The sequence below is a fragment of the Sus scrofa genome, chromosome 15 (genome assembly GCF_000003025.6).
Source record: "Sus scrofa isolate TJ Tabasco breed Duroc chromosome 15, Sscrofa11.1, whole genome shotgun sequence".
NCBI lineage: Eukaryota > Metazoa > Chordata > Mammalia > Artiodactyla > Suidae > Sus > Sus scrofa.
The window spans coordinates 20018102-20162280 of NC_010457.5; the positions used below are offsets into that span (position 1 = coordinate 20018102).

At 38.4% G+C, this 144179-nt stretch overlaps 1 protein-coding gene and 2 long non-coding RNA genes across 5 annotated transcripts in view; 2 read left to right on the forward strand and 1 right to left on the reverse strand.

The window, feature by feature from the left end:
- LOC102159687 lies at positions 3561-72527 on the reverse strand. Of its 2 annotated transcripts, XR_002339232.1 has the most exons (10): positions 70306-72527; positions 65833-65982; positions 61016-63083; positions 53532-53688; positions 42154-42283; positions 28596-28655; positions 25191-25693; positions 24041-24230; positions 16705-16768; positions 3561-4159 (listed from the first exon to the last, which is right to left on the reverse strand). It is a non-coding gene; the product is annotated as an uncharacterized LOC102159687 (long non-coding RNA). The 2 variants fall into 2 exon arrangements; XR_002339231.1 differs by having other exon boundaries at positions 65833-72527.
- Positions 30839-37220, forward strand: LOC110257057. The gene is made up of 2 exons (XR_002339233.1): positions 30839-31623; positions 35643-37220. It is a non-coding gene; the product is annotated as an uncharacterized LOC110257057 (long non-coding RNA).
- ACTR3 (ARP3 actin related protein 3 homolog) overlaps positions 86707-144179 on the forward strand; it is a 66914-nt gene continuing 9441 nt past the window's right edge. The window contains exons 1-10 of one of the 2 annotated variants that reach the window (XR_002339000.1): positions 86707-87103; positions 108188-108243; positions 111933-112057; positions 115908-116018; positions 119382-119477; positions 121112-121219; positions 126355-126498; positions 129345-129518; positions 142512-142604; positions 142803-144179. The exon at positions 142803-144179 is cut by the window's right edge and continues 2282 nt beyond it. Coding sequence is in view for 1 of the 2 variants with exons in the window: in NM_001134343.1 (NP_001127815.1) it covers positions 87060-87103; positions 108188-108243; positions 111933-112057; positions 115908-116018; positions 119382-119477; positions 121112-121219; positions 126355-126498; positions 129345-129518; positions 142512-142604; positions 142803-142928 (1077 nt within the window). In the remaining variant the exon portion in view is untranslated. 2 annotated transcript variants of the gene reach the window in all.

Consider the following 144179-nt stretch of genomic DNA (forward strand, 5'->3'; position numbering starts at 1 on the left):
TGTGTGAGAAAATGAGACTTGCATAATGTTTTTCATTGCTCACTTTTTCAAATTTGACAATTCAAATTGGTGTGAAATATAATGGTATTATTTATCTAAAAGCCACTCAATATCAGAGAGAGGCTATTATAAGAAACGAAGCACCAGGGAGTGTGTCATAGGATTTCAAGGTATATACTCTGAATAGAGAGGAAAAGAGTAGGAACTTTAAATCCTGAAACATTTAGAACGTAAGTGATTGGAATGTCTTTTACAACTCTGAAAACTTCAAAAAGATAAATTTTATCTGCAAAGATAACTGCAGAGGAATGTGAAATGATGACAAACTAAAACCCCTTACTCCTAGAATACATGCTGTAGTGGAAGAGAACACAAAAGTGTGGGGGGAGGAGGCGGGAAACCCTACCAACTGCATGGGCAAAAGCCAGATTTCTAGCAAAAATGTATGATTGTGTCTGCAAGGTTTGGATTCCTGTGCTTATATTTCTGGCTCCTGGAGACAGAGACAGACAAAGCCCTACCTGGTGACCTAGTTTCCGGATTCCACACTTAAATCCAGGCCTTTAATCACATGCTTGTCCAAAGATCACATAGAGTGATAAGGCTTTACTGACAAAACATGCTAGAAAATGGAAGAGAATGTTTTAGTTTTGGTTTTGGTTTTTATTGAGAGGAGGGATTTCTTTTAGTTTATGATTCAGGCCTCAATCTTCAATTTCTCTTATTCCAGTTTTCGTAATTGGATATAAATGTATAATTCATATAGCAGTAATTTATATTTAAGGGATAAGATTCTAAAAAGTTCACTTAATTCAAAACTCGCATAATTTTTTTTTTTTTTTTTTTTGGTCTTTTTGCCTTTCCTAGGGCCGCTCCGTCAGCATATGGAGGTTCCAAGGCTAGGGGTCTAATCAGAGCCGTAGCCACTGGCCTACACCAGAGCCACAGCAACATGTGATCCAAGCTGCATCTATGACCCATACCACAGCTCACGGCAACGCCGGATCCTTAACCCCCTGAGCAAGGCCAGGGATCGAACCCACAACCTCATGGTTCCTAGTCAGATTCGTTAACCACTGCACCACGACGGGAACTCCAAAACTTGCAGAATTCCAGACAGATTATTCTCCCAAAGGAATCAATATAATGTAAGGAATAGCATTCCAGAATACCTAAGCCTGGAACATTACAGGGGATTTCTTAGAGTGAATTTTTTAAAGTTATTTCATTTGGAAATAAGTTTAGATTTACAGAAAAGTTTTGTAAGAGACAGTTTCCAAACACCCCTCAACCAGTTTTCCCATCATTAACATATAACATTACCATGGCACATTTGTCAAGACTAAGAAACTAACAAGGGTACTATTTACTCAAGATTTTACTCAGATTTCACTCATTTTCATTAATATTCCTTTTTTTGTTGTTCTAGAATCTGATCCAATTTTAAATACTTTTTAGTTTTGGAAGGAGCCATTCGAATTTGCACAAAGTAATAACATTTTAAAATCATTCTCTTTCAATTTGAAAAATTTAAATTGGTATGAAATATTACTGTCGGAGTTCCCGTGGTGGCGCAGTGGTTAACGAATCCAACTTGGAACCATGAGGCTGCGGGTTCGATCCCTGCCCTTGCTCAGTGGGTTAAAGATCCGGCGTTGCCGTGAGCTGTGGTGTAGGTCGCAGACGCGGCTCGGATCCCGCGTTGCTGTGGCTCTGGCGTAGGCTGGTGGATAAGTTAAAAAAAAAGTTATTTATATTTTAAATCCCATCACTTTCAGCTAGTCCTTGAGAGATCTGTCAGCTTCCATTTTTGCTTTCTTGAAATGCAGCTGACATAGGCTAGGCTCCTGAATGATGAGAAACCAAATGGAAAGAAAGGCCATATGGAAAAGAAAAGAAGCCTTGAGCATTCCATCCCTGGCTGGGCTCCCAACTGAGTGCAGCTGCATGAGGGGCCCCAGCCAATATTCAATGACACATAAGACCAGGTAGCCATCCCACAGCAATGTGAGACATAATACATTGTGCCATATTTTAGATACACATATAAGAGATATCATATGGTATTTGTTCTTCTCTTTCTGATTTACTTCACTTAGTATGATAATTTGTAGTTGCAGCTAAATTTTATTTAGATATACAAGTGGGGATCCTGGGGAAGGATCTGGATATATACATTTCCAAGTTGCCAATCTGTAGACACTAGGCAGTGACATAAGAAGAAAATCAGGGGAGTAGGATATCATGGAAGGCAGGAAGAGTTTCAGGAGAGGGTGGTCACTTGGGGAAATGGCACTGAAATATTATCGCGGTCATCAGTAAGAAGGAGAAGGAGGAAGCAGGAGATTAGAAATAGTTTCCCCTAATGAGACTGAACTGTACACTTAAAATGATTTAAATGGTAAATTTTGTTTTACATATTTTTCTACAATAAAAAATTAGAATTAAAAAAGTAAAAAAAGAAATTCTGAAAATTGTCTACTCCGAATATTTTAAAATATAAATAACTTTGGAGTTCTCTTGTGGCACAGCAGGTTAAAGATCTGGCGTTATCATTGCAGCAGCTTGTGTTGCTGCTATGGCACAGATTCGACCCCTGGCCCAGGAACTTCCACATGCTGTGGGTATGGCCCTCTCAAAAAACATTTATACATATATACGTGTGTGTGTGTGTTTAAGGTTTTTAATGCAAAGAGAATAAAAGCAAACTATGTAGCTACAGACACTGCAAAATATTTTCCATTTGCTATTACTATTATTAAAATATAAAGAGCCCTTACAGGAGTTCCCGTCATGACACAGTGGAAATGAATCTGACTAGGAACCATGAGGTTGCAGGTTCGATCCCTGGCCTCGCTCAGTGGGTTAAGCATCTGGCATTGCAGTGAGCTGTGGTGTAGGTCACAGAAGCAGCTCAAATCTGGTGTTGCTGTGGCTCTGGCATAGGCTGACAGCTATAGCTCCAATCAGACCCCTAGCCTGGGAACCTCCATATGCTGCGGGTGCGGCCACAAAAAGCAAAATAAATAAATAAATAAATAAATATATATATATAAAGAGCCCTTACAAATCAATAGAAAACTGGACAGAGAGCACATTCAGTTTAACGTGCTCTCTGGGCAATAAGCATATGAAAAAAATGTTCAAACTCATTTTCAAAGAATGCAAATTAAACTGCAACATACTTCTTTTTTTTTAACTTATCCACCATGATAACGTATAGTGCGGGCTGATGTGCAAAGAACAAGGTGCTCTCATACACTGCTCAACTTGAAACTTTTTATATGACAGCTTGGCAATGCATATATTCCATTACTAATTGCTGACTAATAAAGCATTCCGAAGTATAGTGGCTTAAATCCACAACAATGTATTTACTTTGTAAGTAATATTTTCCCTAAGTACACTTTACATCTCATGTTGATCATGCTAATTTGAAAATTATGCATGTATAGACTCTCACTTACCCAATACACTCTGTGGTTTCTCAAAATCCCAAACCAGAAAAAGAGCTAAGGGAGAGCCTCTACAAGTACCAAGAACAAGAGTGCACCCATCAAGATGGATATATTGAGTAGTTTTATTTACAAGCCTTAGGGGAATTGCATAATCATGTACTAAAATTCATCAGTGCCAATTCAACAACAGGTAAATTCCTAAGTCATAGAAGGAAGTACACATCAAAGCATTATTCAGAGTTATGCATCTTAGTCAGACTTAACAGAGATCCAATGACATCCGTTTTAGCGACTTAACCAATGAATTGAATTGCCTATTTCCATAGTAGCAAAGAGACTACATAAGTAATTGGATAATGCATTTCTCATGACCAAAGCAGAGTAGACACAAACAGGCTCTTGTGAGATAAAGTCAATGTGACAAAATACAATGCACTACTATAAATTGCATAAACTTCCTACCTTTACAATAAGAGTTAATACTCCTGGGAGTGGTTTTTCAGAAGCTATTAGAATAAATGAAATTTGAGAAGAGCTTTTGGGTCATCAGTGCTCTATCTTTAGAATCTTCAAATAATTGTAGATCCCAGCAATTTGTCACCGAGAGAGAAATAGAATGGGGTTACCTCCTCTTTTCACTGTTTTTCCTTTTTGTTAAACACACCAGAAGTCTCTTTGATGAGATGGAGCATAGTCTAAGACTTAAAAACAGATGTTATAGTTTTCAGATGAGATTAAAAATACATTATGGTAATTTAAAATGTAATAGTGACATTATTCACATTGCAATACAAATTTTCAAAAGAGCAACATTTATTGAGCTTTATGTACCAAGCACTGCTCTTTGTACTTGGATAAATGCATTATTTCACATAAACTTCAAAACTCCTAAAACACCTTTATGAGGTAGGTTCTATTACTATCTACATTTTGCAAAAGAGGGAACCTTGGTTCATCAAATCCAATATAATAAAAGTGGACTCTTACAAATATTGCACACCTGCTCCATGCTGAGTATGTTACAATGTTCAGAGGATTTTGTGTGGTAAAAATGAATGAAGTCCCCAACTCATAGCCTCTTAGAGGAGATAAATGTGTAAACAGATAACCTGCACTTTAATGCAGCATGTTTTGCAAAGAGATGAATAATTAGGTCTGCTTGGAAAGTTAGAAATTGTTTAGAGAAGGAAGTGACATATGAACTTGTAGGATGAGCAGCTGTTGGAAGAAAGGCAGAAGAAACAGCAGTAAAACTATGCAGTTGGAACAAGGTTCTGACCACACAGAAAACTGAGCATAGCTTAAGTGGAACTAAGAGTTAGAAAGTATGGGAAATAAAGCTGGAAAAACAAGTGGATTGTGCAGATTGTGAGAGTCTTGTGTGAGGCTGAACAGTTTAGAATGAATTCTGTAGCCACCATAGTATCAGAAATTTATATGCACTTACTAGCACGGTCATCTTTGATTTTCCGAAGGAAAACTGATGCCTGCTGTGGTGCCTATTGGAGGCAATGGACTGGAAGCCAGGAGATACCTGGACCCAGTTAATGTCTAGGTGCAAAAGGATGAGGACTCCCAATTAGGTACTGCTAAGTAGAGAAGCCACATTCATAGTGTATTTCTTGAGCAAAGACATTAAACATCAAAATTTGCTTACCAAAAATCAGAATTTGTCACAACATACTTATATCTGTGGATTGATGCTGGCAATTGCCAGATGATATCACTGGCGGGTTTTAGCTAATTAAACAATGTCATCATGACTGCCACTTGACTGATAGCCATCACAACCATCACAACCATCACTACCCCAATATAAGTTGCCTTCTGATTTCAGATATGTTAAAATGTGAAGGAAAAAGTGGTGTATTTAGAATCAATAAAATGGGAGTATTGTGTTAAAAATAAATACAAAATCCAACCACTTCTCCCTCCTTCCAGTCCACCACCCTGATCCAAGCGAATATCATTTTCTAGTTTATTCCAGTAGCCTCCCGATGGGTCTTCCTACTTCTGCCCTTAATTTCCTCTCCTCTCCTTCTAAATCTATCCTCAAGAGGGTCAAATCATGCCATTCCTTTGATCAAAATTCCCAGTGGTTTCTTGTCCCACTCAGAGGAAAAAATCCAAATGCTTACAGAAGCTACCAGGCCCTGCAGGACCCGACCCCTCATCAGGTCTAGGTTCCATGACCCCATCCCCTATTCCTCTCCCTCCAGACAAACGTGTATACTCCAATACAACATGTAAGACATCACTTCAGGCAATTTGCACCTCCTGATCCCTCTGCAAGACCCACTCTTCTCCCAGGTATTTACAAGGCTCAATTCCCCAAATCTTGTACCAAATGCCATCTTTTCAGGGAGGCCTCCTTTGCCTTCCTTTGTCTAAAGTTGCCATCACAACCCCACCCTCAAACTCTCAGTTACTCCCTATCAGCCTCCCTCGCTGCTTTACTTCACTTTTTTTCCCCAGTACTTACTGCTATCTAATATAACATACATTTTACTTGTTTATCCTATTTATTGTCTACAGTGTTAGTAAGGAGTCCAGCTCCTGGGTTAAAAACCTAGGTGTGATTTTTCAGCCAATTACAAAGGCTTTAACCTGGGAGGCCTCCTGGGGGAAAGCTCTCTTCCCTCCACAGTCTCTAGGACTTAATCCCCACCCCTCCACCCCAGGCAGGTTATGCTCTTTCATTCCTAGCCCTGGGTCTTCATTCCTAGATTTCTTTATCTAAGTAAGGCCTTGGGCAAAGTTCTGCAGGCACCTCTGCTGTGACCTCCTTATGGGGGAAGAGGGGAAAACCTTCCATATTCTTTCATCGCTCTGACTCGGTACCAGGTACTTTTCCACTCTTAACTACCCCCCCCCTCACTTTGCCATCCTCCCTTCTTCTCCATAAAACTGCCAAAGACCCCCCATGTTTGCCCTGATCCACCTGACCCTCACTGGCATGCCGTTTCCTGGGGAAAATGAAACAGGAGGGAGCCTGCACATTTTCCAGTTTTTAGACTCTTGCTTATGCCATCACAAAGTGATTAAAGGCTTAACTCTGATTTGTAGCTTGTTTTAAATAGCTACTAGGACAGCTTTTTTTCTCGCCCAGCTCAGCTAAGTTTCTCATAGGTAGCTTCACAAGGGTTTGGCCTTTGTTTTTAATAGACTTTACTTTTTAGAGCAGTTTTATGTTCACAGCAAAATTGAGCCCCTAAACATGTGTAACCTTCCCCATTAGCAACATCCTCTATCAGTGGTACATATCTCCCAGAGTCCATAGTTTACCTTGGGGTTCACTCTTGGTGTGCACTCAACATATTTAGACAAATTTATAATGACACGTATCCGTCACTATGGTATCATACAGAGTAGTTCACTGCCCTAAAGTCCTCCATGTCCTTCATCCCTTTTTCCGCTCTAGTCCTGGCAACAGGTAATCTTTTTACTGTCGCCATAGTTTTGACTGTTCCAGAATGCCATATCATTGGAATCATAAAGCACCTAAACTTTTCAGATTGACTTCTTTCACCTAGTAATATGTATTTAAGATTCCTCCCTGTCTTTGAATGAATTATATTCTGTTGTCTGGATGTATCACAGTTATTTATTCATTCACCTACTGAAGGACCATCCTGGTTGTCCCAAGTTTTGGCAACTATGATTAAAGCTGCTCTAAATATCTGAGGGCAGGTTTTTGTGTAGACATAAATTTCAATTCCTTTTGAGTAAACACCAAGGAACACAATCCCTAGATCAAATGGTTAGTACATAACTTTGTAAGAAACCACTGAGCAGTCTTCCAAAGTGGCTGTACCATTTTGTATTCCCACCAGCATGAATAAGAGTTCCTGTTGCTCGACATCATCATCAGCATTTAGTGTTGTCAGCATTCCAGATTTTGACCCTCCTAATAGCTGTATGTAGGTATCTCATTATTATTTTAATTTGTCTTTCCTTGATCATGTTGAGTATCTTTTCACCTGCGTACTTGCCATCTGTTTATCTTCTTCAGTGAAGTGTCTGTTAAAATCTTTGGCCCATTTTTCAGTTAGGTTGTTTGTTTTCTTATTGTTGAGTTTTTAAGAGTTCTGTGTATATTTTGGATAACAGTTCTTTATCAGATGTGACTTTTACAAATATTCTCTCCCAACCTGTGGTTTGTCTTTTCAATTCTTTTGACAATATCTTTTATAGAAAAGAATTTAATTATAAAGAAGTCCAGTTTATGTTATTTTTCTCATGAATCATACCTTTGGTATTGAATCTAAGAAGTCATTGTTATACTCAAAGTCACCTACATTTTTGTCATATGTTATCTTTAGAGTTTAATAGTTTTTCATTTTACATTTAGACCTGTGACCTGTTTGTAGTTAATTTTTGTAATGGGTGTAAGGTCCATGTCCAGATTTATTTTTTTTTTGTATGTGCATGTCCATTTGTTAAAAATACTATCTTCTCCATCATGATGCCTTTGCTCCTTTGTCAAAGGTCAGTTGACTAGAATTTTGTGAGTCTATTCCTGGATTCTCTATTCTATTCCATTGATTTCCTTGTCTGTCTTTCACCAATACCACACACTGTCTTGGATTATTGTCATTTTATAGTAAGTCTTTGTTTGTTTGTTGTTTTAATTTAATCTTATAGTAAGTCTTGAAGTCAGGCAATGTCAGTCCTCCAGCTCTGTGCTTCTCCTTTAGTATCATTTTGGCTATTTGGGGCTTTTGCCTCTCAATTTTAGAATCAATTTTTCAATATCCATAAAATAACTTGGCATTTTGTTTGGATTGCCTTACAATTGATCAGGTTGGGAAGAATTGACATCTTAACAATATAAAGTCTTCCTATCCATGAACATTGAATATTGCTCCATTTATTCATCAGAGCTTTGCAGTCTTCCTCATATAAATCTGTTACATATTTTGTTAAATTTATATCAAAAAACTTAATTTTGGGGTGCCAATGCAAATAATAACAGGTTTTGTTGTCACTGTTGTTGTTGTTTTTGTCTTTTTGTCTTTTTAGGGCTGTACCCTTGGCATATGGAGATTCCCCGGCTAGGGGTCTTATCAGAGCTACAGCTGCTGGCCTACACCACAGCCACAGAAATGCGAGATCCGAGCCACATCTGTGACCTACACCACAGCTCACGGCAACACCGGAACCTTAACCCACTAAAGAAGGCCAGGGATCAAACCCGCAACCTCATGGTTCCTAGTCAGATTCATTTCTGCTGCACCACCATGGGAACTCTGATATGTTTTTAATTTTTAAATTCTTTTCGTTTATTGCTGGTATATAGGAGAGTGATAGACTTTGTATGTTGTGTGTTAACCATGTGTCCTTATGACCTTGCTATTATTGGTTACTAGTTGCAGAAATTTTTTTATTTTTATTTTTTTTAAAACTTTATGGGTTTTTAACAAATTTATTTATTTATTTATTTTGGCTGCTCTGCGGCATATGGAGCTCCTGGGGCAGGGATCAGATCGAAGCGAAGCCATGAACTAAGCTGCAGCTGTGGCAACACTGGATCCTTAACCTACTGTGCCTGGCCAGAGATCAAATCTATGTCCCAGTGCTCCCAAGACGCTGCCAATCCCATTACGCCACAGAAAGAGCTCTCAGAACTTTTTTTAAATTGTTGATTTGATTCTTTCAGATTTTCTATATAGACAATCATATAATTTGTGAACAAGGACAGTTTTATTTCTTCCTTCCCAATTCATGCTTTTTCTTTTCTTATCTTATTGCATCAGCTAGGACTTTCAGTATGATGTTGAAAAGCATTGGTGAAGAGAGGTATCTTTGCCTTGTCCATGATCTTAGAAAATAACTAGTTTCAGTATTAAGTATGCTGTTAGTTGTAGGGTTTTTGTGCATGTTCATTATCAAGTTAAGGAACTTACCCTAAATTCCTAGATTGTTGAAAGTTTTTATTATGAATGGATGTTAGATTTTATTAAATGCTTTCTCTGCATCCATTGATATAATCATGTGGTTTTTCTTCTTTAGACTGTTGGTGTGTTGGATTACATTAATTGATTTTTTTCCTTAGTTTTTAATAAATTGAAGTATTGTTGATTTACAATATAGTATTGGGTTCAGGTGTACAATAAAGTGATTCAGTTATATATATATTTTTTCAGATTATTTTTCATTATAAGTTATTATAAGATATTGAATATAGCGCCCTATGCTATAAAGTAAATCCTTATTGCCTATTCATTTTACGTATACGAGTTTGTATCTATTAATCTCATACCCCCAACTTATCCCTCTTACCCTCCCTTTCCCTTTTGGTAACCATAAGTTTGTTTTCTATGTCTGTGAGTCTATTTCTATTTCTTATATAGATTTATTTATGTTATTTTTTAGATTGCAGATATAAGTGATACAATATTTGTCTCTGACTTACTTCATTTAGTATAATACTCTCAAGGTCCATCCATATTAATGCATATGGCAATATTTCTTTTTTTTTTTTTTGGTCTTTTCTAGGGCCGCACCCATGGAATATGGAGGTTCCCAGGCTAGGGGTCTAATCAGAGCTGTAGCCACCTGCCTATGCCAGAGCCACAGCAACATAGGATCGAAGCTGCATCTGCAACTTACACCAAAGCTCACGGCAATGCTGGATCCTTAACCCACTGAGCGAGGCTGGGGATTGAACCCACAACCTCATGGTTCCTAGTTGGATTCATTAACCACTGTGCTACCAAGGGAACTCTTCATTCTTTTTTTATGACATGATGCATCATATATATGTATATACCACATATTAAGCCAGTCATCTCTTTGGGCTGCACTTGGGTTGCTTCCATGTCTTGGCTCTTGTAAACAGGACTGCTATGAACACTGGAGTGCACATATCTTTTCTTTTTTCAGTTTTTGGCCAGGCCCATGACCTACAGAAGTTCTCAGGCAAGGAACTGAACCCCTGCCACAGCAGTGACCCAAGACACTGCAGTGACAACACTGGGTCCTTAAACTGCTGTGCAACAGGAGAATTCCTAGATGTATCTTTTCAAATGAGAGTTTTCCTCTTTTCCAGATATATGCCTATAAGTGGATGCTGGATCACATGATAACTCTATTTTTCATGGTTTTTGTTGTTGTTGTTTTTTGGCCATGCCCACAACATGTGGAAGCTCCTTTACCAGGGATCGAACCTGTGCCACAGCAGTGACAATGCTGGATGTTTAACTGCTAGGCCACCAGGAACTCCTGTTTTAGTTTTTTAAAGGAAAGGAATTGTCATATTGTTTTTCATAGTGGCTACACCAATTTACATTACCAGTGGTATAGCAGGGTTCCCTTTTCTTCCTAACCATATTCAACATTTCCCTTTTTTTTTCTTTTTTCTTTTTTTGGCCACACCTGCAGCATGTGGACATTCCTAGGCCAGGGATCAAACCAGCGCCACAACAGTGACAATGCCAGATTCCTTAACCTGCTATGCCACAAGGGAAATCCCTTTTCAGAATTTCATTAATTAATTTTTGAATATTGAATTACCTTGCTTACTTAGAATAAATCCCACTTGATCACACTGTATAATTCTTTTTATACATTGTCGGATTTGATTTTCAACCATTTTTGAAGATTTTTGCTTTTCTGTTCATAGTGCTCTGTTGTTTTCTTACCTTGTAATGTCTTTGTCTGGTTTTGATATTAGGGTAATACTAACTCATCCTATGAGTTATCTCTTCAGCTTCAATTTTCTTAAAGAGATTGTAGAAAACCAGTATAATTTCTTCCTTAAATATTTGGTAGAATTCACAGTGAGCCCATTTGGGCTTGGTGCTTTTTGACTTAAAAGTTATTAATTATTGATTCAATTTCTTTAACAGAGCAAGTTCCCTTGTGGCACAGCGGGTTATGGTATTGCAGGCTGCAACTGTGGTGTAGGTATGAGCCCTGGCCTGGGAACTTCCACATTCCATGGATGCAGCAAAAAAAAAAAGAATTTATTTAATAGATATCCTATTCAAATTGCTGGCCTTTGTTTTTTTACTGTTGTATCTCCAATGCTTAGAAAAATACCTGGCATACATTGGGTACTCCATAAAAGTTTTTTAATAATTTAATAAGCATCCACTAATTTTAAATGAATATGATTGATAGATTCTTGGACTGAAAGTCCTCTTCATTTAAAAATTTTATAATAGATCATTAATCTAAAGTATGACATACAATGCCAAAGGAATCATTACAGTGGATTACAGTTATCAGATGACTCAGGTATTTTTATTGCTCGTGACTTTATTTCTTCTTCAAATCATAGAATTATAGCTAGAGTCAATATTATCTAAATAGAAAAAACAAAACAAAAACCAGAAGAGATAAGTTTTTGTTTGGGGCAGCAAACAGGGGTAAACACTGTGAACTGACATTCAAAAAGAAAAGAAATGGAATTCCCTGGTCACCTAGCGGTTAAGAATTTGGCATAGTCACTGCTGTGGCTAGAGTTCAAACCCTGGCCCAGGAACTTCTGCATGCTATGGGCGTGGCCAAAAAAAAAAAAAAGAGAAAGGATAAGATCCCACATTTTAGGTCCTGGTATTCAATCTGTCATTATTTCACCCTTTATGATAAAAATAAAATCCTACTCTTCAGTATGAAGGTGATTTTTCTTTAAGGGTTTCAAAAAAGCAACAGAGAAACGGAAAACAATGTAAAGAAGAATTCCTGGTAAGCTAGAGGCATTTGGACTGTTTTAAGCTTTCAACGAATTGTTACTTCTGTTACAGTTAAAGAGTTTTGTGTATTCAGGTTACATTCATGAATTCTGCCTGTAAGAGAGAGAAAACAAACACTGATGAATTGAAAAGCCAGCCATCTCTTCCAAGAGGTTGATGAACTGTCCCAAGGCTCAGGCCTTCTTTTCTAGATCCAGGGGAAGTTCTTATAAGACTCTTGCCTGTTTAACCTTCAGGCTGCTAGGACTCCTGGGTTGGTGGACCCTAAAAGAAGCTTTTGTCTACCATTGATGTACACACCCCACAATTCGCCTTCCTCTAAAAGCAGTTTCTTTTTAATCTACCCTTTCCTGAGCTAGAGTGGAATGTAAGGACCATGTGGCAATACCTCTATTGATCTGCAGTCTGGGTGTGTGACAGCATGAAAAATGGACACAATTCCCTACATCCTCTCTTTCCTTTGAAATGTGCCTCAGTGTTTTTTTGTTTGTTTTTTGTTTCTGTTTTTGTTTTTTGCCTTTTCTAGGGCCGCACTCGCGGCGTATGGAGGTTCCCAGGCTAGGGGTCTAAGCAGAGCCGTAGCCACTGGCCTACGCCAGAGCCGCAGCAACGCGGGATCTGAGCCATATCTGCAACCTACACCACAGGTCATGGCAACGCTGGATCCTTAAGGCCAGGGATCCAACCTGCAACCTCCTGGTTCCTAGTCAGATTCGTTAACCAACACTGCGCCACGACGGGACCTCCCGTGCCTCAGTGTTTTTTTGTTTGCTTGTTTTGTTTTTGTTTTTGTTTTGTCTTTTTTAAGGCCACACCTGTGACATGTGGAGGTTCCCAGGCTAGGGGTCCAATCGGAGCTGTAGCCACCAGCCTATGCCAGAGCCACAGCAATGCGGGATCCAAGCCACGTCTGCAACCTACACCACAGCTCATGGCAACACCGGATCCTTAACCCACTGAGCGAGGCCAAGGATCAAACCCTCGTCCTCATGGACTAGTTGGGTTCATTAACCACTGAGCCACGATGGGAACCCCGTGCCTCAGTGCTTTAGGGCCACCTCTAGGCACCCTAAAGTTTTCCCCAATAGGGCTTTTCACCACTCAGTATTCTAGGACTTATTAACTTTCTTACTACACACCCAAACTTTTTTTGCTTAATATTCTGTAATGCTTTCTAAGTAAGCAGATGAAGTAAATTACAGGAACTAATGGACAAGTATTGCCTCTCCCAATACAGAACACAGCTGTCTGTATTCCTACTAACACCAAATGCAACCAAGTAAGGTTGACATGATGGGTAATAAGTTTCTCCTGCTTTTTATGTCCATCCCACAGCTGAATTCACCAACCCTTTCTTGCTGACTTCCATTGGAAGAATAATTGTATTGCAAGGTTGGAATGACCAATGAACAAAGGGTTAAGGACCAAACTGACTGGCATCCTACCAGTTCTGCAGGAACTCTCTATATAATCTATCACAAAAGTTGAGTGAATTTGCTGGGTAAAGGATTTTGGATGTTTATCACTTCACTGCAGAGCATCTGGGCCAGAGTTAAGTCTGGGACAACTGTACTATTGTCCAAAGATTAATTTATCTCAGTAGTGACAGAAAAGGGCCTGCTCAGGAGACCTAAAAGTCTACACACTCTGCAGCAGAAATTTAGTTCAACTTATGTGTACTATTTTGTTTTGTTTTTGTTTGATTTGGTTTAGCTAAATAGAAAATAGCTTGAATAGACATTTTTTTCAAAGAATATGTGCAAATGACCAATAAGCATGTGAAAGGATGCTCAAAATCATTAGTCATCAGGGAGATGCAAATCAAAACCATAATAGGTACCACTTTACACCCACTACATTTCCTAAAATAAAAAACAGAGAAAATAACATCCTTTTGGTGAGCATATAGAGAAATCAGAACCTTTATACACTGCTGGTAGGAATTTAAAGTTGTGCAACCATTCTGGAAGTTAGTCTAAAAGTTCCGCAAAAGTTTAAATATAGAGTTATGACACATGACACAGAATTTCTTCTCATAACTATGTACTCAAAAGAATTTTTTAAATCTTTTTAGGGCCACACCTGTGGCATATGGAAGTTCCCAGGCTAGGGGTTGAATCAGAGCTACAGCTTCCAGCCTACACCATAGCCACAGCAACGCAGGATCCGAGCTTGTCTTGTGAACTACACTGTAGCATGTGGCAATGCCCAATTCTTTAACCCACTAAGGAAGGCCAGGGATCAAACCCAAGTACTCATGGATCTTAGGTTTGTTACCACTGAGACATGACAGGAACTCCTCAAAAGAATTGAAAACATAAATTTACCCAAAAATTTTTACATGAATGTTCATCAACACTATTATTAATAATAGCCAAAAAGCAGACACAACCAAAATATCTATCAATGAATGGATTAAAAAATGTGTTATAGGCATATAATCAAATATTATTCAGCTATAAAAAGGAATGAAATACTAATACATGAATGAACATCAAAAGCTTATGCTAATTGAAAGAAGCCACACTCAAAGGACCACATATTGCATGAATCCATTTATACAAAATGTTCAGAATAAGCTAGTTGATACAGATAGAAAATTGATTAGTGGTTGCCAAGGACTGGAGAGACAGAGAGAAGAGAAGTGACTACTAATAGATATAATGTTTCTTTTGGAGGTGATGAAAATTTTCTGATCTTAGATTGTGGAGATGGTGGAAAAATCCTCTGAATACATTGAGAACCATTGATTTGTGCTCTTTATTTTCTTTTTTACAGTTTATTTTATTTGGCCATGCCTGAGCACGTGGAAGTTCCCAGGTCAGGGATCAAACTTGTGCCATAGCAGAGACCTGAGCCATTGCAGTGACAACACCAGACCAGTAACTCACTGTGCTGATTTTTTCACAAGGGAACTCCAATTTGTGCTCTACAGTTGAGCAAATTGTATGGTATGTGAATTATATCTCAATAAAGCTGTTGAAATTTTAAAAAGAAACAGCTCTTATTTCAAGAGTCAATATCTGAAAATATTGTTATCTCAGCAAACCCATCGGAGCCTTAAAGAAGAAAAGAAAACCTACATGGTCTGCAGGGCCAGACTCAAACACCAGGAAGGAATTCCTTAGTAATGCTGTAGCAGTTAAGGAAGTTGTTGTACTTTTAAGAGAAAACCCTGATCCTCCTTAGACTATGAACAGGTATGGTCTCCCTGTGTCCTTTCAAGGCAAACCTGGATACAGTGAACTATATTTGCATATCCACAACCTTTCCATGATGGTAGTCAGACCTCTGAATTCTTCAAATCAGGGGTTGCAATCTTTCAGAATTTGGGACTACCTAGGGAGATCAACTTGTCCTAGTTTACCCAGAAAGTTACCAGTTTTCACACTGAAAATCCCACATTCCAATAATCTCCCCCCACCAGTGTCCAGAAAATTGCGGTGATTAATCATTCTATGACCACTAGGAAAAGCAAATGTCCCATGGAGAGCAGCTGTCTGTATTTATTCTTGTAATCAACAAGCTGCAGTGGGCACAAATTATTATAATATCTTTTTCTACAGAAAACTGACTCTCATCTTTCCCCCTGGGGTCCTGGGGCTCACTGCTACCCATATCCACCCTGGAAAAGTCTCTGGAGTTTAGAAACAATCCAAGACAGCAAATCATAATTCAGATTTAAAAGCATCAGAAAATATATCCCACTGATGGGATTTGTCTCACCCACATATTAGACCATACTGGAAAGTCACAGCAAAATATATAGGATAAATGGAGTGCTAGCCAATAAATGGAAACCAAATATATCATAAATTCTAATCTAAAATTAAAATTATTGATAAAAGGTGTTCATTAATGAAGGAGACTTTCAAGCATGTATGTATGCTTCTCTGGCTGAAAATTTCCTAGAAGCTAATCATAGCTCTCTGAAACATAAACATAGTTTAATAAAATTTATAAGCTATAACTAAGCTGAAATCTGACCTATCAGAATAAAGCAATATGACATTAAAGGATTCTCAATGAATCCATCAAAATTAAACTACTTATATTCTCAGGGAAGGAACAACATTCATTCATAACCAGCTACCAGCATCTCCAGGGAAGAAATAACATTCATTTAATCAGCTACTAACATTTAAGAAAACATAGTTTCTTTCTTTCTTTCTTGGCCACATTGTACAACCACCTGATATGGGATATCAGTTCCTAGACCAGGGATTGAAACCCTGGAGCAGAGGTGGAAGTGCTGAGTCTTAACCACTAGACCACCAGGCAACTCCAAGAAAACATGTAGTTTACTTTGCAATGAGAAACAGTGTTGTAGTCTGGGGAACCTCAGGAAAAGAAAACAAACAACAACTACAACTACAACTACAACTACAACAAAAACAGCCATCTGAAAATAGGTCCTAAGTATACTTTTCCAGAAATTTTATTCAGGCTCCTACACAGTAAACAAGAAACTGTGAAGGAAATGAACAAACAGTAGAAAAGTTTTACTCGAAAGAGTTTTAATAGCAATAGCAATGACGTAGGCCTACCCTGGCAGTTCCTTGGCTTCTGTGCAGTTTATCCAAGTGATGTCTTAGGATCAGTTGAAGCAGACTATTAAATAAGAATAAAGTAATATGAAAACCTTTTCCCAGATATTCATGCAAAGAAGAAAATTACAATTTAAGATGGAATGCTAGACGCTTCCCTTTCACATGATGACCTCGTGGTTTCCTAGCTGTTACACATAAAAAAGGCATTTGACCAAAAATGACTAAATCTGTTGTATAGTTCATAAGATGTTAAAAGGAGGAGAACTATTCCCCCTTTCTTTTTTCCTTCCTTTTCCCTTCCTTTCTGTCTGTATATCAACTATACTGACCTTCCATATCTATATGTATGCATGTGTCTGTGTTTTATGACTTGGCAGGGGCCAAAGACTATTTTGTTGTTTTGGAAGCCAAGCACATGTTTATTACTCATTTGATAAATCCCACATGACAATCATAAGATTAGCTGGTTGTTTTTTCCAAGGTGTCACTACATCATGCTTTTCCTGCTTAAAACTGGTATCCCATTTCCTCAGCAATTTAATTCTTTGTCATGAATGTAAAGCTAAATTCCATACATCTTCTATAATGAAATCTACCACATAATGCCAGATTTATTTTGCTTTTTTTTTTTTCTTTTCTAGGCCACACCCACGGCATATGGAGGTTCCCAGGCTAGGGGTTGAATCGGAGCTGTAGCCACTGGTCTACACCAGAGCCACAGCAATGCGGGATCTGAGCCACGTCTGCAACATACACCACAGCTCACAGCAACGCCAGATCCTTAATCCACTGAGCAAAGCCTGGGATCAAACCTGCAACCTCATGGTTCCTAGTCAAATTGGTTAACACTGAGCCATGACGGGAACTCCAGATATAATGCCAGATTTAAATGAATAGCTTTAACACTTTTCATTTGGTAAATGAGGGAAGCAGCAGTTGAGGAAGGCAAATGGGGTAAAGGATGAGCTTCTATCATCAGCTTCTACGATTTCTGGGGCTGATGCACCTCTACTCAGGCCCAGAACCCAGGCTGTCCTTTGGGGCCTTTCCTCTTTGAGAGCTAGTCTTAAAGCTCAGATCAGGAGTTCCTGCTGTGGCGTAACAAGAGCGGCCACCTCTCTACAGCACCAGGACGCAGGTCTAACCCTCAGCCTGGCACAGTGGGTTAAAGGAACTCGTATTGCCACAGCAGCAGTATAGGCTGCTGCTGTGGCCAGGATCTGATCCCTGGCCTGGAAGCACCGTATGCCACTGGATGGCAAAAGAAGGAAGGAAAGAAAGAAGGAAGGAAGGAAGGAAGGAAGGAAGGAGAGAAAGAGAGAGAGAGAGAAAGATAGAAAGAAAGACAGAAAGAAAGAAAGAAAGAAAGAAAGAAAGAAAGAAAGAAAGAAAGAAAGAAAGAAAGAAAGGAAAAGAAAGAAACTCAGATCAACCTATTATCACCCAGATAGTTTTTTGTTTTTACCCAGCTTCCCACAATCCCAGAAACAGTGCTAGGTCCTGTTTCCCTGAAGAGAGATATTCTTGCATACAGTCTCCCAAGACAGAGTCCACATTGCATGAATTTAGTGTCTACAATACTGGTCATTTTCAAAACTAATGTGAAGTGAGAGAAGATCTTGTTTCTATAGCTTTTGCCCTTGGGTTAATTGGATCAACATTCCATTATTTCAACTGTGGGTTTTCTACCAAGGGGAAAGAACTTCATCTCTTCAGGAAGGGAAAGGATGAGACCTCTTCATGTGGAGAGTGCCTTCCCTGACTGGTGAAAGGGAACAGGCCCTGGGCATGCTCAGCTTAGCCCCTGTGCTTTATTGTTATTTCTCTGCCCAACCTCTCCTCAAGAATCTCTCATTCTGGAGTTCCCATTGTGGGTTGGCAGGTTAAGAACCCAATAGAATGTTCATCAGGATGTGGGTTTGATCCCCTGGCCTCACTCAGTAGGTTAAGGATTCAGTGATACTGAAAGCCGCAGCTCTGATTTACCCCTAGCCCGGGAATTTCCATATGCCACAGGTGCAACCCTAAAAAAGAAGAAAAAAAAAAAAAAAAAGAAAAGAATCTCTCATTCTGCTTCTCCATGAAGTAAGCTTTCTATGTCAGGATCTGGCCTTGTAACGAAGAGCCTTGAAGTTGGGATGGGTAGGGTCCCTCTAGAGGGAAAGTCATTAGGGAACCCAATTTTGGCTAATATCTATGCTCCATTCTCCAAACTGGACTTTTGCATATTTTGTTCTCCAACTGTCTGATTCTTGTGTCCACTTGTCAGCAAGGTCTGAACTCAGAGGACTGATAGGAAATGATCACTTCTTCCATAGGAACAAAGAACCCCTCAATCCTAGGGGCAAAAACAACAAAGGTTTATTTCTCCTCAGGTTTCATGTTCACTGGAACCCCCGTCATATTTTTCGATTGCACATGCCACACAATGGGAGATTAGGGCTTTTTAAAATTAGTTCAAATATTAGCACCTCTAAGCAGAACTTTATTAGAAAATACAAGAAGAAGAAATGTTCAGATTTGAATCCCGGGATATAATTACAATGACTGTCCCAGAGCAGTGTTTTCAAATGTCACTCTTTCTATTGGGGAGCCATGTTTTTAAAAATCAACCACAAAAAGATATCATCTACTGAATAGGCCTTTTCATACCCCGATTTATTTTTGGGAACACTTAATTCAGAGCTTTTCTTTCAGGGTGTCGGCACTTTCCCTTTTTGGATATGAGTTATACTAGACCAACCTCTATTATTTCTGGATTACATGTCAGCGATGGAAAATGAATTGAGTGCTTTGAGGAGGGAAAAAAAATCATCACCAGAAAGATGAATAGATGGATTGTACTGGGTTCCTAAAAGGAGGGGCTCTGGAACAATCATTGGTTTGAGTTTTCCGGGAAACGTATCTTCTTGGATACTCTTCAGAGTTGTGATAAATTCCTCCAGCAGCAGGTGGGAGGTAGGTCAATTGATAACAGGCTCTCTCTGGGCCCACTGACCTCAAAGAGAGGCCCTTCTTTGCTATGTGGCATTCAAATATAAAAACTGCTTTGCACTCTCAGATTTCAGGCATTTGGAGAAGAGTCAACAGACAGCTAAGGTGACATATTTATTGCTTTTGCCATAGAATGCAGAGATCTTTTTCAAGGGATATGTACTGTTCCTACTATGTGCCAGATAGTGCCATGTGCTGATGACACAACAATGATGAAAACGGACCTTTCCCCTACCTAATAGAGCTCTCTATCTTGTGGGAAGGAGAGTGGATTTAGCTGGTAAACAGCCTACCATTCAGGGACAGAAATACCATGACGAAAACACACAGGGTGCTATGGTAATCTTATAGGGAAGGAAATCAGGGAAGACTTCCTGAAAAAATCAACTTGTAGTTGTGATCTCAGAAGCAATAGGACTTAACCGGAGGTTGAGAGAATGAGCAAAGGCACTGAGGTTTGAGAGAATACGGTACATTTGAAAGGACTCAGAGTAGAAAGCACCTGTGCAGGTGAAGGAGAGGAACATTTTTTAAGGAAATAATTAAAGAGGAAAGGGATGTGGCATGAGGTTAAAGGAGCACGCAGATGCAAGATCATGGACGCTTTAGCAAAACATAGTAGGAAGTGTGGCCTCTATCTCTGTGAAAATAATCGCCGAATAATTTTCAGCAGGGAAGTGGCATAACTGAATTTACTTCTGGAGGCCACTCTGATTGCTATGTTGAAAATGGATTGGGAAAGACATCCTCTGGAGATAGGAGATGAAAACACCAGTGTAGGAGCCATGTAGCCATCCAAGTGAGAGACGACAGTCCCCTGAGATTACGTATTGGTTATGGAATGCACAAGATGGGCAGATCTGAGGAAAAATTTAGAAGGTAGAATTGACAAGGCTTGGTGAAAGACCTGATACAAATGGTGTAGGAAAGGGAGGGAATCTAGTCTGACACTGAGATTGCTCAAGTCTCTGGTTTGGACACTAGGTTCGTAGTGGAGTCATTTATTGAAACAGGGGACCCAGGAGAAAGAGCAGACTTGGAGGTGACAACCATGAATTCAGCTTGAGACACACTGATTTGAAGTGTGTAGTGGACACTGACAGGGGCACATTCGTATCCCCTAGGCCTACCATTCAAGTTGCCTGCAGACAGCTCCTCCATGTGAAGAAAGATTTTTACATCTCTCTGCTTGAGGTCATTCTTTGGCCACTAGAATGAGCTTCACTGCAGGGCCCTCGGAGTCACACTTAAAGTTCTAGGGTTGATGTCCCAGGAGTGACCAACCACAGCGAGGGATGGGAACTGAAGCAAAAGAACCTCAGCTTTCTTGCCTTTCTATGCATCAGTTCTGTGGCATCTTCCACCCAGTGTCTAGAGGGTCCCCAGGGAAGCTGAGCCGTGGACAACAACAGCAATAAGCTGCTTGTTGACATATTCTCTGTTGGCTTTCTTTCTTTTCTTGTCTCATATCTTATTCCTTTAGAATGCCTCCTGGGATCACCTCCTTCCAAAATAAACTATTTGCACCAAAACTGGAGTATTAGAATCTAAGACGAAGGTGTCTGTGAAACAACCTAGCAGAGGTTCCAGAAGGCATTTGGATATGAAGGTCTGAAACCCAGAAGGAAACTTTGGGCTGGAGGCTTATATTTAGGAGCCATCAACATGTGTTTTCTGGAGTTCCTGTTGTGGCTCAGCAGTCAGCGAACCCGACTAGCATTCATGAGGACGAGAGTTCAATTCCTGGCTTCCATTAGTGGGTTAAGGATCCAGCATTGCTGTGAGCTGTGGTGTAGGTTCCAGATGCGGCTCAGATCCTGTGTTGCTGTGGCTGTGGCACAGGCCAGCGGCTACAGCTCCAATTGGACCCCTAGCCTGGGAACCTCTATATGCCACAGGTGCAGCCCTAAATAACTTCTATATGCCACAGGTGCAGCCCTAAAAATACAAAAAAAAAAAAAAAAAAAAAACCAAAAAACGTGTTTTCTCACTGAAGTTGTGGATGTAGACTTTTTTTTTTTTAGGGCTGTACCTGTGGCACATGAAAGTTCCCGGGCTAAGGAGTGAGTCAGAGCTACAGCTGCTGGCCGATGTCACAGCTACAGCAACACCAGATCCAAGCCACATCTGTGGCCTACACCACAGCTCATGGCAACGCCCAATCCCTAAGCCACCAAGTGAAGTCAGGGATTGAAACTACAACCTCATGGACACCACTCTGGTTCGTAACCCACTGACCCACAATGGGAACTCAGATATTAATGATTTTTAAAGGAGTCTGTAGAAGAAGAGGAGGGTTTATCATAATATTATTTGGGGGACAAGAAACGGAAGCACTGACCTCACATGAGAGTGAAAAGGAACAATCAGAGAGGTTGGAGGAGAAGTAGCAGAGTGTGGTACCACACACATCAAGGCGGGGTACAATTATCTCAGGACAGAGGGGATCTCAGAAGTCTCTAAGACGTTAAAAAAAAAAAAAAGGTCGCTGGTTATATCTACAAGGAGGTAACTGGTGACCTTGGGGAGCATAATTTCAGTAGAACGTGAAGGCAAAGGCATCACAGATTAAGTCATGAATGAGAAGTGAGAAGTTAAAAGTTAACTTCTTAACTTTTAAGAAGTTAAGCTCTGAGGGGGAGGGACAAATAGAACAGTAGCTGGAGACAGACATTGAGAAGAGGAGGGGGGGTTCTTCCTGCAAATCTCCTTCAAATTTCTCTCTTCCTCTTCTGGCTCCCTGGATTTGTGATCCACGCCCAACCAGGTAAACCAGGATAACCTCAGTATTTTAATAAATAAATTAATTTATTTGGCCTTGGTGTGCAGTGGTTTGAAGTGGGATCTCAGTTCCTGGACCAGGGACTAAACCTAGGCCACAGTAGTGAAAGCACCAAATCCTAACCACTAGACCACCAGGGAACTCCCATTTGAAAAATCTCAGTTTATTTATTTTATTTCATTTTATTTTACTTAATTTTTTTTAATTTATTTATTTTTTTTGGCTGCACCCATGGTATGCAGAAGTTTCCGGGCCGGGAATCAAACCCACACTACAGCAGTAACCTGAGCCACAACAGTGACAATGCTGGATCCTTAACCCACTGAACCACTAGGAAACTCTGAAATCTCAGTATTTTAAAGTCAACTCCTTGGCAACCTTCATTTCATCTGCAACTTTTACTCCTCCTTGCTGTGCACCATCACATATTCACAGGTTCTGTGGACTTAGGGTTTCTTTTTTCATTTATTATTTATGTAAATGAATATTTATATTCATTGTTAATATTGTGTCACCACTGCATTGCATCAAATTCTTCTAAAACTAACTCTTCCAATTTGTGTGATATTCTTATACATAGTATACTGTTGCACAATAGTATATGTTTGGCCTGAAAGCAGTAGTGATTTTATAATTCATAATTTATATAAAAAACACAAAACTCAACATTTCAAGCCAAGCAATAAATATATTATGTGGTAGAAAATAAATATTGATAGGATTTTTCCCCTAGTGTTCCTAAAATTGGCGAGATAGCAGCTCAAAGATTATGAGGAAGCGATAAATATTAAACACCAATAGAAGCAGGGGCTGCCTAAAGGCTCCCAGAGCATACAGTTGGTCTTTACTAATGAGTCTTCTCCAGACCAAGCCCAGCTCCTGAAATTCCTATAAAGCTCTAATGAGCCCTATTCCACTCTGATCTGGAAGGGGAGAGGAAAGGAAGGGAAGCAGAAAGACAGGTGACATATATGTGTACAAGGACCGTGAAACATGAAAAGGGTGGCCTCACTCACCCACCGCCCAGCTGGTAGTGACAGGTGGCCAACTCACACAGGGGTCACAGCCCAGGCTGCAGGGTGACAGGTGTGGAAAGAGGAGTTACCTGAAGGCTGCCGATTGGCCCAGCTGCTCCCAACCTAGGCCACCATTCTCTACATGGAGAAGTCAAAAAATTCACTTATGGTCTCTGTGAGGATGGCTTCCCAGACTAATTGGCAGCTTGGCAAAGGACATAGGGAATGAGACACTAGCCTAGCAGGGAAGCAGGTAGAGATGCCCTGGGAATGTCTTAGGTCGCTCTAAGCACAGCAGAGGAACTGGGTGGCAAAAGGTATTTAAACACCTTCCAAGAAACTTCCACCCCTTTCTGGTCACATTAACCACCTAGCAAATGAAAATGGTTCACTATTCCTGAATACAGATAAAGCCTCAGACCTGGTGCAAGACACATTATATGCATTATGTCATTTGATCTTATCACCAGTTCAGTAAGTTCCTTTTAGCAACCATAATTAACAGAGAAAAAACTGAGGCCAGAGAAGTTTAGTTACTTACTGAAGGTTGCACAGCTGATACATTTCAGAGTTGGGATTCAAGTCCAAGACGTTGACCCCTTTAAACCAGGAAGTGCTTTATATAGCCTTCTCCTCAGGGTTGTTTCTTCCTCAGTGGAAGGATAATTGGAACCATCAGTTTATTTTGCTGTAGAACCTGTGGCTTTTTCTAGGGCTATCTGGGGTGAAGCCTAGAACAAATGTGCAAAGTAAGCAGTCAAAAGAATTACCAGCAGAGATAAAAGAATGCTGGGTAGGTGATCTACTCTAGCTACATCTCCAGGAAGATAGCTGACTTCTGATTGCTTAGATGAGAAGAGGGGAGAATGTGTAATAGTTCACATCAGCAAATACCCGTTTAGAGTCACCACCAGGAACAAAGGTGACATCTGGTATTTCATACGTAGTCTTCAGGAAGGCCTGTGTGACTTGATTTTCCTCTCTCCCTTGCAGCGGCTAAGCCACTATGGGAAAGGAACTTGTGTTGGGTTTGCTTTTCTAGGTCTGACACTGCCCTGAATCCTTGGTTCTTCACTGTGGTTGAGTCATCTTCATACCAGCACCTAGGGTGTGTTGTTAACAATGAACTGTAAAACGGTGTGACTGCTTGAGTTGTTACCAGTCATGTCTACTTGGCTGGCACATTCACATGGGCTGGAAATGACTGTGTGTAGCCATGGTATTCCTACCACTTCTCTCTCTTTCTGAGAGCATCATGGAGAGGATTAGGGTTATCACGTGGAACAGGACAATATGACCCCAGTATCAAATCATCTGCAAAACCTTGTTGACTCTTGGTAGAGAAGCAAAACTTAAATGCTCAAATTATGAACTCTACCTTGGAGAACCCCCACATTTTGCTGCATGTGTGTGTGTGTGTTAACCTAAAACATTTTTATTGTGTAAATTATTATAGTGTTATTTTGATAATTTTCTTCCTTTGAGGTAAAGTTCTAGGAATTTTAACTCATGTATAGATTCATGCAACTACCTCCATGATCAGGATACAGAACAATCCCATTACCCATTTCCCCCCAAAGACTCTATGCTGTTATTTCTTTATAGTCACTCACTCCTAGGCCCAGAATACCACTGATCTTTCTTCCTGTTTACAGTTTTGTCTCTAGAAAGCCATATAAGTGGAATCTTACAGCATGTAACCTCTTGACATCAGCTTTTTTCAATTAGCACAATGTCTTAATGATTCATCCAACTTGTGTATCAATACTTCCGTTTTTTTCTCTTGCTGAGTAGTATCCCATGGTATGAATGTGTCATCGCCATTAATTTCTCAAAAATTCATTCTATTTTAAAATTGAAGTTTAATTCATACACTGTAACATTAACGCCTTTACCTTAGTTTTGCAAAAAAGAAAAAAAAAAGAATAAGCAAGGGGTCATTTGAAAATTCTTACTCCATAAAGACTCAAGCTTTAAGACGGAAACAGATTTTTGGACACACCATGTTTGTCTGACTTTCTCCAGTAGATTGTTTCTATATTTGGAGAATGTTCAGTACAATTCCTTCTCCATCTGCTTATACTCATGTTATTAACAAATGTTCATGCCTGTCAATTGATTTCAGATTGGCTCTCCAACGTTTTGCATTGCCTTTATTCTTTAATTCTTTTCTTTTTTTTTGGATAGGTAATACCTGTATATTGCACAAAAGACAAAATGGCATATACCAAGGTAAATAAGGGTCTCTTACCCTCTGTCTCCCAGCAACTCAGTCCCCTCTGTGGTTAACAATCTTCTCAATTTTTTAAGGCATCATTAGAGAGCTATTCTATGCATTTCAAATATTTCCATATATCAATGTATGAAAATGTACACACACATATATAGAAGCATACAAATATATGTATATGTACATATATAAATAGATGCTTATAATATCAAGGTGTGTACTTACATACTCACAGACATTTCCCCCCCTACACAAATGGGAGCATATTCTGCCAAATGTTCTCTATATTATACACCCTTATTCGCTTAAGTTCCCTTCTCCCGGAATTCTTTCCAGAAAAGTGCATTTAAAGCAGTCTGTTAAGTTCATTTTACTTTATTGTATGAGTGGATGATAATTTCTTTAGGCATCTCATTACTGAAGATGGTCCAGTAACCTTCTAAACTTTGCTCATACAATGAATATATATCATTTTATTTGTATCATTTCACAGAAATGGAAGCATCTTTGTAGGATAATATCTTAGAAGTGGAATTTCTGGGTCAAGGGGTATGTGATTTATTTTTGAAAGGTCTGGCCAAAGTATCCTTCAGGGAAGTCATATCAATATCTTATTGGCAATGTATCACAATATTTCTACATTATCTGTATTTATTTAGCAACTGATTGTTTTAACATAATTGCAGATATTAATTGATATTCTATTATAAATGTCAGAAAATTAGCATTACTATTTTCTTTCTTTTCATGACATTAACACTTTCGAAGAGCCTAGGCTATTTACTTTGAAGACTGTCCCTCAGTTTCAGTCTATCTTTTCTTTAAAACAAAGAACCAACTTCAAATAACTCAAAGCAAAATACAAGGAAAACTTTCCAAACATAAAAAAATAAGCAAAATAAAATTTAAAAATACAGTTAGTAAGAATATCTACCATCGGGCGCTGGAGGTGGGGGAGTGATGAGAGGAGAAAAAAAATAGGTGAGAGAGATTAAGAAGTACAAAGTTCCAATTACAAAATAAATGAGTTATGGGTATGAAATGTACAGTGTGGGGAATATAATCAATAATTATGTAGCATCTTTATAGAATGACAGCTGGTAACAGACTTATCATGATCATTTTGAAATGTATAGAAATACAGAGTCACTATGTTGCACACCAGGAGCTAACAGTGTTGTAGGTCAATTTTACTTCAAAAACAAACAAAATCATAGAAAAAGAGATCAGATTGTGTTTACCAGAGGCGACAGGTGGGGATGGGGGTGGGGAGTGGGGGAATTGGATGAAGGAAATCAAAAGGTAAACTTTCAGTTATAAATAAGTATCAGAGGTACAATATGCAAATAACACTGATGTATGTTATACATGAAGGATGTTAACAGTGTAAATCCTAAGAGTTCTCATCACAAGGAAAAATTTTTTTTCTACTTCTTTAATTTTGTATCTATATGGGATGTTGGATGTGCACTAAACTTACTGTGGTAATCATTTCAAGATCTATGTAGGTTAAATTATCATGCTGCACACCTTTAATGTATACAGTGCTGTATGTCAGTTATATCTCAATAAAACTAGAAGAAAAAAGGAAGAATACATATCTGTTTGTTTGTTTGACTATTTACCATTTTTTGAACACTTACTACATGCCAGATATTGAATTCAGCACTTTGCCGAGGGGTAGTAGCTAACACTTATTGGATGCTGAATTTGTACCAACTAAGATGCAAAGGCTTTATGAGCATGATTTCCTGTATTCCTCACAATGATCCTTCAACGTTCTCCATATTATTCATGAGTAACCCATGGCACAGAGAGGGAGAACTGTTTGCTTCAGGTTATGGAATTAGTAATTTTCCTGTGCCTTTCCTTCCTTTCTCTTCTTTTCAAGTTACAAATACTATACATGCTTGTTAAAATAATCCAGAGATGGGTAAAGTAAAAGTAGGGTGCCCACCCCACACCAGAGGTAACCTCTATTAACAACTGGATGTGTTTCTTTTTTTAATAATGAGATTTTTTTCTTTTCTTTTTATAAAGATTTTTATTTTTTCCATTATAGCTGCTTTACAGTGTTCTGCCAATCTTCTACAGTCAGGGTGACCCAGTCATACATACATGTATACATCCTTTTTTCTTACATATTTCTAAACCATCTTGTGTTGGAGCCAAGATTTGGATCCCACCTTTTCTGACTTCAAAGCCTTTATTCCTCATGAATATTCAAAGATTCCTTACATATGCAAATAGCAAATTACATAATTATCTACATAAAATACAATAGTTCTTAAAACTCTTATTCTGAAGTATGTGGAATGATTGGTGAATGGGGACCTGCTGTACAGAACAGAGAACTCTACCTAATATTCTGTGATAATCTATATGGAAAAAGAATCTGAAAGAGAATGGATGTGTGTATAACTGACTCACTTCGTTGTACAGCAGAAATTATCACAACACTGTAAGTCAACTATACTTCAATAAAATGTAAAAAAAAAAAACACCTCTTATCAACTGGATTATGGACGAAAAGCTAAAACATATTAAGTACCATCTCTCTGATACAAAGAGTTTTTTTAATCCATAGCATAAAGAAGACTAAATTAACTAATTAATTAAAACTAAAACAGATTTTGATAAATGACACCCTGCAAGTACTTGCCATTTAGCCAAGTGTTGACTATAAAAATAGAAATAATAAGCCATGTGACCAAAGAGGAGGAAAACAAGCAGCTAAAACCAAAAGCAGTTTTGTTCTGCAGTAGCTAACCTAGTTGAAGATTTGCTATATAGAAGGAGCTTGGAGTCACTGGTTCCAACAAAATTCTTGTAGCTAGTATTAGATTACCTATAATACAGTACTGACCATATGGTATCCTGGTGAGATTATAATGGTGACCAGTAAGTTGGGCATGTTCCACCTGACCTAAGAATAAAAACAAGCAAAGGATCAGTGGTAATGGTACTGAGAAATGAGAACTCTTTTCTTCATGTCACAGAAGATCCAACTGAAAAAATTATCCTCATATATTGAAAGTTGCTTCCTTTATAATCTGAGAAACTGGACAGTGAGGAGGACCCATCAGTTTCACTGAGTTAAGACCCCCTCTGCCTTCTTTCTGTTTCCACTGGGTGCATTGATTCCACTGGGACTCTGAGGAAAGGCCCCTTGTTTGTTAATATTTTACTTAGAAACATTTCATCTCTAATTTCCTTTTCTTGGGTTGTCCTTGCCCCATCTTGGAATCAAGGTAAGTATAACTCCATAACATAAAGTTCATAGCTTTCTCCTTATAAATCTTCTCCTTATAAATCTCTAAAGACTTTGGATTATCATTTCTTTAAAGTTTTTTTTTTTCGTGAGTGGGCTTTTTTTTTTTTTTTTTTCCCTTGCTTTTTAGGGCCTCACCCATGGTATATGGAAGTTCCCAGGATAGGGGTAAAATTGTAGCTACAGCTGCTGACCTACGCCACAGCCACAGCCACAGCAACACAGGATCCAAAACAAATCTGTGATCTACACCACAGGTCAAGACAACACTGGGTCCTTAACCCACTGACCAAGGCCAGGGATTGAACCCACATTCTCATGGATCCTAGTCAGGTTTGTTGACTATTGAGCCATGAAAAGAACTCCAAGGTTTGTTAAAATAGACCATAAAATTGTCTGCACCTTCTCTTTTAGTAAGCAGAAAGAGAAACGCCAGGAGAGTCCTGATCACTCTATTTCTTCATTGGGTTTTGTTTCATTAGATTATTTTTTGTCAATGTTGTTAATTTTTGTTTTCTAGAGAATAATACATTTTCTTTAAGTTTTCAAATTTATTGGCAAAAAGTTCTTTCTACTGTTTGTTTATAATTTTAAAAATTTCTATTTCTCTAATTCTGCCCCTTTCTTTGCTGATCTGTCTCTTATATTTTCATTCTGTTTCTCTCTGTGTCAATATTTTAAGAAATCTATTTTTTTTTTTTTTTTGGCTTTTTAATTGTCTTTTTAAGGCTGCACCCGCAGCATATGGAGGTTCCCAGGCTAGGGGTCTAATTGGAGCTGTAGCCTCCAGCCTATGCCAGAGCCACAGCAATGCCAGATCCAAGCTGTGTCTGAACTACACCACAGCTCATGGCAACACCAGATCCTTAACCCACTGAGCGAGGCCAGGGATTGAACCTGTAACCTCGTGGTTCCTAGTCAGATTTGTTTCCACTCTGCCACAATGGGAGCGCCTTAAGAAATCTATTTTACAAGGCTTTTTAAAGAACCAGCTTTCAGTGTTGATAATTTTTGTTATTCTTTTTGGAAATTTATTCTTTTTTTTTTAATTTAATTTTATTTTATTTTCCCACTGTACAGCAAGGGGATCCTGCATCCTCATGGATCCTAGTTGGGTTCGTACAATATTGTATAGCAAGAAGCTCACAGCAAGTTGGAAAAACAAGTTTCTTGTCCACTAAGCAATTAGAAAATACTTTAAGGAAAGAATATAATTAACCACCTAAATACAGGAACAGATCCACATTACGTAGGGCCCCAGGCCTTTACAACTTAGAAGATCTTTCCAGAAAAAAAAAAAAATACAAAATTATAAGTAAAAATTAGGTATGCAGTCTTGGAGGGGGCTGTCCAAGGAATGGGGTGCTTTTTAAATCCATCTCACCTAAATATCCTTGGGCCAAAAGAAGGCTAGTGAACAGGAGTTGCCATTGTGGCTCGGTGGGTTAAAAACCCAACTGGTATCCATGAAGATGTGGGTTCAATCCCTGGCCGCATTCAGGGGGTAAGCATCTGGCATTGCTGCAAGCTGCAGTGTAGGTCACAGATGTGGCTCAGATCTGGTGTGGCTGTGGTGCAGGCCCGCAGCTGCAGCTCTGATTTGACCCCTAGCCTGAGAATTTCCACATGCCTCAGCTACAGCCCTAAATAGCACCAAAAAAAAAAAAAAAAAGGCTAGTGAAGGAAGGAATCAATGTCAGCCAGGAATATCAGCAGAAGTTTTAAGGAGAAAATGGGACTTTGAAGCATGAATCTGACTGGGCATGATACGGGTAAAGGCTGGGGACAAAGTATAAGCATTCTGTTCAGGGGAGGCAGAGACCGCCACTCACCTGAAACCCACTGGGATGCTGGCCAGAGGGGAACCACTGGGTTTGCTGAGGAAGGCAGTGCCTACTTGAAATACAAAGATGGAAAGGCTGCTGGAAACCTTGTGTGTTCCTCGGCCTTACATCATTACACAGTGAGAGGCATCGAGAAGATGGGAAGTCTGGCGCCAAGGGCAGGCCTCTCAGGAGGGTTGGAAAGAGGCAAGGAGAGCTAATTGAGGAAGTAGTCCGGGTGTGTTTTAATGAAGGCCTGGTAAATTATGGGTGGCAGAAAGGAGGGAGGAGTAAAACAAGAGGACAATAGAGAGTAAGAATGAAAAGGGATCACTCAAGTAGGTGTGAGGACTAGAGAAGAGTAAAAGTCAGAGATAATTTTTACTTTCTGAGCCTGGCTGATGGAAGGAATGGCTGTGGATTTTCCAGGAATGTAGGGGTTGGTTGAATTTGGTTCTAGAGAAGTGAAATCCAATAGCAACAAAAAATTGCAACAACTGGGGTAAGTCCATCACCAGAGGGGGCTGAGTCCCTGGGACAGGGAGGGATCCTGAACAGAGCTTAACTAGCTCTGCTGGCATTATTAGCCTTTGCAGTCTTTTCCGCATACCAGCTCCCCATCAGAGCAACACATTCTTTCTCCATTAGGTTTACAGCACTAAGAACCTTGTGGTCAGCTTTTGCTCTTCTAGCTGACTAAGAAGTCTTTTGCTTTCAGTGTGGCTTTTGTTGAACACTCTTACGAGTTTAATTACAATTTAACACTCAGAATTTCAGCCTAATCTGCCCCCTCTCTCCAGGTGAGTGGACAAGAGGTCTAGCCACAAGGAAAATAGAAAGAAGAAAATGGATCTGAGAGGACAGTACATAAAAAAAGGAGGAATGGAGTTAGAAAGAAGGAAGAGTCTTTTGATGATTCAAAATGTTATTTACTGCATACCTGTCACACACCAAGCTCTGTACTTGGAACAAAAGCCATTGCTTTGGAAGAGATGCAGTCTCTGCCCTGAAGGTATCTGGGTTTTCAAGGATGGGTGTTTGGGAAAGTGACAGGGTCAGGCAGAGGATTAAAAACAACAGTTTCTAGAAGGTGGGGAACAGGAAGATGAATTTAGTTTCAGCCATGTTAAATTTGGTGTTATGGAAATGTACAGAATTTCTAATAAACAACTGTAAACATGGGAATGGAGTTCAGGAAAGAAGGCAGGGCAAGAGCTATAAATTTAGAAGTTCCCGCTGTGGTGCAACAGGATCTGGGACATTTCTGCAGTGGCAAGATGCAGGTTCTATCCCCAGCTTGGCATAGTGGGTTAAAGATCCAGCATTAAAATCAGTTAAAGATCTGATCTTTGGCCCAGGAAATCCATATGCTGAGGGGTGGCCAAAAAAAAAAAAAAAAAAGAGAGAGAGAGAAAGAAAGAGATAAATTTTAGAGTATAGCAACCAGCATAAGTTCATGCCTGAGGCAGGTATGGGAATGAAAGTATTGTTTTCAAGGCCAAAAGGGTAATATCAGTGGAGGGTTTTTGTTTGGTTGGTTGGTTTGGTTTTTTTTTTCTTTTTTTTGCTTTTTAGGGCGGAATCAATCTGTGGTATATGGAAGTTCCCAGTCTAGGGGTCCAGCTGGAGCTGCAGCTGCTGGCCTACACCACAGCCACAACAACGTAGGATCCAAGCCATGTCTATGATCTACACCACAGCTCAAGGCAACACCGGATCCTTAACACCCTGAGCGAGGTCAGGGATCAAACCTGCATCCTTGATATTAGTTGGATTCATTTCTACTGCACCACAATGGGAACTCTCATTGGCGGTTTTTAACAGGGCTACAGATGCTTCAAAAATTAAAGAGTTATGCACAATTGGTGAAAGAAAGGAAAAGTGTTAAAACCAATAAGTGTGGTGACAATAGCATAAACAAATCAGCAAAACTTGGAGGCGGGTCAATGTCAGACCTTGCTTTTTGAGATATAAATTTCCCTGTAAGCAATACTTTACCTACATCCCAAAATGTTGATATGTAGTTTGTGTTAATGCTCATTTCTTTTTTCCTTTTTTTGGTCTCTTTAGGGCCACACCCGTGGCACATGGAAGTTCTCAGGCTAGGGGTCGAATCGGAGCTGCAGCTGCTGGCCTATACCACAGCCACAGCAACGTGGGATCTGAGCCAAATCTGCGACCTACACCACAGGTCATGGCAACACTGGGTCCTTAACCCACTGAATGAGGCCAGGGATTGAACCTGCCTCCTCATGTATACTAGTCATGTTCGTCACTGCTGAGCTACAATGGGAACTCTGTGTTGCTGCTCATTTATAAATACTTACCCAAGAATTATTTGGATGTAATTTCTTTTTTTTTTTTTTTTTTTTTTTTTTTTTTTGTCTTTTTGCCTTTTCTAGGGCCACTCTCGTGGCATATGGAGGTTCCCAGGCTAGGGGTAGAATCGGAGCTGTAGCTGCCAGCCTACGCCAGAGCCACAGCAGCTCCAGATCCAAGCCATGTCTGCAACCTACACCACAGCTCACGGCAATGCCAGATCCTTAACCCAATGAGCAAGGCCAGGGATCGAACCCACAACCTCATGGTTCCTAGTCGGATTCGTTAACCACTGAGCCACGACGGGAACTTCTGTAATTTCTTTTTTCTTTCTTTTTTTCTTTTTTTTTTTGTCTTTTTAGGGCCACACCCTCAGCATATGGAAGTTCCCAGGCTAGGTGTTGAATTGGAGCTGTAGCCACCGGCGCATGCCATGGCCACAGCAACACCAGATCCAGGCCATGTCTGCAAACTACACTGCAGCTTATGGCAATGCCGGATCCTTAACCCACTGAGCAAGACCAGGGATTGAACCTGCATGCTCAGGGATGCTAGTCAGATTTGTTTCTGCTGAGCCACAAGGGGAACTCCTAGAAGTATAGGGGGTTATACTGGTCATGATACATGGATGATAGATAGATACAGATATATAGATTTTACTAAAGAGATATTTGATACAGAGGATTGATTCCATGGTGGCCATGGACTGAAAAGCCAGCTGGGGACACTGAGGCAATCCAGAGATTAGCAAAGGCAGGAAGTCATTACCACAGCAGGGACAATTGAAGGAGGTGGCTTTACCCAAGCTTAAAGCTGAACCCATCTGAAGTGTGTTAGAGCCAAAGTGGAGACTGCCCAACAGAAGCCAGGAGCCAAAAGAGGAAATCCATAGGAAGCAGGAAGCATCCTCCTTTCCCCTTTCTGCCTCCTAATCTAAGGTCAATGGGCCAGGATGCCAGACCCCAAAGCATCCTGGGAAATGTAGTTTTCCCTTTGTAGGGAGAAGAGTAAGGGGAAAACGGCACAGAGGAGGTGACTGTCTTTTGCTACTGATTTGCAAGTTTATTATATTGTGATTAAAGATGGTATTGGTATTTACTGAATAATTATTTGGTATTTATTGAAACTCATTTTGTGGCGTAGGACACAGTCAGGTTTTGTAAATGTTCCCAAGTGTTGTTGAAAAGAATGCATATTCCCTGTCTTGTGTGTGTGTGCAGTGTTCCACAAACGTCCTTCAGACTTTGTTGGTTGTGTTGTCCACACAATAAAGATACATCTTTATCCATACAACTCTGTGGATGGCATGAAGTCAGTTTTTGAAAGAAGTTTGTTAAAAAATCTTTCATTATGATTGTGAATTTATCAAATTCACAGGCCAGCTCTATGAAAAATAGTCTGTAAAGTGCATGAATGGAAATGGTTAGAAGGCTGGTTCAGATGAGAAATGATGGTAAGGTGGCCTAAGATTGTAAAAATGTAGAGAAAGGGAGAACTTAATGCTAATTCCTAGGTTTCTGGCTTGTATAACTGGATGGATGGTGGTATGGAACACTGTATATGGACTGCCATTGACCAGAGTTTTTCCTGGAGCAAATTACATCAACTCTCTGGGCACAATTTTCTTATTTGTAAAAATGGGTATGGGAGTTCCCTAGTGGCCTTGCAGGTTAGGATCCGGCATTGTCACTGCTGTGGCATGGGTTTCACCCCTCACCTGGGAATTTCTGCATGGTGAGGGCCTAGCTAAAAACAATGGGGGGGGGGATGTTAAAATAACCAATTGTATTTAACAGGGTTATTTTGATGGTGAAAAGAGTTAATATTTATAAAGTACTTAGCACCATAACTACATAATTCTTCTATACAAGCTTGTATTATTACAACTAGTATAGGGATAAAGGAGTGAAGGTTGGGTTTGAGGTGGTAAATCAAGATTTCCTATTGAGGAGTTCCCCAGTGTGGTGCAGTGGAAACGAATCTGACTAGTAACCATGAGGTTTCGGGTTCGATCCCTGGCCTCACTCAGTGGGTTAAGGATCCAGCGTTGGGGTGAACTGTAGTGTAGGTTACAGACGTGGCTCAGATCCTGCATTGCTGTGGCTATGGTGTAGGCTGGCAGCTGTAGCTCCAATTCGACCCCTAGCCTGGGAACTTCCATATGCCACAAGTGCAGCCCTAAAAAGCAAAAAAAAAAAGAGAGAGAGAGAAAGATTTTTTTATTGAGGCTCATTATGTTTGAGTTGTTTTGTTAGTTATTTCAATAAAAAGGGTCTGAGTGATCTAGCAAACACTGCTTAGGGATGAAAGAGGATGGAAGTGAGAAAAGACCACTAGAAGGTCGAAGACAACCTACAAGAGTTGGCAGAATCAAGGGAAGATTGTCTTAGGAAGGGAGAGTAAATAATGGTTTCAGGAGAAAATAAGGAGCCACCTCAGAGGGAGATGGAATAACTGAACAACTGCCTACATGTATTTTCTGTTTATTTTTGTTTTGCAGTGTTGCAGTGTGTTGTCCTCTGGCTTGCTTCTGGTTAAGGAGGTCAATCACCCCCAAAAGGCTACAGAATAGTCGCGTTCTGGACAAAATGACTGTAATTAAGAGAGCAACATTAACTTACCTTGTGTGTGATTTATCATATGATTAGTAAACAAATTACTCTAGTGACAGTTGTTGAGAAGCCTGTATTAAACTTCTGGTGCAACAGGAAAAAGTGACAAACAGGACAAAGATTCATGAGCACATATGTTTTAAGCTCTGAGCTACTGTGTGGAATGAAAATGGAAATTATGAATTCCACAATAGGCACTGCCTTGGCAGATTTTAGTGTGAGATTATGCATGACCACACCTCTTTCACAAGTTTATGCACGCTTAGGAATTTTCTTATTAAGGATGTTATACAATCTGCATTTTAGTAAGGGCATGCAAATGAATGGAAAGAATATTCCCAGGCAAATTAATCTTGATTTATAATTATGCGTCTCCCTTCACTGGGTTAGTGCCAAATTACTTTTTCTTTTCTGCATTGTTAAGGAGGGGAGTGTTGCTTTAAGCTTACTGTAACTGGAACTATGTTTCATAAACCAGTTTTAGATCAATCACACATAAATTATAAGATTCAATTAAGAAGCCATTAACATATTTCACATAAATAGAAAATAAAGAGCAAGTTCTGTGTGAAGACAGGAGATGGAATGCACACTTCTTTCTTCCTGTCTTCCTGAGACCCCACTAACTCAGCCAGTTAGGGGATATTTCAAGGCTTAAACCCAATACATGCAGAGAGCTGGAGAAGAGATCATTCTGGAAGCTAGAAAGCAGATGTGTACATAGTGAGAGAATAAGCAGAGCTGAGAAAGCTGAATTCCAATCAAGCAGAAAAGAAAATGAAGGACTAATCTGATTTACAGAAAATCAAAGACTTAGAAACTAAAGGCAGTAGGTCTTTGTGGAGGTGAGGATAAAAGGGGAATAGACTTAATAAGGAGGGCTGTTAGGAATGCTGTTTTAGAAGGAATTGGATCCTTAGACTCCTTTCCAGATCCATGCACCATCTCAGAAACTGCCCCTTCCTTAACTGGCAAAGAGTGATGGTTTATCTTCAGAATAAAGTAAAATAGATGATCTGCAAGGAAGAACAGCAGTGCAATTGAAAGTGAGGGAACTGTACTAACAACGGAGATAAACGAATGTATGCAACGGAGATAAACGAATGTATGCACATGGGCTCTGGTGACATAACATGCCAAATCCACCTTTCTTAGTTCTGAGTGTAGGACATTGAAAGCTAGACCTCCACCCTCCTGGTGAGACACTAAGAGTTTTCCGGGAAATATGGCTAGTCCACGAAGAAAGCCATGACACTGGAAAGACACTGACATCAGAAGTTTCCTCATTAAACAGCCCACTCTGATGCTCCTGTAGTGCAAATCATATCAGACCAGCCTGTCTCTTACTCCTCACAGCTTCCAGTCAATATTTTAGTATTTCACTCTGAAATGTTGTCAGATGAAAAGACTATGTATGCGATATGTGAGGAAAGCTAACTTGGAAAAGAGAAATTAAAGAGAAAAAATAATGTTGAAGAAGTAAAGATAAAATAGGAGTTCCTGTTGTGGCTCAGTGGGTTAAAAACCTCAGTGTCCTATGATGATGTGGGTTTGATCCCTGGCCTTTCTCAGTGGGTTAAGGATCTGGTGTTTCCACAAGTTGCAGCACAAGTTGCCGATACAACTTGGATCTGGTGTTGCTGTGGCTGTGGCTATGGTGTAGGCCAGCAGCTACAGCTCAGATTTGAATCCTAGCATGGGAACTTCCATATGCCACCAGTGTGGCCTTAAAAAAGAAAAAAGAAAGATAAAATAAATGTCAAAAATATCACAAAGAGAAGTGACTGTAACTATGAATCAAGAACAGAATTTTATCCCCAAATAAACAAGTAAATAAATGGAATATTCCAAAAACATAAAGAAAATCTTGGAAATTAAATACAATAGCAGAAATAAAAATATTTGATAGGAAGGTTAAAATATAAAGTTGAGGAATTTTACCAGTCAAAATAAAAGAAGATAGAAAATAGGAGATAAAAAATTAAGAGAATTAAGAAATTGATCATGGAACATTAGCATAAAAAAAAGAGAGACAAAAAAATAGAGAAAATGGAGAGGAGGAGATAGTTAATGATCTGTTTCCCAACTGAAGCATTTACCAAGTGAAAACAGATTCAGACTAGTACAACAATGTTGTGAAATTTCAAACATTTAGGACAGCAGAAGATCCTGTAAGATTATAAAGAAGAAAAGAAAATCCAGATCATATACATAGGATCAACAATTAGTGAGAATAAAAATGTACCCCCAAACTCAGGCAAAGGTGATTGTTCTGTAGTCATGGTAACAAGTAGCCATTAAAATGGCTTTAAATTTATTTCATCAACCAAAGGCAACTACCCTGGATGAATATGCCTTTGCAAACCAACTGATCAATATGAGTCGCTCACTCCTGGCAGTTGGCCCATCAGGGATGGAATCACTCCAGCAAACACACCCAAGGAACTGTGATTCTGCAGATGATGGCAACACACTGAAGCCTCTGAAAATCCACCAGTCCCTGAACTCCATGCTCCTCCCCAAAACCCCACTGAAGCCTCGAAAAATCCACCAGTCCTTGAACTCCATCTCCCCCAAAACCCCACTGAAGCCTCTGTAGGTCCACCAGTCCCTGAACTTTGTGCTCCCTCTGACCCCAGACAAGCTTAGCAGTCTTTTTTGCTTGGAGAGACTGTGCTTGACCAGCATAGCTCTCCCATACAATGGAAAGCAGTAAAGTCAGCTTTGTTGTTTTATTTCAGATATTGAGTGCTGGTCTCATCAACTGTTGACACAGATTTTTAACTTCTGAACAGGAGTATTGGAAGCTACAAAACAGTGGAGAAAGGCTTTCAAAATTCTGAAGGAAAATAATTAACAACTTAGAATTCTACACCCATCCAAACCATCATCTAAATACAAGTTTTTAGAAAGACATTTTCAGATATGCAAGCTCTTAAGCAATTTACTTTCTTAGGAAGTCAGTGGCAGAAACAACACAAGAAGAAGATGTGGGTTATTGGAAACAGGAGATCCAATACAGGAAAAAAGCAAAAGACAGATGCAGGACAGTGGTCAAAAGCGTCCCAGGATGGTCGTTATGCCCCAGAACAAACTGATCCATGTTGAGGTTTGCATCAGCTGTCTAGTGCTGCATAACAAATCAACCTGAAATGTAGTGGCTTAAAACAACCATTCAGCTCACTTTCCTGGGCAGTTCTTCTGCTTGATCTTAGATAGGCTCACTAGAATCTGCAGTCAGGTGTCAGGTTAGCTGTGGGCAATTAGTTCCAGATGGCTACATTCTCATGTCTGACAGGTGATGTGGCAGTGGCTAGGGCCACTGGGGAGACTGGGCTACATTTCTCTCCTTATCCAGCAGCTGAGCCTTGCTCTTCATACGACAGCAGGACTCTAAGTGCCCAAAGCACAAAGACTTTTCAAACCCCTACTATGTTGTATATGCTAACACTTCATTGGCCAAAGTAAATCACATGGTCAAGTTCAGAATCAAAGTGGAAAGTATACTTAAAGAGCAAGGCTACAGATTTTGACTTTATATGAGAAATCATAAATTTCAAGTATATATATATATATAAACTCATGTTTTTTGGTAGAAAATTTGATTCTGCTGACATTTTGTTGTATCTGTGCTTTTTATACATATTAATAATTGTGAATGTCATTTTTTGACATTAACTATACTACCATAATTTTAATGGCTTTGTGATTTTTTTATTTTATAGATGTATGAGAATATATTTACCAATTCCTATGTGGGTATTTTTATAATCATGAAATAGGTTGGAACTTATTTAATTTTGTATTTTAAAACTAAATCCATACACAAATTTAAATAATTAGCTAGAATACTTATACTTTAGAAAATAATTATTACATGGCTGGACAGTCTCCATCCTCATTAAAAGAAAACACCAGAATATATACCATTCATTAGCTATTTAAAAAAAAGTTAAAGATCAAGAAAGCATACGGAGCTTCCGTCGTGGCGCAGTGGTTAACGAATCCGACTAGGAACCACGAGGTTGCGGGTTCAATCCCTGCCCTTGTTCAGTGGATTGACGATCTGGCGTTGCCGTGAGCTGTGGTGTAGGTTGCAGACGCGGCTCAGATCCTGCGTTGCTGTGGCTCTGGCGTAGACTGGTGGCCACAGCTCCGACTGGACCTCTAGCCTGGGAACCTCCATATGCCATGGGAGCGGCCCAAAAAATGGCAAAAAGACAAAAAAAAAAAAAAAAGATCAAGGAAGCATAGCTACAAGAAAGGAAATTATTATTGGATTATTATTACTAGCTATCTACCACAGAGCTTATTAGACGGTTCAAGGAAAAAAACTTTTAAGAAGATGATGAAATTGGTAAAATGTAGCTGATGTGTCTGAACATGTTGAGAAAAGATTTAGACAATTATTAAAGATTTTGGTGTTGAATTCATGATAAATATAAAGATATCTAAGCAAAGGAAAAGCACAGGCCATTATTAACTCTGAAGATAATAGAACATTGTTCAGCTAATAAAACAAACCATAATTTTCAATAGATTGAATCATAGTGTTAAATTAGTTCAAAATCAGCCAGTGAACACTGAATATTGAACTAATGAAAATGATAATTTGATCAAATCATGAGAAAAATGGGTGCAAAAAGTGGATACAAGTAGTGGAGCAGGAAGGTAAAAGAGAGCTGAGCCCTACTCTCTCATTCCTCTTCCTGAATAGAAAAATCAAGAGATCATATCTAGGAGTCCCCATTGCAGCGAAGCGGAAACGAATCTGACTAGGAACCATGAGGTTGCGGGTTCAATCCCTGGCCTCATTGAGTAGGTTAAGGATCCAACAATGCCATGAGCTGTGGTGTAGGTCACAGATGGGCTCGGATCTGGCATTGCTGTGGCTGTGGTGTAGGCTGGCAGCTGTAGCTCTGACTGGCCCCCTGGCCTGACAACCTTCACATGCCACAGGTGCAGCCCCCCCCAAAAAAAAGAGAGAGAGAGAGATCATATCTAAAACTGGAAAGTCAAGAAGTAACAATGCAAGAATGTTACCTAGAAGAACAGAGACAAATACTAAGATAATCAGGTAAAAGAGGTAAAAAGTGGTGCCTCTGGGAAGGAGGAAATGATATGCAAAGTGGACAAGGACCTGCTGTGTTTCACAAAAATCACAGAGAAATGTATGTCTTTAAAATTGTGTACCTGTTAATTTTAAATACAAACAAGAAGTGAAAGAAAAAGGCAGAGAAGAAAGTGATCAGTGTCTTTAATCTAGATTGATACGCTATAATCTCTAAAATAAAGGGACAAAAAGCAAAATAGTTTGCATAATAGGTTATTATTTTGGGGGTTTCTTATTTTTTAATTTAAAACAATTTTTGGCTATGCTCATGGCATGCAGAAGTTCCTGGGCCAGAGATCAAATTCATGTCGAAGCAGCAACCTGAGTCTCTGCAATGACAATGCTGGAGCCTTAATGCGCTGAGCCACCAGGAAACTCCTTCTTTGTGTTTTAAAAATGGAGGGAGTGGCAAATATAAATATATGCTTGTATATGCACAGAATAATTCAGCAGAAAGCTCTATTGAGCCTACCTCCAACATCAATCCTGAGGCCAACCATCTCTTCCCCTCATCACTCTCACCTTTGGGAAAACCATTACCTCTCGCCTACACTAGGTCAGCAGGCTTCCTGTTGCTTGACGGGCCTCCCTGCCTCCATCCTTCAGTCTAGGCCTCATACAGCCATCTAAGGCATCCAGTTAAAAGGAAAATTAAATAACACCACACACATACACACACACCCCGTTCAGAATCCTTAAGTTTTTTTCATCTGGTTGAATAAAACCAGACTCCTCACAAGGTTTCCCCAACCTCCTGTGATCCGGTTCTGACCTCAGGCTCATTTTGTTCTAGCTCATTCTTACCCCAATTCCTCATCCCTCTGCCTAGAGTGCTTTTCCTAGATACCAAGCCTATCACCCAGATCTCTGCTCAAATGTCACCTCCTCAGAGGGACATTTTCTAGTCCCTGTCTCTGTACCCTCCCTCCCTACTCACCACCTACCTATCCACTGTCTGTCACCTCACCCTGATTTATTTTCCTTCATAGCACTTATCACCTTTTGACATTTAATCACATATTGAAAATTTAGTTGTTGGTAGGCTGTCTCCCCCAACAGCATGTACAGTCCCATGTTTTTCTGTTTTGTTTATTGCATCTATCCCCAGGCACCTAAAACAGGGCCCGGTACATAGTAGCTATTAATCAATTTCCATTGAATAATTTAGTAAGCAATGAAAAATACAGGAAAAGAAAACACCCTACTTTTTATAGTATCTGCTTTGGGAAAGAGAACTGGGATTGGGTGTCAGGGGTGAGAGAGCAAGAGAAGTACTTTTCACTTACGTAGGCTCCAAGACCTTAAACTCCTCCAGTGCGCAGTCCAGGCAGATTCTCCCCTAGCACAGCACACTGAGGTAGTGTACTAGCGTGAAGTGGGGAAACATGAGAACATCTACTTAGATTTACTTTTCCCCTAAAAGAAAGAAGGCATTATTACCACTCAATTCATAAAGTTTGAGTACATGTATATATTTATAATTATATTCTGAATTACATGTTCAACCTATTTTTACTAACTAGGGTTTACTTTTTTATCCTTTCTCTTTTTAGGGTCACACCTGTGGCACATGGAAGTTCCACAGCTAGGAGCTGAATCAGAGCTGCAGGTGCAGGCCTATGCCACAGCCAGGGCAACACAGGATCCAACCCGCATCCGCAAAATGTGCCAGCACCTTGTGACAACACCAGGTCCTTAACCCACTGAGTGAGGCCAGGGATACAGCCTGCATCCTCATGGACACCATGTTGGGTGCTTAACCAGCTGAGCCACAAGGGGAACCCTAAGGTATAAAACTAGTTTGATCTACAAGTTTGATCACAAACCAAGGTCTCAGACAAAACAGCAGACATGTTTGATGTGTCTCATACAGTTTTAAAATTGTTTGAATCAATATTAATACCCAGAGATTTCACATAAAGTCCCAGGTATCTGGGTTGTTGGAGATGCCAGAGTTGCTGGTAGTATAGGTCCTGTGGTTTGCTAGGGCCACGTGAGCACAGCTCCACTTAGCAGGCCAGTGGGTCCCACGCACTGAGATTTTCCCTGTCTGCTTCCTGTAGGTTCTCAGATTCAGCTCACCTCCCTCCCTGCAGGCATTTTACTTTCTTGACCCTTTTCTGACTTTGTTTCTCAAGCTCAGCCAAATCATTTGTATCTGATAGCAGTGAAAGTGCTGAAATTTGCTAATAATCAACTTAAAACCCAAAGGAAACAGATTGAGTTCAAAGCTATCCCTAGCTTCACACTCCACTTTGTCAGTCTGCTGAGTGAGAGTAATAGGGGGCAGAGCCGCTGTCAGGACAACCATGATTAATAGAGAGTGTGTCCCTGTGAATCACAGTCCCTGGGATGCTCTCTGACTGACAGCAGGCTGAGAACCACTGATCTGTTGTCTGCAATTTTGTGCTTTGATATCCCAGTTACATGTAGTCCTTCTTTGTTATATATGTATCTACAGCCCTGTAGAAACTTCCTGTAAGGACTTATGAGTGTAGAGTACTCCCGAGTTCCTCAGAGCATCAAGTATAGAGAACACTTAATAAAGGTTTGTTGGTTAACTGATTAACACAAAAAATAAAACATGAAGGAAGTTCTCTGGTGGCTCATGGTTCAGTGCCTGACCTGGGAACTTCTGCATGCTATAGGCACAGCCAAAAAAAACCATGGATACTGCCAGTGTTTATAACTTATATCACCACAGTTTGCACAGTTAAATATCTAGAGATAGTAAAGGAAGTACACACACACACACACACCCATTTCATAAAAGCAGGAAGAATGAATGTCTCAATGATTTTTGTTTTCCCATAGTGCCTGGGGAAGTGGCTTTGTGATGCATAGCAACTAGATGAACAGATGGATAACTGAATGAATAAAGTCTACAATATCCTCCTTAATAGTAATCATAGATACTATTTACTAAGAATTATCCGTGGGCTGGCCACTGAGCTAAGTCCTTAATATCATTTTCTTACTTAATCCTTGCAATCATTACATATGGCCAGTTTTTTTCCTTTAATATTATAAATTTTAAAAAAAATAAGGTTTTAAAAAGTGAAATAAGTAGTCCAGAGAAACACAACTACTAAATAGCAGACCCAGGATTCAATCCCAGGGTTTCCCAAAGCCGGTAGTCTTTACTAAGCAATATCAAAAACAAACAAACAAAAAACCCTCTGGATGAGAAGATGAGATGTTGAAATTCCTCCAACAAATATTCTTATCCAATGATGTGGTTGTCATTGAAAAGAAACTCTAAAATCAGCATACTCTGCAGAAGCAGATGTTAAAGATGTCTTCTGTGAAGTGAAAGAGAAAGACAAATACCATATGATATCGCTTATATATGGAATCTAATATATGGCACAAATGAACCTATCTACAGAAAAGAAACCAACTCATGGATGTGGAGAACATACTCATGGTTGCCGAGGAGGAGGAGGGAGTGGGATGGACTGGGAGTTTTGGGTTAGTAGATGCAAACTATTACATTTGGAATGGATAAGCAATGAGATCCTGCTGTATAGCACAGGGAACTATGTCTAATCACTTGTGATGGAACATGATGGAGGATAATGTGAAAAAAAGAAAGTATATAAATGTATGGCTGGATCACTTTACTGTACAGCAGAAATTGACAGAACATTGTAAATCAACTATAACAAAAAAATTTAAATAAATGGCTTTAGCCAAATTAACAGACAGGGGAAAAACAAAGGACATTCTATGTAGACCTCAGGATAAGTATATGACCAAGGGAAGTTGAAACCTTGACAAACAGTAGGCAGTTTGGAACTTGCTTGGTACAAAAAGGGGAAGTTGCTTCTTGGGCACAACTTCTATTTATTGCAGATAAAAAGTAGTGAGTGACTGAACCTTTTTTTTTTTTTAATACAAAATCAAAACTCCAGTTTTATTCATCTGCAGGAACACTTCCTACACGATAAAGGCACTTTCGCACTGATGAGACATAAATAGTTTGAAGGCTTAGGCTCCATACCCAAAGAGTTTACCATCTACCAGAGGGGTGGAGGAGTCTACACATGGCTAGAAAAGAACACTGGATCAAGTGAGGCCCAAGCTGGAGGGTCCTGCCAACCAGGCAGAGAATGCTAGACAGACATCTGTCATTTGGGAGCACAGGGTTCAGAGGCCACTCTCTGCCCACAACACCACACTCCGTATGTTCACCAGGGAGAAAAGGAGATGTGGTAACCAGAGTCCTTCATGAGATAAGATAAAAGGCTTAAGTAAATTAATCAGAATTGCTCTGGACATGATAAGGGGTTTAGATGACGGAGAGTGAGGCAGCTGCTGACAAATAAATCTACATATTTCTCCAGCAGAAAAGGGTTATGCAGTTCAAGGCAGCTTGTTTAATGGAAAGGGAAATATGTTAATTAGATGGAAGGCTGAGTGTCTGGTGTGTGTGTGTGTGTGTACACAGAATTAGAAATGAAAAATCAAAGAAAAACTCCTAAGCTGGCTGGCCGACCATGCACACAGTGATATAAAGGAGGGATTTTTTTGTTTTTATTTTTGTTTTTGCTTTTTAGGGCCGCACCTGCAGCATATGGAAATTCCCAGGCTAGGGGTCCCAATAGGAGTTACAGCTGCCACAGCCACAGCAGCTCAGGATCCAAGCCTCTTCTTTGACCTACACCACACTCATAACAATGCTGGATCCTTAACCCACTGAGCGAGGCCAGAGATCAAACCCATGTCCTCATGGATACTAGTTGGATTAATTTCCGCTGACCCACGACGGGAACTCCTAAAGGAGCTTTTTAGTTTACTTTGTAAATTTTTCTATTTTTTTCTCTAATAGAACACATAATACACAAGTATTTTTCCTTGCAAAAATTATAAAAGTTACAGGTCGAAATAAAATCCCTTGTGGCTACCTCTCAATTGCACCCTGCCCAAACCCCCAAATCTCCTCAACTGATCTGAAATTTGAAGTGCAAGCAACATGTGGTATTTGAGCATGATGAAAAGAAAAAAAAGGTAAAAAAGCTTTCAGTAATCATAACACTAACTCCCTTTTATCAAGTAGATGCTATCTAGAAAGTTTACATATAAGCTATTAGCTCATTCAGCAAATGTTTGGTGAGCAACTAAGTGCCAAGGACTAGGCAGCCCAAAATGACCTCAAGGAATTTGCAACCACCTCCTTGTTTGGCATTCTTCCTCTCTATATTCTGATAAAGAAAGCAATACTGAGAGGTTAAGCAACTCACCCAAGGTTGCTGTGAGATAAGTGGCAATATTGGGGTTCAAATCCTGGCCGGTACATCTTCCAAGGCTACCATTGTTCAACTGTTTTTGAACTGTTTGGTTTTTTTTTTTTTTTTTTTTTTTTTTTTTTTTTTTTTGCTATTTCTTGGGCCGCTCCCGTGGCATATGGAGGTTCCCAGGCTAGGGGTCTAATCGGAGCTGTAGCCACTGGCCTACGCCAGAGCCACAACAACGCAGGATCCGAGCCACGTCTGCAACCTACACCACAGCTCACGGCAATGCTGGATCGTTAACCCACTGAGCAAGGGCAGGGACCGAACCCGAAACCTCATGGTTCCTAGTTGGATTCGTTAACCACTGCGCTACGACGGGAACTCCTGAACTGTTTGTTTTAAAAGCAGAAGTCAGAGTTCCTGTTGCAGCTCAGTGGTAATGAACCTGACTAGTATCCGTGAGGACACGGGTTTAATGCTCAATGGGTTAAGGATCCAGTATTGCCGTGAGGTGCAATGTAGGTCGCAGACATGGCTCAGATCTGGTGTTGCTGTGGCTGTGGTGTTGGCCATCAGCTGCAGCTCTGATTTGACCCCTAGCAGGGGAACTTCCATATGCTGCTGGTGTGGCCCTAAATAAATAAATAAATAAAAGCAGAAGTCTTCTAGAATGTTTTTAATGAAAATCAAATAAATGTATCACATCATAGCTCAATATGGAAAAGAGATAAAAGTGGAAGCATTTTTGTTAATTCATTTGCCCACTTATAAAATGAAATGTGTTGTAGCCAGAGGACTGGAGGAAACTGCTTAAGGAGTGATACCTCAAAGGTCCAAGCTGACTGTTCAACAGCTTTAGGTACAAGGACCAAACATTCAAGTTGATCAAGGTCATTAGGGCTGGTAAATTCCATGCATGACAATGACTAGGAATCACAGATTCTTATCCCTCTCCCATTACTTGGGACCCTCCATTACTAACCCTAACCTCATTGGGGTTCTAAGATCTGGAGTGGTTAAAAGCATCCCCTTGGTGACTGATGATCAATAAGGTTTGAAAAGTAATTTTAGTACAACTCTGTTCTGTTTAGTGAACCTTCTTTATCACTCAATCTTTGACCCATCATCCCAACCTTGAAATATTTGAACAGGATTATACAAAGGGCCTCTTTATGGGATGCCCAGCATCTGTGGAATACCATCCTGAAGTGCCTTGCTTTCTCTCCTTCTGCTTTGACTTTTCATTTCTATATACCCTTTGTTTATAAGCCACATAATCTTTTATAGAACAATGCAGGTCTGGTTATTCCTAGCTCCAGTCTACTCTTTGCTTCCTAGTTACTGTTTCAATTTCTCACTCTTTGTTGGTGAAATTTAAAACTCTCTTCTAGGTAATACCAAGTCTATTTGAATCAGTGTCTTGGCTTCCCTTTCTGATGGCTGTGTCCTGGTAGAATCTCATGTCCCCCCTCCCTCGGCCTACCCAATCCCGCCAGATCAATCCTGGGTTCATAAATTGGACGAAGGATACCACTGCTTATTCAGGTTATTGTTTTTTTTGTTTGTTTGTTTGTTTGTTTGTTTAACCATATCCCCAGTGAGCAATCATCTAATGTCTGCTTATTTCTAGTCATGGAAAGCTTTTCTCTTCATGAAAGAGCCTGTCTACTGTTAGAGAATAATAATAACGGTCTTTTGTTAGTTCTTTTTTTTTTTTTTTTTTTTTTTGTCTTTTTGTCTTTTTGCCATTTCTTGGGCGGCTCCAGTGGCATATAGAGGTTCCCAGGCTAGGGGTCAAATCGGAACTGTAGCCACCGGCCTACTCCAGAGCCACAGCAACGCGGAATCCGAGCCGCATCTGTGACCTATACCACAGCTCACAGCAACGCCAGATCCTTAACCCACTGAGCAAGGCCAGGGATCAAACAAGCAACCTCATGGTTCCTAGTTGGATTTGTTAACCACTGAGCTACGACGGGAACTCTAATAATAACGGTTTTTAAAAAGATCCCTCTAGACCATTAGCTAAAACTAGCTATTTTATACTTTCCGCCCATTGGTTCTTCCCTCCAGAATAGTGTTTCTCACCGTGGCCATCAGGCCAGCAGCATCAGCATTACCTAGGAATGCAAATTCTCAGGCCCCACCACAGATGTACTGAGCAGAAAATGTGGGGATGGGCCTTAGCAATCTATATTTTAACAAGGCCTCAGGTGATTCTGATGTCCAAGTTTGAGAATCCCTGCAATAGAAAGCAAGGCCCCTCCTGGAACAACCTTCTTGGACACATTTAGCTTGATCAGGAGTTATATTCAAATCGATGCTACAACTTGTTGGTAGGATTCCCAAAAGATATTTTACTCTTTCTGACGTAGTTTATCTCTTGGTCTAAGGGCATATCATTTGCTGTATACTTTTGAGGGGGCAGAAACAAGTGAAGCTTTCAGTTTTTTGAATTTCTAATTATGCCAAAGTTTTCCTGGGAATAAAATGCCTTACAGGCAAAATTTGACAACCATTGGTCAGGTATGGAAAGTAGGCAACATACTTCTAGCATAAATACAGAACATTAGTTTTGGGGATTTTTTAGGTTTTTTTTTTTTAGGGTTTTTTGTTTTGTTTTGTTTTTTGTCTTTTTAGGCCATACTTGTGGCATATGGAAGTTCCCACACTAGGGGTCGAATGGAAGCTATAGCTGTCAGCCTATGCCACAGTCATAGCCATATGGGATCCGAGCTGCATTTGTGGCCTACAACGCCTGATCCTTAACCCACCAAGCAAGGCCAGGAATCGAATCCATGTCCTCATGGATACTAGTCAGGTTCATTACCACTGAGCCACAATGGGAACTCCCAGAACATTAGTTCTGGTACTGAGGATGTCCTGAAAATATTTAACTGATAGATGGTTTAGAAAACATATAAGAGAAACGGTGATTTGATGTGCATTTCATGGGGGACAGGAGAATCGTGTTGAACTCTGACAGATGGGAGAAATGCAATTTTGCTGGCAGAAAAGAGGATAATGACAATGTTGCAGGCAGAAATTGAGATGATGAAGGCGGCCTAATATATTGAGTCAGAACACTGGTTTTAGTATCAAAATGCCTGGAATTTACTCTAGCTCTGTTTCTTATAAGCCATGTGACTGTGCTTCAAATCTGTAAGATGGGGGTAACAATGACACCTCCATGTACCGGGCAGAATTCTAAGATGGCCTCAAGGTTTCTGCCCCATGGTATGGGTGCCCCACCCCCTGAGTGGTGGGTGGCACCAGTGAATATGATGGGAGGTCACTCCTGCAATTAGGTTACTAATCGGATGCTTTGGAGTTAAACAAAGAGAGGTCATTTTGGGTGAGCCTGACCAGATCGGGTCAGCTTTTAGAAGAAGGTAACCCAACTGCCATGGAAGAAATCAAACAGCCTATGAGAAGAGAGCCATGTAGCAAGAACCTGAGGGTGACTCCTTGAAGCTGAAAGCAGTTTCTAACTGAGAACTTGCAAGAAAGCCAGGCCCCTGGTCATCTTGCTTCTAGAAATGGAACTCTGTGAACCAAAGAAGACCCAAGTCTCAGATGAGACTATAGCCCACAGGTTTCAGCCTGTGAGACCTTAAATAGCCAGACCCAGGTAACCCATACCTAGACTCCCAACACACTGAAACTGTGAAAGAATAAATTAGTATTGCTCTAAGTCACTAAGTTTGTGATAATTTCTTAGAATAATCAGCAACAGAAAACTAATGTACTATCTCAGAGGGCTGCAATGCAAAGATGCTACTAAAGTACCTAATATAGTACTTAACATATAGTAAATGTTCAATAAACTTAAAAACATTAGAAATGATTTGGGGTGAGCAATTTGAGAAAGTAAGACAATGAGGGGCAAGGGTCCTGTTTGTTTGTGAGAAAGCACGGCTAGCGATGTAGATGTGGCCAGATGGGAGAAGGTGGCAAGCCCCGTGCTTTCTAGGGGGCCATTTGGGAAGATTAGAGAGATGTACTAAGGACCAGTGGCAGGGGAGTTGAAGCACCAGTGAAGGAGACTCTGGAGATGCAGAAACTGAGGATCTCTGCAAGGCCACACTCACTGGGCCAGGGAGGGTTTTTTCCCAATTGGGAAGATGGGATCTTGCACATGGGTCATTACACAAATTGTAGAGCCTGACAGTGAAGCATTCAGTAAAAATGACTTCTTGGGAGCATCCTTTGTGGCTCAGTGAATTAAGAACCCGATTGGTATCCATGAAGATGTGGGTTCAATCACTGGCCTTGCTCAGTGGGTTAAGGATCCAGTGTTGCCACAAGTTATGGTATAAGTTCCAGATGTGGCTTCAATTTGGGTTGCTGTGGCTGTGGCATAGGCTCCAGATGCAGCTCTGATTCGACCCTTAGCCTGAGAACTTCCATATGCTGCAGGTGCGGCCCTAAAAAGAAAAAAAAGTGGGGGGCTTCTTGACCAGCTGGGCACACAGGCAGAGTTTCTCTGTCAGATTTACCCAAGTTGCCATACTCTGAGCAATGCTTTTTCCCTGGTCTATCAATGAAAGCCTGACTTGCAACTTCGGTGTGTCCTTTGCCCCATACTAGCCTTGCTAATCAAATGGATCCCATTGCCTGCTCTCTGACCACCATCTTATTGGGATCATTTCCTGAACTGATCCCATTTAAACCGTACCAGGTATCTCAGTTGCTTTTTTTTTTTTTTTTTTTTTAATGGCTATACCCATGGCATATGGAAGTTTCTGGGCCAGGGATTGAATTCAAGCTGCAGCTGTGACCTATGCCTCAGCTGCATCAATACTGGATCCTTTAAGCCATTGCGCTGGGCTGGGTATCCAACCTGCACCTCTGTAGTGACCTGAGCCACTGTAGTTGGATTTTTAACCCACTGCACCATAGTGGAAACTCCTCAGTTGCTTTTCCCCTACAGAGTCACTGTGAAGGTGTAGGTTCAATCCCTGGCCTGGCACAATGGGTTAAAAAAATCTAGGTCACAGCTATGGCTTGGATTCAACCCCTGGCTCAGGGAACTTGTGTATGTCCCAGGTGAGACCATAAAAAAAAAAAGAAAAAAGAAAAGAGACACACGGGAGTTCCCATTGTGGTTCAAAAGGTTAAGAACCCGACATATTGTCTGTGAGGATGTGGGTTTGATCAGTGGGCTAAGGATGTGGCATTGCCTAGAGCTGTGATGTAGGTCACAGACATGGCTTGGATTTGGTGTTGCTGTAGCTATGGTGGAGGCTGACAACTATAGCTGATTCGACCCCTAGCCCAGGAACGTCCTTATGCTGTGAGTGTAGCCCTAAAAAGAAGAAAAAGAATAAAGACACACAGAAAGAAGACCATGTGAGGAAATGGGGAAGGTGGCCATCTATAAGCCAAAGAGAGGTCTCAGAAAAACCAATCTTGCTAATACCTTGATCTTTAACTTCCAACTTCCAGAATTGTGAGAAAATTCATTTCTGTTGGTTAAGCCACCCCATCACGGTACTTTGTTATAGTAGCTCTAGCAAATTCACACAGGTAGTATCTGGTACTATATGCCCTTTGAGTGCAGGCGTAATAACAGATTCTATAAGAGAAGAATGAGATAAGGGGGCAGTAGAAGAGACTGAACAAAAACAAGAAGATGAATTTCATTTTCATCAATTTCAATTTCAGGAAATGGTGAAGATAAAAATAAATGAATAAGAAAAAGAGGACAGGAGTTCCCATTATGGCTCAGTGGGTTAAGGAACCAATGTCTCTGTGAGGATGTGGGTTTGATCCCTGACCTCGCACAGTGGGTTAAGGATCTGGCAATGCTGCAAGCTGTGGCACAGGCTGCAGCTACAGTTCCCATTTGACCCTTGGTCTAGGAATTTCCATATGCTCCAGGTGCAGGCTTTTAAAAAAGATTAAAAAAAAAAAAGTGGACAATGATTGCCAAAAAACAGTTTGTTGAAAAAAGAATACCAAAATTACTTACTTTAGCAGAGATACCCTTATTTTGAGTCAAGGGAGGAAAAAACTTCATGAGCTCAATGGCAAAGAAGCAAGAAAAAAGTGAGAGGAAAGACTTCCGGGGAAATCTATGGAGGTAAAGCACAAAGGAAATGAGAAGTATTGTGATGGGTACCTAAACTATTAAAGATGGAAGAATACAGGAAAAGGAAGCAAGGTGAGTCCTGAGATTAAAGGAAGTAAAACATTAAGAATCTAAGGAAGTAAAAGGAGTTCAAAGAAGCCCAGAGGAGCTAAAAATAAACCATATATATGGGCCAAGTATTATGTAAACCAGAAAAATGTCATTGAGATACCATTAGATCACTCAAGGTTAGAGTCACAGTTTATGGGGATCAAAAAGGAAAGAAAGCGGGTATAGTTTTAAAATAAGAAGTGAAGTAATTTGGGAAGAAAAAATGGGTTTGGCCATCTACTTTTAAATGTTTTCCTAGATTCTCTGAGACAATAATTTCCTCATACTGTGCCAAGTTTGAAACCAACCAAAATAACAAAATCCCTATGAATGGAGGGAAGAAGAGTAATACAATCCTTTTTTGCTTTGTCAAATAGATTAAATATAATTTACCTAAGGTATAGCTAATGAGCAAGCTAGTTATCACATGGCCCCATTTGGGGAAACCACAAAGCCTGTGGCTCCTACTCAGAGAGTAGTCATGTTCCACACCGTGTGAGCTCTTCCACCCTGCCCTAATCCCTTCCCTCCCAGTTATTCTACCTTCCTGAGTGGAACCAGCAATGAGCATGTAACCCCAAAGTAGCCAATTTTGAGAAAGGCTTATAGCCTGTGAGGAGGTTTGGGATACTTCTGTGTCAAGCAGACACTATCTTCTAGAGATTTGACATGGATGGAGCTGACAAACTGTGAATAAGCTGATGCTCTGAGTTAGCAGAAAAGACAAGTAAGCAGTTATGAACAAACAGAAGCTATGGTAAGCTAAAATCACAAGATCTTCGACGAAGAGTTGAGAAACTGGTGAGTAGAGGAATGGTGGAAGGGCAGATGGGTGGGATGCTGAGTCACTGCAATTATCCCTGAACTTGCCAAGACACAAGATGACTCAGATCAGCAACTCTTCACTGGATGCCCCAAGCTCCTGAATGACTGCCAGTGTCCACAGGGACCAGCTCCATTACTTTTCCTAAATTCCCAGAAGGTTTTAAAGTTCTTACCCCCATGCATATCCTCACTGTATCCCTACTTCTGCCACCCAAGTGAACCCTTGTTCACGGTAGTGAAAGGATATTGACAAACATCTCAGTAATAACATTGGCTAACATTTATTTAACACATGTGATAAGCACTATGCTGTTAACTTTACATGTTCCGGCTTATTTAATTTTCCCAACAATCTAGGAAACACTATTATTATTCTCACCAATCTATAGGTAGAAATCCTAATTTAGAGACGTGAACTTACCTGTCCAAAGTCACACAGTGATTCTGTGGCAAACCTTGTTCTGAATCTAGATCTGTACAACTTTAGAGCCCAAACATACATTTAACCCGTCAAGTCATTCTCTTTGGGGTCATGTTGGGACGAGACAGTGAGATTCAGTTATTCCAAGTCATAAAATCTGTAATGTAATGATGAGAAATTATAGGGGGAAAAGAACCATCATGAATATTGTGTGCTCTGAAATAAAATAATCATGCATCTTCTGAAACTTTAAAAACTTCATAAAAGAGAAGTTCTGAAAAAAATTCCTCCAGAGTAAGACATGGTGAAGGAAAATTAATTACAAATTACAGATGCATAATATTGTATATTATTTAATATTTCTTTTAATTACTGTTTAAGGAAAAAGCCTTTTTTCTAGTTTAACTGTAACCTTGCTTTCACTAAACTAATTTTCCTTACAAAGTCTTAAGCTCCTTAGCAATGAATTCTCTACAAAGAGGTGTTTAGAGACCAAACTTGGATATAGAAGAGAAACTATTTTGCATTAAAAAAAGAGAAATGAAACTGTAGAGTTTAAAAAAATTTATATGCAAAGAAAAAAAGGCTGTGAAAGTGTAAGATTCCAACTCTTTAAATTATTCTGAAGGAATAAATAAGATTTATTTCTCAAAAACTGGGAAATGTAGTAAGGGTATATAGAGAATACATCTATTTGAAGATGAATAATAATGTTGAACATGTGTTAGCCCCATCAGGGCACACATTTTTTTGTCACCTTCACTGATGGACAGTTCCTGGCATATAGCAGGTGCTAAATAAAAATCTGTTCAAATGAATACATGATCTAAACTCAAGATACTGAGATTATTCTCTAGATTCTATATCTAAATTATACATGAATTTAAGCGAGTCATTTAGCATCTTTGGGTATAAATTTTATTTATTTATTTGTGAGATTTTTTTGTTTATTTAAAAGATATTGCAAGAAGATGAGATCTGTCCTAACAAATATCAAAATTAATGGTATGGTACTGGTTTAGGAACAGGTAAAAAGACTAATGGAGCAGAACAGAAAATTTAGAGACAGATTTAAAAAATATATATGTATATATATTCTTTGATAATATATATATTGTTTCAGATTTTTCTCCTTTATTGGTTATTACAAGATATTGAATATATGCCCTCTACTATTTAGTAGGTCCTCATTGTTTATCTATTTTATATATAGTAGTATGTATATGTTAATCCCAAATTCCCTAATTTATTTCCCCACCCCTTCTCCCTTTGGTAAGTTCTATGTCTGTGACTCTATTTCTGTTTTAAAAATAAGTTAATTTGTATCATATTTTTAGATTCCACACATAAATTATATCATATATGTGTCTTTCTCTGATTTCATTTAGTATGATAATATTTCTAGGTCCTTCCATGTTGCTGCAGATGGCATTATTTCGTTCTTTTTATAGCCAAGTAGTATTCCACTGTGTCTTATATACCAAGTCTTTATCCATTAATCTGTTGATAGATACATAGCATGCTTCCTCACTATTCTGAACGGTACTGCAATGAACATAAAGGGGCATGTATACTTCCAAATTATGGTTTTCTCCAGAGATATGTCCAGGAGTGGGATTGCTGGATCATATGGTAACTCCATTTTTAGCTTTTTGAGGAATCTCCATACTGTTCTCCATAGTGGCTGCACTAATTTACATTCCCATCAACAGTATAGGAGGGTTCCCTTTTCTCTACTCTCTCTCCAGCATTTATTATTTATAGAATTTTAATCATGGCCATTCTGACCAGTATCAAGTGATATCTCACAGTTTTGATTTGTATTTCTCTGATAATTAGTGATGGTGAATATCTTTTCATGTGCCTGTTGTCCATCTGTAGAGACATATTCTTGTGAGTATATATATATATATATTCTCCTGTGTGGGTGTGTTTTTGTATGTGTATGTTTGTATTTAGTATTCTACCAAGGTTGCATGCAAAATCAGTATATAAAGTAAAATGAACTGGTTTGGTAAACTGGTTATTGTTAGATAAGGAATAATGTTTATTACCTTTTATACTACAGACTAAGCTAAATTTCAGATAGATCAAAGACCTGAATTTTTTTTTAATAAAAAGGAAATTTAAAAACTACTAAGAATAAAATTCACAGAAATGTTTTATAAGCTCAGGATGGTAAAATAACTACTTAGAGTAACATTAAACCCATAACCTAAAGAAAACAGTTTAAAATGTGAATAATTATAATTGTTTTACATGTAAAAAGTACTATAAACAAAGTTAGTAGATGAATGGCAATCTAGGAAGTCATAATTATAACACAGAAAACAAAAAATCATTAGCCACGATATAGAGAGAGTGCTGTAAATCAATAAGAATCATAAACATATAACATAGTAGAAGAATAGGAAATAGGGAAAAGCAGGAAATTCAGAGAAGAAATTATAAAAATAGCTAATACACATAAGAAAATCTATTAGTTGCAAATATATAAATAACCAGTAAACATTAAAATCTACTGGTTATTGGTATAAGTTGATATAACTTTTGGAGGCCATTAATATGTCTCAATAGAATTGACCTAATTAAAAAAATGAAGGTGTAGAGAAGACAGCAATGTTTTTGGTGGGTTTTCTGGGGATTTTTTTTTTGCTTTCCAGTGGCATATGGAGGTTCCCAGGCTAGGGGTCCAACTGGGGATACAGCTGCCAGCCTACACCACGGCCTCAAGCAATATGGGATCTGAGCCGTGTCTGCGACCTAACCCATAGCTCACGGCAATGCTGCATCCTTAACCCACTGAGAGAGGCCAGGCATCGAACCGTATCCTCATGGATACTGGTGGGATTCGTTTCCAAATCCGCTATAACAGGAACTCCCAAGAGCACTGATTTTGATGTTAGATCTGAGGCTCACACTTGCTTTTGCTATTTACCAGCTGTGTGACCTGAAGCAAGATGCTTAACCTACCTGAGCCAGGGACTACATTGAAATGAAGAGGGTAATATAACCTCCCAGGCTGGAGGGAGTAGTGAGAAAATGCATGAAAGAGTCTGGCAAATAAAAGGGCTCAAAAAATATCAGTTTTTCCTCCTCTTACTTTCCTGTGCTCCTTTCCCCCTTCTCCAGATTTCCTGCCATCTTTAATTAAACTGAAGAATGATTCAGGGCAGAAAAGTACAGCTTCTTTTTTATGAAGTCACGATTTGGTTAAGGCATTTAACCAAATGTGTTTCAGGGAAAGCTCTCAAGGAAAGCAGCAAAGCAAAGTGAAGTGAAGAAAACACTCACTCTAGTCAGTGAAGAAAACAGCAGAAAGGGCAAATCACAAGTAAAAATCTGGCATCATCAAGGTAATGAAAAGAAAAAACCAAAAGAGAATGAGAGTAACACGAAACCCCAAACTAAAAAGAAAACTGATTAAAATGTGAATAATCATGCACTTTAGAGCACATGAGAAAACAGAAAGTGTTATGGAATTAGGAAGAAAAATTAGACATATCACATGGTACTACACATTGAGAATAATGACATTATTCAATATGTTTGAGGAGTTCTTATTGTGGCTCAGTGAGTTAAAAACCCTACATAGCCTCCGTGAGGATGTGGGTTTGATCCCTGGCCTTGCTCACTGGGTTGAGGATCTGGCGTTTCTGCAAGCTGCAGTGCAGGTTACAGATGTGGCTTGGATCTGGTGTTGCTGTGGCTGTGGTGTAGGCCTGCAGCTCCAATTAGACCCCTAGCTCAAGACATTCCATATGCCACAGGCATGGCAATAAAGGGAAAAAAATTTTTTTGAAATTATGAAAGTCATATCACATCACCAAAACTCTGGGAAGTAGATGAGAAAAAGAAAATATTCCCCAAGTATAACATGATTATTATTTTGGTTTATTCCCTTGACTATTTTTAATGGACTTTTAAAAAAGATTACTTCATGTACCATAAAACCCACTCTTTTAAAATGTACAATGCAGTCATTTTAGGAAGTTTTCAAAGATGTACAACCATGACTATTCTCCAGGTCTAAAACATACCTCTTCCCTCTCGTGAAAACCCATTAGCAGTTGCTCTATTCCCCATCTCTCCCCTGGCTCTACTTTCTATAGAGTATATTTGTCTATATTTGTGACAAATATAGATGTATCTGGCATGTTTTAAACCAGGTGAATTGCCTTCCTTGTTTTATTTGATAGTCTATCAGAAACAAACTTTCCATAAATGGATAGCTTTCAAATTTTTTGGATGGAGAAATTACCTCTGAAATGTTTGTAGAGGGCAAAATTAAAAGAAAGAAAAGGGGGAGTTCCCGTCGTGGCGCAGTGGTTAACAAATCCGACTAGGAACCATGAGGTTGCGGGTTCGGTCCCTGCCCTTGCTCAGTGGGTTAACGATCCGGCGTTGCCGTGAGCTGTGGTGTAGGTTGCAGACGCGGCTCGGATCCCGCATTGCTGTGGCTCTGGCATAGGCCGGTGGCTACAGCTCCGATTCGGCCCCTAGCCTGGGAACCTCCATATGCCGCGGGAGCGGCCCAAGAAATAACACAAAAAAGACAAAAAAAAAAAAAAAAAAGAAAGAAAAGGAACAGAGAAAGAAAAACAAAGGATAATTTTAGGATAACACCTGAAAGATGAAGATGTAAATAATATATTAACAAGCAGGTGCCATAGCTTAAGTAGTGAATAGTAACTTGATCAGATTATTGAAGAGAGAGACATTTTCTTAGGTCTAATAAGCTTACCACTGGGTTAATCTTTAAAACTTTTTTTTTTAATGAAAGCATTATGTGTGCACATTTACAAAGAAAAAAAAAAATCAATGGTGCTGAAAAGTTAATTGCAAAAGGTAAGAGAGAATGCCCTGCTGTTAAGTCCCAGCCCTACCCCACCCCTTTGCCTTCTATCAAAACCCTACTTAACCCATGCACACTGGAGAAGCAACCAAGTTTAACTTTTTAACAGCTACCATTTTTTAATTATTTTGTTTTATTTTGTTTTGTTTTTTTGCCACACCCAAGGTATGTGGAAATTCCTGGGCCAAGCATTGAACCTGCACCACAGCAGCAACCTGAGCTGCAGCAGTGACAATGCCAGATCCTTACCCAATGAATCACAGAGGAACTCCAAGTTTTTAAAAATTCTTTGGGTGGTTACTTCCCTATCTCTCAATAATACAGTCCTATCACCACTTCTCTATTTATCAAACAGACAGAATTTATCTGTGGACTTCCTTCCCATTCTGATACGTGAGTACTTAGTTCGCTTACACCTTCTTCCCTTCAATATGAATGTCACACTATATTGAATTCCTCTTGTAATTTTAGGTAATGCACTTTAGTTTGTCTTTGTAATTTTCTTACTATATGTACTTTCATTTCCTGTCCCATTAACTATGATCTCCACTCTCCACATTGCATAGGTCTCCTCCCCTTCCACTTGCAAAATACTCTGACTGCTGTTTTCTGTAAGATTTCAACGACAAAGTTCCAAATGACCAGCACAATCAAATAAGAAGTTCAAAGGACATTTTAAAAAATCATGAAATAGTTCGTGCACACAGATAATAATAGAGACTAATATAGAAACACATATATATCCACCACTCAGTTTTACCAAATCTTAACATTATAACATAATTTGCTCCCCTTAAAAAGAGAACAGCATCGCCAATCCATTAAGGGCTTCTATACTGACCGACTCTTTTTTTTTGCTAGTGTTTATCATTACATCAAAACCTCTCTCATTAATTCAGTGTTTACCATCCTAATACATGATTTTACATTTTTGATGCATATTTTGGCATTCATATATTTATATGATACAAAAGTATTTATATATACTTATGAATCATATAGATCCATACTTATATACTAACGAAGATATTTTTTAAGTAAAAAAAGCTGCAGGGAATTGAGGAACACTTGTGTATCTAAATTCTCAGATTTGGGGGTAATTCTTATTGCAAAGCAAGCAAAAATTCCAGAAGCATGACTCACAGGGCACAGAGTATATCCTAAAAGGGTGAAAAATAATAGCTTGGTAGCTTTGGCATGCAATGGCTTGAAGCAGGATTTCAGTTCCCCAATCAGGGACTGAACCCAGGTTGCAGCGAAGAAAGTGTTGAATCCTAGCTACTAGGCCACCAGTGAGGTGATTTTTTCTTTTTTTTTTTTTTCCCATTTTTGGCCATTCCCTTGGTATATGGAGTTCCCGGGCCAGGTATCAGATCTGAGTGGCAGTTTCAGTCCATGGTGCAGCTGCAGCAACACCAGATCCTTTAACCTACTGTGCTGGGCCTGGGCTGGGGATCAAACCCATGTCCTGATTCCATTGTGCCACAGCAGGAACTCTAAGGAAGGTGATTTTTAATTTTGCATCAAGAAAGATTTTAGACTGAGCCATCCACGCAAAGAAAGAAAGTGCTGAAGTTCAAGAGGATATTCCCAGTGGGGTCTCCTCACTACACTCCTGGGGTGGGTGATGGAAAGAGTATCAGGGAACATGATGTAAGGCAGATCCTTAAGGTGCTAAACAGTACAGCTCATACTTCACAGAAATGAAAATTAAGGAGGAAAGGACAGAAATGTGCACACTGACTTATTTTCAGCTTATCACCATTTATAGCTAGAATATCTAACAGAAGGAGCATAGCTAGCATCTAGCAGTAAAATGTTTGAACACATGCCAGAAAGGCAGAAACAAGAGTCATAAAAAAGAAAGTGCAAAGTTAAAAGAATGAGAGGCAAAGGAAAGCTCAATCAGCATGAAGACATAAACCTAAGGACATTCATTTTTCTTTATAGCCAAACAGACCTTAAGTTTTTACAAGCAATTTTTTTTTTTTTTTTTTTTTTTTGGTCTTTTTAGGGCCACATCTAAAGGCATATGGAAGTTCCCAGCCTAGGGGTCCAATTGGAGTTGTAGCTGCTGGCCTACACCACAGTCACAGCAACTCAGGATCTGAGCTGCATCTGTGACCTAAGCCAGAGCTCAGAGCAACACTGGATTCCCGACCCACTAAGTGGGGCCAGGGATGGAACCTGCATCCTCATGGATACTAGTCAGATTCGTTTCTGCTATGCCACAACGGGAACTCCTCAAACAATTTTTTAAAGTCACCTATAATTCCCGTATGCTGTAGGATAATTTTTGCTTCTTCACGGTCCTTCTCAATTTTATCCCCCGTACACACACAGTAGGTACACAATGTTTTCCTCATTTTAATCTTGGTATAATACACACTTCAGTCAGCCACTTTTAAAATTTAACGTGTTTTCATCAACATAATGTAAGTCATCAGACTTACATTCTCAGTGGTGGCACCTGTCTCCTATTTTCTGCAGTTGTCTACTATTATAAATATGCTCCCATAAGCACAGTGACTACTCTCGGCATACATAGGGGAGGGGATGCTAAGAAAAATTAGGAAACTAACAGTTTTTTAAAAAGAACAAAGGTAAATGTTGAGGATTTAGAAGTTACCTTTAGGAGCCAGTTGATTTAGCAGAATTGGGTTCTTGTTCCTATATATTAGTATGTTATAGCAGGTATGCAGTTCTGCTTTGGGGGCAGAGAGGGGGGTTAATTTTTTTTTTTAATTTGAAGACACAAATGCAGTAAAAACCATAGATGAAAATAAAAATACACAGGTACCCAGCATTAATCAATGTTCATCATATTTTTTAAAAAATAGGAATATTCCTGCAAAGTCGAAGTCTCTTTTGGACTCTTCTGCAGTCATATGGGTGACTCTTAATGACCGCAAGGAACAAACTTAGTCTCAAAGTAGTTTACATAAATGGTGATAAAGGTCCAAGAGATGGGTGTGATCTATACATACAGACTTTGATCTTTAACGGGTATCTCTTTCTAACATAATTGCAACAATAATGTATAATAATACACAATGTATAATAACATATAATGTATAATGCATTATAGTTTGAAAGTGCTTTTGTGGCCTACATAATAGAGGGATGTGAGGTAAGCTTCAGCCAAGGCTGCCCCTCTTGCCAGTGGATCTAGAGTGGTGAAAAAGCAATAGCGGCTAGGGCGGCCTCTTATAGGAACTACACATAAAGCAGAGTTTTGGGTTAAGGGATCTTTTTACCAGGTTACACTACTTCAAGCTCTCTCCCTATTAAAATGTGACCAGGACAAATCCCTTCTCCTTGGATCAATTTGACTCAGATGGCTCAAGGAGAGATGGCTGCAGACAGGTTGAAGCTGAAAGCTCCAGCAAATATTTTAACAACAGAAAACACTCTTAGGGGCTATCAAGAGAGCAGTGCAGGGCTCAGAGCATCTCCTCACAGTAAAGACAGAAGCACGCTCCAATGCGCAAACATATTTGGAAGTGCAGAACTGCATGGAACTTTTAAAGCAACAAGAGGGGCTGCATACCAAGACCACAGTACTGGGCTTCTCCAAGTGTTTCTTTTCAGGAATCCTGGGGCATGCTGCTGGATCACAGGCCGCAGGATACTGGCAAACTATAGGAAAAGTGTGGAGAAGAAAATGCAGAGCAGAAAACAAAAATGGAAGTCTTTGAAAGGAAGAAAGGAAGGTATTTTGAGGATTAATGTCAAAGAGATGTATATATAATGCATAGACTCCAGTTTCAGCTTATTTAGAAGAAATCATCGTTTATGTCTACTCTGTAGAAGTATAGCTTCAAGCATATTTTAACACTTGAACATGTGTGAGAGAAGCAGGAAAAAGAGTCACAAAAGAAAGCACAGGATTTATGGGACTGAATCTGAGCAGCAGCTGCAACCTATACCACAGCTGTGGCAATGCTGGATTCTTTAACCCACCGTGCCAGGCCAGGGATCAAACCTGTGCCTCAATAGCGACCTGAGCTGCTCTAGTCAGAATCTTAACCCACTGTGCCAAAGCAGGAACTCTTCTATATATACATTTTTTAAATGGAAACTTACGAGTAAATTGATCATTAAGAAAAAAATAAATAAAAGAATTAGGGCAGACCAGCAATGTCAATAAAGTCTCAAATTTATTTCATTTTCACAAAATAACTGTTGGCTAGAACCAACATGGAGGTTCTAATTAGCATCAGTATTATTCCTTGTGAGAAGCCTTCTCTTAGCCACCCCCAGCCCCAGCTGACTACTTCCCCTCTAGGACTTCAGAGCGTTTTTCATTTTGAGTCTTTTCTGGCATTACTCACAATCATGACAGGTTGCACTGTGGGCTTCATCTTTCCTTCCAAGTAGTCATTGAAGGCCTAGGATAAGAACTGTGTTGACTTACCTTTATATCTCTGACCTCCAATGCAGGATTCGGCCAATGTATGTACTCTCTACATGCTTGTCAAAACTGAGCCACTGTCTGTCACAGACAGACCATTGGTCTTATGGAAGCAAACTCTTCCTACTTTCCAGTCCAGCTTTCCCAGCTTGGTTCTCTTCTTCAGGCAGAGAATCAACATCTATCAAGTTAAATTCATGGGGCGGCTTTCGTTTGCTTTCTTCCATGGGGGAGTAAAGCTAAGGCTTTTTCCACAGATGCTGACAATAGTTCTTCCTATATGCTGTTAAAGGAAACAAACAAACAAACAAACAAACAATTGGAGACCTAAGACTGAGTGCTGAGTGGAAAACAGGGAACTTGACCCAGACAGAGGTACACGTCTAGGCCCCCCCAGGGATAAGGTTTAGGGAAGGAGAAAGGAGGTAGATCTTTTAAAGCAGAAACCTAGGAGTTCCCGTTGTGGCTCAGTGGGTTAAAAACCTGACTAGTATCCATGAGGATGTGGGTTTGATCCCTGGCCTCGATCAGTGGCTTAACGATCTGGCATTGCGGCAAGCTGTGGTATAGGTCACAGATGTGACTCAGATCTGGTGTTGCCATGGCTGTGGCAATAGGATGGCTGCTACAGCTCCAATTTGACTCCCAGCCCGGGAACTTTCATACGTCACAGGTGTGGCCAAAAAAATTTTTTAAATAAATTAATTAATTAAATTAAGCAAAAACATTCAAACTTTTGTCCCATGCTAGGAAAGCAAAATGTCTGAGTTATGTTTGTTGGTTGGTGATAACTGCATTTGTCATTGTGTAATTGTGGGGCTGGCTGGAGTGGCCTTTTTGGGATTGTGGTATGCATTTGGGCCACTCTTGGATTATAGTATGTAGGTAACACATGACCTGCCCCATAGGGACTATGTCATCCACGGGGGTGTCAACAGTAGGCTTGGTGGACTTCTCAGTTTAGCCATGCACAGAACACCCTAGGGTTTGTGGATCACCTTCCCATCTGTACTTCAGTCAAGAAGATCAAACCCCAGACCTTGTCATTTAAACTGTGGGTGACTTCACTTTTCGACAGTCTTCCTTCTCTGAGGTAAGGTGAAGAATGAAAAACCATTCAATGCCTACTGCATGGCAGGTATGGCAGGAACTGTACTGCACTCAGTGACTTTACAGAGAATCAAAGAGGTAATCACCACGTTATGGAGGTGCCACACAGCTATAAGGGGTAAATCCAGGCTTCAAAGCCTAGCCTAACCTGGCTTTAAAACTTGGGTTGATAGCCCCTGATGTCCTTCAACAGCATCAACAAGTCGCAGTGGCTCTCACACTGCCAATGAATGCCCTGGACAGCTGGCTATGACACAGAAATCCAGAGATCCACCTTAACCTGGATGGTTTTTTTTTTCCCTAGGTCTTAGAGGTCTCTGGTGTTACTTTTCTAAGTAAAAGACTAGAAATTTGGACAGTTAAGAGAACTGACCAGCAGCATTAAATGCTCTCTGGTTAGAGGAAGGGGAAAAAAAAAAAAACCTAAGTGAAAATAGTTAGTTTCTCTCAGAAAGGCTGAGAGTATTTAGGGTTTAAGAATCTAACCATGTCTAATGTTTTATTGGTTTGGATAGTAGAAAAAGCGTTATGTAAAAACATATGATATAGGAAATGCTTTTTAAGATAGAATTCACTTAATTCAAATGAGGTAATGCATCTGAAAGTGCTTTAAAAGCATAAAGTGCTATATGAACTGTGAGGGATTATTTGTACAAAGTAACCTTTTACAGATGAAACTTAAAACATTGGTATTTTTACTTCTCCTCCAAGAACCAGAGTAGTTTTGGGACTTGCTCTTTGCTGAGGAAAAAACTCATGCTTATTTTCTCAGTTTGATAGGATCAGGTAGAGAACATAATTAGACTTGAGGAGGAGAAACTCCCTGAGTCTACATGAGGCTCCACAATTGTACTCTCAACTGTGGCCTAAAAGGTTGGTTAGCACTTTTTTTTTTTTTTTTTTTTTTTTTTTTTTGTCTTTTTGTACTTTTAAGACCTCACCAGCAGCATATGGAGGTTCCCAGGCTAGGCATCTAATCGGAGCTGTGGCTGCCAGCCTATGCCAGAGCCATAGCAACACCAGATCCGAGCCTCATCGTCAACCTACACCACAGCTCATGGCAACACCAGATCCTTAACCCACTGAGTGAGGCCAGGATTGGAACCCGTAACCTCACAGTTCCTAGTTGGATTCATTTCTGCTGCGCCATGATGGGTTAGCACTTTTTAAAGTATTTTTAGAAAAAAATACATAGTGTGATAAAGCAGTAAAATCTCAATTAAACATTAATGGCAAGCCTAGAGACCTTGTACAGTGAAATGTTTTTTCTCGAAAAAAAAAAAAATCAATTGTTATTTTGTCCCTCGTATTCAATCTGCTTTCATTTTAGCTCTTTCTGCCTCGCCAACCCACCCCCGACCCCTACCCCTGCCTTGCCTCTTTCCCCTCAATCTCTTGTTCTTTTTCTCTAATCTTATATTGCTCATTGCACTTTTGAGAAAAGTTATTTTACCACTCCTTTCTCCAAGGAACGCTTTCCTCAGAGAAAGTCACATGATACCTTCTTCCTTTTATTCTTCCCTTCTTGTTCCCCATCCATGTCCCCACCACCTCAGAACTTCTAGTTCCCACGACAATTTCAAATATAGCCTATTTTGCTGTTCCTCCTACCAGGGAGCTTAAAATGCCTCTAATTACACCGTTTTCCCCATCTCTCCTCTTCTTTGTAATTTAGATGCAGCACAGCAGTTCAGTTTGCCTGACTCTCCTCTCTGATTTGTCATGTTAGTTTGATGGGTTTCTGTCTTATGTGAGTCTTGCCCCTAAATAAAGGCCCAGCACCCCCATCTGTGTTTAAAAAAACCGCTTCACAGGCAAAACCAAAGGGCCACAGAGCTCCAGTCACAATAGGCTTTGATATTCAACCAGACCCAGGTTGCTATTCAACTCTTGGTTGATAAAGAAATTTCAGTCTTATTTACCTAAAAATTTTCCTTCTGCTGATAAGAATGCAAGTACTTATTTCCACCTGGATGTGCCCACAAACGAAAAGTAATATAATCCTATGGTTTAACCATTTCCATTGGTCCAGAGTAGTTTCCTTCAAAAAGAGTGGGATCTCAGCAAATCCACTGTGAAGTTGTGGTGAGAAAAGAACAATAAACATATGTGGCAGGACAGTATTTTGAACATTAACTGATACCCCCTCTTTCCTATCTATTCTTTCCTGTTATCTCTACCCCTCCCCATACCCTTTCCCTTTAGGCTACTAATTATTTCGCTTTTATTACTCAAGGAAAAAAAATGAAAGAAAGCACAGAATTGATTCCTGATATTTTTACATTTCAAAAGAGACTTCAAAACTGTAAGCAGGGGAGAGTTTAAGAGAAAAGTCTACTGAAGGCAAAAGATTAAGCTTTTGAAATGTCAAAGCCAATGCCTGGAAAAGACTCAAGACTCGGATAGTGTACAGAATGTTAGAGTCAGACTCTTCTGTTTCCTGCGACTAGGAAGGGTCTGGATCCAGGAGAGCCAGTGAGGAAGCTAGCAGTGAGCAGACTTCAGGGTTTCAGAGACAGTGGTCTGGTCTGTGAGGTATACATCTTGCCAGAGAGCACAGGGGATGGTGAGTCCCACAAGCTGAGGGTAAGGCAATGAGATCCCAGAGTTCTCATCCCCTGCCAGCAAGAAGCAGAAGCAGAAGCAGAAGGCATGTCTGGGAGAGAACTGGGGTAGCTGGGCCCAAGGTACCTCCAGGGCATAATTCTAGGGACGTAGTGGGAAGAGAAAAATCTTTGTTCTCCCTGTGTGTGTGCCTCTCTCTGTATCCAAATTTTCCCTTTTAATAAGAATAGCAGGGAGTTCCCATTGTGGCTCAGCAGGAACACCAGACATACCAGATTAGTGCCTGTGCTAAGGGTCTCATTTTAACTTTTTTTCTTTTTAGGGCCACACCCACAGCATATGGAAGTTCCCAGGCTAAAAGTTGAATTGGAGTTGCAGGTGCTGGCCTACACCACAGCCACAGCAACGCCAGATCTGACCTGCATCTGCGACCTATACCACACCTCAAAGCAATGCCAGATCCTTCAATGCAATGAGCGAAGCCAGGAATCAAACCTGCATCCTCATGAATGCTTGGTGGGTTCTTAACCTGCTGAGCCGCAATGGGAACTCCAAACATATCTTTTTGAGAAGGACACAATTCAACCCACAAAAGCCCGTTTACACAGATTAGCTCACTATGTGCTTTTGAACTCCCACCAACCCATTTCTTGCCTCTGATACCTTCTGGTGGAATCTGTGGTCATGAAAACATCTGGTAATCTCATTCACAGTAAGGTATAACTGACCAAAATTGTCTATGTTTATTTATAAAGTACAATGGTCCAAAATGATATAAAGTAACAGTAAGAAATGGATAAAATTTACTATGTTGTCCCTTTAGGAAGTATCTACATTTTAGTAAATCACAAGGAATTATACCACTTCCTCAATAACATATAACATATTTGTTAGGAACTGTAATCATAGCAATACATAGGATAATCAGTAAAAACTTGCTCAGTAACACTTGCTTTTTATTATAATTAACATAAAAACTGCATTTTCTATTAATGGCAATGTAGGGCTGAATTCCATGTTTTAATGCAATGATGTGCACTCATAATTCCCTACTGATGATTACTGTAAATTTCTTCAACACCAAAAAGAAATACAAACACTCCTAAACAAACTGCAAACTTGATAGCTACTGCCACACTATCTACTTCATAATTGGTTCAAAGCCTATGAAATTAGCAAGATATTTGAACCACTCAAACCAACAATGGCTTTAAAGCCAATCCCCTCCAAAACTGCATTTAGGAGCCATTTTTGCAGTCAGTAAAGGATTTATTTTTTTAAACTCAAGAAAGCTGGAGTTCCTATCATGCCTCAGCAGAAACAAATCTGACTAGTATCCATGAGGACGCAGGTTCGATCCCTGGCCTTACTCACCGGGTTAAGGATCTGGCATTGCTGTGACCTATGCTGTAGGTTGCAGACATGGCTTGGATCTGGCATTGCTATGGCTGTGGTGTAGGTCAGTGGCTATAGCTTCCGATTCAACCCCTAGCCTGGGGACCTCCATATGCTGCAGGTACACAGGTACGTCCCTAAAAGGCCAAAAAAAAAAAAAGAATGTGGGCTATGGTAACATAGCTATCATTTTATTTTTTATTTATTTTTTGATTTTTGTCTTTTTGCCTTTTCTAGGGCCACTCCTGCTGCATATGGAGGTTCCCAGGCTAGGGATCTAATCAAAGCTGTAGCTGCTGGCCTACACCAGAGCCACAGCAACATGGGATCCGAGCTGCGTCTGTGACCTACACCACAGCTCACAGCAACGCCAGATCCTTAACCGATTGAGCAAGGCCAGGGATCAAACCCGCAACCTCATGGTTCCTAGTCAGATTCGTTAACCACTGTGCCACGATGGGAACTCCAATAGCTACAATTTTAAAGAAACACTTAAATCAGACTGACACTAAGAGAGGAAAACTTGACTTCTATGTGTTGTACTCTAAAATACCATCAATTCTCATTATTAGTAGTAGTTATACTCTATAAAGTTGCTACAAACACTGAATTAGTGAATACTGAACCACTATTCCTAGGGGAAATACAGGGTTAGGTTCCTATGAGCCTCAGGTCACAAAATTTTTATCAACTGAACCCATAATCTTGTGTCATGTGTGTTTCTGATTAAAGACACATTATTCAATGTGTTCTTCTTTTGGAGGCGGGGAGGAGAAGCTCACATCCATGGCATGTGGAAGTTCCCGGGCCAGGGGTTCATGCCACAGCAGCAACCCAAGCCACTGTAGTGACAATGCAGGATCCTTAACCCACCACACCATAAGAGAACTCCTAAAGACATATTATTCAGTGTATATCATTGACTAACATTGAACTCACAGCCCACAACACTATAATTTATGCCTGAGAGAAGCTTCTCTAACACTGTATTTTGTCCTTAAGGCATATCACAGCCCTCTTATTCTTAGGAGTGGTAGATATCACTTCAGCACTATCTTTGAGGGGCATTTTTAAATTGCTTTTATTTTTTTTGGTTTTTTTAGGGCCACTCCTGCGGCATATGGAAGTTCCCATGTTAGCGGTCTGTCGGAGCTGCCTCAGTAACATGGAATCCAAGCCGCATCTGCTACCTACACCACAGCTTATATCAATACCTGATCCTTAACCCATTGAGTGGGGCCAGGGACTGAACCCAAGTCCTCATAGATACCATTTGGATTTGTTACTGCTGAGCCACAATGGGAACTCACAGGGGCCATTTTAAATAGCAAAAATCACCCATTAAAAGCACAGAAATGTGAAACATGTAGCATTAAATAGATCACAAAAAGGACTCTTGTTCATAGCATGAGACCTGAAATAAGAAGGCCAAGTGTCATCTTGTTTGACCTCACCTGGGAACGTGTACAATCAGCAACTCAAATTTTTTTGTCCCTCTACTCATATCTGGGAATGACTAGGAAAATGTCATGGATATCTATTTGGGGATGATAAGTAAATCATTAGCAGGTAGGAGAATTCACAAATACGAAGCTTGAATAATGAGGCACTTTGACCTGACTTCCATTGCCAATAAATAAATAAATAAATAAATAAGATTTTATTTGCCTAAAAAAATAGATTATTTACATTTAAAGTGAATATTTGTAATGTGAGGTCTCATAGAGTGCCAGATAAGTATAATTAATATGCAAGTCTTACTGATTCTGAATGACTCCAGGCAAAGGGGCTGCATTTCTGTGGGCCTCAGCTATTTGTTCATAAACTGAGAGTCTTAGACTACAAATATGCATATATCATATTCATATAAATACAGATATTTTAAAGCTATTTTTAGAACTCACACAGTATACACATTTGAATGTGCTTAATATCAGGAAAATAGATAAGACATAATACTCTGGACAGATAAAGGACAGTGATGCTATGGGAGAGGTTTTCTTTTACACACTTTTTGAGTTTTGAACCATGAAAGCATATTAGCTATTTAAAAAAAAAACATTAAAAAGAAATAGAAGAAAGAGAATAAAAATTAAATTTTGAGAAGAAGAAGAAAGAAGGAGAAAAGAAAGAAGGAAGGAAAAAAGAAGACTCCTGATAGGCAATTCATGTTCTGTATGGCAGAGAGGGCAGATATTTTAAGCTTAGGTTGTACTACGACCATTAGGCCATAGGGTTTTATTTATATACATTTTAATAAATCATGTACTTATGATTTACCAAACACCAGGGACAGTGCTACAATATTATCTTATTTAGTTTTTTCCTATATCTGTGAAGTAGGTATTAAGTTGAATCATATGAAATAGCTGATACTCAACAATTTTTGACCTACAAAAGTGTTGTTTCATATGTTAAATCTAATATTAACATACCCATTTTAATGATGAGGAACTCAAGGTTCACAAAGGCTGAGTCATTGCCCAGTGGTGCACACAGCCTGCAAGAGAGACTCCTGACTTTAACCCAGATCTCCTTTTCCCTCCGAGTAGCAGATACCATTTCAGGCCATAAAAGTAAATGTACAAGAAGTGCTTAGTTTTCTTTATATACATATGCAACCTTAAATACCACCACATGGTCAATGTTTGACTGTGAAGATGAAGACAGTGAGGAAGATGCTGCTTCTGAAAACCAAGGAACAGAGATTAATAACAAGTCACAGGAAACTAGGAGAGGGGCCTGGAATGGCTCCTCCCCTCACAGTCTCAGCAGGAAGCAGACTGGCCAGTACCTTGATCTCGGACTTCTAGTCTCCAGAACTGGGAAACCATTTCTTTTTTTCTTTTTAGGGCTGCACCCTCAGCATATGTAAATTCCCAGGCTAGGGAATCAATAGGAGCTACAGCTGACAGCCTATGCCACAGTTATAGCAATGTGGGATCTGAGCTAAGTCTGTGATCTACACCACAGCTCATAGGAATGCCAGATCCTTAAACCACTGGTGAGGCCAGGGATCAAACCCACAGCCTTATAGTTATTAGTCAGGTTCGTTTCCACTGTGCCACAAGGGGAACTCTGGGAGACCATTTCTGTTATAAGCCCCCTAGTCCTTTGGTCCTCTATTACAGTGGTGCTAGGAATCTAACACATGCCTATCACTGGCTGAAGAATGAAACTAGTCCCCCTTGTGACTTCTACTTCTGCTCTATTCCAACAAAACTGGAAAATAATTTACTTAGAAGGTAGACATAATAAACTGAATCTCACCCAAGGTCCTGAAACTGTAGCTGTGACCTTTCCCAGAGTACAAAACTCTTGATTCTGAAATCTATCTTCAAGGATGGGTAACTAGGAGTGACCATCTCAGCCACTAACAACTGTGCTAGACTCTTCTATGCAATAAGTGTGACTGCTTTTGTGTTGTGGAAAGATTAAATTAATGCAGGGAGAGAGTTTCTGTGGGGAGAGCAGATGTTATTTAATGTTAGCAGAGTTAAATGTATTCTGTTACCTATGCTGGGTGCTGATTACATTTTTCTTTTGTGTAGGCAAATCTGCTTGGAACTATTTTGGACTCAGTATGGGCAGGATTCTTTGTTCACTCTGCTCCATTCCCTATGGCTTCCCTACTGATGGGAGATGACTAATGAATGAAGAGAAGAACTAAATGAAAGTCCCTTTTAAAAAAATTAAATGACTGTGTTTCTACTGTATTACATATTTCCAACAGCCCATTCATTCATTATTTTATAACTCTGCTGGGAGTTCTGGGATGCGAGCCTTGAAATACCTTCACAAGTTTTTCTGTGATGATGACAATCATTTGGTTCTTTGCCTAAAAACTTGCCAGGCCCTGCCTTTGGAGACCAGTCCAAAATCAGGGCCCAAGTGAGGCAGTTCAGCTGAGGGAATACAACACGAGGAACTGGTGACAAAAGTGTTGGGTGGGCTGGAAAGCCAAACTGGGGAAGGAGGAGCAACCAGTGAGGAGCAACAGCAGAAAACCTCTGCCATCCATCCCCAGGATTGGAGAGATCAGCAGAGGGGTTGAGTTAACAAAGCCCTGGAGCCACTGTTCCTGGCTGGACCTAGAATGTGAATCACAGAGGAGAAGCAGTCACTGTGGGAGAAGTTCTCTGAATCAGAGGAGAAACTCCTTGGCTTCTCCTCTTCTTCTGCCAGTGTTCCTAATTTATCTTTTTATCTTTCCCTGTCCTAGCTCCTTTTTGGCATGAGCAAGTGAGTCTAGGAAATGGAGTTGGCAGGAATCAGCTTCTTTCCACACAGATAGAACAAGAGAACGGCAAGGAGTAAATGGATTTGAGAGCTAGTAGGCAAATGAGCCAGCACATTAGGCTCTAGTGAAGTTGGGCTTTAGGTAGCAAATGGTCAAAGTGGGTCAGAGAAGCCAAAACCAGAGGTTGGGCAAATTCAGTCAGGGATGACGGTTATTGCATACAGAACACAGGGTCAAAAACAGGAGTTGTGTCAATAGAGGGAACTAGCACATACACTTCATCAATTATAAGTAGAGGGCATATATCCAGACAAAACTGTAATCTAAAAAGATATATGTACCTCTATGTTCATTACAGCACTATTCACAATAGCCAAGACATGGAAACCATCTAAATGTCTATCAAAAGATGAATGGATTAAGAAAATCTGGTACATATACACAGTGGAATACTACTCAGCCATAAAAAAGAACAAAATAACGCCATTTGCAGTAAGATGGATGCAATTAGAGATTCTCATACTAAGTAAAGCAAGTCAGAAAGATAAACTCAAATACCATATGATATCACATATGCAGAATCTAAAATAAGCACAAATGAACCTATCTACAAAACAGAAACAGACTCACAGAGAACAGTCTTATGTTTGCCAAGGGAGTAGAGGGAGGGAGTGGGATGGACTGGGAGTTTGGGGTTAGAAGATGCAAACTATTACAATTAGGTTGGATAAGCAATGAGGTCCTATTGTATAGCACAGGGAACTATATCCAATTTCTTGGGATAGACCATGATAGAAGACAGCATAAGAAAAGGAATGCATAGGAGTTCCCGTTTTGGCTCAGTGGTTAACGAATCTGACTAGGAACCATGAGGTTGCGGATTCGATCCCTGGCCTTGCTCAGTCAGTTAAGGATCTGGCGTTGCTGTGAGCTATTGTGTAGGTTGCAGATGCGGCTCAGATCCCTCCCACGTTGCTGTGGCTGTGGTGTAGGCTGGCGGCTATAGCTCCATTTAGACCCCTAGCCTGTGAAGCTCCATACGCCATGGGAGCAGCCCTAGAAAAGGCAAAAAGACAAAAAAAAAAAAAAAAAAAAAAAGAAATGTGTATATATAAACATATATGACTGTGTCACTGCTATACAGCAGAAATTGGCACAATATTGTAAATCAACTATAATTTTTAAAAAAAGGCTCTATCTAAACCAAAAAAAAATTATAAGTAGAGATGCATAGAACAGTCTGCTCGAGATCATTGGAAATAAGTTCTAGATTTTCATAATGATTAGGCCATATCAAGGGGATGGAACATCAACACATACAGGGAAGTCACAAAGGGTCAAAAGGCTTAAACAGGAACAAATCTTTATCTGTATGCAGGAATCTATTCTAAATAATCAAAACAGGCTTTTCTTAGTTTGGGCCAGTATCTTTGCTAATTTACATTTTCTGATTATTTGAAGTTAATTTCCACATCTGATTGGAAACTTTAATTTTAAATTACTGATATTAATCACTGCTCTTTCTCATGAGAGTTGATTATTAAGAAAAGTTGTAGCTTTCTGTTGATTTCAAACTCCTTAAGGAGGATCTTCCTGTTAAGTACTCAGAAGGCACTTACCTACAGTGAGGAAGCCAAAGATAATGAGGAATAAACAAAAAAGGAATCATCCAATCAATAAACAGTATGAAAGCTTATACATAGAAAGTAATGTAACCACATAGTTAGTCCTACATTTTCTGTCCTTATATTATTTATCTTTCATGGCAGTGCCTTCTTTGGGGCTTGAGTAAAGATTTTCTTATTTATTCTATACAGCATAACATGAGAAAAAGAAATAAATTGAGAAAAAGATAAGTAGATATTTTAAAGTGACCATAGTATTTAAAAATAATCTCAGAATTCTTGCTGTGGTGCAATGGGATCAGCAGCATCTCTGCAGTGCCAGGATGCAGGCTTGATCCTCAGCACAGACCAGTGGGTTAAAGGACTCAGCATTAGCCTCAGCTTCAGAGTAGGTTGCAATTGCAGCTTAGACCTGATCCCTGGCCCGAGGAATTCCATATGCTGCAGAGAGGCCAAAAATGAAAAGCAACAAAAACAAAAACAAAGATAAAAAACCTCCCTGAATCCACAAATGCTTATTTGGATAACTAAGTTGAAAACTGATCCTTATCTTTAATTAATTAAATTGAATGTTTTTAAAACAATTTTTTTTTATTAACCAAGCCCTTCTTGGTGGAATCTAAATTAATATCTGTAGGAGATGCCTGGTTCACTAATCACACAGCATCTCACAGTAATTAATCTTTGAAAGAAAGAATGTATTTTGCAAACTCTTATCATAAAAATGTACATTTGGGAAAATAATAAAGGAAGCATGTAGAATTACAGAAGTACAAGTTTATATAAACACACAAACACATGCACACATAAGGCCCAAAGGCTCCAGATATAATGAGGCCACTGTAGCTATACATAGCTAGATAATTAATAAAATTCATATACCCTGCAAGGTAGACATCAAATATGTGCAGACACAAGGCTCTGAGAATATGTAACACGCATAATTCCTGGCTTCAGGAGGCTTATATGTTAGAAAGAAGGCTTGAGAGGCTACTATAGAAGCTAGGAGAGGTGACTATTGGCAGGGGCCAAGATGGCACAAAGAAAGGAGGTGTCCTAGGTGAGGAGTCATCTACAAGTTTTCAGCCTCAAGGTTTGCAAATCTGAGCCTCTGGATCTTAGAGAGGCCAGTCCCAAGCCTTGGCCTCCTGCCCATGGCAAGCTCCAGCCTGGTCTCCCACCACGAGCTAACATCACACTGCTGTACACACAGCCACGCTCCTGTTTACCTCTCACTCCCACTTCTCAAGGGTACCCTTTACAAACTTAATTCCACCCTCTGCTTCCCCCACACCACACACGCTTCACTTCCCACATCAAACAGATCATCTAGAGGTCTCGATCACATTTCTCAAAACATTTCTCTGAACATCTGCCTCTGCCACAGTGCAGGTAACTGCCATTTCTGAATGTATTCTATCACAACGGTCTCCTATCAGGTCTCTCCATCTCCTGTTTAGACCTGCTCTACTGCAACTTGCTACTGGCAAAGAACTATCTTTCTAAAACATGTTATTCTCATCCCAGTACCCTCTGATTATAGATCCCCACTGTCAACACACAATGGCTCTGAGACTTGGATGTGCCCCAGTGGCTCGTTAGGGAACTTTTTCCCAACAGATTTCTCTTATACCAAAATTTTCGGAAGTGGTACCTGGGGAATGTGTATTTTTCCTTTCAGCCTTGTTCTAGCTGTGGGACCAGGGTTTTGGAACTGCAAGATGAAATCCAAACTGATCACACAAAGTCATTTACATTGACTGTTCTCTGGTACACACCCCACTGCCACAGCCATGGTTGTAACCCACTTCTGAAACCTCCCAGGGTTTTTCTAAGTCTCTGAGTCACTGCACATGCTGTTCTCTCCGGAAGTGCCTTTCACTCCTTTTCCACTCTGGAAACCAATTCCTAAGTCTTTTTTAAAGCCTGCCCTGATCTTTCAGCTGAGTGAACTGTGGGTCTTCCTCTGCTTCTAAAAGCAATGTGCAAAACCCTGTTCATGGTTTACTTTAATTTTCATTTGTCTGTTTCTCTTACTGTACTTTGACTTCTTCAAAAGGCGGGGCTGCAAATTACTCATCTCATCTCTTTAACCTAGTGTCCAGTCTTGTTCCTGATTCATAACTGGAATATGACATAAATAAATGAATGAATGGATAAATGAATAAGCAGAGTTCTATTTACACCATGGTAGAAATTGGCTGTGAATAGACCATTTCTCTTTATGAACTTAATAATTATATACCTTCCAAACGAACTCTGTTAAGTGAAGCTAGCAGAAGCTCATCAGCATTTGAGATGAAATGGAAACCAAAATAACAAAGGCTACTGCAAAAATATAATGACTGCTCTTCCCGTGCAGGATTGAGGGAATCATTAAACATTTAGATTAATGTATTTTTTGGCATATGTCCAATGTTTTTATTTTTCAATTGCTTTTGTGTTCATTTGTGGGCTGGCAATATAAACACACATATAATGCTTTTTTTTTGGCCAAGTCAAAAATATTTTTCAGTGTTATTTCTATTTTTTTTCTGCTTTTAGTGCTGGTAGAATTTTTGTTTTAATGAACATATCATGAACCCCCAACCACTAAGCAGGAAATTAACACTTAGTTGTATCAGTTTATAAGTCAAGGTAAATACAAATGGAATATTTAATGGACTTCATTTGCTTTTGCTTGCCTTACATTCATTACCTCTCTTTGGGTAATAAACACTTATTTTTCCCTTTGTGATTCCTCCTCCTCCTCCACTTTCTGTCCATGTGCGGTTTTTGGTAAGACTGGTTGGGAAAAGGGGGCATGTGACCAGGCTTGGCTAAGTGGAGTCACAGCAAAGTGCTCTGGGAAGATACCTGATCCAGGTTAGTCCCAGTTCCTTTATTGGGACCACCAAGAAAGATGTACTCTCTTGCACTGGGGTTGATAAACTGTTAGGACACAAGCCACTTTTGTTATTACACGAGTAATTCTGCCTAAGGATGAAGCCAACACAGTGACCAGAAAAGCCAAAAGAGAAAGAGGCAAATTGTGATATTTTTGAAACTTTGCATCCAGCTGTGCCTGGACCCAGTCTATCCCTTGGGATTTATACTTATTTGAGATCCACTCACTGTGTAAAGAAAAAACTTCCTTTTTATTCTTAAGCTGGATTGAGCTTGGTTTCTCTCATTTACTACTCTTGACCATAACACATTATGTCTGATTTTATAGCATCACTGAATTTGCTATATTATAATAGAATTGTGTGGATTTTTTTCTTTTTCCTTTTCACGGCCCCAATGCAGCATATGGAAGTTCCAGGGCTAGGGGTCAAATTGGAGCTGCAGATGCAGGCCTACACCACAGCCATGGCAATACCAGATCTGAGCTGCATCAGTGACCTATGCTGTACCATTTGGCAATGCCAGATCCTTAACCCACTGAGGAAGGCCAGGGATCAAACCCACCTCAGTTGGGTTCTGAACCCGCTGAGCCACAATGGATGGGAACTACTGTTGTGAGATCTTAAATAAGTCACTTAACTTTCTGTACTCCAGTTTCCTCATTTGCTAGACGGGGGAGGTATACTAAGACCCTTCCATAAAATTATTATTTTGTGGAAAAAATACTTGACACAGTGTTAGAGCAACTGACTGCTATTTAAGGATTATAACTCCCCAACCATATATGCTGCTATGGCATATAGTATATGTCGGGGGCTGGGTGGAGGATGGAGAAAACAGAAGGAGAAAGTTTGATAAACTTCATTTTGGATAAACCCCAAACAGCTAAACAACTTATTATTTATAATATAGTCATCATTGGCTTCTTCTCTAATTGGGAGGCAAGTTCCAGAAACATGAGAACTGTCATAGGTCATTAAATTTATCAAAGAATGAAAATAGAAGTGTCAGAAGAAAAATATATTCACAATTCAGTTTCTTCTCATCAAATTGGAATTTCTTCTCAACAAATGCAGTTTTTTTTTTTTTTTCCCACTGTACAGCAAGGGGGTCAGGTCATCCTTAGATGTATACATTGCAGTTACAGTTTTTCCCCCACCCTTTCTACTGTTGCGACATGAGTATTTAGACATAGTTGCAGTTTTTGATTGAGATGAGAAGCCTAAACATTCCTCAGATATGTGTTTGGAAGAGATAGCAGTGCCTGAGACAAAAGTAGAAAAAAAAAGCAGTGAATATTTGAAAAGCTGAGCTGCCCTAGAACTAGAACTGGTTTTAATAAGAACATAGGGAGTTCCAGTCCTGGCTCAGTGGTAATGAACCTGACTAGTATCCATGAGGACTCGGGTTAGATCCCTGGCCTTGCTCAGTGGGTTAACAATCTGGCGTTGCCGTGAGATGTGGTGTAGGCTAGCAGCTTAGCTCTGATTCGCTCCCTAGCCTGGGATCTTCCATATGCTGCAGATGGGGCCCTAAAAAGACAAATAAATGAATAAACAATAAAAACCAATATATGTTAAACTAAATGAAATTTATATATTGGGTCACATGGTAACTTCAAAGAGCTCAGAATTCACTTCTTTTTAAATTTTATTTAAAAATTGTTTCCATTTCCTGAAACATTTTTCCCTCCATTTTTTCTCCAATTGGTACGTATGTTTATATGACTTTCTGTTCATCTGCATTTAACAAAAGTCACTGCAACCTACAATGTATTTGTTTTCTTTCTCAAATTTGTATTTTCTAGCTTTAGGTGTTAATATTTAATGACCTGCCCCTAAGACACATTGAACTTGCTCAGACTGAATTATCCTAAAAGTTTTCTATGACTATGTTGTGACATTTGCACTGGATTTCCAGTCTGGTAAGTTCTCAGGATTTTCCTCCTACCTTATTCGATTTTTTTAAAATTACAAAATTAATGTATATTCATTGTGACGAGACAGAAAATACAGTTATAACAAAAGTTATAATGAAAAGTTAATTTCTTCCCCTCAATCTCATCTCTTTTAGGTCTCCATTGCTTCCTGTGCAAACTTCCATACAGTTTCTATGTTTATACTGCATATAAATATACATATATGTATATGGGGCCCACCCTTCCTTTTTTTCTCCCTGCCTTACTTTTTTTTTTTTCTCTCTGTAGTTTTCCAAATATTAGAGCACACTACAAATCAAAGGTCACAAACTGGCGGCCCACAGTGGGAGAAAATATTTTGTTGGCAAAACATAAGGGAAATTTAACTTGAACAGTCTGATCCACATGTCTACTGGGTAATAATATTATTGATGCTCACAGGCTTTCCAGTGTAACATGGTCCTTTCCATTCCCTATTATTCGTAGCTTCTCTAATCCACCTGTTTACATTACCAGCTTAAGCATTTGAGTTATATATATCCTCCTGATATTACTTAGCAACTTGCTTTTTGTAATTAACATTATGTCATGGTATTAGCAATTAGAATTAGATTCAGCTCCATGGACCAAAAATGTCAAATTACGGTGGCTTAAACTTTAAGGGTTTCTTTTTCTTCTATGCAAGATAAGTCTGGAAGTGTGTGGTCCATAGTTTATACAGCATAAAGGACCTGAGCTCCTCCTATTTTTCTGCTCCACCTTCCCTGGGACCTGGCTTCTGGTCTCAGGGTCAGTTAGTCATCTCTAAGAGCTAAAAGCTCTAGTCACTTGATCTATTTCAAGAAGTTTAAAAAAAGTGGAGAGCAAATGACAAAATGGTACTTTTCCTGAGTCAGTCTTCTTTAAAGATATGTTCTAGAAGTTCCACCCAACTACTTCCACTTATATCTCACTGGCCATAACTTTATCACACAGCCACACCTAGCTGAACAGGAAATGGAGAAATACTGTCCTTCGGCTGGGCACATAGACACCAGAAGAAAATCCAGCTACTGTGATTAAGGAGAGGATATGAATACCGGTCTCTGCTCCATACCCCTGCAGGTTCATTCAGACATATGGAAGAAACTTCAGGAGCTCCTCAAGATCTAGGCTCCTTAACTTTCTAAGTTAAAAAGAACCCCATATTTAAAATGGTCACAGAAGTACTGGAAATGAAGGCTATATTTCTAAATCTTCAAATTTGTAAATAATTCTTCATGATCATAATCTTCTTGTTCTTTTTTTTTCTTTTACTTTTTTGGCCACCCCACAGCATCTGGAGTTCTTGGGCCAGGGATCAGATGTGAGCCACAGTTGTGACCTAAGGCTGCAGCTGTGGCAACGCCAGATCCTTAACACACTGTGCCAGGCCAGGATCAAACCTGCATCCCAGCACTCCCCAAACGCCACCGATTCTATTGAACCACATCGGGAACTCCCATAATCTTCTTTCCCTCCAGCATCAGTATTTATTTTTTTATTTTTTATTTTTTGGCCATGCCCTGGGCATGTGGAAGTTCCCAGGCCAGGGATCAAACCTACATGACAGCAGTGACCCAAGCCGCCCAGTAAAAACACCAAATTCATAACCCAGTGAGCAACAAGTAAACTCCCAACATCAGTACTAATTTTTTTTAGAATTCACCAAATGGGATTCCTAAGACTAAGCAAGCAAACTTTAAGTTTTAATAGATAGTGATGGTTAACTTTGTAGGAGGTTGTGGCAATTCATTCTCAGGAAGAGTGCTTAGTGTATGTCCATTCTTTTACATGGGCATCAGCACTGAATACTTTTTTCTCCTTTTAAATGTTTTGAATCATGGGTGAAAAGAAACTTAGCATTGTTTAACTAGTAGTTTCCTTACTACCAGCAATGAAAAGATTGTTTTCTTATGTTAATTGTCCAATTAAATTTCTTCTCTAGGGAATTTGTATTAACTCCCTATGCCAATACTTCTTTTTTTTCTTTTTCTTTTTTTTTTGTCTTTTTGCCATTTCTTGGGCAGCTCCCGTGGCATATGGAGGTTCTCAGGCTAGGGGTCGAATCGGAGCTGTAGCCACCGGCATGCACGAGAGCCACAGCAACACAGGATCCGAGCCGCATCTTCCAACTACACCACTGCTCACGGCAACGCCAGATCCTTAATCCACTGAGCAAGGCCAGGGATCGAACTGGCAACTTCATGTTTCTTAGTTGGATTCGTTAACCACTGAGCCGCAACAGAACGCCAATGCCAATATTTCTGTTGGATAATTTGCCTTTTTCTTATCATTTTTTACTATTAGAGATGTTAATTTTTGTCATATGTGATTAAATATTTTCTTCTAATCTATAATTTCTTTAAAAAATTTAGTCATTGGAAATTTATGTAACCAAATCTTTCCAATGAATGACTATGGGTTTCTTCTTTTATGTAAGAAAGCCTCTCCAACCTTGAGGTAACACAAATAATTTCCTAAATTTTCTTCTAATTTTCTAATGTCCTTATAGATTTATTTTTATTATTTGACTCATTCATTCAACTAATATTTGTTGAGCACTTATTATGTGTCAGGTCCTCTTCAAATTCTAGTGTAAATGTTTTCCAGTTGGAAAAGACAAACAATAATCAAATAAACCAATAAATAAGTGAGGCATTTCACCAGAGAATTAAAACATGGTGACGTGGTAGAGTGAGACAGCCTATTTCAGACTGAATGGTCAGGAAGAACTTCTCTGAGGAGATGGGATTTAAACTGATTCAGGAATAACTACTGATTAAAGAAGTCCAGGAAGAAGATGCAGGTGGGAATGGCCTCGGTGTGTGTGAAGAGTAGGAAGGCTGACATGGCTAATGCCTCTGAGAAAGGAAGAAGCAAGTTGGAGAGAGAGGCAGGTATCAGAAAGTGGGCTCAGCAGACCAATAAGGAGTATGGATTTTATTTTACTATAAGGATTTGTAGTCCATCTGGACTTTGTTTTTATTTAAAAACGTTTTTTATTATTATTTTTCTTTAATGGCCTCACCCATAGTATATGGAAGTTCCCAGGACAGGGACTGAATCCAAGCTGCAACTGCAATACTGGATTCTTTAAGCCCACTCTATCTGGCTGGGTATCCAACCCATGCCTCTGCAGCAAACAGAACTGCTACAATTGGATTCTTTTTTTTTTTGTTCCCAGGCTAGGAATGGGAGCTACAGCTGCCGGCCTAGGCAGCAACCATGGCAACACCAGATCTGGGGCACATCTGTAACCTACACTGCAGCTTAAGGCAACATGGGATCCTTAACCCATTGAGCGAGGCCAGGGATTGAACCCACATCCTCACGGATACCATCTTGGGTTCTTAGCCAGTTGGGCTACAAGGGGAACTCCCTGGACTTTGTTTTTATATGTAACATGTTATGTGTGTGAGGGGGGTCTAATTTTTATTTTCTTTTAAACTGAGAGTTATATTTTAAATAAACTATTCATAATTTGGAGGCAGTGGAGGGTAAGAGGGTGATATCCCACAGAATCTAGCCTCATTTTAAACTGTACAGACATCATCACTATATGAAATATATGTTCAATGGAAATTAAATATAGAATGAGTGTAATATTTTTATCCCAGGGATGTGACCATTTGGTGAAATCTTTCTAGAACTTTTTTAGAAACATGGTAAGAAGCAGTTTTTAAATCACCTTAAAGGAATTCCCATCCTGGCTTTGTGGAAATGAATCTGACTAGCATCCATGAGGACTCAAGTTCAATCCCTAGCCTTGCTCAGTGGCTTAAGGATCTGGCATTGCAATGAGCTGTGTGTAGGTTGCAGATGTGGCTCAGACCTGGTGTTGCTGTGGTGTAGGCCAGCAGCTGCAGCTCTGATTTGACCCATAGCCTGGGAACCACCATATGCTGCAGGTGTGGCCCTAAAAAAAAAAAAAAAAAAAAAAAAAAAAAAAACCAAACAGACCTTAAAAACCGGTTTTATTATTTTAGAGTCACACAAAACTTGATAAAAACCATAGCCCTAGTTGACTGGTCATTTTATTCATTTGACTTGGCTTTGAAAAATGACTTTTAGCTAATTCTAAAAAGCAAATCTACTCACAAAAGGCCAAGATTTGTCACCAATAAAAATATTTAAAGGAATGTACAACAGGCTCTGAGGGCAAGTCTTAAGGAAACCTTCCAAAAATATTTTGTGCAATGACAGTATTAAAAGGGTAAGCACACAGGCCCGAAGAAATTCTGTGAAAAGGAGGACAAATTTTTGGGTGTTTAGGTTTGTATAAGTAATAAATAAAAGACTCATTACTTTATTTATTTATTTTTTTTTATTTTTTGGTCTTTTTGCCTTTTCTAGGGCCGCTCCCGCGGCATATGGAGGTTCCCAGGCTAGGGGTCTAATCTGACTTGTAGCCGCCGGCCTACTCCTGAGCCACAGCAACACAGGATCCGAGCCGCGTCTGCAACCTACACCACAGCTCACGGCAATGCCGGATCTTTAACCCACTGAACAAGGCCAGGGATTGAACCTGCAATCTCATGGTTCCTAGTCGGATTCGTTAACCACTGCGCCACGACGGGAACTCCAAAGAGTCATTACATTATAATTCAACCATACTGCTCTTATCTGTTCACAAAGTCATTTTATAATTTATAACATGCTTTTAAAAAATTCCAGCTTTAGGTATTTCTGCCAATTTTATAGATGAAGAAAAGGATTAAAGAGCTCATACTCAATTCTCTTGACTCCAAGCTCAGTGATCTCTTTATACACAAGTTAGTAGTTTAAGATCACACAACTTGAGAAGGGGGAAGCCACAATTCACAGCTATCATCCCCTCTGACCACTAGGCTGCATGGACATGGACTATTTATCTACCTGCCTTAATCAATGCTCTCTGTGGATTTGAATGGTCTGCCAGTTTGCAAACAGTCACCCCTGTAGCGAATGCCTAAGTTGATTTTTAGAAAAAAAAAAGTTTCCCCCTTTAAAATAATGGAGATCGAGTGACATGAATTTCTTGGACATTTTAAGATTCAGAGACATTTGCTAAATTTACATTAAAGCACAAGAATGACCTAGAAGATCTCATGTTAACTGGTAACCAGCATATCAGTCAAAATTAGACAATGCTTGTGGCATTACAATTAAAGAGCCCTGAGAAGGGGTCAGAACTTCATTTTAATCTGGACTCTGTTCCTTAGTTTCTCTAAGATATTGGGAAAAATCACTTAAACTCTCTGCTTCTGTATCACTTTTAAATTTGATGCAAGTAATAGAATCTGAGTACCACTAACTTAGGCAAAGGGGAATTAATTGGAAGGATACTGCAAGATTCACAAATGCTTGAAAGGTTGGGAATGGAGCTTGGAAATGGACAAAAAACAAGGACTTGGTTGACCAGAACTAAAAGGAAAATCAGGGTGCTTTTAGGGAGTAAAGGACATAGGACAAACAAACCCCACCAAACCACCACTGTGCTCTTCACATCTAACGAGATCATTTCCAAGAGGCCTCCTAGCTCTGACATCCTCTGCTTCTCTGTATTTGGAGAAGGGTGAGCAGGAAGGAGGGTGCATATGCAAACAGGGTGGTCAGAAACACTTTGGCCGGATGTGCATCCGAAGGCTCTGCACAGCTGAGGAAGGCTCAGCCACCACAGCGTGTTGAGGTTGACCGATGTGGCGTGTAGAAAGCAGGAAGTAGAAAGGGTCTTAAGCAAGCAAAGCATTTGGGTAGACAAATTATGAGGAACCTACACAAATGACACTTCTCACAAGTGTTGGAAGCTCTAAAATGCTTCTAACAGAGTCTCTAAGACAAAGGACATGCTTGACTGTGTGAGAGAGACTGTGGCAGGTTTCCTCAAGCCTATGAAATGAGATCCAGTACTGAGCAGTGACATGATATTTGAATATAACAGGCAAGTAAACATTAAACAGCCTTTCAAATCAAACGTTGAAAAATCAGCAGTCCACCGGTCAGATATAGCCTTCAAATAATTAGTTGCCACCACATAAAAATACAGATTTCCAACTTTTCTTGAAAAAAGGGAAGCTTTGGCAACAATGGGCCTGCATTCCTTCATAGCAACAATCTTCTACTTTCTTCTATGGGCTCTTCACTTTGCCAAATCCTCCTCACAGCCCTCTTCACTCACAAGGTCACCTGCTTGGACTATGGGAGCATTGCGGTTTCTGAACACTGACGTAATCACTTCCAGGACACCACCTAAGCCCAGCATTTGGGCAGCCATATTGAAGATGTACCACCGTGGGCTTTCCTAAGCATGAGAATTCCTCTGAGTTTAAGTTCCTCACCTCCGTCCGTGGGACCCCTTTGGTATGACCCATTTAGTCTGACTTACCTGTGATGCAGGAAACCCTTTACTCTACTCCAACCAATCCACATCTCCCTCTTCTGTCGGAGCTAATCTTCAAGCACCTGCTCTCCCAAATGATCTTAAATACCTGATGGCGGAAAAGGCAGCAAAGAATCCTCATACAGCATCTTCTACATGTAGGGAAAAATAGAACAAAACAAAAAGCTGCCACAACATTTCATTGCTTAAGTCTCTGATGGCTTCCAAGTTGCTTGTAGGCTAAACTTTTAAGACGCTTAGAGAAATCTACGAATCTTTGCATTGTTTGATTCTTCCTTATCTCTCAGGATTCACTTCCCATTTCATCTGCCATGGCTCATTTCACTTTGGCCACTTGCATCTTTCTTCAACTTGTAGAAGAAGCCAAGCTCCTTCTGGTCTCAGGGCCTTGACTCTTGCTATTCCCACTTCCTGGAGGTTTCCTTCTTTCTCACCCTTTCCCAGATCGCCTACCATCCTACAGCCCTTAGCTTTTCAGTGCCCTGCCTTTTACCTCCTTTCCATTCTCCCACTCCTCATTTCTTGTAGCCCAATTTTGTGATTTCTACTGCTCTTAATGCAATTTGTATGTTTTCTCACTTAACTGTAAACTCTACAACAGAGACCTTACCTTTTTTTGTGCCTACTGGATATTCAGGGTGAGCATATCTCTGTCATAAGAGAGTGGGTGAGCAATTCTTATGTACCAAACGAATGAAAAACCTGTATTTCATCCCCCAGTTTGGTCTAACCATTGCTATGTGATCTTCTGGAATAATAAGACATCCTTAGGAAAAGGATTTCTGTTTCAGTTGCAGATAAGTAAATCTACACGCTTTATCAAAAGATAAGCCTAATGAAGAAGAAAGCTATTAACTTTCTAGTTTGGTGGGTGGGGGAGGTCCAGACCATCACTTGGGAACTTGGTAGAAATGCAAATTACCAGGCTCCAGACAACCTAATCAGAGAACTTCAGGGGATGCAGCCCAGCATGCTGTGCTTTAACAAGTGTTCCAAGTAATTGTGAAGCACACTTTGAGAAGTTGTTCTAGGCTTTCCAGGTTTTAATCTTTTTTTTTTTTTTAATTATATTTCTTGGTCCTTAATCCTTGGTCTAATCCTGTAAGTGGAACATTAGAATCTTAAACTACTCCAGAGGGAAATCTCCTGTCATCATCCAAAACCGTCCGCGGCTTATTTGTGTACAGTGTATTACGTAGATTATATTCCCGGGAGGTTTACCTTTCTCGTGGGCACAAGCCTGCCCTCCGGAGGGCCTACAGTCTAAACCGTGTTGTAACAATGCACAAATGCAACTGAAAAAAAAAAAAAAAAAACCAACAAAAAAACCGCACAAAGCCAGAGCAGCCGTGGCGCAAGCCTTTTGTTCATTCCTCCTTCAACTGCTCACCCCTGGTCTGATACCGCTCTCTTCCACCCAGAAAAGAAGCCACTCAAGTTAAAAATGGACGTGTGCCGCTGACAACGTTTTCAATTACGCCGTTTTCCTTCGGGCACTGGAGGAGGTATTCGTGGCTGAGGGGTGTGGTTCCATTCCTTCCTCGACCCAGCACAGAAGTAATTGAAACTAAAAGCCCCTTCCAGCTTCAGAAGGAGAATTGCAGGCGCTGACAGACTCCTCCACCCCTACCTGCAGGAACACCCGAAATGGACTTCCTCACTGTCAGGATGGGAGCGGCGGCCCGCGGCGCACCTCACTGCGCATGCCCTCTCGCCCCGCCCGCTCGGAGCCGGAAGGGGGTGCGCTCGCGGCCTGGGCCTGGCCTGGCCGGGGCGTCGGCGCCGGCGGCCATCTTGGCTTCCCGGGGAAAGGCGGTGTGAGGGGAAGAAGTTGTAGGGTGGGGGCAGGAGTGAGGAGGAGGGAAGAAAGAGGGGGAGGAGGCCGCGGCAGGGCAGGGCGGGGATTGCCTGCCTGCCTGCCTGCCTGGGTTGCGGAAGTGGTAGCCGCTGACCGAGCCTGCTGCTCTCTCGCTACTGCCTTCGGCTTCCCGGCTCCCCCCCAGACGGAGAGGGCGACCCGGCCGTGGATGGTCAGATAGCTTCTACCTCCCGCCGCCCATCCCTGGCCCCAACCGGCACGGAGCAGACGGGGGCAGCAGCAGCAGCAGGCGAGGAGGAAGATGGCGGGACGGCTGCCGGCCTGTGTGGTGGACTGTGGCACAGGGTAAGGGGACTGATGGGCGGGGGTGGGGAAACTGAGGCGGAGGCAGGAAAATGGCGGGGTAGGGACGAGGCTGGGAAATGAATGGTGCGGCGAGGTGCTGCCGCGGGCTGTGTCAGTCCCAGCCCCGCCGGGTGGCGAGGGGTGGGGCCGGGAGCCAGGGCCTCCCTCGTCCCCCTCGATTCATCCTTTGGGAGCCGGGCGCGGGACCAAGGAAACCCTCGCCCATGCCCGGTTCCCGGGAGCAGCTTCCTACGCGGACCCCTCCCAGCCCTTCCCCCAGAGCGGTGGGCACCGCTGCCGGAGGAGCTGCGGGGACCGTCGCCTGCCCCGGGCCTGCGGTCGCGTGGGGGTGGTCCCCGAGCTAGGCGCACCGGGCTCTCCATTCCCTTAAGTACCCCTGTCTGCCCGTGGGTTTGGAGACTGAGGGGAATGGAGCCCGGGGACTGGCCCGGCAGAGGAGCGAGAAAAGAGAAGCGCTCCTTCTGGGTTTTGCAAGAGATTGCTGTGACTACACTCTTCCCCGGGCTGTGGGTGGGGAAAGGGAAGAATCGGACTCTGAAAATGGGAACCTAGATCGGGGCTTTCATTTGACCACCCACCTCCTCTTCCTTTTCGACTCCTGGTCTTTTCCATCTCCCACTGGGTTCCTACCGGTCAACTAAGTCACATTTTAATTTGAGAGAAAGATGTCATGTGTTACTTCTCTAGCCTCAAAAAAGTCCCCCAGTGAGCAAGCGCGCTGCAACTTCCTTAGTTTTGTCAAAGCCGCTTCCTGCTTTCAGTCTTTTATACCCTTATAAGGTAGTTTTTCGTTTCCAACCTGAACACATCTTACTAGAACTTTGAAAATTAAGTAGATTTCAAAGTCTTGAGTTATTGGTGCGGGGTTTCAATTTATGTGAACTTGAAAAATATATTTGTCTCCACAGAGAGGGAGGAAGGGAAGCATCCAGGAAAATTGTTTTATAGATTCATTCTGTGACAGTATCTTAAGGCGAGAAGGTAATAGAGTTATAAAGGGGTGTGTTTGCTTTTCAAGGAGTTATCACTGATCTGTAGTGTAGTTTACTAAAATGTAGAGTGCCGTTCAAGTGGTCATTCCTTTTGTATTAAAAGGCATTTTAGAGAGTTATAGCACATTTTACACTTATGAAGAAAATATTGCCTATATTTTAATGTAGAGTGATCGCTTTGTTACAGTAATCTTTTCTTTTGTGCGTGTGTATGCTGTGCTAGAATATTATTACTTCTCTAATTTCCCAAATACTCCAGTTTTTTGGGTGTGCGTGTTGGGGGGGGCAGAGAGCGGCAGATTGCTAAACTTTTTTTTCCCTTTTTTTTATTATTCAGCAAACTATTGTTACTTAAAGGATGGTATACTCCTCTCTATTTGCTTTCTAAAATTTCTCTCTACAGGCTCATACCTTTATCCAAGTGTAGCAGATTCGAAAATCCCAGCCATGCATAGTGAAACAACTGATTTATTAATACATTCCTTTAGAAAATACCAGCCTCTTTTAGCCTTGGAACTTCTTTGCAGTTTTTTGACGGACAGCTTATTAAAGTTATTTTTTGTTAATTCAGTCACATTTCCCTGATCCAGTATTTTTTTTTTCTCCTCCCTTCTTAGTCCAATTGGTGAATTGTTTCATGTTTAGGGTCAGTTTTAAAGTTAGCTTTGGCAGCCTGACTGAGAAAGAATTTTCAAGTATGTTTGGTTAATGTGAAAAATATTGCTACATAATTAATATTTTTATGCATTAGTAATTATTGCCTTGTCAATAAAATTAGTGTAGATAATTTGTTGCCCTAATAAATAATGTAGTAACGTCTTAAGTAGCTTGTTAACTTTTCCTCACTTCATTTTTCCTCTTTTGAAATACAGTTTTGGATGTTTGTACTAGTATGCTGAGTATTTCGTTGAGGTTAACTATCCTTAAGCGACTTCTTTCTGATAGAACAAACTTGAGTTTAAAACTGAGTGACCAGTAGGTGTGGGGGAGAGGGGTTCAATCTATACTTGGATATTTTTGTTTTAGTATATCAGTTATTATTTTACATTATTACATTAGTTTTACTTCACAAGGAGAGATGGTTAACTGAACATTTATGGATTTGAATGGAACTGATTAGGATTCTACTCACTTTCTTCTAACAGCTGTGAGTATCTAAACTTCCACTTTTAGTGATCCAATTTTTTTGGTTTTCAAAGGGCATTTTGGCCTTTTCTTTTGCCTGTTAATGCAACTCCTGGAAAGTTACACCTTCAATTTATTAGCACTTAGAGGATCCCTCATTGAAATTAGGCCTGTGATAAGCATCTCTAAATAAGGCCTTAGTAGGGGGTTTTATGTTCCAGAATACTGTGTCCCCAGATGCAAATTGCGCGCCTATAATTTGTGTGTTCTTTTGTGCTTTATACAATGCCTTCATCAATCACAATTATGCTTAATAATATATGAGAAGCATAACTGAAATCAGGTTGCTCATTCCATTTCATTATATAAGTTAGGCAAAAGGTGACTGAAAAAAGTGGCCATCTGTTAAATTTGGTGATCTAAGGTAAGAGCTGTAGGATTTAGGAAACATGAAGCTTAATTCACAAATTTAAAATTAGAGATCCTACAGCATAGAGACTTCATTTCGACATAAGATAAAGAATTACCTAAGCTCAGATCATGAAACAACTCTTTGTGAAAAGAATTTAGAAAGAAATACTTCTTTCATGTTGATACCATATCTATATACTTTTTAAAAATTTGTATTGAAATAGTAATATAGAATAAAATTTGGGGACAGATTCTTATTGAGAGAGTGGGTACAGAATTAAACCTGCTACCAATGGTGGGGAAAACCTTTTTTTAAGCATTTTTTAAAACATTGTAATACTTGTAAAGTTAAGATTATCCTAAGTTATTTTTGCATGTTTCCCCTTAGAGTTCTTCAATATTCAAGCCATGTAAAAGAACTCCTTACATGCTTTTATTATATTGTACCTTGTTTATAGAGCTTTGTATTGTGAGGCTTTCTTTCCCTTTTATGTCTTTTTTTTTTTCCTAATAAATACTGCATTGGTAAATTATTTCCATTGATTATAATAGCAGAGCTCTTACAGCCTTATTGTAGAGCTCTTGGATATATTCAGATCTAGAATGAATTAAGGAATTTCCCTAATTGAGTTAAACTTCATAGCAGTCTTAAAATATAAGATTGGAGTCAGTGAATGAGGAGCTTGTACTATTCATCCTGTGGTCACATTCTAGCAGTTAGTACAGATAGGATGATCTTGTTTGAGAGCAGTAGGGAAGAGCTGAATGGGTAGGAGAAAACATAAGTGGAAAGTTCATTTTTCTTACATGAATTCTGTACATACTGTGTAATAATAATGCTCCTGTTGTCTCCAGGGGCAGGAACATTCACTGTATCTGGTTGCTACCAAAAAATTCATTAAAATTCTTACTCCTTCACTAGTCCTGTTTCACATGCTGTTTGCAGTTGAGTATAGCAGACATGCTCCTATAAGAAGTCGGATTCTTAGTCTTGCCTAAAATCTCTTTCTCCTTTCCCTTCCTGCCAGTCTCTTCCTGCCTGCCAATTTTATGTTGGAATATTGACTTTGGATTGGGAATATATTGTATCTAATGAACTTTTCAGCCTTATTATTGTAAGATAGTTCAGAAATTTTGCTTTTAAGCACAGAAGGGAAAGATTCACTAGTGGAGGACCTACTTGTCCGGCTTTTCATTTAACTTATTTAATCTTTTGACAGTTATTTTTACCTCATTTTACAGATGAGAAAATAGGATTAGAGAATTTTTTTATTGTCGAGTGGTTAGCAGGTGGTGAGGGTTGCTATTTGTATTTACTTTTTTTTTTTTTTTTTTTTTTGTATTTAAGCTCTGTATTCTTTCTGTTAAATCATGGCGACTCCTGAGCCCCTTTCAGAACTATGCATGTTACTTTATTTGTATTGGTAAGGATAACTCTATTCTTGCTTAAAGTAATCTTATTAAAAAATTCTAGCATTATTAAATAGAGAAACTTTTCTGTGCAAGTCTGACTTGCTTTAGATTTTTTTTTTCTGGATATATGAATTCCCAGGCTCATTTCCTTGTCACTTTGCTTAAATTTAATCTCTAAAAAAATTTACTTTCCAGGTGTTGTTTATCAGGAAATACTAATAGCTAACATTAATTTACCAAGAATTATGTGTTAGGTCCTGTGCTAAATGCTTTATATTATCTCATTTACTTTTCATATCGTCTTGAGAAGTATTACCGCCATTTTTAGACTGGAAAATTTAGGTTTAGAGAGGTTAAACTACTTGTCCGATGTATTGTAGCAAATAAAAGTATTAGAACCATGGCACTGTATAATAGTCTCCTTACATTAAAGGATGAGCCTTTGACACTTTTGGATCGTTTAGGTATTTTTAAGAGAAATAGATGCTGTTAAAAAGGCAGAAAGTACTGTTAGTAACTTAAGGATTACTTGAACAGGTGGAAAAAGTGGTATTGTCATATCAAGGCTGACTATATACTTAGCAGCAGACCAGGTACTCTTGGACTTATAATTAAAATGTGTAATACAATCAACTCTCAAGAATCTTAATGAGGCTAGAGCTAAAAATCATTAAAAAGAAATTAGAGGATATATAAACCTGCATTTAATCAAATGTTAAAGTATGTTCTTTTCTGACAGTAATAATTATTCTTTAATTTGTAAGGAAAGAAAAATTATTATGGTCAGGAAGAGTCAAGGAAGTTCTAGTGAAAATAGGATATAAGCTCTGCTTTTAAGGATTTGGATGAATGCAGGGGAAGGAAAAGCATATACAGTAGAAAGGAGAGAATAGCTTCTTAGTTTAGCCCTCTTTAACATGTCATTCCCTTACCTTATGAATTATAGACTATGTAATAACATAATGCAGATCTAGATTATGTAATGTGAAAAGATACTAATGTTTATTGAGCACTTAATGTATACCAGATGTTGATTATGTGTCAGCAAAGCTTTTCTTTTTCTTTTTCTTTTTCTTTTTTTTTGCTTTTTAGGGCCACATGTGTGGCATATGGAAGGAAGGTCCCAGGCTAGGGGTTGAACTGGAGCTGCAGCTGCCTGCCTACACCACAGTCACAGCAACGCAGGATCCAAGCTGCATCTGTGACCTACGCCACAGCAACACCAGATCTTTAACCTACTCAGCAAGGCCAGGGATTGAACCCTCATCCTCATGGTTACTAATCCAATTCGTTACCCCTGAACTACAGTGGGAATTCTTATGTTAGCAAAGCTTTGATCAAAATCATTTTGCTTGAGAGGGAATGAAAATATACTAGTAGATGAGTGAAATGTTGAAAATAGGGCTTTTAGAGTATTTACAGAATTGGAATACAGTAGGATCAGACATTGGGGAGATAATATGAGATGAAGTCATGGGACTTGGTGCATAGTAGGAACTCGAATCTTTGTTGAATGAATGAGCAAGAATTAGGGGTATGTTTTTTTTTTTTTTTAAACTGTATTGGAAACACCCCTTGTTCAGTGATTCAGAATCTCGTGGGTTGGACCTAGGAATAGTCATCTAAATGAGCTTTCAAGATTATTTTCAAGCAGCCTTTAGCACCAGCTTTGCAGGAATTTTGAAATAGGGTGTTGGCAGTAGGAATGGAGCAGAAGAGATAAATTTGGGACGGGTTGCTTTGTTTATACCTCTCTTCTGGTAATTATAATTTGGAGATCATAGTATCTTACGGGGGTTTTTATTTGTTTTGAGATAATGAATGATAATGGTTAAGCATAGTGCTTGGCACATAGTAAGAGCTCAGTGCATTGTAATTATTACAATTACCAGTTATTGTCCCTTTTTATTGAATTGAGAAGTTCTTAAGGAAAGGAACACATTGTTTTATGCTTATTTTCTTATCTCCTGCAGTTCTTTCTTTGCTCTGTCAAAAATGTTTTTGCTGATTTGAGAGAGAGAGGCATAGCTAGGACTTGGCAGTTGTTTCTAGTGTCTTGTAAATCGGTATCAATGAAGATCCCAGATTGAGTGGGACAATAAGAAGTTGGTTTTAAGAAGCTGAGTAAAATTGGAATTTGTAATTGAATTTGGAATAATGATCCATAATTGAAAATGTCCTAGAGGAAGTTAAAACTATGGGAACTTCAGCAATGAAGGTGGGGATTTGGTAACATTATAATTTATAAATTGAAGCTAATAAAATAGCAAATTAAAGAGAGAACAAAAAGATTGAATATTAATTCTCCTTCTTTAAAATATCTTGGCTGTATGATCTGGCTTCTTGAGCATCACAGAGAGAAAAATGAGTGAGCACTGTGGCTAGAAGTAGTGAGTGATCTCATTCCACTTTTTAAGAGGCAGAGTCTTTTGTTTTTTTGTCTTTTTAGGGCCACACACGAGGCATGTGGAGGTTCCCAGGCTAGGGGTCTAATTGGAGCTAGAGCTGCCGGCCTACACCAGAGCCACAGCCACGCCAGATCCAAGCCACATCTTCGACCTACACCACCGTTCACGGCAACGCCGGGTCCTTAACCCACTGAGCAAGGCCAGGGATCCAACCCGCAGACTCATGGTTCCTAGTCAGATTCGTTTCCACTGTGCCATAAGGGGAATGCCCAAGAGGCAAAGTCTTTAGGAGAATTTAGCTCAAGGTAGGGCTAAATTTTCCTCCCCAGTGTTCCTCCTGGTCCAGAATGCTTCCCCTCCTCCAATTCGAGAAACAGTTAAATGTTTGGACTTGGGGCAAAGTGTGGGATGGGTAAAGTGTACCTTTAAGCAATATGTTTTCTGAAACAAAATTCCGCTGTAATAAAAGCATTTGAATGCTCACCTGTATCTTGGACCTGTAGTCTCTTTTACGATATTATGGATCTATAGTCGCCAGTAGCATGAAGAAGAAGGAGCAAAGCAGTTAAATAATAACACTACATTAACATGCTTTATAGTTTACCAAACACTTATAAATTCATAAATTATTAAGTAACAGTGCAGGATAAGGTGATGTTATTGGATTAATATTTTAAATTTGGTCCTTCAAAATAAGACAGTGATTACTATTTGTGTATTGAATGTTTTATATCTTTACATGGGCCTTTAGGTCATAAAATGTATGAAAGTTACCTACATAACTGAATAATACCAGAGCAGAAAGAAAAACAATATCTTAATTTTTCCAAAGGACCATTTTGTGGAATTTTTATAATTTTCTTTCAAAAAAAATTTTTTTTTCAAAACCTTTCCAAACTGTTCCTAAACTCAGTTATTCTTACTTACATACTCTTTGCATCCAGGGAAGGAACAACTTTGAATTTGTGTGGTAACATGTATTCTTTTCCTTCCTGCTTTTTTCTCTCAACTCTGGATCCCTATCATCTACCTCAGAGAATATTTTCTTCATCTCTTCTGATGCTGAACATTCCATCTTTAAACATTCTACTTTAAGGCTTCTTGTCCTTTGTGAAAATGCAATACTCTTGAGTCAAAATGGTGTCTTTAACACTTTTTCAATTGTAGTATTTAATGTTTAGTGAATGAAGGTTACTACAGGGAGGGTAAAAATCTTTAAAAAGGTAACCAGGGTGCAAAATATCTTAACAGTGTCTGATTGGTTTTGAAACTGTACAGAAATAAACTATGGTCTTAGTTATTCGTCTATGATAAAACACAAGTATTTGCTTACTTAAAAGTTTTAGAGCTTAGTATAATTAAGTACAGTGTGGTTTTCTTCTGCTATGAACATTTTAAAAATTTGGTTACTTTGAGACTACAGAAATAGCACTTAATGTGTATTCGTGACACAAATTTAGTGAAATTAAAGTACCTAATTGGACAGAATTGTGGAGCTGAAAAAGATGTTAATATAATTTAATCCACTCTTTATAAATTAAAGAGGTCTAGAGTTGAGAAATGTCTTTAGAAGTGTTTTTAGTTATAGATAGCATTGTTAAGTTCTGTTAAATCATCTTAGGAGTTCACATTTATGAGTTACAGCAATTGAAGTTTCTTGTTAATAGTTGAAGTAACATATGTATGTTATTTGTAAAGTAATTTTGATTGAGGCGTGGTACTACACATGCATCAGAATTCTTTAGTGTTTCTGTTATAAAGAAGAATGCATATATAAGGTACAAATGAAAACCTGTGATTTTTTTTTGTTGTTATTCCCCAACATAATATTAGAAACCATTTTCATAAAATTAATGCTCTTTTCACAGAAATGTGCTTTAAAAAATTGTTTTAGGCATTTAAATCTTAGAGATACTCATTTTAGGTTTTGCATTTCAGTTATTTAAAGACTTATTACATGGGACAGGTACAAATCAGTCATTCCAAGACTCTTTAAGAGTTTTGTTTTTGAGATAATTATTTATAACATTCTCAGAAACCCTGTGAAGTGGGTACTATTGTATAGTTACCATTTTAAAGATGAGGAACTTGAAGTATGGTGAACTCGAGCAGAGGAACTTGAGGTATGGTGAGCTTAAGCAACCTGCTCTTGTAAATAGTTGAGTAGTAGATCTAGAATTTAGGCCCTGAGGCAGTCTTATTCCAGGGTCCACTGCTGTACTGGCCCATTCAAAAAGGGTGATTAAATTGTTAACTCAGGAGTTCCTGTTGTGATGTAGTAGAAACAATCCAAATAGGAACCATGATGTCGTGGGTTCGATCCCTGATCTCCTCAGTGGGTTAAGGCTCCAAAATGAAGGTTTACATATTTGTTAAGCTGCAGTTTGAAAGTAAATAATTGATGCATTAAAGAAATTATTCCTCATTAATGATTATATAAAACATAGAAATGAAATAGTCGTTTCTAAGAATAAAAAGATCTTGGAGTTCCTGTAGTGGCGCAGTGGTTAACGAATCCGACTAGGAACCATGAGGTTGCAGGTTCAATCCTTGGGCTTGCTCAGTGGGTTAAGGATCCTGCGTGTGGGTCACAGACGTGGCTCGGATCCCGCGTTGCTGTGGCTCTGGCGTAGGCCGGCGGCTACAGCTCCGATTAGACCCCTAGCCTAGGAACCTCCATATGCCAAGGGAGTGGCCTTAGACAAGGCAAAAAGACAAAAAAAAAAAAAAAAAAAAAAAAAAGAATAAAAAGAGCTTAAGAATATAAGACTATGGGAGTTCCCATTGTGGCTCAGAGGATTAAGAAGCCGACGTAGGTTCCATTCCTGGCCTTACTCAGTGGGTTAAGGATCTGGTTTTGCTGCAAACTGCAGCATAGATCACAGATGCTGCTTGGCTCCTCCATTGCTGTTACTGTGGCTGTGGCATAGGCTGGCAGCTGCAGCTCCAATTTGACCTCTCGCCTGGAAACTTCCATATTCTTCTGGTTTGGCCCTAAAAACACACAAAAAAAATATATATAGGACTCTGAAAGGGATTTGGGGTGGGGGGCTCGCCCGTGACATATGGAAGTTCCCAGGACAGGGATCTAACCCAAGCTGCTGCAGTGACAACATGGGATCTTTAACCCACCACACCACCAGGGAACTCCCCCCAAAGAATTTTGTTTTTATTAGACTCAGAGGACTCAATATACATTTGGTATTTGACTTTAAAAAATAATGAATAGGAGTTCCTGTTGTGCTCAGTGATTGATGAACCTGACTGGTATCCACGAGGATGTGGGTTCGATCCTTGGCCTTGCTCAGTGAGTTAAGGATCTGGCATTGCTGTGAGCTGTGGTGTAGGTCACAGACATGGCTTGAATCCTGCGTTGCTGTGGCTGTGGCATAGGCCGGCGTTACAGCTCCAATTAGACCCGTAGCCTGGGAACCTCCATATGTTGTGAGTGCAGCCTTAGAAAAGACCAAAAAAAGAGAACATTTATGGTAATGGTAAATATTAGAGGTAATAAGAAGTGCATAGCAGAGTAATTGACATACTATGATAAACAATGGCGGCTTTAGTTATTACATAAGGGTATTGAAAGTAATTATTTCAGTATTACAATGTTCTTAGTTCTATGCTGAATACTTTGGTATATACGGAAAAGGTATGGCATGATTTTATACTTGAGGCCTTACAGTTATGTTACAGAGATGAACCTAATGTAAGTGAAATAATTAAGAATGGCATTTTAGTATTTAGTTGTTTGGAGAGATTAATAAGTACTATAGCATTTGGAAAATGGTTTATGAATTTGATCAGATCCTTGGAAAACCCGTAATAGAATATGATAGATGGAAGGGTAGGAAGACTTTGTCAATCAATGTAAGATATGTAAGCTAAATTGAAAGCTTTATGATGCGGGATGTCTTTTGTTCACTCTCCAAGTTATGTCCATGAGGTTTTTATTGATGAACGGAAGTCAGGGAGGATTTTCAAAATATTTGAGGGAGGGATGAGTTAGGAGATTGCCGTACTGGGAATTGAGGTATTCCAGTTGGGAGTTGTGGGACGGCAAGTATTTTATTTTATTTATATCCTGCCTTATTTCACAAGTGTTTTAAATGGGGCTTATTGTGTTGAAATGATTTGGTTGTGGGCAGTTGATTTTGTAGATCATTAAGCAGAAGACTGATAAAAGTTAAATTCTTACAGTATTAGTTTGAGTCTAGTATTCTGTTTTTAAAAGCTCTATTCAGATATAATTCATATACCATAAAATTTATTCTTCTAAAGTGTATAGTTGAATGATATAGTGTATTTACCAGGTTATGCAGTCATCTCCCCAGTCAATTTTAGAACACATTTTCATCACCCCCAACAGAAATCTCATACACATTAGCAGAAACCCTGTTCTCCGTGCCCTCAATCCTTGGCAACTGCTAATTTACTTCCTATCTTTGTGGATTTGCCTTCTTGGCTATTTCGTATAAATGGAGTTAGACAATTTGTGGCTATTTGTGACCGGGTTCTGTCATGGTAAATAATCTACATGTTAGTGATGGACACTTGGACTGGTTAGTAGCAAAGAGACTTGGAAGACATTGCTAAGAGTCTTTGAGAAAATAATTACATGAATCAGTAGAGAAAAGAAGGACTTTGAAAAAAGGAAGATGACCTGGGGAAGAAAATGTTTGCTTAATACTTAGTGACATTCACTGTTACCTTCTTTAATTCTCATGACAGCCTTGTGAATTCTGTTTTATTTCATAGGAATAAAGCCTATAATTGTAGGATAGTAAATGATGGAACAAACATTTCACTCATGACTTTTTGATTTTGTGGTCCATGTTCTTTCCTCTCTGCCAATGAAAAGGAGTTAGATTTTAAGCCTTAGGCCTAAAAAATTGGGAGAATATTTTTGCTAACATTTAGGAGTCCAGGTTCTTCCTTACAACAGTCTATCAGACTTTTTGTGTTAAATAGTGACTTTCATGTAATGAGAGGAACATTGGAGGAAATTATAAATGCTTTTTTTTTAAACAATTGGTAGTTATTTTTATATCTAATATTCTCTGTGAATTAGCCATTTCATTCTTGTTCTAAAAGTTCCTAACACTGAAAATATGAAGAAAACTATAAGCTGAGAATGAAGGTATTAGGAAGTCGGCATTGGGATTCACTTGTAGACCTCCATTTTCATCTAAAATTAGAAAATAATATGCTCATTATGTAACATTCTCTGTATATAGGTATGCTTTATTTATTATGATGTGCTAAGAGTGGAAGCCAGTTACTCATATTGAGGTAGAATTCTTTCGGCTTTAAATTAGTAGTTCTCAATACCAAGAAATTCTGGAAAATGGACTGCACTAAGTTATTAAGGTTCTTTCCATCTGGAAGTTCTAGGGTCTTTTTTTTTTTCCATTTTTTGGCCACCCCTGCAGCACATGGAGTTTTGGGCCAGGGATCAGATCCGAGCCTCAGCCGCAACCTAAGCCACAGCCTCGGTACTACTGGATCCTTAACCCACTGTGCCAGGCTGGGAATCGAACCCGTGTTCCATCGCTCCCAGGATACCACCAATCCCATTGTGCCACATCAGGAACTCCATCTAGGGTCTCAATTCTTATATTCATTTTGTTATATTGTTTAAAATTGTTGAAACAATGAAGGTTGAAACTCTACTGCTGTTCTCCCTTTTATAGTCTATAGGGTCATACACTGTAGTTAATATAGTAACTTCAGCTCATATTTGTTCTTTTCTGAACTGATTTTTTTTTTCCTCAGGTTTTTTTTTTTAAATTCTCGTTCATTTTTGAAATGTGATTTTAGTTTATTTTTATTTTTATTTTTATTTTTTATTTTTTTTTGTCTTTTGTTGTTGTTGCTATTTCTTGGGCCGCTCCCGCGGCATATGGATTTTCCCAGGCTAGGGGTCGAATCGGAGCTGTAGCTGCCAGCCTACGCCAGAGCCACAGCAACGCGGGATCCGAGCCGCGTCTGCAACCTACACCACAGCTCACGGCAACGCCGGATCGTTAACCCACCGAGCAAGGGCAGGGACCGAACCCGCAACCTCATGGTTCCTAGTCGGATTCGTTAACCACTGCGCCACGACGGGAACTCCTAGTTTCTTTTTAAAGATTCTATTCCCGTTTAGTGGTTCAGTATTAGTAACTTATTGGAATCTTCAAATAGTTTTTTTTTCTGTGATATGTTTTTCAAAGCAAAAAGAAAAGGGAACCACTGTATTGAGTAAGAAAGCACTCTTTGTCATCTATATGCTTTTGATAAGTAAAGATGAATTTGAAGAATTAAAAATATATCCAGTATGAGGGATGCTACTGCTTTTATTCTGCAAGCATAAGACTTTTTTTCCCCATAAATTAATCTCTTCCTGTAAGAAAGGTGTAGTGAATAATACAACATATACCTCTCCTTATCAGTTATTACCTTCTAGAATTTTGTATATTTGTTTCCTCTCTTTTTGTTTTTTAAGAATGAAAAAAGCATTATAAATAACTCTCCTCAAATCCACTTTCCCCCTACCCAGAGGTGTTATAACTGATAAATTAACCATTTCTTAGACGATAATTCTTTTTTTTTTCTGCCATTAATTTCTACTAGGCAACTTTCCCTTTCTTCTAACTCTATTACATTTCCACTGCTATTCTTCTGATCGCTTTGATAACTTCAAAAGTGCTTTTGAATCCTCTCCTTTACTGTATTCCTCTCTCAAAGCAATGTCCAACCTTACTAGCCAAAACCACTGTAGATTTTTCCAGGGAGATTTTCTGTATATTTAACTTGCTTCCTTGGACTACAAAGAAAAAATTTAGTTTAGTTTTTCAGAGTATTGTATTGCCCTTACAAGTTCATAAACTTAGATTGGATAACCTAACCTTTTTTCTTTTTCTTTTTCTTTTTTTTTTTGTCTTTTTAGGGCTGCACCCTCAGCATATGGAAGTTCCCAGGCTAGGGGTCGGGATCGAATTGGAGCTGTAGCCACAGGCCTATATACCACAGCCACAGCAATGCCAGATCCAAGCCGCGTCTGTGACTTACATCACAACTCACAGCAGCGCCAGATCCTTAACCCACCGAGCGAGAGTCAGGGATTGAACTTGTGTCCTCATGGATACTAATCAGATTTGTTTCCACTGAGCCATGATGGGAACTCCCCAGCCTTGCCTTTTCCACTTTATGGTCTCTTTTTAAAAACCATTTCTACATGTCTTCCTTATTTTCTTGTGTTTTGGTCACCCTGTGGCATATGGAGTTCCCCGGCAGAGATCAGATCCAAGCCAGAGTTGCGACCTATGCATCATTGCCAGATCCTTAACCCACTGTGCTGGGAATCAAATCTGCATCCCAGTACACCAGAGACACCTCTGATCCCATTGTGCTACACCGGGAACTCCATGACATTTTCTTTTTAGTGTAGAAAAGCTAAAGAAGTGAAAAAGATGTATGATTTCACTGCCCAGATAACCCAATGACATGTTTCACATTAAAGTAATATATATATATCTGTCTGTCCATGTATGAATTATTTCTGAAATACATTAGTAATTGGCTCTTGGGATAGCACCTGGGTGGCTAGGACATAGGTCTGGTAGGGTAACTTAATTTAGTACATTTTAGGTGTTAGGGAAACAAACAGTTTACTCGAGTGTTTCTTTTTTTACTTATAACTTTAATCATGAGCTAATGTTACTTATTCAAAAATTATTTTAAAAATAATTATGTGCATTTAAGATAACAGTATAAATTTGAAAAACAAAATTCTCCCTTCTTTCCATCCTGCTCTCTGTAGATAGCCAGAATTTACTATTTCTTGTGTAGACTTGCAGAATAGAAAGTACATACATATATTCTAGAATGGAATTGTTCTTGATTTGTAGTTTTATTTCTATTCTACATGTAAATATTAATTTCTGTTTAAAGTTGGCATAAAAATATTTGATATTGAAGTATTAGGGTATTCACAAAATGTAATTTCCCTGCTAAGAACTGACATTTAAAAAGGAGTTGGTTTGAAAGTAGTTTTGAGATATTTCAAAGTGATAAAATAGAATTAATTATTAAAAATATATACACATATGCATACACAGAAACACATACACCATTTATTAAGGAATAGCAAATTGGAAGGTATTAGGACTCTACTGATTTTACCTGGGAATCATAACATGAAAATCAAATGAGGGACTTGCATTGTGGTGCAGTGGGTTAAAAATTCAGCATTGTTGCTGCAGTAACTCAGGTCCCTGCTGTGGTGCAGGTTGGATCCCTGACCTGGGAACCTGCACATGCTGTGGAACGTGGTGCGGTCAGCAACAACAAAAAAATCAAATGTATCCAGAAGGACTGATGAAAATGGAAAATTTGAAAAGCATTTGTGAGGAAAGAAAGGATTAGGATAACCTAAGACAAAAACAATAATGAAAAGAAGAATGAGCATTTACATTTTGTATATGCTAGGATGTATGTTTTCTGTTCCTAACTATAATTAATCAAGGCTTTATAAGAGTAATTCTTTTTCCTTTACACATAACAGAGTGTATTGCAGGAATTGAGGATTATAATAGTGAATTATGGATATTTGGATCAGTCTGGGAAGGTAAATAGGAATCAGATCTTGTATAGCATGTTGAGGAGTGGTCTTCAGTAAAATTCACTGAGGTATTCTAAAAAGTAGAGCCTTGATTTTTCTACTGTTAAACCATGCTTAGATTCCTGGGCTAAAAGGTCCAACTAAGTTATAATGTATTATCCTCTTTGTGTGTTGTAGTTGTTAAGGATTTTTATGTTTATGATCATGGATATTGGTCTACCATTTTCTTTATTTGGAATGTCTTTATCTGATTTTGATATTAGAATTATGCTGTCTTTGTGAAAAGATTTGTCATAGATTTCCTCCTCTATGTTCTATAAAAGCTTATATAAAATTAGTGTTTAAATTTCTTCTTTAAATGTGCAAATATACCATTGTCCTGGACTCTGGTTCCATCTCTGTCCCTGAGCATGCTTATCTTCAGTGCTTAGCAGACTCCTTTCTCCCTCCATTGAATTGAGACTTTTTTATACTTTTTTCTTTTTCAACCCTTTTGGATGTGCCCTCTAGATGTGGAAGTTCCTGGGCCAGGAATCAAACCCAGACCATAGCAGTAACCAGGGTCACAGCATTGACAATGCTGAATCTTTAACCTGCTGAGCCACCACCGAACTCCCCTGTGAATTTTTTGTATCTGATATTGTATTTTTCAGTTCTGTACTTTCCATTTGTTCTTTTTACAGTTTTTATGATATTTTATATGATATATTTTATGATATGTAAAATAAAATATATGTATCATATATATGTTGTATGTATAAAATATGATATCATATGATACATGATTTTTTAATTAGTCATTATATGTATATTTTTCTTTATTGTGATAGTTATCACTGCTTTCAAGTCTATCTGATAATTCTAACATTGGGTTGTTTCATCCTTTCGAATGTCTTTTTCTTGGAGAGTGGGTTACATTTTCCTAAGTCTTCATATATGGAATGATTTTGGTTTGTATGACTATACCAAACCTTGTTTATCTGTTTTATTGTTAATGAACCTATGGTTTGCTTCCAGTTTGGAGCCATTACAAATAATACTCTTGTGATCGAATAAATGGGTACACATCTTTGTGGACATACCCTTTAATTTTTCTTTGGTATATGTCTAGAAGTAGTTGCTGGGTCATATGGTAAGTGAATGTTTTAAGTGTTTTCCAAAGTGGCCATATTACTTACAAATGATTTTGATTACTTTGTATCATTCCAACTAGGAATGTATAAAAGTTACTACAGTGTGCTTTTAATTTTTTTTACCCTATGAAGTTGAGCATCTTTTCATTTATTGTCATTTGTATTTCTTTTTCTTTGAATCGTTAATGTCTTTTGCTTTTCTTTCTTTCTTCCCTCCTGTTTCTCTCCTTTGTTGTCATTACCTTCTAGATATCCTTCTATGTTAAGATGGGCAACTGTCTCTGAGTGCAGATAATTTTTCTCTTTTGGTCATTTTTCTTTTAGCTACTTCGGGTATGTTTTAAATTTTCATGTCATTGAGATACCTATCTTTTTAGCGTCTAGATTTTGAAGTATAGTTAGAAAGATTCCCCTACTCCAGGGTTATAAAGAAATTTTGCTACATTTCCTTTTAAAACTTATGGTTCATGTTCCCATCCCCCTTTTACTATGAAAATATGTTTAGATTTATACTATTTTAACATGTACAGTATGTACCAAGTTTAATTTTTTTCTCAAGTAGCTGCCAAATTTAGCCTTTTTTTTCAAATTGTGTTATTAAAATGTACACAACATAAAATTGACAATTTTAGCCACTTTTAAATATACAGTTTAGTGGCATTAAGTACATTCACAACTGTCACCACCATTCTTCCTCAGAATGTTTTCATCTGTGTATATATAACAGCAACAACCATACCCCACCCAACATCACTGGCAGGTGCCATCCTACTTTCTGTCTCTATCAATTTGACTATTTTAAGTACCTCATGTAAGTGGAATCATGTAGTATTTGACCTTTTGTGATTGGCTTATTTCACTTAGCATGATTTCCTAAAAGTTCATTCATAGTGTGTGTAGCATGTGTCAGAATTTCCTCCCTTTTGAAGGCTAATTGATAATCCATTGCGTGTATGCATGTATATACATATATTACATTCATTTGTCATTGGCCCCTCGGGTTGTTTCCACCTTTTGTCTGTTATGCATAATGTTGTTGTAAACATTGGTGTGCAAAAATCTATTCAAGCCCGTTTTCAATTTTTTTTTTAATACACCCAGAAATAACATTGTTGGATCATATAGTAATTTTATGATTAATTTTTTGAGGAATTACCATATTGTTTTTTATAGCTGCTGCACCATTTTACATTCCCATTAGCAATGTGCAAGTTTCCAATTTTTCCATATCCTCACCAATATTTTTGTTTGTTTGTTTTTCTGGTAATAGCCATTCTCATGGGTGTGAAGTGGTGTATTATTTTGGTTTTGATTTGAACTTTCTTAATTATTAATAATGTTGAGTATCTTTTCATGTGCTTGTTGAGCTTTCATATATCTCCTTTGGAGAAATATCTTTCAAGTGCCTTGCCCATTTTATTTTATTTTATTTTTGGGTTTTTTTTTTAGGGCCGCACCTGGGGCACATGGAGGTGCCCATGCTAGGGGTCTAATCAGAGCTACAGCTTCTGGCCTATACCACAGCCACAGCAACGCCAGATCTGAGCCATGTCTGCGAACTACACCACAGCTCATGGCAACTCCGGATCCTTAACCCACTGAGCAAGGCCAGAGATTGAACTTGCAACCTCATGGTTCCTAGTCAGTTTTGTTTCTGCTGTGCCACCACAGGAACTTTGCCTTGCCCATTTTAAAAGTTGGGTTGTTTGTTTACTTTGTTTTTGAGTTGTAAGAGCTCTTTATATATTCTGGATATTAACTCCTTATCAAAAACATGGTTTACAAGCATTTTCTTCCATTTCATTGGTTGCCTTTGCACACTATTGATACTGTCCTTTGGTACACAAAACTTATTAATTTTGATCATGTTCGGTTATCTTTTTGTTGTTGCCTGCTTGTAGTGTGATATCCAAGAAATAATTGTCAGTTTAATATCATAAAACATTATTTATCCCCTTTATTTTCCTCTAAGAGTTTTATAGTTTTAGCTTTTGCAAGTAGGCCTATGATCCATTTTGAGTTAAATTTTGTATGTGGTGTAAGATAAAAGTCCAGGTTCATTAATTATTGGATATTCAGTTTTCCTAGCACCATTTCTTAAAAAGATGCTCTCTTTTTCCTGTTTGAATGGTCGTGGCACCCTTATCAAAAATCATTTGACCATATATGGGAAGGTTTACTTTTGGGCTCTGTTCTTTTGCATTTGTCCATGTTCCTGTCTGTATATCAGTGCCATACAACTTTGGTTACTGTAGCTTTGTAATAAGTTTCGAAGTCAAGAAGTGTGAAACCCCTAACTTTGTTCTTTTTTTAAGGTTGTTTTGGCTATTTATAGGCCTTTAAGATTTCATATGACTTAGGATAGGCTATTTCCGCAAAAAACGTTGTTGAGATTTTACTGGCAATTGTGTGGTTCTGTAGATCGATTTGAGTAAATAGCTTGAACGTGAGAAAGTTTGTCCCATGTCTGAATCTTATACTAAATGATGTTATCCAAGTGGCAAATTAAAGAAAAATCAAAGCTATTTGACCCTATGTTTAAAACTGACGAGGAGGAAATGTTATCAGAGTATCTGCTAGTTGCCTGAAGGAAGTTTTTCTGAAGGCAATTTAGAAAGCTTTTGGGGTGTGTGTGTGAATATTTGAAATGTAGATTTGTATAATCTGGTTAGGTATTGACTTCTTAAGTTGCTTAATTATATAAATGACTTTTTGAACACCCCCAAAACTTAATAGAAAATTGCAAGGGCTGTGGAGAAATAAAGTGTACTAGCAGAATTTATAAAATCTAAACAGAAATTCACTTTGGAAAAGTAAAGTTAAAAATGGTTTGCTATGTTATTTGGCCAGTATTAGATTTTAAGTCTGAAGAACAGTGTGGTAAATAAGAGAGGAACATATTTGTATGCTTAGAATTTATTTATTTATTCATTTATTTATTTTTGCTTTTTAGGGCTGCACCTACGGCATATGGAGGTTCCTAGGCTAGGGGTCAAATCAGAGCTGTAGCTGCTGCCCTACACCACAGCCACAGCAACGCAGGATCAGAACAGGATCCCTAACCCTAACCCTAACCCAAAGCCTAACCCTGACCCACCACAGCTCACAGCAACACTGGATCCTTAACCCACTGAGCAAGTCCAGGGAGCGAACCCATGTCCTCATGGATACTAGTCAGATTGGTTTCTGCTGAGCCGTGACAGGGAACGCAAGAAATCTTAATATGAAAAAGTTTGTTTTAGAATCTATTTGTATTACTACAAAAATTTAACTTTGCATTTGTCAGTGAAAACCAGGAATTTTTCAGTTTAGGTGAAGTAATTACATCTTTAAATTATAATTTCAAGTGTTGAGGTTATCAAATGCCAATTAATTGTGAGAAAGAAGTTTCCTTGTAGAGAAAAAAAAAATTAGAGAAACTCTTCTGTCATCTACTTGTACAGTTTTTTTCCTATGGTGACTCTCAAGAACTTTGAGAGTTCATTGTAAAAATGTCTTAATTATATTAGCCAATACCTTCAATTTTTAGTTTATGTTTAGTTATATGTTTAGTTTATGTTTTCCCCGATTTTTAATGATCTAGTCTATTTGGCACTCTCAGTTCTTGAACTTAATTTTGGGGCTAAAATATACCCCAAAGAGATTTTTTTCCTCCTTTTTATATTAGAAAAGTATTTCTGCAGATATTAGAATCTAGGAATATCACAGCAGTTTACGTGCCTGCTGTTTTGTAGTGGGTTTGAATGTGGAATAACAGAAAATATTGTTTCTTTCTTTTTAAAACCTGCTCATAGATACTAGGTTTCCGCTCATAGCCAAAAAGTGTCTGGCTATCTCATAAGTAGCCTGGAACATGCTGTTTGTCAAAACTCAGCTTTTATGTAGTTTCTAATCATTGTTATTATTGTTATTATTTTGTTATTGTAAGAATACAGGCTGAATCTATTGTGGCAAAACATTTTAAAATTGATAGTTTTTTTAAAAATAGTAATATATTCAAATAGTATGAAATGATGTGCATTAAAAAAACTCGGTACCCTTGTCTTTTACTTACCTAGTTTCCCTTCTCTAGAGGCATCCAAAATACACTCTTCCAGAGATATTCTGTGCTGTACATTCAAATATATTTTATATGTTCTACTCTTTACTTTTATATAAATATTGCATACTTGAACCATTGTTCTGTCCCTTGCTTTGTTCAGTTAACAATACCTTTTGCAAATTGTTCCATATCTATACATTAAGAACTTCAGTCTCTTTTTTTTTTTTTTTTTTTTTTTTGTCTTTTGTCTTTTTGTTGTTGTTGTTGTTGTTGTTGTTGTTGTTGTTTTTGTTGCTATTTCTTGGGCCGCTCCCGCGGCATATGGAGGTTCCCAGGCTAGGGGTTGAATCGGAGCTGTAGCCACCGGCCTACACCAGAGCCACAGCAACGCGGGATCCGAGCCGCGTCTGCAACCTACACCACAGCTCACGGCAACGCCGGATCGTTAACCCACTGAGCAAGGGCAGGGACCGAACCCGCAACCTCATGGTTCCTAGTCGGATTCGTTAACCACTGCGCCATGACGGGAACTCCTCAGTCTCTTTTTTAATAGTTGTATAATATTCTGCAGTGTAAATGTAGCATATTTAACAAGTTTTTTTATTTTTTTTGATGGCTCCTTATTTTCAGTGTTTTGCTATCATAAGCAAGATTGTTGCATAAGGCCCCATTATATGTTACTTCCTACCTATGTGTATGAGTATCCCTGTAGGATCAATTTCTAAAAGTGGAAATTCTGGTTGAAAGCTGTGAATATTTATAATTTTGATATAATTTTGAAAGTAGGGATGTTTAATTGAATTGAAGCTATAGAATTTTGTATATTATTTACCCACAATGGACTCTCATTCTATAACAAATGGATATCTAAGATTTAAATTTATAATTGCTAAGATGTTAGTGAAATCCTTATAAAATTCTTTTTGTTTTTCAGGTATACCAAACTAGGTTATGCTGGAAATACAGAACCACAGTTTATCATCCCTTCCTGTAAGTATTTCCTTTAAGCCACAAATAAGCTTATTTAATGTCTTTTTCTTAATAAAGTACAAGAAAGTACAAGAAGTATTTCTGATACTCTCTAAGATTTAATCCTTTAAAATCCTGGTTTGCCAAGTTCTAAGTGTGGCCTCATTTCTATATCTCTGACAATTCATTTCAGTTCTCTCTTTAGCTCTTCATCTACCAAATCTACCAAATATCTTTTTTAAAGACAAAAGTGAATGAGTTGATAATTAAAAAGTTTTCTGCTTTGAGGATATTGCTGTTAACAATGTGTGTGTATAACTGTTAAGTAATGCATCCCTGTTCATACTTCTACCATGACTCCTACAGTGGTTTGTGGATATGATTATTGTTTGCAGGACTTGAGCTTGTTGACATCCCTGACAAGAGCCTATGTTTCAAAATAAGGATGGCATTTCATCTTTAGAGATGCTCACTTCAGCTATTTTCTGATACCTTATGACCATACTTACCTACATGGTTTCTGTTCTGTATTATTTTTTTGTTAACTTCACTTTACTTTTTTTTTGCTTTTTAGGTCTGCACCCAAGACATATGGAGGTTCCCAGGCTAGTGGTCTAATTGGAGCTATAGCTGCTGGCCTATACTAACAGCCACAGCAATGCAGGATCTTAGTCGCGTCTGCCACCTACACCACACCTCACAGCAACGCCAGATCCTTAACCTACTGCCCACTGAGTGAGGCCAGGGATTAAACCGCGAAACCTCATGTTCCTAGCTGGATTCATTTCCCTTGTGCCATGATGGAAATGCCTGTTAATTGTATTTTAGATGACCATCAACTTTCAACAGTTTGTCTTTTAGAAGTTTTTAAATAATATTTTCACACTTGGTTTGTCAATGCTCCTATTTGCTAGCCCAGGTTATGTGTCTGGTCCTTGACGGACATATTTTTGCACTCCTTACTTTCCAATTCACCTTTTGTACATTATATAGTAATGCCTCTGATCTACTGGACCTACTGCCTACTTTAGCATATCAAATGACAAATCTTTTGCCCCATTGCTTGGTGGTGCTAACTCCTAGACAGTTTAATTTTGGAATTGTCACGTGTTTTGTTCTGTAGTTTGTGTGATTGAATATTTTTGTGTATCCTTACTAATTTATGAATATAGGAAGGAATTGGAAACATAAGCATACAGAGAATATTGAAAGCAGCTTAGGATCAAAAAATCTGTGAAGCTGAGAACAAGGTAGAAATTACTAAAAATTTAGTCTAAATTGGGCACTTACTGGACATGGACAGGTCAATTGTTTTGTCATGGACAGGTCAATCATTTTGTCATATGTAGCAAGAACAAAATTGAATGTGTGAAGTATGTGTCAAAATTGTCTCTAAAAGGGGAGCTATTATGTATTTTTTCCACTCTAGAAAAAAATCTGTTTGACTTTTGGTACCTTGCTGCACCACAGGCATGTAGAAGTTCCCAGGGCCAGGAATTTTTACAGCAGTGACCTGAGCTGCTGCAGTAACAATACCTGATCCTTAACCCACTTGACTTTTATACTTCTGAATACTTTTGGTGTACTTTTCTAGAGACTGATTATCTAAGAAACTAGGCTAAATCTAATTCTTTATTACCTAGAATGATTTTTAGGTAACACTGATGAAATAGTTCATTCATATGAATATACTAGTCTTAATTTAGTAGTACTATTGTCTTTTTCCTTATTATCTACACTGAGGGACAGGTTTGCTTTTCTTTGCTTCTGCCCCACCTTTATATATAAATAGTATATTGATAGTTGGTTGCCTAAGATTTTGATTTCAAATATTGGCTCTTGCTGACTAAAATAGAAGTACTTTGTGGACTAGTATTTGACGTTACTTATATTTTAGTTTGGTATTAGACTATTGTGTATGCTTGTATTAGTTTCCCAAGGCTGCCATAGCAAAGTACCAAAAACTGGGTGACTTAAAACAACAGAAACTTAGAGTCCTGGAAGCTAGAAGTCCAAAATAAAGGTGTCAGCAGGGACGAGATCTTGCTGACAGCTCTAGGGGAAAATTTTTCTTGCCTCTCAGAGCTTCCAGTATGCTGACAATCCTTGACTTTCTTTGGCTTGAATATGTATCACTCCAGTAACATGACTGTCCCTGGTGTATATTTACATTGTTTTTCTTCTGTGTGTGGCTATGTCCAAATTTCCTTTTTTAAAAAAATAACAACACCATTTATTGGATTAGGACTCACCCTAACAACTTTAACTTGGAAGACTCAAATTCCAACAGTTCTCTTGTGGCGCAGTGGGTTCAGGATCCGGCATTGTCACTGCAGCAGCTTGGGTTACTGCTGTGGTGCAGGTTCAGTTCCTGGCCCAGGAACTTCCACATGCCATAGGCATGGTTCTCCCGCCTCACCAAAAAAAAAAAAAAAAAGACCCTGTTTCCAAATAAGATGAAATAGGATAGAAATATAAAGAAAGCTTTTTTTTTTTTTTTTTTTTAAATTCCCTATGCAACCTCCCTGTTTTTATTTATTACTATTTTTCAGGGGTTTTTTGTTTATTTGTGTGTTTTTTCTGATCATCCATAAGCGTATGTTGACTTGGTGGGATTACAATTCCTTTCTTTGCTTTTTTATACTTGATGCCTTGTTTCTCAATGGAAGTAGAGATTTTGTGTTAAATGAATTTTGTCATAGGTTTCTTTTCTTTCTTTCTTTCTTTTTTTTTTTTTTTTTTTTTGGTCTTTTTGTCTTTCAAAGCCTGCACCTGTGGCATATGGAGATTTCACAGGCTAGGGGTCTAATCGGAGCCGTAGCCACCAGCCTATGCCACAGCCATGGCAACGCCAGATCTGAGCCACGAATGCAACCTACACCATAGCTCAGGGCAACGGCATATCGTTAACCCACTAAGCAGGGCCAGGGATCGAACCTGCAACCCCATGGTTCCTAGTCGGATTTGTTTCCAATGCACTGCCACAGGAACTCCCCTTTCTTTCTTTCTTTCTTGTCTTTTTTTTTCTGCTTTTTAGGGCCATACCTGCAGCATATGGAGGTTTCCAGGTTAGGGGTCCAGTCAGGTACAGCTGCTGGCCTACACATAGCCATAGCAACACCAGACACGAGCTGAATCTGGGACCTCCACCACAGCTCACAGCAGCGCCAGATCCTTAACCCACTGAGCAAGACCAGAGATTGAACCTATAGCCTCATGGTTCCTAGTTGGATTTGTTTTCATTGCACCACGACGGGAGCTCCATGTCATAGGTTTCTTATGACTTCTTTGCTTTAGTTGGACAGGTTTTTTTTTTTTTTTTTTTTTTTTTTTTTTTCGCTTTTTAGGGTTGCACCTGTGGCATATGGAGGTTCCTAGGCCAGAAGTCAACTTGGAGCTATATCTGCCGGCCTACAGCACAGCCACAGCAACGCCGGATCCGAGCCATGTCTGCAACCTATACCACAGCTCAAGGCAATGCCAGATCCTTAACCCACTGAGCAAGGCCAGGGATCAATCCCACCACCTCATGGTTTCTAGTCGGATTTGTTTCCACTGTGCCACGACGGGAACTCCTTGGTTTGACAATTTGAATATACTAGATGGTGTTTTATTTAATAACATTTTATTATGGAAGAAATACAAGTGAAAAATTTGTCTCACTTGGAAACAGTAAGTTTTTGACATGTATACATAACTTTATTTTAAAGGTATTGCTATTAAGGAGTCCGCAAAAGTGGGTGATCAAGCTCAAAGGAGGGTGATGAAAGGTGTTGATGACCTAGACTTCTTCATTGGTGATGAAGCAATAGAAAAACCTACATATGCAACAAAGGTATATTTTTATGATTTGTGTAAATAAATCATTTTCTTCCAGAAAATTCGTTTGTTCAGTAATTGTGCCATCTGGAGTTTCACTCTATTACAGGCCTAATACCTTTAACTTCTTCACAGTAGAAGTTAACCGTACAGTTTTTTCCCTCAAGAGGAAGATTTCAGTATTTACTTTTCTGATCAGAATCATCAGTGTAATTGTCATTCTCTTGCCTCCATATTGCCATATCTAGAAAAATTTCCCTCCTGTCTTTATTCAAACTCGTACTTTTCCTCCTCTTTTGACGCTTAAGTCACTTGGAAGTACCTCTCTCTTTTCTTCTTTTTTTATTTTTCCCTTTCTTATTTGTTCTCTATCCTTTTTCCTCCCTCTCCCTTTTTATTGAGGTATAAATTTATGTACTATAAAATAGGTAAGTCTTAGTAATACAGTGTAGGTTAGAAATTTTTGTGAATGTAATCATTAAGTTTCAGAATTTAGAACAAATCTAGTAACTCAGTTGCTTTCTGTCTGTCTGTTCCCTCGGTCACTGCCCTCACCTGAACTAAAAGGGGAACACTGTTCTGACCCTCATTATCTTATTTTTAGAAATGGACTTGGCCTAATTTACACATTTCTTCCTTCGTACCTCTTTTCTTCCCTTCTCATAACTTATTTATTAATGAACAATGTTTACCATGTGTAAACAGCTTTACTAAGTGCTGAGAATATAGTGGTAAATAAGAAAAAAATGCCTCCTACATTTCAAGCTTGTTGTCCTGTGGTGGAAAGGAAGCCATTAAAAAAAATTACTATGAGTGTTTTGTGCATATACAAACATTTGGCTCTTGGAGTTTAGAAACAAGAGCTGGAGACACATAGTTGGAAAGTATTAGTTACCTCTGGAAAGGATGAGGTTCCCTAGGGGTAGGCCTAGGACAGAGTCTGATCAATGTACCATTTAGGGTTGAATGAAGGTGGAAAGCCTGCAAAGGAGACTGAGAAGGCATGGTTAGATGGGGTAAAGAGGAAGCAGTGATAAACAGTGTGGGATGCTGCTGTCATGTAAGCCAGAGCCCATACATTATTTGCTGTCTTTAGCTACATGGATATCATTTGTAACCTTAGTAAGAATAATTTTAGAAGAGTTATAAGGCTAGATTAAAAGTAGGTGGGATTATGAATGGCCAGGAAAGTAGTCAGGAAAAAATGACAATGTATTCAGTGAGGATTGGCTTTGATTGGGAAGGAGAGAGATGAAGAGACAAGTTGTGGGCTTAAAGTGGAAAAGATGTTTAAATGCTCATATGAAAGAGCCATTAGAAAGAGATATTAAAGTAACGGGAAGGGTAGAGTATAGGTCTCAGAGAAAGCTAGAGAGATAGAATCCAGAGAACAGATGATCTAAATGATATGTATAGGATCCCTTAAATTATAAAAAAGCGAGAAAGAAAAGAGAGGTGAGTATGGAATCTGTTTTATAAATTTGTTAAAGGAACTTGGAGTCCTGACTCTTGGCTCCTCCTTCCGCTCTGAAATACACCACAGCCACAGCAACGTGGGATCTGAGCCTCATGTGACTTACACCACAGGTCACGACACTACCAGATGCTTGACCCACTGAGTGAGATCAGGGATTGAACCCCTTGTCCTCATGGATACTAGTCAGACTTGTTTCTGCTGTGCCACTACAGGAACTCCTGGACTATTCTTTTTATTTGTTACTGTTTATTTTTTTTCCTACTATTAATGGTTCTTCCTCTTTTGCCCACTACTCACATGTCAGTATTTCCCAGGTACTGTTCTTGATTCTCTTTTCTTTTTTCTTTTCCTTTTTATTTTTAAGGCTGCACCTGCAGCACTGGTAAGTTCCTGGCGCAAGGATTGAATCTGAGCAGCAGCTGCTGGGCCACACAGCTGCCACAAACCACATCCTTTAATCCCTGTGTTTGAACGAGGATTGCACTCATGCCACCACAGCTACCTGAGCCACTGCAGTTAGATTCTTAACCCACTGTGCTACAGCAAGAACTCCTCTCTTGTTTCTTTATTAAAGACTTCTTATGGGTGATCTCATCCACACCTTCATGTACAACCACAGCCAAACCAATTCCTTGACCCTGTTTACAACTACCTACTGTCCACCTACCTGGCTCTTGAGTTTAATAGTCAAAACAAAATTTATTATATATACCCCACTCTTACTTATTCCAAGACAAGATAAAACACAACTTTTGTGTCTTGATCCTTTCTGTCATGACTTTATAGCTAGAAACCTATTGGTATCTTTTGAGTTTTTCTCATAGTGACCGAAATCTTGAATCTGGCCTGGTGTCATTTATACTACAATTGGGCTCTTATTCTCGCTTACTTGGTTCTTTTAAGATTCATTTTAGCTGTTCCAATGCTACTGTAATAGTCTTCTTAAAAATCAAAGCTATTCCTTTTATGCTTTGTATAAAAATTTGTAATGATGCTTCATTTCTTATAGAATAAAACCCAAATACAGGGAAGTAAGTTTTTGAGAATTTGGTCCCCTTCATCTACAACAGTTCTCTCTGCCTACACCCTTTCCCCAACCCTTTTGTCACACACCATTTTCATTGGTAACTGTTTGTGTATTATGCAGTATTTGTCTTTGTTATTTTTTCTATTCTCTATTTACATTGTCTTCTCCCACCCCACACCCAAACAAAATTAACAAGGTTGCTCCTTTAAGACCCAGCTTAGATATGACCTCTTTAGTCACACAGGAATAGGAGCCTTTCTGTTTTTCCTCAGAAGCCGAGTTGATCATCTTGTCCTAAATACTTTATTTCTTCATACAGAATTCTAATCTTTTGCTTAGTTATATGTGTCGTGAAACTGTTTTATTATAGAGATTTGCAAACTTTTTCTGTGCCTTCAGTGTCTAAGTAAGATTTTTTTAGTGTCACTTAGACTGAAAGAAATAACAGTTCTGTTATGTATGTAGCACCGTAGTAGTTGCTTGAAAAAAAAAAATAGGACACTTATTTGGAAAGAAAATATTTTTAATTGTAAATAATCTCAGAGACTCTTAGGATGCATTGTATCTGTGGGGTACTTTACAGTTTTTCATACCTGGAATCAGATTGCCCATCACCGTACTCATTTCTTACATTACATAGGTTTTTAGGGGGAGGTATTTAGTTTTTATCCTGGTGACCTCTGCCAATCCAGCTTCTCAAGGAAATGATGTTATTGAAAGGAATTTAGTATGCTCTGATGTTGAAACTGAGCTACTTTAAACTAGTAGATATGCAGTGTTGAACTAATTTTGAGTATCAGCAAATTTCCCTGGAAAATTTAAAATATTTGTGTCTTTGTGAATTTGCTGTAGTACCCTGGGGCTCAGTTTTAGAAGCATGATTCTATTCAAATATATATGATTTTGCTTATAAAATTTTATTTCCTTAATTTACGATTATTTTGCTATATACTTATCAACTGTGTGTTATATATTAGGCATACAACAAATATTTGTGAAAGAGCTAATAAATTAAAACTTAAGGAAACTGTTATAACCTGTAATTTTCATATGCTAAATTTTAATGGATTACATTTCCCATTATTACAAAATTTTCAGAAATCCAGAAAGATTGGTATAATGACCTTCCGTCTAGATTGAACGATTTTTAACATTTTGACATGTTTGCATTATGATTTTTAATGGAAGCATCTGAAAATGTGCTGTAGAAATAATTCCCTTTTTCTCAGTAGTTAAGTATGCATCTTCTAATGATCTGTGTGTCATTATCACACCTAAGGAATGCTATCCTTATCTAATATTCCCAGGTTTTTTTTGATGTTAACATAGATTTAATTTATGTTTTATTTTTTGTTTTCATAGTGGCCAATCCGCCATGGTATAGTTGAAGATTGGGACTTGATGGAAAGGTTTATGGAGCAAGTGATCTTTAAATATTTAAGGGCAGAACCTGAAGACCATTATTTTCTTTTGGTACGTATAAATTACAATTTCACTGAGGAAGTTTTTTTTTAAATTTTTAATTACAGTTGATTTATAATGTCCCAATTTCTGCTGTACAGCAAAGTAACCCAGTCATACATATGTATTCATTCCCTTATATTATTCACTAAGGAGGTTTTTGAAGGAACTTAATGAGAATGTTTTCGTCACATTTGTACTCACTAGAGTGCATACTTTATTATTTATTAAATTGTCATGTTGTTATAAAACTGTATCATCTTTTCTTTTTTACCTGACAGTAAGTAAGTTTCAGGGAAAAATGTTTAAAACATGGAACTTAACTTTTTTTTTTTTTTAACGTAAGTAATCTGATTATTATTTCATTTGTAATTCTTGGTAACAAAACACCATATAATTTAATTTTTAAACTTTTTTCTTATTTTTACCAAAGCAATGCCTGTTCATAGCTGTAAAAACCAAGTGCTGTAAGATTTAAAAAAAAAAAAACCCAAAGCACTCTTCCTTCCCCACCTTTCCCTACCCTTGAATCCTTGATTCCCCAAGAGGCAAACACTAAAGAGGTTTTCCTGATAGTTATCTCACAAGTTTCTTCTATTTGTTAATTTGATTTTCTAAAACATTAAATATTATCTATTAACTGCCTAGTAGGAAAGATGAGTATTTTGTGCTTTTCCTTTTATTCCCTCACTTTAACACAAAATCTTTGTCTTCTCCCTCTTTCTGTGATATAGTTATAATTTGGAGTTAATATTTTATATTTGTTTTATTATGGTAATTGTGAATATTGTTTATAGTTAGGCTATAAAGTTGAAAGACCTTTGTAATGAACACCCCGTATGTCTACAACTTAGACTCGGCAATTACTTTTATTGGAATTGTTTTTATAACATCCTGTCTCTTGGTTGTACTCTATCACTTATCTATCTTATTTATTTATTTATTTAAATTTTTAATTTTTGGCTTCATCTATGACATGTGAAAGTTCCTGGGCCAGGGATTGAACCTGTGCCACAGCAGTGACAATGTTGGATCTTTAACTGCTAGGCAACCGGAGAACTCAGACTCCATCTTATTTTTTTAAAATCACTTCAAGATGAGTTGTAGATGAAATCGTTTCACCCCTAAATTCTTTAGCAAACCTCTGACCAGCTGGTGTTTATTACTGTTTACAGTTTTTTCTGTTATATGAAATTTACGTTCTGTAAAATACACACATCTTAACCCTACCATTTTATGGGTTTTAACTAGGCGTTGGCAAACTTTCTGTAAAGCTGGATAGCAATTATTTTTGTCTTTGTGGACCATGTGTTCTTTGTTGCAGCTGCTTAGCTCTGCTGTAGCAGGAAAGTGTCCTAAGGTAGTACTTAAATGAGTGGCTGTGGCTATGTTCCAATAAAACCATATTTATAGAAACAAGTGGTGGATCAGATTTGGCCTGCAAAATGCGTGATGTAGTTTGCCCATCCCCTGACTTTGACATACATATACGGATGTGTAACCTAAACCCTGCTCAGGATATAGAACATTATTATTAATTGGGGAAGTCATCTCATACCCTTTTCTAGTTAATCCCGGCTATGCCATGGAGACAACCCCTATTATGATTTTTCCCTGTGCAGATGTTACGCTTATATTTGAGTTTCATATAAATGGAAGAAATTGTGTAAGATGTGCTCTTTGTTAAGACTTCACTCACCATTATCTTGAGATTCATCCTTCTTGTCACATATACAAGTAATTCACTGCTTTTTGCTGGGTTGTATTCCATTGTATGAATATGCCTCACTGTCCATTTTCCTATCGGTGATCACCTGGACTGTTTCATGCTTTTGACTGTGGTGAATATTTTGGGTATTGTGACATTCTTATACAAGTCTTTTTGTGGATGCGTTTTCATTTCTCTTGTGTAAATACCTAGAAATGGAATTGCTGTGTCATAGGGTGGATGCAGAATTGATTTTATAGGAAACCTTCAAAATTTTCCAAGGGATTGTACCTTTTTGCACACCCACCAACAATGTGTTACTGATTTTGGTACACTACATTCTATCCAACAAGTGGTGGTGTGCCATTCTTTTTAATTTTAGCCATTCTGGTGGGTGTGCAAGCTTTCTCATTTTGGTTTTAATTTGCATTTTTCTGGTGACTCATAATGTTGAATACTTGTTCATGTGCTTATTAGTTGTTTGTTTATTTTCCTTGTGAGGTCTTCTGATTATATTTTATTTTGTATAGAATTTCTCTTTTTCCTGGTGCTTATAATTTAACTGTCTTCATTTTTTAGTTTGCTTAATTTTGTACGCACCTATCACTAAATTATTGCCAAACTCTTGAACATAATTAGAAAATTCTCCTAATAAGTTTAAACACATCAGGTAGTTTAGAAGGTAAAGGTTTTATGTACAGAAAAAGTATTTCTAGTTAGTTTTTTTAAAAAATTATTGAAGTGTCTTTTAAATTTTTAAAAAACGATTTACTTTGCAATGAATTTAAGTTTTATCCGTCTTTCCTTTTGTAATTTGTGCTCTTTAAGTTTAAGAAATCATTCTTTATGTCAAGGTCAGAAAGCTAATTCTGTATTTCTAAAGTTTAAAGTTTTGCCTTTCAAGTTTAAATATTTGAGATAATGAAAAGGACTGGTTAATTGAATCAGGCTTATAAGACTCAGATATCTTACTTAGTTTCAAGCGTTAGTAATTTAAATGATTTAGATATTCCTGAAGTATAGATGAAATATAAAGTCCAGGATTGTGAGCGCTGTTTCTTAGGTCCTTTCTTGGCTCATTAGCATGTGTTCTGGCCTAGACTTAACCCACCAGTTTCTAAGTGATGTTTGCAGTCACGTAGCTTAAGAGAACTTTGTAAACATCTCCATTTTATACTCTAGTAGTTATATAACTTACTGATATTTTCCAGAGAGGTATGCCATAAATTTGTAGAATCTTGGCTTACTTACTGTAGTTGTAGACAGACCAGGTACACCCTGCTGAAAACATTACACAGATGGGGATTATTCCAGTAGCAAGTACCATTGGTGTATTTGCCTGGAGGTCTGTCATTATCACATTTGCAGGGTGATTTGGCAGGATCTCCTCCTTCTCCCTCTTCCTTTTCTCAGTGTTAAGTCGTTATGAGTAATATGACATAGGAATTGTTTCTTTTCTTTTTCATGTGAATAACCATATTGTTTTCATATATGTATAGATCTGTTTGAATTCTTTAAAGTTTTTCTTTGGTCTCTGTGTCTGTATTTCTGAGTTTAATGACTGTTAAATACAGTGTTTGAAATAAATTATTTCTCACTTAAAATTGTCTATAACGTTATCAAAATAATTTGATATTGTCTATTTAAAATGTTATTCAATTTAATAGACTGAACCTCCACTGAATACTCCAGAAAACAGGGAATATACTGCTGAAATAATGTTTGAGTCCTTCAATGTTCCAGGCTTATACATTGCTGTACAGGTAAGCAAATTTATAAGTCAGGATGAGCTTGACTCTTAAATTTTAATCTGGTTGAATTTACAGTTAAAATATGTGTATATTTTTCTTAACTTCAAAGCATATTGTAGTTCTCTATGGAATTGGTAGTTAGAAAGCATAGTAGAGGAGGGGAGCTGTTTAGTCAGCAAAAGAGAAATATTAAAGGAAGTAAGCTAATGGGTTTTAGATAATTCAAAGCTTTTTATAGGATGGAAAAAAGGGAACTAGTATTTATTGAGAGTTTATGTCAAGAACTTTATGTACACATTCATTTACCTTTGTAACATTCCTGGTATCCTTTTTGAGAGTTTATGTCAAGAACTTTATGTATACATTAATTTGCCCTTGTAACATTCATTGTGTCCTTTTTCCACAGCCTGTTTTGTTGTTATTGTTGTTTGTTTTTTTGTTGTTGCACCTGTGCCATGTAAAAGTTCCTGGGCCAGGGATCGAACCTGTGCCATAGTAGCACCCTGGGCTGCTGCAGTGACAACACCAGGTCCTTAACCCACTGCACTATAAGGGAACTCCTTCATAGCTTGTTTTGAATGCCTTATTACCACGATGTAGGTCTGACCACCATCTCCTTTGTGCTGCTCTTTATCCTGTATATCATAAATCCCTGTAGTATTTAATTGCACATCATTTGTGTATATATCTGTATGGAACAGCTTTTCTCCCACTTCTCAGAATTAGAGCTTACTGCTTACTTGTCTTTTAACCCTGTAGCAAATATGATACCTGGCATACCACAAAATCTTAATAAGTAATAAACTATTATGTGGTTCTGTTAGCCCAGAATGATTATGGTGTGATCCTGTGTTAAAATAGAAGGATGGCCTAGATATCTTTCTAGGTCCTTTTCAGCTGCTATATTGCAAGTAGGTAAAACGAAGCCAGCTGAGCTCTGGTTTCTTTTTTAATTATTAGTAATTTATCTTGTTTGAGGCTGGGATTTGTATGAAATTTAGTTTTTTTAGAATGAACTAGTAGTGTTACTTTCTTAATTCCAAACTTTTTTAATAAAGAGAATTGTACCTTATTGCCTGTGCCAGGATTTTTTTGTAGAAAAATATTATTTTGTTAACTTTGTTTTACTAATTAAGTCATAGTATTTGGAAGTGTACAGTGGCCTTTTCTGTGGTTAAATATCTTGTTACATATTCCTAAAGACATGCTACACTTAGAAAATTTGGAGCTAATCTTAATAATAGTGATACTTGTCTATGTATTAATTAACTGATGTGCTTCTCTACTTTCACCTTATATGTGGTTTGTTACAGGCCGGCCCACTTAAACGTAGTTGAAGTCCTGTACTGTATTTTTTCATGTTAGTAAGACTATCTCATGTTTTCCACCTTGTTTTGACTGTAGGGGGGAAATGGCCTTCATTAAAATATGAAAAATATATAAATATGCCCCTAAAAACTAATATAAGACTGTAAGTTGTCTTAATAATATGCAGGATGTGAACAACTTTATTGCATAATATAAATTAACTTTGTATTTTCAAAGAAACTACATTTAAAATCGTATAAAGTACTCCAGTAAAAGATTTTTTTTCCTATTAACTCTTTGTTTTTATTTTTTGCCTGTCTTATTTTTATTTGTTCAAGGCCGTTCTTGCCTTAGCTGCATCTTGGACCTCCAGACAAGTAGGAGAACGGACGTTGACTGGTACGGTAATAGACAGCGGAGACGGTGTCACTCATGTCATCCCAGTGGTAAGGATATTTTATAATTACTGAACAGGATACCAAGTAACACATCTGGCAAAGTTAGATTTTACGAATTAATGCCACTTTTTAAAAACTTTAAATATTACACTGAAAAATTTTCTCTAGTTTGGCCATTTGTTCAGCTATAATTGTATTTTGCTTGACTTATTATTAGAATTTTGTAAACAAATTACAAAATGATTTTTTTTTTTTGGTTTTTTTTGCTATGGGTTTATACTACAGTTAGAAAATTATTAGAAGTGGTTTCTGATTCATAGTTAAGAAATGATAAATTAGAGTATCTGGAATGGGAATATATTATGCTTTTTTTTTTTTAAACATGAAACTCAGTTTTCCAGTTTTCATGTGTGTGTGTGTATGTGCATGCATATGTTAGCCACTTGATAGTTTTTATTATCCTTAATTAACAGATTTCATACTGGTGCATAAGTTAATTGCTAAATAGTAGTTAGTTGAAAGCATATGATCATTAATGACTTTTGGGGAATTATATTTTTGAATTAAAAAGCTCAAGTTGTGATTGTGCTTTATGGCTTGAATTTAATCAAGCACGTTAAGAAAAATGTATTAGATTGGATTATTTGTTATAGATAGCATTTTTCTGCCAAGGCTTTTCTGCTTCCAATTCTTAATGACAAATTAGATTTTTTTATTGTGCCTAATAGATTCAAAATGACTACTCACATTCATACTGATTATTATTAGGTGTATATATATAGAAAGGTTTATCTTTTAAAATAATATTTAATATCACATAAGGAATGAAATTATTTTGAACTTTATTCATTACTCTTACTCCTATTTTTAATGCACCAGGCAACCTCTGTTGAGAATTACATCCTTAGAGTAACTACTTTTGGATTAGATGTCATTAATTCACTCTCCCAATGTCATAATAGTTTTAGTAATAACCACCCCTTTTAAAAACAACGGCTTTCTTGAGATGTAATTCACATGCTGTGCAATTTATTCATTTAGAAAGCAATTTGGTGGGTTTTTTTTTCGGTATATTCACATGGTAGATCCATTGCTATAGTCAATTTTAAAACATGTTTATCACTCTGAAAAGAAACCCTATGTCTTTTAGTGTTCACTCTCCCCCAATAACAGCTCCTTGCAACCACTAATCTACTTTCTGTCTCTGTAGATTTACCTGTTAAGTGGAGTAGTATACTCTTTTGTGACTGGCATCTTTCACATAGCCCAATGTTTTTAAGATTTTCACATTGTAGCATGTATTCATTTCTTATTTTTTGCCAAATAATGTTTCATCCTATGTTAGTCCACATTTTATTTTATTGACATTGGGGGATACTTTAATATCTTGGAAATTAGGATGTGTCCCATATTTTGATGGCTTTTTATAATTTAGTTGGCATATTTTTCTTTCTTAGTGCTACTATATTCTATTCCTTTTTTTTTTCTTTTTTCTTTTTTGGCTGCCCCGTGGCATGTGGGGTTCCCAGGCCAGGAATCAGATCCCAGTTGCAGTTGTGACCTAAGCTGCCGCAACTGCTGTAACACCGGATCCCTCACCCACTATGCCAGGCCAGGGATTGAACCTGCAGCTGGTTCTCAGGAGACTGGGACTCCTCCCTTTTTTTCAAAATGGCAGTAATAATCCCAATAGTGCCCAATGTCATAACATTGCTTTGAGGATTAAGTGCATACATGTATATTGCTTAGCGATACTAACAATTCTTATATTTTTCATTTAAAATTCTCATTTAAATCTCAAAATTTATGATGTAGATTATATTGTGCTTTGAGGACCTCAGTTTACTCATTTATAAAATGCAAATATGTGAGAGTTGCTTGAGGTTGCCAAATAATTGGTCATGGGACTAGGATTGATCTGGTTCTGTTTGACTGCAGTCTTACCATCTATACAACTAAGCAGTAATTTCATTATCTTGATAATATTAGAATAGGAATTTGCAAAAAGGATTTAGCAAATTGAAGAAGAAAGAATGAGTTTTAGTAAGAATTTTAAGAATTAGGTATTCTTGTTATTTTTCCTGCTTTTTTGAATTAATGGAGTGTTTTTTATAATTTCATTTTATCTGCTTTATTGACTTCTTAGCTGTGCTATGTATTTGTTATTGTCATTTGGTTTGGGGGGGTTGCTCTAGGGTTTATAATAAACATCCTTAGCTTATCACAGTCTAACTACAAATAATATTGTACCTTTTAATAAATAAGAATGATACGAGAGCATACTTTCGTTCTAGTCTGTACTACCATTGTCCTTTATTTTGCTCCTACATGTTATAAACTCAGTAGTACATTATTAATTTTTTTCATTGTAATTAGTATATTAGTTTCTCTAGGGCTGTTGTAACAAAGTACTACAGAATGAGTGTTTGAAACAATAGAAAATTATTAACTTTTTCGCAGATATAGAGACCAAAAAGTCGAAGCTCAAGGGGTTTGCCAGGTTGGGTTTTTTCTGAGTCCTCTCATTGGCTTATAGACAGCCTTAATCTCCATGTGTCTTCTCATGGTCTTTCCTCTGTGTCTATCCTAATCTCTTTCTCTTTTCAGAACATGAGTCATATCAGATTAGAGCCCACTCTAATATTTTAACTTAAATTCCCTCTTTAAAGACTGTCTTCAAATAAAGACACATTCTGAGGCATTAGGGGTTAGCATTTCAACATAAGAATTTTGGAAGGGGAGGGACATGTTAGTCCATAACAAATAGTCATCTTTAAAAGAGATTTTAAAAAAGAGATAAAATTCTTTTGTATTTATTCACATACCATTTCCCTTTCTTTGGAAGACCCAAATTTCCATCCAGCATTATTATTATTATTATCATTATCAGTGTTATAATTATTATTATTATTATTTTCTGTCTGAATGTCGGCCTTCATTTCTTGTAATTCAAGTCTCCTGGCTATGAAATCTTTCAGCTTATGTACATCCTTTGAAAAAGTCTTGATTTTGCCTTAATTTTTAAAAGATGTTTTTACTTGGTATATAGAATTTTAGGTTGACAGATTTTTCATTTTAGTTATTTTTCAAATGTGGCTCTATTATCTTGTAGGTTATTACATTGTTTCTGAAAATAAGCTTACTGTCATTCCTTTGTTCCTTTCAATATAATGTTTCCTTTTTTTTGTTTTTATTTTATTTTCATTTTTTTATTTTATTTTTATTTTTAGTGCCACACCCACATGGAGGTTCCCAGGAAAAGGGTCAAGTTGGTCCTATAGCTGCCAGCCTACGCCACAGCCACAGCAACGCCAGGTCCTAGCCACATCTGCGACCTATACCACAGCTCATGGCAATGCTGGATCCTTAACCCACTGAGCGAGGTCAGGGATCAAACCTGCATCCTCATGGATACTACTAGTCAGATTCATTTCCACTGAGCCCCAACAGGAACTCCTGAATGTAATGTTTCTTATTTCTGGCTAACTTCAATATTTTCTCTCTATATATTTCTGGTCCACTAGTGTTCAGCCCTTTGATTGTGATATACCTAAAGGTAGTTTTCTTCATTTCCTCTACTTGGGGTTTATTGAGCTTCTTGGATTTATGGATTTGTAGTTTTTATCATTTCTAAAAAGTTTTTATCATTTTTTTTTCACATGTCTCTTTACCTTTCTTTCCTCTTTAGGGTCTTCAGCTATATGTATATTAAGCTGCTTGAAGATGTCTCATAGTTTTATGATGTTCTGTTCAATTTTTTCTAATGTTTTTTTCCTTTTCATTTTGGATAGTTCTTATTTCTCTTTTTATCACATTTGATGTATTTTTTATTTCAATTATTCTTCTCCTTAGAGAAGTTCTTTTTGGGTCTTATAAAAAGGCCGTCTTTCATTTCTCTCTTCTTCATGTTTCCATTGATATTCTTGCTCATATGAAGTATATGGTAACTTTTTAATGTCCTTGTCTACCAATTCTGTTATATTTGATTTTTCTCTTTATCCTTCTATAAATTGATTTTTCTCCTGGTCAGGGGTTATGTATTCACATTGTTAGGAACTAGGTTATTGGTCTCCTTTAAATATTTTAAGATTTTTTTTCCTGGGACACAGTTAAGTTCCTAGGAGTCAGTTCGAATCTTTTAGGATCTCCTTTTAAACATTCTTAATCACATCCCGAACAATCTTTTTGCTTTAGCCTGTTTTGTCTCCATTACAGAGAGGCAGTAGTCTTCTGAGACTTTACTCGTTGTGCTATTTGAGGTCTTTAAACTCTGGCTAGTAATGGTAGTATAAACTATTCCTGTCTGTGTGTGAGCTTTGGGACTGTTGTGCCCACTCTTTTCCAGAGGTTCTTTCTCTGGCTCTGATGGTTTCCTCACATGAATGAACTAGTCACTTAAGGTGTTACTCTCTTCAGATGTCCAGAGCTCTCTGTGTAGCTCTTTCCTCTTTAGTAGTCTGACTTGCAAACTGTAGCTGCTCTGACCTCCCTGAAATCTACATTCTGTATCCTTATTTAATGAGCACACTAGACTCTGGGTTCTCCTTCACATTATTTCTGCCTGGGAACTCTTCCTAAGCAGGAAGATGGTATGTTCATAGCACTTACCTTGTTTGTTTTCCCTTTTCTTAGGGATCACTGCCCCACTCTGCCTATTGTCAAATATCTGAAAAACCTTTATTTCATATATTTGTCCTGTTTTCTCAATAAAGGTGAGAAGATAAATCCAGTCTCTGATATTCTGTCATTGGCAACATAAAGAAATCCTTAATATTCTTTGTTAATGAAATTTAATTTTGCTACATTAATTTTGTACTTTTGCATTGTGTCAGTAAGTTTATGAATTTGTTTTATAGAATTATTACTTCTGAAATTCACTATTTCTATGTTGTTAAGTCCTTTCAGTCTTGGTTATAAACTCTTAGCAGTGGGAGAATAAATCTTAAATTGCTGGCCATTCTTGTACATAGTATCTATATATAAATCTACTGTAAGTTAACTATAAGGAATACAGTTGAGGAATAAAGACTGGAAGAATTCTCCTGGGATAAAGCAATACTTGAGAATACAAATACAGTAATCTGAGAAATTGATTTTTAATGATTAAATATTTAGGTTGTATTGATTTAAAAAGCATTCAAAGTAAACTTGACACTATTTTTTTTTTTTTTTTTTCTGTCTAGGCCGAAGGATATGTGATTGGCAGCTGTATTAAGCACATTCCAATCGCAGGACGAGATATAACATATTTTATTCAGCAGTTGCTGAGAGACCGAGAAGTAGGAATTCCTCCAGAGCAATCCTTGGAAACTGCTAAGGCAGTAAAGGTAAAAAATAATGTTAAGAATATAATTCAGGGAGTTCCTGTCACGACTCAGCAGTTAACTAATCCAACTAGGAACTATAAGGTTTGATCTCTGGCCTCTTCAGTGGGTTAAGGATCTGGTGTTCTTGTGAGCTGTGGTGTAGGTCGCAGATGCAGCTCAGGTCCCACATTGCTGTGGTCTGGCATAGGCCAGCAGCTGTAGCTCTGATTAGACCCTTAGCTTGGAAACGTCCATATGCCGTGGGTGTGGCCTTAGAAAAAGGCAAAAAGGCAAAAAAAAAGAAAATTCAGTTAAAAATTAAAGTCACGTTTATAATATTAACATGAAAAATCAAGGGAAAAAGTCAAGGAGAAAGAAAATAAAATATTTTTAAAAAGCTATTGTTAGCCAGTTAAAATCACTACTCTTGATTATATATATATTATATATATATATATATATAATATATATATATATATATATATATACTCTTGATTATATATATACTTTTTCTCTGTAATTCTTGTAGGAAATTTTGGGGGATAAGCAACCCTTTGCTTGCTCTCAACATTTCATGTTAGAGAGGACTAACATAGAAGAACATTTATACCAGTTGACTTCAGCATACATTTTTGTAATTATTCCCTTTAGTAAAGATAAATGTAGGCATACCTTAGAGATGCTGTGGGTTCTGTTCCAGAGCACTGCAGTGAAGCAAATAGTGAGTCATAAATTTTTTGGTTTCTCAGTGGATTTAAAAGTTATGTTTGCACTATACTGTAGTCTGTTAAGTGGCAGTAGCATATGTCTAGTCTATAAAAAAGTACGGGGGAGTTCCCGTCGTCGCGCAGTGGTTAACGAATCCGACTAGGAACCATGAGGTTGCGGGTTCGGTCCCTGCCCTTGCTCAGTGGGTTAACAATCTGGCGTTGCCATGAGCTGTGGTGTAGGTCGCAGATGCGGCTCGGATCCTGAGTTGCTGTGGCTCTGGCGTAGGCTGGCAGCTACAGCTCCAATTAGACCCCTAGCCTGGGAACCTCCATATGCCACGGGAGCGGCCTAAGAAATAGCAAAAAGACAAAAAAAAAATATAAAAATAAAAAAGTACATATCTTAGAAATACTTATTGCTAAAAAATGCTGTCGTCTGATGATGCAGAGATGCCAGAAACCCTCAATTTGTAAAACCTTATTTCTACAAAGCACAGTAAAATGGGATGTGCTTGTAATTAGTTCACTTCAAAGTCCTCACATCTCAGTTTTCATTGACTTGTTTACTTTAATTCTAATAGTTTCTGTTACAAAAAATTTTGTGATGTAATTGATTCATTTAGCTGTAGAATAGCGACAGGGCTCAGCTTAAGTGATATGACAAAAAGGAAAAATGTGAAGGCTCTGTAAGGTATTTTAATAATTTGTGTGCTCTTTAAGTCTTTATTATATCAGGGTTTCATTCAAAATGCCAACATAATGAGCATTATTTTTTTAATACCTTATGTCAACATACCTAAAAAATTCTGTTGGCTTTTGCATGTTTTGAATATGTAAAGGCAGAAAAACTGCTCAGGTAAAAATAACTCCATCAGTTTAAGTATGCTTGCAGTGTTTTCCTTGCTTGTCAAAGGTTAGGAATGAAAATGAATTTACTACTTCTTAGAAAGTAAAGGAATTAGTAAATGGTTGCCAAAGTCACCTCAAGTACGTAAAAATTAACATGAACACTAATGTTTTTGACATTTTTGGGGAATTCTGTGGCATTAGAAATTAAGAACACTGAGGATTTATTGTATAGCATACATCATTTCTATGTAATTCCTACTTCCAAGGTTTGGAGAAAGAAGACTTTATGTGACATAATCAAATTATCTTTTGTTTTCCAGGATTATTTCCCTTTATGTGTTTTGGTTATCAGTAGTAATATTTGCGTCTGTGTTGGATAGAATCCTTGATGTATAAAAATAGGTGAAATGTGTGTTTTTCTTTTAAAAAAATGAGACTGGCAATCAAGAGTGTACACATTGCAAATAGAATGTTATAACCTATAACATTTTTTTTTTTTGGCCATCCCACGGCATGTGGAGCTCCCAGGCCAGGGATCAGATTTGAGCAGCAGTTGCCACCCAAGCTACAGCAGTGGCAACTCTGAATTCTTAACCCACTGTGCCAGGCCGGGAATCAAACCTGTGTCCTAGTGCTCCTAAGACACTGCCAATTCTGTTGTGCCACCGTGGGAAGGCCATCATGCTTTATTTGTATTTTTGATGAAAACTACTACTTAGGACATAAAACCAAATATGTAGCAGTTCAGCCTTACAGTTGATACTACAAAAAAGAGAAGTTTATATTTTCAGCTTTTTTATTTTGCTCATTTACTTAGACCATAATCACTTTGTTCCAGATAGGTATTCAAGATCTACATATCCAATATTTTAAAAAATATTTTTATGGAGGCATAGTTGCTGTATATATAATATTATATAAATTAGAAGTGTACAGTATAGTAATTCACAATTTTTAAAGTTTGTGCTCCATTTAAATAATTGGCTATATCCCCCATGTTTACAATATATAGCCTTGAAGCTTATTTTATACCTAATAGTTTGTACCTCTTACTGTATTTTGTGGTTATGTCAACTGTTTATTTTCTTCATGTATTTTATGTTTTCTCTTTTCTAGAATACAAACTCCTTAATTATTGAAACAGTATAAAATTTTGGATGACATTAATGAGTTTTCATGAAATAGCATTGAAACACTAGGAGCTGACTCATAGTTTGTCAAGTCTTATTCTAGTTTATTGAAATATATACCATTCTGTTTCACTTTTCCTGAAACAAGAGGAAAAAATTACTTGCTTCTTTTTTCTAGGAGCGCTATAGTTATGTCTGCCCAGATTTAGTAAAAGAATTTAACAAGTATGATACAGATGGATCAAAGTGGATTAAACAGTATACTGGAATCAATGCTATCTCAAAGAAAGAATTTTCCATTGATGTTGGATATGAGAGATTCTTGGGACCTGAAATTTTTTTTCATCCAGAGGTAAGTTTTTTTTTTTTTTTTTTTTAATTAAAAAAAATTTATTGTTTTTCTAAATTTTATTTTATGGCTGCACCCACATCATATGGAAGTTCCTGAGCCGGGGATTGAATCTGAGCCACAGTTGCAACCTGTGTTGCAGCTGCAGCACCTCCAGATCCTTTTTCCCACTGCGCCAGGCTGGGGATTGAACCTGTACCTTCACAGGGACCAAGCCAATGCAGTTGGATTTTTTTTAACCACTGTACCACAGCGGGAGCTCCGTATGTTTTTTTTTTTAAGATGAGATTGTTTTGAAATATTCAGCAGCAAATATCAATCAACTATAAGATATTCAGGGAGTTCTCGTTGTGGCTCAGTGGTTAACGAATCCAACTAGGAACCATGAGGTTGCGGGTTCAATCCCTGGCTTTGTTCAGTAGGTCAAGGATCCGGCGTTGCTTTGAGCTGTGGTGTAGGCTGGCAACTGTAGCTCCAATTAGACCCCTAGCCTGGGAACCTTCATATGCAGCAGGAGTGGCCCCAGAAAAGGCAAAAAGACAGAAAAAACAAAACACAAAAAACCTATAAGATATTCAGAGAGAGTTAATCGCAGGAACTTTGTTTTATGTACTAAAATACTGTGTAGTGTTCAAGGAAAAAATGGTCTTAGTGTTAAAATAGGCTAAACAGTTACTAATTTTCATACATTTAGAAAAATGAAACTTATGTCTCTTTAGTATTTATGGCTTATTTGGAGGCATGGAAGGAGGGGAGCCCTTGATATTCATGGTTATTTAAGTAAAATATTTTGGGACTTGTTTTAGAACTCTCCCCTCCTCCCATATAAAGTGACCATTACACAAAAATCCTTCAGTTGACTATCATAAAATATTTAATTATTAATCAGATAGTCATCTTTCTTTATGAAATGTTAACAACATACAAGCTGTATGAAATTAATGAAATATGTGCTTTTAATAATGAAAGATTCTTCTAGTAATTAAGTATAAGAAATTTTAACTTTATTGGTAGAACTGCTAACATTAAATGCCTGTTCTGCTTATTCAACATTAAGAATATTTTTTAATGTGGTTTATTCACTCAGCAAATAGTGACTGCAGTGATCATGAGCTAAATTTAAGCATTGAGTATTTTAAAAAGAAAAACTATTTATCTTGCTCTTATCAAGCTCAAAGAATAAGAGTGATGAATATCTAAAAAAGGTATAGTTGCTTATTGAATGTATGTATGGTGAGGGCATAGCAAGAAAGAGCATCTAAGTCTGCTTGGAAGCATCAGGGAAACTTCTTTGATGAGATAAGAGTTGAACTGTTGGATGAATGGGTATATGTCAGGCAGCCATGTTAAGGAAATATATTTCTGACACACACACACACACACACACACACACACACACAGTGGGTAGAGGGGTCTGGGGTGTAAGAGAACTAGATAATAAAAGTATAAAGGGAGTTCCCATTGTGAGTCAGTGGGTTAAGAACCTGACTAGTATCCATGAGGATTCAGATTGGATCCCTGGTCTCGCTCAGTGGGTTAAGGAGCTGGCGCTGCTGCGAGCTGAGGCATAGGTCGCAGATACAGCCCAGATCTGGCATTGCCATTGCTGTGGAGCTGCAGCTCCACTTGGACCCCCTAGCCTGGGAACCTCCATATGCCACAGGTGTGGCCCTAAAAAACGAAAAAAATAAATAAAAGTGTAAAGGAAGAGATCGATAGGAGATGGATTCAGATAGATGTCCTCGAGGAACTAACACGCTGTGCAAAGGAGTTTACTGGATTCTGTGCTTGTGCAGAAATGTTGAGCATGAAAATGACAAAGATTTAAAAAAAAAAAAAAAGGAATTCCCATCAAGGTGCAGCAGAAACAAATCCGACTAGGAACCATGAGGTTGTGGGTTTGATCCCTGGCCTCACTCAGTGGGTTAAGGGTCCTGCGTTGCTGTGGCTGTGGTGTAGGCTGGCAGCTGTAGTTCTGATTCACCCCCCTAGGCTGGGAACCTCCTTATGCCTCGAGTGGGCCCTGAAAAGCAAAAAAAAAAAGAAAATGACAAAGATTTATGTATGGTATAATAAAGGTCAGCCTGGTTGCACTGGGTTGGATAGATAGGAACAGAAGTATAAATTGTATTGGAAACAGTTGAGTTCATTGCCATGTTGTAGATGAAAGAGTCAGTAGGTCAGTGAAAATGAGGAAGTAGATGAGAGAAGGAACAGGATCAACATGACTTACCAATTGCTTAGATATGAGGGGAGAAGAATATGAAAAATCTGTGATGATTCCCAGGTTTGTAACTTGAGCAACTGGGTTTGTCATCACTGAAATCAGGAAAACCGCAGGGAAAGAATAGGCAAGGTAAGAAGAGATGAATTTACTATACATCTTCAAAAAGTTTTGAAAATGAACTCTTGGATTCTAAGGGTTTTAAACTGGGGCATGTATCCTGTAGTGAGGGTAGTTGTAAAGTCATCACCATATATAAAGGAAGAGATTGGCCAGGGAGAGAATGTAGAGTGAAAAGTAGGGGAAGACTGGAGCCCTAGTGAACAGTAACACTTTGTGGACAGGCAGAGTAAGAGGGGCCTGCAAAGGATACTGAAGAGTATGGAAAGGAAGAAGCTAAGCGAAGGGATGTGGTGCTAACATTGAGAGAAGTGAATGTTTTCAAGGAGGGAGATTAAATGGCCCTAGTTGCTATAGTGAAGTGATGAAAGAAATTCGAGGAACACCCATAGTGGGGTCTTTAGCATCAAGATTAATGGTGATCCTAGGGGAGCAATTTCAGTGGAATGAAACAGGCAGTTTTGGAATGAAACATTCAGTGGAATGCAACAGGCAGCTTGTTGCATCAGTGAGGTAAAGGTTTGGGAATTGATAATGTGGGCATACCGGGAGGTGGCTCTAAAAGAAAAGTATAGTGGCTACTGGGAACTGGTAAGAAGTGAATTGCAGGAAGACTGAGGTTAGTTTTATTTTTAATAGGGGTTGTTCCAGGGACAGAAGTAAGGAGTTAAACATCGGTACAGGAAAATGTGGAGCTGGGAAGGGTAGAGGCAGATAGCTTAGGAGGTTCATCATCATAGTTCATAGCTTTAGTTTTGTTTTTTGTTTTTTATGAAGTGGACTCAAGCTGCTCTGTTGTGAGAAGGTATTGGATACAAGGATGAAGACCAGGAGAAAATAGTGACTTTAATTGCTATTGAGGAGAATTGAGACAGTGACTGTATTACTAGTAGTGAAGCACCACCGAAGTATGATTATAGTCATACAGTGGTGTTTTTCCCTCCAGGCTGTTGTGGGAAAGGAGCAAAGAGCTTTGCCAAGGTGGAGGTTAAAGTGTGTTGCAGCATAGAAAAGAGAAGGGAATCTGGAAGGCTGAATTGCTTAGAGAATAGTGAGGGATATCGGCAGGGATTGGAGGTCGTGATGAATTTGCATATAGATTCAAGTGGGAAGCAAAGGAGTGAGCACCAGAAGGATAGGGCATTGTTGTCTGACAAGTATACAGGAGTTTTAAGATTTTAGCACATTTTCTTTATATTTTTAAAAATGAAAATGGAAAGGGGAGTTTCCTGGTGGCCTGGTAGTTAAGGATCCTGCATTGTCACTACTGGGGCTTGGTTCATTCTCTGGCCTGGGAACTTCCATATGCCGTAAGCGTGGCCAAAAAAAAAAAAAAAATTAAAAGGATATCGTGCACATGATGTTAAAAGTCAGGTAACATGACAGTGGCCTAGAAAGTAACCACCGTCTGTTATTTAGCCATTAATCTTGGTAATTACTTCCAGATTTCCAAATACTGTGCTTGCACTACTGTTTCTTGATATATCAATGTAAATACATATATCAATCTACTAACCTTCTTTTAGTTAATTTTTTCTAGGACTTCCTTTAGACTATCTATATGTTATGTTTTTGGCTAAATTGATAGTATTACAGTGAATATATTATACTATGCATGTTGTTCACTTTTGAGGCAGTAGTGTACTGAGATTTTTTTTTTCTCATAAAATTTAGTGTTTCCTAAATTTTTGCCTCATTTCTTCATTTGCGTCATTTTGTTTTTTCATATATTCTTTCATTTATTCATGGAGGTGGTAGTTAACTACCTGCTTATACCAGCTCTGGAAGGGATCCTGGGGATGTCACTATTCCACGAAGAGAATTTTAACAATTTCTTTTTCTTTTTTCTTTTCTTTTTTTTGGTCTTTTAAGGGCCAAAACCACAGCATACAGAGGTTCCCAGGTTAGGGGATCGAATTGGAGCTATAGCTGCCAGCCTATTCCACAGCCACAGCAACGCAGGATCCAAGCCGCATCTGTGACCTACACCACAGCTCAAGGCAGTGCTGGATCCTTAACACACTGAGTGAGGCCAGGGATCGAACTCTCATCCTCATGGATGCTAGTCAGCTTCATTAACTGCTGAGCCATGATGGGAACTCCAACAATTTCTTTTTCTTAAGCCTTGTTTTACTTTTCCTTGTGTAGTTTCTTTCTGCTACCTTTAATTTCTGGGACTTTTGAAGGTTCTACAGGATGCTCTGAAAGCACTTAGGATGTAAATTTTTTTTTTTTTTTTTTGTCTTCCAAACAGGGTTGAAATATTTGACTTACTGTTTCCTTAACTCTGCTTTTCGTCCTTGGGCATTTACATTTCCTTTTACTTTCCCTCTGTCCTTTTTTAGGGGATCCCAGAGGATGGTGAAAGAGAGAACTGTGTATATACTTGGAAGTCAGGGCAAATTTTTCAGTGGGAACGGTGTATATGTGAGTGGCTGAAGTAAAAGTGGATTAGGAATTCTCTTGTGGCACAGTGGGTTAAGGATCTGGCGTTGTCACTGCAGTGGCTTGGATTGCTGCTACGATGTGGGTTCGTTCCCCAATCCAGGAGCTTCCACATGCCAGGGATGTGGCCCCCCCCCCAAAAAAAAAAAAAAGTGTATTAAAGGTCAGGAATTAGGACTCTTGTGGAAGATACTGAACCAAAATCTTAGATGAATAAGATCCACAAGACAGGAAATATCTTGAATTTCAAAAGAGGAAGAATTTGAGTCAAATCTTTTTTTTTTTTTTTTTTTTTTTTTTTTGCTTTTTAGGGCCACATTTGTGGCATATGGAGATTCCCAGGCTAGGGGTCTAATCTGAGCTACAGCTGCCCTCCTACATGATAGCCACAGCAGCACCAGATCCGAGGCACTTCTGACCTACACCACAGCTCACGGCAATGCTGGATCCTTAACCCACTGATCAAGGCCAGCGATTGAACCCACAACCATGGTTCCTAGTCAGATTTGCTTCTGCCAGCCATGATGGGAACTCCAAATACTTCTTTATAGACACAATTAGCTAACATCTTGACTGTCTTAAAAACCTTCAAACATTATGGTACAACATTGTAAATAAACTATACTTCAATAAAACTTTAAAAAATGAAAAACTTGAAACATTAGCTACATAAATAAAATGTGTTTTGTGTCATAGTGCTTAGGAAAGGGTTAGTTGCCTGGATGAAAATTTGTCTTGATGCTTAAATAATTTTTTCTATTTAAGCAATCTTTAGTGTTTGCTATATGAAGTTTTCTTTATTAAATTTTTTATTTTACCTTTTCTTTTCTTTTTTTTTTTTTTTTTTTTTTTGGTCTTTTTAGGGCCGAACCTGTGGTATATGGACGTTCCTAGGCTAAGGGTCGAATTGGAGCTGTAGTTGCTGAGCCACAAAAGGAACTCTATTGTTTCTTTAAAACTTTGAAACATCTTTTACTCTCCATAGTTTTACTCTTCTTGTAAGTAAGTAATTTCTTCTATGAGAAATCTGTTTTCTTTTCTCTTACAATTTATTTATTTATTTATTTTTTTTAATCTTAGTCTGTTATGGGAGTTCCCATAACTCACTGAGTTAAGAACCTGACATAGTTTCCATAAGGATGTGGGTTCAATCCCTGGCCTCACCCAGTGGGTTAGGGATCTGGTGTTGTCAAAAGCTACGGTGTAGATTGCAGATGCAGCTCAGATCTGGCATTGCTATGGCTTTGCTATGGCATTGCTATTGCTATGGCTGGTGTAGGCCAGCAGCTGCAGCTCAGATTCCACCCCTAGCCAAGGAGCTTCCATGTGCTTCGGGTGTAGATGTAAAAAGAAAAAAAATTTTTTTAAGTCAGTTATGTATGTGCACACTGTTTAAAAGTCGTAGTTATGGGAATTCCCATTATGGTGCAGTGGAAACAAATCTGACTAGGATCCATGAGGATGTGGGCTTGACCCCTGGACCTGCTCAGTGGGTTAAGGATCCAGCATTGCCGTGTGCTGTGGTATAGGTCACAGACATGCCTCAGCTCTGGACTTACTATGGCTGTGGTGTAGGCTGGTAGCTGTAGCTCCAATTTAGTCCCTAGCCTGGGAGCTTCCATATGCTGAGGGTGCGGCCCTAAACGACAAAAATAAATAAATAAATACATAAGTGAAAAAGGGTATGTGGGAAATGAACATTTGAAGACTTTGCATGTCTGAAAATGTGTTCATTTTATCTTAGATTGGAAATCATTTTCCTTCAACATTTTGAAGCTGCTGCTTGATTGCTTTCCATTATAACTTGAAGTGAAAAACTGCTCTGATTTCTAAACCTTGTAAAGGACCTGTTTTTTGTCTTTTGGGCTTTTTTCTGTTTGTTTGTTTTGGCTGTACCTGTGGCATGTGCAAGTTCCTGGGAAGGGATCGAACCTGCACCACAGCAGCAACCCAAGCCGCTGCAGTGACAGTGTCAGATCGTTAATTCACTGAGCCGCAAGAGAACTGTTTTTTTTTCTTTCCAGATAGATACTTGTGAATCTTCCCTTTGTCCTTAGCGTTCTGCTATGCTATTTTCTCTTTTAGTTGCTCTTTTGTTCTAAGCTCTAGGTGATTTCTCCAACTTTGTCTTCTGAATCTTTTATTCAGTTTTATTTCTGGTAACATACTTAATTTTCAGGAACTTCCCCTACTCCTGCTTTTGATGTTCTGATATGCTACCCTATAGTTGTTTCATGATTGCGTATCTTTTGGCTCTCTGAGCGAGTTAGTCATAAATTATTATTATTATTTTTTTAAGTTTTATTCTTTCTGCTTTCTTCCAAGTTGCTTTTCTCTTTGTTTTCATTCCTATAATTTTCATGCTAGAGACTCTGGGGGATCACTTATTTAAGAAGGGGATGCTAAACTTGTTGGAAAGCTGAGCTTTGTAGGAAGGACTTGTTGATTATGGCCTTTTACTTGAAGGAATGCCCATTGTGTGTTTCTTTAGATCATTTCGGGTAATCCAGTTCCCAGAGAAGACTCCTGCATATAAAGATTGGCAGCTAAATTTTGGAAAAGGGTTGGTATTTGCGTGTTAGCAGTAGGCTGCATACCTCCACCTAAAATCCTGCATTCACTCCTTTCAGCTGTGTTTGAGAGTCCTGGGACTGCTTTATTCCCCTTAGAGCACAGGTTAGCCAGTTTTCTCCTTGGATGACCAGGACTCGTTTGATAAACTTCTTTGGAGGGGATCTGGGGCTTTAACTGCTTTTCAGAGAGACTTTCAGCCAGTCTTCCTCCCTGCCCTCCTTCCACATCAATATCAGCACTAACAGGTACAAGCAGTCTTTGGGGGATTTGTGATACATCTTGATTCTTGGCTTTTCCTACTGATGACTTAATAAGTGTTTTAGAGGAAGTGCATGGTCTTGTCCATCTGCTTTCCAGGTTCTGTTTTACCAAATTTTGTTGCTATTTCTTCCTGTTCTGTTCTCTCCGTACTTTTGGGACTATGCCTTTAAAATTTTCCTCTTTACAATGATTTTTAATAGAGAAAGAGCAAGATCAGATATATGTGTTCAGTCCACCATGTTTTCTGAGAGTAGACCTGTTTGTTTTTTGTATTGTATGAACTGTGTCACTTCCCAGGTTAATTTTAAGATTCTTCTGTGAGTTTAAATATTTTTGTCATTTGAAGGATTCATTCAGTTTTTTTGTTTTGGTTAGATGAAAATGTAGGCATCTGAGCTTGATTGAATACTGAAGATAAAATGTGTGAAAGTGTAAGGGAATATTTATTTTTGAACTGCTGAATTTATTACAAATAGTAAAAAGAACTGTTTTTGGAAGGAATAGGTTTAGCATTTTTTTAAAAGAAAATTAAAAAATTTTTGACAGGGAGTTCCCATTGTGGCATAGCGGAAACGAATCCTACTAGGAACCATGAGGTGTCGGGTTCAATCCCTGGCCTCCCTCTGTGGGTTAAGGATCCGGCATTGCCGTGAGCTGTGGTGTAGGTTGCAGACGTGGCTCAGATCCCGTGTTGCTGTGGCTGCGGCATCATAGGCCGGCAGCTGTGGCTCCGATTAGTCCCCTCACCTGGGAACCTCCATTTGCCTTGAATGTGGTCCTAAAAAAAAAAGAAACATTTTTTTTGACAAAGCTATTTGGGCTAATGTGTTTTAGTTGGGTATGTTCTCTATAAATTTTTCAAAAGGGAGAAAAAATTTTCCTTCCTTGATAGCTACTTGCAGAAATATATACCTGATCAGGGAACAGTTAGAGGCAGGACTAATCCTTTTGCTGAAGAGTGAAAGAAAGGCCTAACAATATTCTCAGTAGGGACCTAAGTTGAGCCTATTAGTATTGCAGTATTGAATAACCTCCAACAATTTATTGTTAGTTTCTTTGTTTTCCCTTCATGTATTTAATAAATATTCATTGCTTGCTACTTTATTGTGTTCTACTTATTCTCAGCTGGAGTTCTGCAGCACAGTAGTTGGTGACCTTTTTCAAAAAAATTTATTCAGATCAGACATCATTTCTTCCTAAATGAGAATTTCTGTGGGTAGATTCCAGGGTATGTGAATATTTAAAAGTTTATAAATTTTTTCTTTTGTATGTTCCTGATTAAAAATTACCATGAGAATCGGAGTTCTTTTGACGCAACAGGTTAAGGATCTGATGTTGTCAGTACAGCTGCTTGAGTAGCTGCAGTAGCACAGGTTTGATCCCAGTCCTGGAACTTTCACATGCCCGTGGGTGCAGCCAAAAAAAATTTACCATGAGAAGGGCATACAGATAGATAGCACAGGAATGACTGGCGTTGTCTCTGCCTTTTACATGCTCAATGTATAGCAGATACACTATTTGATAGGTATTAAATTTATAGGAAGGTTAATCTCACGTGCATGTATGTGTACATTATTGTTTTAAGTAGGTACTGAAGAGTATGGCTAACAAAGGACAATGTAGAGAATTTATGAGTTTTATATCAACAGATTGATAAGATAAAGTAAAATTTTCAGGATTCTAGTTCTGCTGCTCATTCGAGTTAATTATCAGTTAAGTCATTCCCTTCCTATAACCTAGGTTATCTGTAAATGGCATAGAAAACCAGCCAAATTGAGCCGTATTCTCCCATTTTCCCATAGACTGCCTCTGACAGGTATAACATTCCTGAGTCTATAGGTTGGCTTCGTAGGACAGTACTGAGCCACATTTCTATACCTACTGTTTATCCCTATAAGGGTTTCTTATGTACATTCATCAGCACATTTCAAGAAAATAGGTTTTGACTACTAGTTTCTTTATTCTTAGTGCAGGTAATAGAAGTCAGTAGAATTTTTGTTAGTGATATTTTACTTTATGTAAATTAAAGTATTTTTTATTACTATGCTTTTTTACTCAAGTAACATTAAATTTCTCCATTGTATGCTTAGCCTCTAAATAACTTGAAACTAATTTTTAAAACAAAAAACGGTACATGGCTAATAATTACTAATCAAGTTATGGAATCAGTTTAATGAACAAAGGAATATTCTCTCCCATTAGGAAAACCTAATTCTAAAAATGAGGCCAAGAAAGGTTGTTGGCAGTTCATTTTCTAGATAATATTTTAAATTATATTCATTTTAATAAAGTATACTTATTTTTTGACAAATTGGAGCTAAATTTTGACCTTTTATTTTAAGAAAAACCCTTCTAACATTTCCTTTCCAATTTTAAAGAGTAATATCATTGGCACTTACACATATTTCTGAAATGTTTTAGTAAAATAAGATCTTTGTTTCAAAATACAAGTTTAATTCTGAGATGTAGCATTTGAAAACTTTCATGGTTTTCTTTTTTTGTAGTTCCTCTTAAGAAATGTACAACCTGATTTAGGAAGGTTGTAGGCACAAATATAAAAATAAATGATGGGTAAAAAGGAAGCTTTCCCTAATATTTCTCCTTGTATAAAACCTTATTTTGTATATAAAAATTAAATTTTAAAGTATTATTTTTAACTTCATTCCATTTCTGTAATGGTTTAAATTGTCAAACAACTTTTCATCTCAAACTTACCTATCCAGTTTGTTAAAAAATTCTGGGAGTGCCTGTAGTGGCTTAGCGGTTGATTAATGAATCGACCAGCACCCATGAGGACGTAAGTTCGATCCCTGGTCTCGTTCAGTCTCACTCCAGTGTTGCAGTGAGCTATGGTGTAGGTCACAGACACAGCTCGGATCTTGCGTTGCTGTGTCTTTGGCATAGGCCAGTAGCTACAGCTCCAATTCGACCCTTAGCCTGGGAACCTCCATATGCTGGGGTTGCGGCCCTAAAGAGCAAAAAGAAAAAAGAAAAAAAATTCTGAAAAGTATATTGTATAACACACATGTACTTAACCATCCCAAATAACACACTAATGTTTTAACATTTTTGATATTTTTTACATGTATTGAAATAATACAGAAAGAGTACCTTCCCCAGACCCTTTCCTTTCTCTTTTTCCTTTTTATCCTTTCTCCTGAGGTAATGAGTTATGAATATATCTAGTCTGTGTTTTTAAATATACATGTGTATATGTTTTAAAATGTTCTGTATATATGTTTTATATATACACGTAATTTACATACATGGAATTATTCAAGTTTTTTTTTCTTTCATTTTTTTTTATTACTCAAATGAATTTATCACATCTGTAGTTGTATAATGATCATAACAATCTGATTTCACAGGATTTCCATTCCACAGCCCAAGCACATCCCCCCAAACTGTCTCCTCCGGAGACCATAAGTTTTTCAGTGTCTGTGAGTCAGCATCTGTTCTGCAAAGAAGTTCCGTCTGTCCTTTTTTCAGATTCCACATGTCAGTGAAAGCATTTGATGTTGGTGTCTCATTGTACGGCTGACTTCACTTAGCATGATAGTTTCTAGGTCCATACATGTTGCTAAAAATGCTGGTATTTCGTTCTTTTTAATGGCTGAGTAATATTCCATTGTGTATATGTACCACATCTTCTGGATCCACTCCTCTGTTGGTGGGCATTTAGGTTGTTTCCATGTCTTGGCTATTGTAAATGGTGCTACAATGAACATTGGAGTACATGTGTCTTTGCGAGTCATGGTGTTCTCTGGATAGATGCCCAGGAGTGGGATTGCTGGATCAAATGGTAGTTCTATGTTTAGTTTTCTGAGGAATCTCCATACTGCTTTCCACAGTGGTTGCACCAATGTACAATCCCACCAACAGTGTACTAGGGTTCCTTTTGAAGTTAGCTTTTTTAAAATGTCAGCTGTTTGGAAATCAGGTTTTTTGTTTGTTTTGTTTTGTTTTGTTTTGTTTTTGTTTAGGGCCACAGGTGCAGTATATGGAAGTTCCCAGACCAGGCGTCAGATCAGAGCTGCAGCTGCTGGCCTACACCACAGCCATGGCAACACCAGATCCAAGCCACATCTGTGACCTACACTGTAGCTCGTGGCATTGCTGGATCCTTAACCCACTGAGTGGGGCTAGGGATCAAACCTGCATCCTCATGGATACCAGTCAGGTTCATAACCTGCTGAGTCACAATGGAGACTCCAGAAATTGTTTTGATTAAGGGTATGTCATTGTGTGAATATACTGTTCATTCTTGTTATTCATAGTATAAGTTATATAAAGTTGCTGTGAACACTGGATTAGTTAGTACTGAACCACTGCTTCTAGGGGAAATGCGAGCTTAGGTTTCTGAGAGCTTCAGCCTACCTTTGTCACCTGAATATGTAACCGTATTTTATATGTGTTTCTGTTTAGAGAACTATATATATGTCATCGATTTATTAACATCGAACTCAGTGTCAGGAGCACCATAATTCATGCCTGAATAAAGTTTATCTTAACACTGTATTTTCTCCATAAGGCACATCACAAACTTGTGATTAGGAGCAGTAGATAGTACTTCAGTACCATGCTTGCGGGCCATTTTAAAAAGCATAGTCACCCACAAAAATAGGATAACTGTGGCACCAAAGAGATCATGAAAAAGATATTTATTTGTAGTATAAAAGCTGAAGCAAGACAGGCCTTGCTCCACCTGAGTTGTGAATGTGAATATCAGTCAACTTATGCACATTCACGTGTCAATGAGTGACTGTGAAAGTACCACAAATACTAATTTTGGGGTAATGAAGCTAATAGGCAAATCTGCAAATACCAAAGTCTGTGAATAATGAAAATTAATAGCACAACATTTTATTTATTTCATACCCTGATGGACTTCTGGTTTTTCTTTTATAAGTAAAGCTGTAGTGAACAAGCTATTATGTAACAGCACACATATAGGAGGTTCTTTGGGATATGTTAGAAGTGGAATTAGTTGTGTATACATTTTAAATTTCATTTGTATTGCCAAATTGTTCTCCAAAGTGTTTACATCAATGTGTATTCTTGTAAGCATTGTAAAGTGTTCCTATTTACATAGATTTTTGCCAGCTCATAGTATATCTTTGGCTTTACATTTTTGTTATTCTGATGGTTATGGTGATTATAAAGTGGTGTGTATATATATATATATGTATATATATATACATACACATTGTTTTAATTTGATTTCTTCTGAAATCTTATATCAGTTTCTTTAGATCAAAATTTATGTTTTCTGAAAGTCCTTTTGCTTTTGAACCGAAGATTCTTAATTTTTTATTGTGATATTTAAATCATTAGTGGCCTGATTGCTATCACATGTCCAACTTGCTTTTCAGTTTGCTAATCCAGACTTTACTCAGCCTATCTCAGAAGTTGTAGATGAAGTAATTCAGAACTGTCCTATTGATGTCAGACGTCCGCTCTACAAGGTCAGTACTTATAACAAAATTGTTATTCTGGGTCATACTTTTTAAAAACTTTATTTTCTCTCTGTTGTTGAATGTAAATTTAAAAACACTTCTCTTCAAAAGGATATCATAGGATATTAATACCATTTCTAATATCTTTAATTTTTCCTTTTTCTTCATATGAAAGTCATACTTATTTATTTTTCTCCTCTAATATAGAATATTGTCCTCTCTGGAGGTTCAACCATGTTCAGGGACTTCGGACGACGCTTGCAAAGAGATTTGAAAAGAACTGTAGATGCCAGGCTGAAACTAAGTGAGGAATTGAGTGGTGGTAGATTGAAGGTTGGTTTTCGTGATGTTGGTGGTAATGTGGAGGGTGCTTTAATTGTTGTATCGGGAATGGAAAATGTCTGCCAATTTTCTTGTGTTTTTGTTTTTGTTTTTAGTGCTGTACCCTGGCATGTGGAAGTTACCAGGATAGGGGTCGAATTGGAGCTGTTGCTGCCGGCCTACACCACAGCCACAGCAACACTGGATTCAAGCCTTGTCTGTGACCTCTGCCGCAGCTCTCTGCAACACCAGATCCTTAACCCACTGAGCGAGTCCAGGAATCAAACAAACCTATATCTTCATGGATATGAGTTGGGTTCGTTACTGCTGAGCCACAATAGGAACTCCCGATTTTCTTTTACCTTAGGAAGGTAAAAGGAACCTCTGAGATACTCCAGTGAAAAGTGGTTAATATTCTAGGTTCATATCCATGATATTCTTGGTCATTTGATTCCTCCAGGATATTACCTGCGTTTCTGGAAAATATTCTTAGTTATAGCTCTGAGAAGGATTTATTTGATCTCTGTCTTACAATTAATTTTTTCTCCTCATAGTTATATAATATATACATATAAATATATGTCTATATAGTTACATATCAATATATGTAATAGATTCCTTACATATTTTAGAGGTAATATTCTTTATGGATCCACAAAATTGTAGGACAGCAAAGCGGAGCTGAGAGAGAGGCTGCTGTGTGGTCAGGCCTGCTTTCACAGACTGACTTTAGCCTCTCCAATACCAGCCTTGCAGTGTGAAATCATATTGGTGGTTCAGGAAAATAACCTTTCTATAATGTGTCCTATAATTTTGGGTTTGTTGTCAAAAAATTAAAATTATCTTTGAATTCTCATATGACTGGTTTCCATATGTTTATAAGACTGATTTTCATTAAATTTTATGTTTCGTTTTTGTGAAATGTAGGATATTGAGGCAAAACATTGATTCAGAGGGTATGTTGCCAAGTAAAACACATTTTATTCAACTTGGAGCCCTCATTCTTAGCAATTTTCTATCTGAGACTACCGCAGTCACTCAGGATTACTTAAAAGTAAAATACTACACTCTTAGAGTTTGCTGCTTGTTGAAAAACTTCATGACACTAAGTTTTGATTATCTTCAACTTAACCCTTGGAGTACAGTAAAAAGTATGTTTAAGTAGTTGTTTAGTTTGTAATGACTCATTACATGAAATGAAAAAAGTGCTATTTTTGGATACAGTATTTCAATAAAATAAAAATAATTACAATATTTTTAAGC